This window comes from Microtus pennsylvanicus, chromosome 7, assembly GCF_037038515.1.
Source record: "Microtus pennsylvanicus isolate mMicPen1 chromosome 7, mMicPen1.hap1, whole genome shotgun sequence".
In the NCBI taxonomy this organism is placed as follows: domain Eukaryota; kingdom Metazoa; phylum Chordata; class Mammalia; order Rodentia; family Cricetidae; genus Microtus; species Microtus pennsylvanicus.
Genome location: NC_134585.1, coordinates 74358627 through 74502218, shown reverse-complemented (window position 1 = coordinate 74502218; position 143592 = coordinate 74358627). Strand labels below are relative to the sequence as shown.

At 41.6% G+C, this 143592-nt stretch overlaps 5 protein-coding genes and 1 pseudogene across 14 annotated transcripts; 3 read left to right on the top strand and 3 right to left on the bottom strand.

Moving 5' to 3' along the window:
- Window positions 1-7280: 7280 nt before the first annotated feature.
- LOC142855163 (U6 spliceosomal RNA) lies at window positions 7281-7368 on the bottom strand (annotated as a pseudogene).
- Window positions 7369-22793: 15425 nt separating this feature from the next.
- On the top strand, window positions 22794-57771 carry Ssx2ip (SSX family member 2 interacting protein). 2 transcript variants are annotated; one of them, XM_075981138.1, is made up of 14 exons: window positions 22794-22932; window positions 36712-36840; window positions 37320-37489; window positions 38189-38401; window positions 39883-39993; window positions 42079-42214; window positions 43342-43417; window positions 43494-43674; window positions 46773-46923; window positions 48611-48744; window positions 49032-49202; window positions 52241-52355; window positions 52856-53021; window positions 54003-57771. In XM_075981138.1, exons 2-14 carry the CDS (start codon window positions 36798-36800, stop codon window positions 54178-54180), a joined length of 1845 nt encoding a protein of 614 aa, XP_075837253.1. In that variant the 5' UTR covers window positions 22794-22932; window positions 36712-36797; the 3' UTR covers window positions 54181-57771. The 2 variants fall into 2 exon arrangements, with proteins under 2 accessions (XP_075837253.1, XP_075837252.1); XM_075981137.1 differs by having other exon boundaries at window positions 49029-49202.
- Window positions 57772-63801: 6030 nt separating this feature from the next.
- Ctbs (chitobiase) lies at window positions 63802-83178 on the top strand. The gene is made up of 7 exons (XM_075981134.1): window positions 63802-64016; window positions 67553-67691; window positions 68325-68533; window positions 72713-72884; window positions 74184-74281; window positions 74568-74729; window positions 77811-83178. Exons 1-7 carry the CDS (start codon window positions 63882-63884, stop codon window positions 78000-78002), a joined length of 1107 nt encoding a protein of 368 aa, XP_075837249.1. The 5' UTR covers window positions 63802-63881; the 3' UTR covers window positions 78003-83178.
- On the bottom strand, window positions 75424-110805 carry Spata1 (spermatogenesis associated 1). Of its 9 annotated transcripts, none has more exons than XM_075981128.1 (16): window positions 110663-110788; window positions 110079-110266; window positions 108397-108461; window positions 105607-105778; window positions 101611-101717; window positions 100258-100375; window positions 99171-99224; window positions 98858-99080; window positions 93210-93303; window positions 92564-92624; window positions 90311-90419; window positions 89544-89669; window positions 84359-84537; window positions 81842-81940; window positions 80121-80208; window positions 75424-77167 (listed from the first exon to the last, which is right to left on the bottom strand). In XM_075981128.1, exons 4-16 carry the CDS (start codon window positions 105640-105642, stop codon window positions 77145-77147), a joined length of 1317 nt encoding a protein of 438 aa, XP_075837243.1. In that variant the 5' UTR covers window positions 105643-105778; window positions 108397-108461; window positions 110079-110266; window positions 110663-110788; the 3' UTR covers window positions 75424-77144. The 9 variants fall into 9 exon arrangements, with proteins under 9 accessions (XP_075837243.1, XP_075837244.1, XP_075837239.1 ...); XM_075981129.1 differs by having other exon boundaries at window positions 110079-110222; XM_075981124.1 differs by having other exon boundaries at window positions 105607-105808; window positions 110079-110788.
- A 58-nt stretch (window positions 110806-110863) lies between these two features.
- On the top strand, window positions 110864-117536 carry Gng5 (G protein subunit gamma 5). Its single transcript, XM_075981136.1, has 3 exons — window positions 110864-111020; window positions 114248-114387; window positions 117339-117536. Exons 1-2 carry the CDS (start codon window positions 110940-110942, stop codon window positions 114371-114373), a joined length of 207 nt encoding a protein of 68 aa, XP_075837251.1. The 5' UTR covers window positions 110864-110939; the 3' UTR covers window positions 114374-114387; window positions 117339-117536.
- A 626-nt stretch (window positions 117537-118162) lies between these two features.
- Rpf1 (ribosome production factor 1 homolog) lies at window positions 118163-135590 on the bottom strand. The gene is made up of 9 exons (XM_075981135.1): window positions 135340-135590; window positions 134091-134147; window positions 133081-133161; window positions 128173-128268; window positions 127525-127678; window positions 120330-120412; window positions 119662-119843; window positions 119409-119535; window positions 118163-118994 (listed from the first exon to the last, which is right to left on the bottom strand). Exons 1-9 carry the CDS (start codon window positions 135565-135567, stop codon window positions 118953-118955), a joined length of 1050 nt encoding a protein of 349 aa, XP_075837250.1. The 5' UTR covers window positions 135568-135590; the 3' UTR covers window positions 118163-118952.
- Window positions 135591-143592: the final 8002 nt, after the last annotated feature.

Sequence of the window (143592 nt, the reverse complement as noted above, 5' to 3'; positions counted from 1 at the left end):
GATTAGCCCACTTTAAGATCCCTTGTGATAAGCAGAAGTATGAAAATCACAAGTGTGCATACTTTACTAGAAATATCATACTCTATCTTTAATGCCAACATGCAGTGGGCAGAAGCAGATGGATCTCTGTAGTCTGAGGACAGCCTATCTACATACTTCCAGGTCAGCCGGGGCTACATAGAAAGACCCTGTCTCAAACAAACAAATAATCTATTTAGACAAGGCATCATGAATCATGATTCTTCATGCTATTTTGTGTCCATAGGAGACTCACAGTCAAGGACAGCTATATTTCCTTTAAGCATTTTCCCTTCTGCTTGTCTACTGGAAGATGTCCAGGCCTGTGACTGGTTGGGTTTCTCACTCCTACACACCACCACAAATGCTGGGACCAAATGTATGGCATTCCACCAGCAAATACATGAAAATGCCATGCTATGTTTTATGCAATAATCTTTCCTTTTAATCTGTTACTGTTCTACCCCAGGTGGGTCCTATTTTTTTATATTATGTCTATTTGTGTAAGAGAATGAAATTAATTGACACATGATTGATTATACTCTTAGTAGAGAATCCAGACTTTGTGTTAAAGACAGCAACTCCCAGGTCACATGACAGCTCCAGGGTTGAAAGCCAGACTTTAGCTCGTAATTTTGAAGGGAGGAAAAGGATGTGTGATGTCGCATTCCCCCACTCAGAATGTGAGATGTGTGACAGAAAACCGAGCTCTGTTTTATTTCAGAGTGGGTGCCCTTGCTCTTGGTTGTCGATATTTGAAATTGCTGCCTTCAGAATCGAAGCGTTATTTGGTCGACTGTGGGAAGCAAAATTTCAACAAATATTTTGATTGTATGGATTTTAGCTAACTCTGCTAACTTTACTTATAGTTCAGAGCAATGGAATTATTAGTAAGAGGTAATTATACCTTATCTTTAATTTTTAGGCAGGGTCTCATGTGGCCTTGTATGTCTTGTTCTCTACATAGCTGAGACGTGCCTTGAACTCCTGATCTTCCTGCTTCCACCTCTCAAGTGCTGGGATCACAAGCATCTGGCATCATTTGTTTTCATTCTTTGCAGGAGATGATAAATAACTATAGGGATTTGTCAATAGTATAAAATACAAATGTATATTTATCCCTGTTGATCTGCTTTCAAAAACAAGCAAGCAGCCCCTGTGATTGCTAATTATGTGCCCACTTAGAAAGCATTTTTGGATGAGAATAATTTGAAAATCAGAGCATTCTGAGTAAGTAAAATACTCCGAAATGGGGACAAACCTCTTCTAATCTAAGTTGGGAGCCTAAATAGAACAAAAAGTCCAGCCACTCTAAGCCCCAAGAGTTCTCTAGACTACTAGTCCTGGTGTAGGAATTATGCCATCAGTTGCCCACACACCATCACCCGCTCCCTAACTTCCTTTCAGCCCTCAGTATAGATTCTGGATTCTCCAGCTGCACCTAGTCAAGAAATGAAGTCATGGTCTTGCACACAAGGAATTATCAGCCTCACAAATGTGGAGAGCTGAGGATCATGGAGTGGGGACCCAAAGAGGAAATGATCCCCAGGTCCCGATTCTCACTGCTGGAAGTCTAAAGGAAAGAACATTGTGGCTCTTGAAATGCAGAGCTGGGAGAGTGAGGTATAGAGCATTTACCTCTGCTCTCAGTACATAAGAGGCCGAGGCAGAAGGATTGCCAAGGTTAATTCTGTTAAACTTCGTAGAATCACTCAGTAATATTCTTTAGGATTCTGTGAATGCAAGTTTTTATCCTAATGTTCTAAAGGTCATAAGTAAACAAACAGAAAACTAAAATTAAGTAATTTCAGGTGGGCATCAGTGCAGTCACCAATTTCGGGTCAGGTATGTGGGTTCCACTTCCCACATCCTGGACTGAGCTTTAGAGCCGCAGTAGAGGATAGGCACCAGGTGGACACCCGAAGCAAAGATTTTTTATTGATGAAGAAATTATCAGTCATGAGCTGCACAAACTCAGCATTCTCCAGGGTCAAGGTTAAAGAGGGTCGGTCCTTATTCTCCAAAAAAGTGGGGAAGAACACACTCAACTTCCTTCTGACCCTTTCTTCCTCCTTCCCAAGGAAAAGTGGACTGCAGAGAAGGTGGACCACAGTGGCCATCAGAGTAGGGAGAACTGAGAATGCCAGCTCCCTCTTCCTTCCCGAGCAGTGTGGGTCCAGACACACTACCTGTCAGCTCCCCGTCACGGTCTCCGCTCAGTTCTGTACTTACCATGTGCTTGCGTCAGAGACTCACAGCCATCCCGTGACAGCTCGGTAGAGAGGTCTTTACAGGAGACAGAGCTGATAAAAACCCATTGGCCACAAGTTAAAAGCCATTTCATATGTTCAGTGTGTCTGTGTGTGTGTGTGTGCAGGTGAGTGTGTTTGTTTATGTGTATGTGTAGGTGTGTGTGTGTGTGTTTATGTGTGTGTGTCTATGTGTGTGCGTGCAGGTGTGTGCAGCCATAGTATGCATATGGAGATTAGAAGACAACTTTTGGGAAGTCTATTCTCTACTTCCACCATGTTTTGAGGCTCTGTCTTTGTTTCTCCTCCTTTTGTGTTTGAGACAGGGTTTCTCTATTTCACCCTGGCTTTCCTGGTACTCTGACCTGAAATTAGAAAGATTTGCCTGCATCTTCCTCCCAAATGCTGTGATTAAAGGCATGTACTGTCACTTCTTAACCATTTAAGCTTTGGCTGAACCTAATGCAATGACAGATTTGGGGAGGAGAGGGCCAGTATAACATGCTCAGCAATGGTTGCATTGGCTAACTGAACATCTCAACCCATGTTGTTCAAACTGACTAGTTAAAAAGGAGACCAGGTGGCACACTGTGGTAAACAGAGTGTGGGGAAGAGAAGGGAGCTGCTACCAGATGGATGGTGAGAGCAGAGGGCCAGAATTCCAATTTTTCAGCCAGAGAACTTGATTTTCTGTATCTCACCAAGCTCAATGCAGTGTTACTAAAGTACTGACTGACTACATAGAGACAGTCTAAGGCCTGCAGGTGTTGAAGACAAAACCATGGAAACCAGCTCCATCCCCAGGTTGGAATGAGTGCACTCTGAGTGACCCATCTGTTTACAAGGTTCTGCAAAGATGTTCAGTGCATATAACAGAAAACCAGGCTGCCAGCCCTTCCTTAGCCCACTGCCTTTCAGTAGGAAGGAAAGGACACCATCTAACCCTTCTCCAATGAAGCCTAGAAACTGTGAGAGAGGATTTCCAAATTTTAATTTAAATTCAGGAAGACAATTCATTCAACGCTCCTTTTTCTAGCCAAAAGCAAAGAAGAAAGTGGAGGAAATCATTACTCTCAGGAGAGAACAGCCAGGTGCTGAAAACGGAAGCCAGCCATGGACCAGGATGGGGTTAGCTAGAAAAATTAGAAATAAATTAATTAGCTGTATTTAACCATTGGATTGAACTCTCTCTCTCTGTTGACAGAGGTTTCTCTCCCACCCAGTTCTGTAGTCATTCAGTCCCAAAGAAACACACAGAGGTATGTTAGTTCTGACACCGAGGTGGACAAAGAGTGGCTGTTCTGGGAAGGCTAGGTCTAGCCCAAGACAAGGAAATTAGCCTCTGGATCAGCCCCATTCTGACCTCTCCACAGTACTGAACTTCTAACCAGTCCAATGGTCTCTGCAGACACGGCTTCTCTTCACTTTTCCTTCATGCTGTCTGAGGCAGCTTTGCATAGACATAGCCTTTGCCACCACAGTGTGATTTGAGTAAGAGAGATATGTGATGTGGGCATAGCCCTTGCACTGTGCCAAGGAGCCATGATGAAGAGGGATGGTTTTCTGTTTCTCTTTTATTCTCAAAGTTCTCCATCTCTAGAAAGAGCTCATTTGGATAACTCCCTTTGTTGACATTTCATTTGAAAATAGCTTTGACCCATTAGCTGGTCTGTAAATAATACAATTATGGCTGGCACTGGGGAGTAAGAAAGAATGACCCAGCACCTCCCATAAGTGGGGGTGGGGTTCTATTTAGCCACTGACCCAATTCAGCTGGTTACAAGCTCTGTAATTATCACTAGATACAAGACATTTAGCTAATATTTTCAACATCTTATATTTTGGTGGAAAGAATGCATGATGTGTAGGGGTAAGAAGGGTTAATACTTTTTCTAGCCCAAGTAATGTAGTTTGTTTGCTTTCAGTGAACTAGCACAGGTGAGCAAGGCCTTTGCTTTCCTGGCCTGTTTGACTACAGTCAGTGCTTTCTCTTCAGGCTCACAGAGATGTTTGTTTTGAGTTTTTCATGAACTCAAAATGCAAGCCAGCTTGAGTGTGTGCAGGTTAGTTAGTACAGGGGGCAGGGTGTGTGCCAGAAAATTTCTTTGTCTTTGCTGCTCACCGGATTTGCATTCAAACGATAGTTTTAAAATTCATTAGACCAGCAATAACTCTGTGGCATTTAACCTGCTGCTCAGGCAGAGTTCCAGCTCACTGCTGTGCTCTGTCCGCACAGTTACACACTGATGAAAGGCCTTTTTATTCTCTTCTCTGCCTGCTCAATCAGAAAATGCATGGACATTTCCTTTCCTCGGTCACACGTCTCCCAAGTGCACATTCTGCTCGTGTTTGCAGCCACGGTGCCTAGCGATCCTGCAGTTGTACAAATGCACACTGAAAAGGCTGTGAGTTCTCAGACCTGTGGGGCGACCCCCTACATTCTGAAGGCGTAGATGGAAAAACGCATGGAAGTTCGAGTGTAACCGCACTCTAAACATGCAACGAATGGAACAAGCTGAGCCTTAAAGCACAAATGTGTGCCAGTTTCTGTTTTGTCAGTTAAAATAATGTTCTCCTAACTTGAGCGTTCTAACTACAACTTGAGTACAGTGACTGGTGGCTCCCAACCTTGGCTCTAAGCTTGCCAGTTTCATTCGGTTGGAATAGACTGTCCATCTTTGTGGAGAACCTTTGTGTACTGTGGGAAGACTGGGCTGTGCCCTGCTCTAATTTACTCCATATTTTGGGAAACAAAGGCTTCCCGACTGTGCCTTGGCCCGGTGACCCCACTTTCTAAGTAACATGTGGCTCTTTTGCATGAACACAGAAGGAGGATGACTCCACATCGGGTTTGTGTGAACAGACACTGCCCAGGACCACCCGTGAGGCACGGAGCAGGTGGGGTGGAAAGGAGATTATGCTCAGGTGCAGAAACAACAGGCCTCTCTCTCCTGAGCACTTTGAGTTTGGACCCTAAAATCTAAACTCACACTGGCTGCGGGCAGGGCCTTGGCATCTGCAAGGCCCTAGGCTAACTACAAGTGTTGCAAACACAAATAAAATCCTCTCTGCATTGAAGAAAATAACAGCAATGGTTAGACTGAATTTGGAGGCTTTTGCTTACAGCCAAGAGCAGCTTTGGGATCTGCCTGCCTTAGCCTTCTCTGTGCTTTTTTATACAAGTTTTACAGTTAAGACATGTTTTTTTTTTTTTTAGTCTTCAGTCTATTTTCAGTTATTTCATGGATTTTTTCTCTCCCTTTTTGGTATTTTTAAAGTTTTTAAAATTTTTAATTAAAATGCAATTATATCATTTTTCCCATTCCCTTTCCTCCCTCTACCTCCTCCTAAGCCTCCCTCCCTCTCAAATTCATGGCCTCATTTTTTATTGTTGTTACATATTCATACACTTATCTATCTATAAATGTATATAGACATCTACATATATGTAATGATTTCACAGCTAACCACTTGGTATTAGATAAGTCAGGGAGTTCCTGCCTGGGACAGGCTGACGTTCCCTCTACCAGGAATCAGTTGCCTGAGGCTTTTTGTCAGGCACAGGGAAGCTATACCCATGGGTGGATTTTTTTTAAGATGCTTATTTATTTATACTAACATCCAAATAAATAAGGTGCATACATTGTATCCATTTGATACATTTGTGTCTCTTTTTATCCTGTAAGTTCCTTTTCCCTCTTTTCTCTCCTTACATTTTAGTTATTGAAAGACCCTGATCGCATGTCCCGCAGGCTTTTGCACATTCGAGTATCATTGATCTTTCTCCTATCACTGAACCGTTCCTCTGCCTGCTATCAATCTGTGCAGCTCCTGTTATATTTAGTCTCACTTTTAATCTTTCTCCACCCTTTCAACTATTCACATGTCTGTAATATTCCATGAGCTCTGTCTGAAAACAAAGGCAACACATAAGAGGTTTTTGGGGGTGGAGGGGGGGAGGAGAGCGGTCTCTTGATTTTCAATAAGTGTAATCTTTCACCTGTGGGATCGAGGTCTCACATGCCTTCCTGAATGAGCATGCTCTTTTCCTTCTCTCTGTGGTCTAACCAACCACTTATTCACAGGTGACTCACCATTTCCCCAAATCTTTCCTGGGACGCCAGCAAACCGAACACACACAAAGCTTTCATTTGTCTCTCCTTTCGCATCCTATACCCCACTACCTTACCACGATGTTTCAAATTTCCTTTTGTTTACCAGACAATGTCTAGTGCCCTGGGAGTGCTGATATGCTGGTCTGTTCCTATTCACTGCAGGGCTAGCTTTCTTCCTCAGAGAATAACTTCTGTCTGATTAGACATACTGAATGGCTGACTTACTGTCAGACAGACTAGTGGGCTATCCCCTGGGTGGAGGTGGGCCTAATCCAGGGCAGCACTGGATATACTCGCAGCTGGGAACTCATTCTGAAAGCAAAGCCTGTGGGAAAGAGGGTGTCATGTCATATTCAGAGGAGGTTGTTGTAGTTTAAAAATCAGATAAGCCATTCTGAGCTGGCCTCACTGTTCCTCTGTGTGTAAATGCTAGAAGATACGGCCATCATTTTATCTTAGCCTTTGGGTGATAGAAGAATTGGTTTATGTTCTCTTACCGGACCTCAGAACTTTGTCATTCCTAGTATTTTAATAGCTTTCTACACACTATTACATAAGGATTATATATATTATATATGTAAGGATAATATATTTGTGCAGTTGACTTTCTATACTAGGTTTATAGAAAACTATGAAAATTAATGTAAAGGTTTAAGATTGTATTTACTTGTGTGTGTGTGTGTGTATGTGTGTGTGACGTGTATGTGTGACGTGTGCATTACTCTGCACATGCAGAGGTCAGAGGACAGCTTGTGTGAGACAGTTCTCTCTTTTCACCCTGTAGGTTCCAGGATAAAAATCAGGTTGTCTGCCTTGGTATCAAGCACCTTTACCAATAATAGGACCTGAAGGGTTTTGTTGTTCATTTTTGAGGTTTTTTGTTGTTGGTGTTGTTTTTTTAGATATGGAATACTTTAAGAATTTGCATCTCATCCTTCTGCAGGGGCCATGCTAATCTTCTCATTTTCAACTTGCTGCTGAAGCAAGCACTAAAAGGTTTTTTAAAAATAAAATTGGTAATGGGAGATGTTAACCAGATTTTTCTGATCTGTATTGCTAACTTAGAACATAAAAATTAAGACTTTTTCCTTTCTCTAGGTCTCACTTCTTATGACCTTTGCTTAATTTTTTATAAAAATTTATGGATGAGTAGGTAAGACAATTTCAATGCATTGACACGTCTACTTGGTTATGGAATAATTATAATTTAAACAGAGTTCAGTCATATCTCCTTGAACTTCAGAGAACACGTATTATTTTTGTACATCCTCCATCTCCTTTTTTTGGTGACAGCATCATTGCTGTACATCCTCTCTTTTGTTACTGTGTTTCTGTTGGGAAGAACAACTGCAACAATGTTGTGTCTGGCAGAGAATTTTACCATGACCAAAGCTAGGCTAATTTGTTGCCATTTTTATTAGGACACAGTGATCTGGTTTAGAAGAGCCACGTGATCTAGAAACAGAAATGTCCACAGTGGAAACTAAATATAGTTGGTAAAGGGTGGTGCTACCTACAAAGACAAAAGTTAAAGCAAAGACTTTAGCATTTTTTCTGTAAGGAGAAGCAGGAAAATGTGGCGGTACTTGGAGAAAATAATATGAACAGGGGGAGTTTATAAAAAAGATCTTTGTTTGTTAATGGGAGCAATTCAATGGTGGGAGAAAAATTTGAACCTAAGATGAAAGAAAGCATCTTGTAGGTATTTGCAGAAGCAGCCTAGGTACACAGAAGGTGGTGTGTCAGGCAGAAAGGTGAGCAGCTTCTCTATTACCGCGAAAGGAGAAGCGGAAAATATGGGGGCAGTTGTGATGTGCGTTTGAATGTGTTGCTTGTGATTTTCTTTAAGAAATATGAGCATGACCAGTGAAGTAGGACCAGAGCAATGGGATTTTGAAAACAAGAGACTAAGCAAATCAAAGAAGACATTGACTAGGAACATGCACAAAGATTGACTGGTAGCACTGGGGGACAGTTAATATCTAGAGACAGCATAACCATAATTTGAGACATATTCAGATTCTAAACGGCAGGAGACAAGAAGATGACAAGGTGGGGCTAGTTCTAGATTTGAGGATGCATTTGAAAGGTGGTTGAGGACCGCCATAGGCTCACATATTTGAATGCTTGGTCCCCAGTTGGTGGAGCTGTTTGGGAAGAATTATGAAGTATGACCTTGTTGAAGGAGGTGTGTCCCTGGGGGCAGGCTTTGAGGTTTCAAAAGCTCATGCCATTCCCTGTTAGCGCTCTCTACCCCCTTATTGTGGGTCAGACCTAAGCTCTTAGCCCGCTGCCATGCTCCCCTCTGTGATGGCGATGGATCTGACCCTCTAGAACCCTGAGGTCCCAACTAAACACTTGCTTCTCTAAATGGCTTTGGTGTTTTGTCATGGGGGTAGAATGGTAACTAAGACAGGTGGGGATGATGCAATGGAAACATTAGAAAGTCAAGAAAAGTAAGAATGTGCTTGAAGAACGTAGTTATGATGAAGGGTAATGGAACTGGGGTGGGCAAGAGAGTAGTGAGATTCTCGGGAGAGCAACAGGGAAAAGCAGTAAGGTCAAAGGAACAAAGTGCTAGCAAAATGGAATTTTTTGATCCGGGGCATGAGGGAGCGAGAGCTGAAAATGTGGGAGTAGGAAGTGTGGAATGAAGATGATTGGCAGGTGAGGAAGAGAGGCGACTATGGAGAACAGTGGCTGAAGTGTGAGGGCAGAAGATGAGCTTACTGGGAATAAAGAGGCTGACGGATGCAGAGGCCACAGGAGGGTTGGGCCATGTATGGGGGAATGAGCTTGCAAGGAATAAAGGCAAAATAGATAAAGGAATATGCCACAAAAACTGTGCTGGTGTCTTCAAGAAGGCATGAAAATGATCGAGGCAAACAAGACCACAGGAGGAACGTCTGGAGGGAGGTCACTGTGGTTTCGGTCAGAAATGCACCCACTAAAGGACCACCTGGTGGAGGTTACATCTCAGGATGGCTCTGTTGGGAGACTGCAGAACTTTTAGAGGTGGAGCCTCGTAGACGGCCTGTAAATCCCTGGAGACATGCCCTCAAAGGGAACAGGGATGCCAGCCCTTTCTTCCTCCTCTTCTGCTTCCTGACCATGGGTGAACGGCGATCTGTCAGTTGTGAAGCTGCTTAGTCACAGACCCAAAAGGGCCAACAGGTTGTGACTAAAACTTCCAAAAGTGTGAGCTGAAACAACCCTTTTTTCCACACCAGGTTGTCTCAGGTGTTTGCTGTAGTAACGGGAAGCTGATTAAGACAGGGGTACAGTTGGTGAGCAAAGCTTTGGAGCAACTGCCGAGGAAAGGTAAGGAGGACACAGTGGTTTGAAGTGACAGCAAGGAACAAGAAAGCCATGTTCATTACCTGGAGGCCCCGTGTAACATGACCTGTGGGGGGAAACTGATCACTGCTAGAAGAACTGCAGAGAATCCTGTGGCTTTGACAAAAAGCCAGAATCACTTTCGAGTTAAAAGACGAGAAACCACCCAGAAAACTCTTGTGAAAGGAGAGTCCTTTCTGGCGTCAGGGGATGAGAGCATGGGTGAGAGATTTTCACCAGAGAAACCTGGACATTCTTTTGTCACTGAAAAAAATATTTACAGGATCATCTGGTGATTGCTCAAAGCAGAGAACATTAGTTCGGATTAGTCTTGGAATTTGAATCAAGCAACTACAAGATAAGGAAAATTCTAAATTTTTAGAAGCCGCTAAGTCAAGATTCATTTTTTCTCTCACCGACTCCAGCTGTCCTTCCCCTTTGGTCTACACTGATTCTGTCTTTCCTGGGGTCCTCCATACGTCCGGGTCTGATTCTGTCTTTCCTGGGGTCCTCCGTACGTTCTGGTCTGATTCTGTCTTTCCTGGGGTCCTCCGTACGTCCTGGTCTGATTCTGTCTTTCCTGGGGTCCTCCGTACGTCCGGGTCTGATTCTGTCTTTCCTGGGGTCCTCCGTACGTCCTGGTCTGATTCTGTCTTTCCTGGGGTCCTCCGAACGTCCTGGTCTGATTCTGTCTTTCCTGGGGTCCTCCGTACGTCCGGGTCTGATTCTGTCTTTCCTGGGGTCCTCCGTACGTCCGGGTCTGATTCTGTCTTTCCTGGGGTCCTCCGTACGTCCGGGTCTGATTCTGTCTTTCCTGGGGTCCTCCGTACGTTCTGGTCTGATTCTGTCTTTCCTGGGGTCCTCCGTACGTCCTGGTCTGATTCTGTCTTTCCTGGGGTCCTCCGTACGTCCGGGTCTGATTCTGTCTTTCCTGGGGTCCTCCGAACGTCCTGGTCTGATTCTGTCTTTCCTGGGGTCCTCCGTATGTCCTGGGTCATGACAGTTGTGTCCTGGTCTCACTCACAGCTTGTCCATCTTTGGCCAGTCCTCCCACGTCTTCAGGGTGTTCTTTACAGACTGTTAAGTTCAGTAGGTGCCGCGATTGCTCTAAACCATGGACGGCTTTCCAGGTGCTTCAGTTCACAGGACTGTAGTTAATAACATGGCTCCATGCTCAGGCTTTTGCTAAATAAGATCGTTCCTGCTCTTGCTACAAAGACAGGAAGAATGATGATTATTTTTTAAAACATCTTTTATATTAACCAAGTGAATCACCATGACAAGCTTGGAAAAAAAGGAAAAATTACAGAATTGATTAAACCACAGGAAAATGGTCAAAGCTAAGACTGAAATTAAAGAGATCTCTACTAAGGCTATTGAAGGCTAGCCTTCCTGCTCCAATTAAAATCAACCAGGAAACAGATCTTAGCTGCTTAGTGGATCTCAGTAAAAGTGCTGGGGGACTCAGCAGTTGAGAGCATTGGTTGCTCTTCCAGGGGACTTAGGAAACTGATGCCCTTTTCTGGCTTCCATGTGCATCAAACATTCATGTGATGACAGGCATACAGGCAGGCAGAACACTCGTACACATGAAAATAAGTTTTAAAATATTTTTATTTAGTTCAGTCTTTGGGTAAAGACAAGCTCAGTTCTCGGCTGTTGGATGAACGTCCCAGTCATGAAGAACAATTGATTTCATTTTAGGACCTGTGTTATTCTGTGTACAATGTTTGTGTTAACTGTGACCTCAACGGGATCCTAAGCCCCTTGGAGCAGCCTTCCCTCAGCTTCAGCTCCACCACTCTTCCTTCATCCTTGTGTCCCGCATTCTTATGCTGCCGCCTATAATTTCTCAAGTATTTGTAGAGACTACATTGGCTGGCCAATGAGCCCCAAACTTGGTACCTGTCTAAGAGACTTCACATACCCTGAGGCTGGGACAGGAGTGCTGGCAGGGTAGGGGCACTTAGTCCAGCCTGAAGATTTCTATTAATTAATCAGCAGTCATTCAGACAAAGGTGACAGAAATCAAGAGCAACGAAGAAGAAGATTGGCACGGGCAGGTGGTTAGGAGGGGAGCTGGGCCAACCCCAGCTCGGAAACGCACAAAGTAGAATTGTTAACTTCTCCTGGGTGATCCTCGCCTGGAAGTGGAGGCATTAGTGGCAGGGTTAGAAGGATTAAATGAGTGCAGAGACTGCGGGCCATGCTTCAGACGCGGCAGGGCAGCCTCTCCATGAATAAATAACACTGGGACACGATGACACTCGACGCAAAACGGGGACAATAGCTGCAGGTAAGTTAAGGTTTTGTACACATTTTACTCTTGCCTAAAGAAAATTGGCTTTATTCACAGACAAAACAAAAAGTATAATTTCCCCCCTTTTACTAGCAGTTATATGTCAGAACCACAATTCTCATCTCGAGTTTTCACTTTAAGGACTCTGTTGTGCCCCTTGAAAGACGAATGATACAGAATTATATGAACTGAAGATGAGCAAGCTTGGAGATGATGGCTTCTAGATCAAATTGTGGCGCATTAGAAGGATATGCAGTGTCACTGTCTCCACAGTGGTGGGTTTTACCCTCATCTTCTATTTTTATTATTTCCACAGAACATCCATTATTTCAATTTATGATGCTGCTTCCCCCATACACACACACACACACAGAGAGAGAGAGAGAGAGAGAGAGACAGACAGACAAACAGACAGACAGACAGACACACACACACACACACACACACACACACACGTCCAGCATTTTGCCCTTAGACACTCAGGGCTGCTGTTGCTGGGGCTTCAGGGAGATTGTGTTTAACTGTTTCGTTTTTGCTAAATGAAAGAGAAATCTTTTTCTTCTCGTATTATTTTCTTTCCCCAAAACTTCCAAGTGTATCCACCCCCACACTTGAGTCTAAATTTGGGTTTGTGTTTAATAGCATAGTCAAGTTGAACAACACAACAAAACTTGAAAATCCCCATCTGAATAATGCTGATTTCAGGAGCAGCTGTTAAGATAAAATAAAACCATGACAACCCAGCAACTAAATGCATGTGTTTCTCTTCTTAAAGGGACAGGCAGGCTTAAATGGCGTCATCTGAAGCACAATATTTTACTTGGTGCAAAAATGCTCACATCTGAAATTTTATGTGTTTGTTTTGATTTTGATTATAGAGAGGATCCTGTTCCACAATTATTCAGCTTGAGCAGTTGTTTGCCGATGAGTATGTGGGAAAAGAAACTGCAAATGCCAGGGAGATGGCCCGGTGCTACCAGAGAGTACTGCTCTTGCAGAGGACTGGTGTTCAATTCCCGGGGCCCACAGCAGGCCGCTCACAGCCACTTCTAACTCTAGTTCCCAGAGAATCCACTGCCTCTGACCTCTTCAGGTCAGAGTGCCTTCCCACCCAACCCCACATGATTAAAAAGAAAATATAATAATTTAAAAACAGAAACTAATGAAATATAAATCATAAAGCCAAATACATATTTACAAATAAAATAAGGTTGAATTGCCAATTGCAGAATTTAAAGGTTAAAATGTTTGTTAGAGTCCAACAACTTAGTCTTCTGTAGTCTGGTCCATCTTGCAAGAAACATTAAAATCATTTCAAGAAAAGGAAAAAACCAGAGTTGTGACTGATGGCAGAGAGGACTCTTTCAAAGGAACCAGAGTATGGAGAAAGGTCTCTAGCATGAATGTATGCTGGATGTGTGTTCTACCCCGACATGCTCATCACGCAAAAGGATGTATCAACTTCCCCAGTAAATATTTGGCTTTAATAGTGCATTCAAAATACAGCTAGATTTGTAAAGGTATTATTTACAGATCATTTTTCCTGGCAGGTATCTATTACATAAAGCAAGAACAAACAAGAAGACATAGTCATGTGACCTAAAAATTAAACAACAATAAATCATTTTGTAGAAGTTGCATTTTTCAAAATTCTCTAATATTCTGGACTAATTAGAATAATAAACAGGACCGGGGAGAGAAAGAAGTGGGTAGATAGCTTTACCATGCAAGGATGAAGGCCTCAGTGTCATTGCTGAAACCCATCTCAGAAAGATGGGCATGGTAATAGCAATTTGTAACCCGATGCTGGAGTGGAGAGGCAGTCAGATCCCTAGAGCTCGCTGGACAGCCAGTCTAGCCTAATCTATGGGCCCCAAGATCCCACTGAGATTGAATATGCACATGAACACACCTGTGTGCCCCTGTAACACACGTATACACACACAACCAAAACAGCTAAGAAAGTAAATGATTCTGAACCACTTTCTTACCTTCCATGTATAATTCTAAAATTCTAATTGCCCATTTATGATTTAGATCTTAAATGTCCCCCAAAGGGCCATCATATGTTGAAGGCTCACTCCCTAGCTCATGGTGCTAGTGAGAGACAGAGGCACTTTAAGAGGGGGAATAGCTGGGCATGGCAGTATGCATACCTATAACCCCAGCACTGTGTGCCTGTTGAAGGGGTGGAGACAGGAGGAACACAGTGGGACTTGCTCACTGCTACCTAGTTCCAGTTCAGGAAGAGGAATGAGGTAGAGACAGAGTAACAGAGAAGGATGTCCAACATCTTCCTCTGGTCTCTGTGCACACACGGTACATATGCCACACACACATTTTCAAAGAGATGGGACCTAGTTGGAGAAATTTAGGTCCCTGCGAAGGTGCCCTTGCAGGAGGTAATGGGACGCTATGCCTCCTTTCTCTGCTTCTGTCACCATGAGATGAGCAGATGGGTTGTGCCTTGCCACATTCCCCACATTGGAGCCAACCCCCAAGTACTGGAACCTTTTTAAAAGTTTAGTATCCCAGGTAGTTTGTCACAGCATGGAAAGCTAATACAAGCCCCACAGTTTTCCTTAATTATTTCATTCGACCATGTCTTTGTAAATAAGTCCTACATTGACTTGTTACAGCTGACCACATTGATAGCAGTAAAATGAAATGTCTCAGCCTCTGATCACCTCTTGGAGAGTCTGGCTCGCTCGTTACTATTAGGTAGCACTCTTGGTTGGAAGAACAGCAGCCTAATAGTGGCTTGGGACCTTTGTGGTTTACTAAGAAAACACACAGAGGAAAGTGATCCCAGTGAGTCTGAGCTCAGTGACATCACCATGGACCCAGGTGACCCAGTCAAACCTTTAATCCAGGTAGTGTAGCTCAGAGTTTAACACTGCCATTATTTTCCCTTCCTCGGACACTGGAGTTCCTGTTGTGGACAGAGAACTGTTCTTACATTACTTGGCACACAGTAACCATTTGTAAATATCCGCTAAGCCATGAGGTTGGCCTAGGGCATGGTGAAACTGGAGCGCTAGGCACAGAATCAAGTGTTTAAAGATGACTCAAGGTATGCTGGATTGTGGTTTGAAACAGATTTCTGTGTAGCTGGAAGACATTTGGGGATGATGTATAATCTTTTAGTTCTTTGCAAGGCTTTTGCCAGCTGAGCAAAGCTCTATATTTAAATTTTCAAGCCGAAGCCAATAGAACAAACTAAACTACTCTGTTTTTAAAAAGGCAGGGGCATCTGCTGTTTGGTAAAGTTCCTGTGCATGTGTATGTGTGCATGTGTGTGTATGTATGTGTGTATGGTGGGTGTGTGCTTGTGTGGTGTATGTGTGCATGTGCGTATGTGTGTGTAGTGTGCATGTGTATGCATGTGTGTATATGTGTGGTGTATATGAGAGCGAGAGCATGCGTAGCACAAGTACACACACCGGTATACTGGAAAGAGGGGAGACTGGAGAAGGATTAGGAGGAGGTGTGTTTTGGGGCTGGTATGAGGGCTAAAGTTAATGTTTCAAGTTTAAATTACTGTGCCTAGGAAATCTACAAAACAAAAATACCTCTAACCTGTAAGCCCCACTTGCCCAAAGCAGATACCTTCTTGGAATGCTGGAAGCTATTGTTTAAGCCACGTGTTTTCACTTTGTAATCAGTGCTGGTGCCCCACCTACACATGATGTGCGTGATCATACATAGGTGGGAAGTACATGGGCAGGAAGCATGTTAGAGTGTATTCTTGCCCCCGATTGGACCCGGTGGGATTAGCCTTTATAAAAACTATCCTCTGGTGAATTCTCGTGGTCGTTCTCTGGGTATCCCCAGTATGAGCCTGGCCAGTGTACATTGTCCTGGCCAGTATTTAATAAATACTTGCTTCAAATTTGGCTCAAAGATGGTGGTAGTTGTCTTAGTCTTGCTTAATGGGGGTTGACAATGATTTTGTAAAAGGTGGTTTTTTTTTGTTTTGTTTTTTTACTAAATTTGAGAGCTCACTACGTTTCAGTTTACACAATTCAAATTATAAGCCAGGCATGACAGTGCACATGTGTAGTGCCAGCTACTTGGGAGTCTGAGGCAGGAGGATCAGTTGAGCTCAGAAGTTCAAGATCAGGCTGGGTGACACAGACGGACTTGATCAAAAAGGAAAGTTGTGTTATTCTTCGTATGAACAAGCGCCAAAGACGAGTTTCTGTCAAGAACTTGAGATGTGTGTGAAATGGGAATTTAGATCAGTCCTCTTTAGTCATCCATGTGTGAGACGTGTGTGCACACTGTTTTCTGAAGGCAATGCACTTGTCTATTAGAGATGAACTCTTAGGGGCTGGGAAGGTGGTTCAGTCAATAAAACAAAAACCTGAATTTGATCCCTAACACCCACATAAAATCCAGGAAAGACATACTCCTGTAACTCCAGTGCTTGGGAGATGGACACAGAGGGGTTCCTGGAGTTTTCTGAGCGGTCAATCTAATGAAATAAGTGAGTTCCAGGTTACATGGGAGACACTGTCTCAAAATATTAGGTGACAGTCACCAAAGAAACACACTTGATGTCAACTTATGGCTGCTACATGCACACATGCATATACACACGTGACTGTCCACAAATAGGTGTACACCCTTGAAAACACACACACACGCACACACAGTCCAAGAACTCTCTAGTGGTACCAAACCATCTCTCTAAGATGTATTTTATCAATTGTTTGAATGATTTGTGTGTGATCGAGTTTTATATGGTCTTTTAAAGTTAACAACTCCAGCTTGAGAGCACTGGTAAGCAGGGAAGCACTGTTAGTGTCTGCTAAGACTCATCAGGGATTCTGACTCGGATTCTTTTCCTAAGTCACAGGGTAAAACACTCTCAGCAACCAGACCGAAGTCTAAAGTGCTAAGTAGAGGATGCCCAGGCATCCACCTGTGGGGCAGGGTGGAGCCTTCATGTAGGAATAGTTTGTTTTCCTGGGGCTTTTTAACTAGACCAATAGGAGTAGGCACTATCTGTTTTCTTCCAAATACAGCCCTTTTAAAGTAGTATTCACAGTCACTTCAATTAGGCCTACTGATGTCCCAATTTCTGACCAAGGGACTGGTCAGAAAGACATTTTTGTTACTACAGCATGATGTCACCAGTCCATGATGATAAGTAGGAAATCAGGTCCCTTTAAATTACAGCTGTATTTTAGACTGTTGTTTTGTGCTGGTGCTGGGGTTGAGCACCACCTTGCACATGCTAGGGCAAGGGTTTTACCTCTGAACCCAGCTCTTGGACTGGCTTTCCTTCTCCCTCCCTCCCTCCCTTCCTTCCCTCTTTCCCTTCCTTCCTTCTTTCCTTCCTTTCTTCCTTCCTTTCTTCTTTTCTTCTTCCTCTTTTGTTCTCTTTCTCTCTCACTTTTCCCTTTCTTTTTTCTTCTTTTCCTTCTTTCCTTTTTTCTTTTTCTCTTAGGATTACCCAGTTGGCAGAATTAAGATTGTCCTAATTCTACACCCATTTGTATACTCCCTTGTGAACGATTCCCTGGCAGAGAAGACTAAATTCCCTTGGCTCTTGAACTCTGACCATATTGCTTTAAACTGTTCTCACAAATAAAATGACCATAAACACAGAAGCAGTATCCAGCAAGACTTAAGTTTACCCACCCTACTGTCGTCAAAAATGTCATCTTGGCCAGAACCCAGGAGTAATGGAAACAGGACCATTAACAGAAGTGACTCAGCCCGTAGTCGTGTCTGTTCCAGCACACACGCAGGCCCTGACAAGCAATGCACTTCAGTGGATCCAGAGATCATTGCTTATTGAACAATTCAGATGGTATGCAGAGGAACAGAAAGCCTTGGGGTGTTGGCCTGTTACTACCGGCTCTGAGTCTGCAGGCCAGAAGCTGTGTGTCTGACTGCTCATTCTCTTGAGTTATTTGAAATACTTGTCTCTGCGAAAGTCAGATGAATTGAATTGTGGGTGGTTCAGAAGCTATTTCAGCAAAATTAAGATATTTTAAAAACCACAATAATACCTACCTCTAAAAATTTTTGCATAGCAGTAGTAAGATGAAATGCAAGGTGTCCCCCCCCCACCTGCCTCTTGCCTAATCACAACAGTTTGGTTAGTGGGGGCTTAGTGCAGCAATCAGAAGATGAGGCTACAGAAATAAACATGATGAACATGGCCCCTGCCCTCCTGTTATATTCTAGTGGGAGGAGACAGAGCACAAGCAAGGAAACAAACTGAGAAGACTGCTCTACATTCAGGTGGGATCTGAATGAGGGAAAAGAATCAGTGTCGAGCCTTTGAGGGAAGAAATCTCCAGAAATATTGCTACAGTTTGACTTGTCCACAGGGCAACAGCTTTGTCCCAGATATTGACAGTATAGGGCAGTAGAGGAGCTTTTGTGTGGATGACATAGTGGAAAGGTGGTTACCAGGATGTATCCTCGAAGGAGATTGAACACTGGCCCCTTCCTCCCTACCACCCCACAACTTCCCAGCCCTGCTTTGTTTTCTGGCTTATCTCAAAGTGAGCATCTTTGTTCCACAGGTGCTGCCCACCATGATGCTCAGCCTTGAGCCAGCCCCAGAGCAGCAGGCTAGCCAGCAGTGGGCTGCAACCTCTCAACTCTGAGCCATGATAACCTTCATTATTTTTAAACATATTTCTGGTATTTTGTCTCAGTGACAGAAAGCTGAGATAATGATTGAGGGCCATGGAATTTATAGGGGGCCTCTTTGCTGGCACTTTCTGTAGTTGGAATTTTCTTTGGGCCACCAAACAGCTCCCAAATAAAGACACAGAGACTTATTAATCACGAATGCTCAGCCTTACCTCAGACTGGTCCCACTAGCTCTTTTAACTCAATTTAACCCGTCTCTATTCATCTGTGTTTTGTCTTGAGACTTTTTACCTTTCTTTCATTCTGTACATCCTAATTTCCTGCTTCCTCTTAGTCTGGCTGGCCCCTGGCATCTCTTTTTCTTTCTTCATGGAGCCTAAATTCTTCCTCCCTGCCTGGAAGTTCTACCTACACCTCCCCCTTAGCTATGGACTGTTCATCTTTTTATTAGACCAATCAGGTGCCTTAGGAAGGCAAGGTAAAACAGCAACATATCTTTACATAATTAAATGCGACACATCTTTACATAGTTAAACAAATGCAATACATTATTGCATAGTTAAACAAATATTCTTTTTTTAATTAATTAATTTATTTATTAAAGATTTCTGCCTCCTCCCCTCCACTGCCTCCCATTTCCCTCCCCCTCCCCTGATCAAGTCCCCCTCCCTCATCAGCTCAAAGAGCAATCAGGGTTCCCTGATGTGTGGGAAGTCCAAGGACCACCCACCTCCATCCAGGTCTATTAAGGTGAGCATCCAAACTGCCTAGGCTCCCCCAAAGCCAGTACGTGCAGTAGGATCAAAAACCCACTGCGATTGTTCTTGAGTTCCCATTCTTCCTCATTGTCCGCTATGTTCAGCAAGTCCGGTTTTATCCCAGGCTTTTTCAGACCAAGTCCAGCTGGCTTTAGTGGGTTCCCGATAGAACATCCCCATTGTCTCAGTGTGTGGGTGCACCCCTCGCGGTCCTGAGTTCCTTGCTCGTGCTCTCTCTCCTTCTGCTCCTGATTTGGACCTTGAGATTTCAGTCCGGTGCTCCAATGTGGGTCTCTGTCTCTGTCTCCTTTCATCACCTGATGAAGGTTAATATTCAGGAGGATGCGTATATGTTTGTCTTTGGATTCACCTTCTTATTTAGCTTCTCTAGGATTGCGAATTATAGGCTCAATGCCCTTTATTTATGGCTAGAAACCAAATATGAGTGAGTACATCCCATGTTCCTCTTTTTGGGTCTGGCTTACCTCACTCAGGACAGTGTTTTCTATTTCCATCCATTTGTATGCAAAATTCAAGAAGTCCTTGTTTTTTACTGCTGAGTAGTACTCTAATATGTATATATTCCATACTTTCTTCATCCATTCTTCCATTGAAGGGCATCTAGGTTGTTTCCAGGTTCTGGCTATTACAAACAATGCTGCTATGAACATAGTAGAGCATATACTTTTGTTGTATGATAAGGCCTGTCTTGGGTATATTCCCAAGAGTGGTATTGCTGGGTCCAGGGGTAGGTTGATCCCGAATTTCCTGAGAACCCGAAACACTGCTTTCCAGAATGGGTGCACAAGTTTGCATTCCCACCATCAATGGGTGAGTGTACCCCTTTCTCCACAACCTCTCCAGCAAAGGCTATCATTGGTGTTTTTTATTTTAGCCATTCTGACAGGTGTAAGATGGTATCTTAAAGTTGTCTTGATTTGCATTTCCCTGATGGCTAAGGAAGTTGAGCATGACCTTAAGTGTCTTTTGGCCATTTGAACTTCTTCTGTTGAGAATTCTCTGTTCAGCTCAGTACCCCATTTTATAATTGGGTTGATTAGCCTTTTATGGTCTAATTTCTTGAGTTCTTTATATATTTTGGAGATCAGACCTTTGTCAGTTGCGGGGTTGGTGAAGATCTTCTCCCAGTAAGTGGGTTGCCTTTTTGTCTTAGTGACAGTATCCTTTGCTTTACAGAAGCTTCTCAGTCTCAGGAGGTCCCATTTATTCAATGAGGCCCTTAATAAACAAATATTCTGTAACAACTTTCTGTGCTGAATAAGAAGTTCCAGAAAAGTAAGTTCAGCTTAAGCCAAACGTGATAGAGTGTTCCAGATCCTACCAGAAACAGCATCACAGACAGAATGTAGAAACAACCTGAAAATCTGTATGCCTTCTATTGTCTTTGCATGTAAAGATACTTGCACGTTTTTAAATGCCAGTAATTTTTTTTTAAATTTATTATGTATACAGCGCTCTGCCTGCATGTATCCCTGCAGGCCAGAAGAGGGCATCAAATCTCATTACAGATGGTTGTGAGCCACCATGTGGTTGCTGGGAATTGAACTGGGACCTTTGGAAGAGCAGCCAGAGCTCTTAACCACTGAGCCATCTCTCCAGCCCCAATGCCAGTAAATTTTAAAGTAACAGATGTTCGTTAAAGCCTGCTATTTATGTTGACATTGCTGCTTAAGGATTTTCCATAGTACAGTATTTATCCACAGATGCAGCCTATACAAAGGGAAGTTTGGGAGACCTTGGTACTTTACTGTGTGAAGCAGGTCCCGAGACACAAAGGCTGAAAACCTCTCATTATTCAGACAGGTTGAACTGACTGACTTAGCTAACCCAGGAGTGAGTCCTCCCTGTTTCACTGCCAGAACGACATGTTAAAGATGAAGCCTTAATTGCTCTTTTAAAGAACAAATTCATATTATGATGTTTTCTTGAGACAGGAAAAAGAGTGACATTTTGGAAGAGTGGACAACAGAACTTTCGGAATGTCTCTTGGGTGCAGAGGGAGCAACCACACCCCATTAATGGTCTGGTTTAGGGGGCAAGATAATCACTGGCAGTAACTAGTTTCTCGCTAGCTTCAGCCCTGCATCCCAAAGCATCTTGCTATGTTTCCGGCTGTCATTCATGTGTATTCAACATCTAGTCCGTCCCTCTCTTCTTATATCCAGTATTTCTGCGCCTTGATCTTCCATCTAGGATTGAGGGTATGTGTAGTCCTCATTTCTCTCTCTGGTTCTTTGGTGACCGCGGCGTGCATATTTCTTGTTTTCTTTTTGTGCTGTTTTGGTCTCAAACTGCTCTCAGGACTCACTTAAAAAACCAGAACTGTTTTTCTCCTCGAGTAAACCCCTGGCCAGAACCCCACCACCTCGCCCTTTACTGGGATTTCTCCATCTAGGTTCTTCCTTTCCTCGGGGAATTTTAGGCAGACATGGTAGGGAGGGACAGGGGGATTTGGCGCTGTGCCGGTTATGTGTTTTCTCTGCACTCACCGCGTGGGTCTAGGGAGTTTTTTCCGTCAACTTACAGTTCACAGGTGCCATTTCTTAGTTTTTCCCTTGCAGCTGTCTCCTCTCTAGGCCCGATTCTTCGCCTAGTTTGATTTTTTTTTTTCTGTGTTTTACTCACATCACCCAGGCTAGCCTCGAGTTCCCACTGTACTCGAAGATGACCTTGAACTTCAGTTCTGCCGGCTCACAGACGCGCACCCTCACGTGCCTGCGCGACGTGAGCGGTCTGGGGACTGAACCCAGGGCTTCACTGACAGTATCCGGCCCCTAGTTTTACACGGATTTTGTACCATTGACACGTTCTGCACTCAAGATTCCCGAGGCCACAACCTCTCTCCTCCAGGGCCTGACCTCATTTTGGGTGCCCTTCGGTGTCTCTCCATTCTGGCGAGCGCACCCGGCTCTCCTGGGAGCCCCACTTTTGCTCCTTGAGGAGCCTTGGGGTTCGGGGGGCCTCGGAGGCCGGGCTCTAAAGAGGCTAGGACCCTCCCCTGCCCCCGCGGAGAGCTGGGGGGCGGGGAGCCGCGGCCGGGTGAACCCGGGCGTAACAGGTGCGGTGGCCGCAGCTGCGCCGGGGAGAGCCGCTCGGCGGCCTTCGCTCGGGGGTTTTCGGAGGCTTCGCCCTCTCCGAACCAATGCGGGTCGCGGTTGTTCGTCGCCTGGCAACCGGCGGAACCAATGGGCGGCGCCAGCGCGGGGCGGGGTGGGATGGGCTGCCGCCGCGGAAGGCGGCTAGAGGCCGGGCGGGCGAGAGGCTGCGCGGAGCTGCGGGCCTGGCGGGGGAGCCGCTGCGTGCCGCCGCTGGTGCGGGCGGGCGGGCCCGTGGGCTGCGGGAGGCGCGAGCCGCTCCCGGTGCGGTGACGGTGAGCGGCGGGATTGTGACGCGCAGCCGGGGAGGCCACCGGGCTGGACTTGGGCGCAGACACCGGGGCCGGCTCTTGGCGGGCTCGGCGCGGCCGTTGCGGCGGTTGGAGAGCGTTGCTGCCCGCCGCCTGCAGCGGGAGGTGCGAGGTAGGTACCGGGGGGCTCCCCGCGCCCTTGCGGGATGTGACGCGGGCGAGCACGGGCGGGGTCTGCTCGGCGCGCGGGCTCGGCGATTTCTCAGAGGCTACCACAGGACTTAGCGAGTGGTCCACGGCTGCTGCAGGGGAAGGTGCTTCGTAGTGGTCCAGCCCCACGTTTAGTGGGAGAACTTGCATCATCGCCCCGGTAGGCTTGCTTGAGAAATCATTTGGCCTCGGGTTTCCCAGGGCAGTTCAGTGAACGGCGAGCTCTGGTCAGCATGCATTTCTCCTAGTGCAGATCCCTGGGTTATGCAAGTCACCTGGGCCCAGGAAATAAAACTTGCCAAATAATTCCTCATCAGCACCAGTAGAGGAATCTTGGCCCTAACACCCTCAGTTCGGGCTCCTTAGTCCTGAGTGTCAGACTAATAAGTGGGGACTCTGATGCAGTTGTGAGAGCTGGGATTTCCTTCTAGAGTCTAGAATCTAGACAGTATGGAAGGTGGAGGGTTCCCCAGACCAAAGGTGAGAGCTTCTTGGATTTGAGGTTTGCTTCCATTCGGGTTAGAGTCCGAACTGGGAGTTACATGAGAATAGTGCGGCCGTGGAACCGTTGAGCTGGAAGAAGACCCTTCTAGCCCATGATTTAGTCTCGAGCTGGAAAGGTCTGTATATGATATGACATGTTTACAAGGCTGGATAAAGTTTGAAAAGATCTGGATTAGAAACATGCTGTCTTGAAATTTGAACAGTGGCAGATTTGTAAACTTCAATCCAGCCAAACTTAACCCGTCCAGTCTCCCTCCTCCTGGAGAGCCCGTGGGCCCAGGGAGCTGACAGCGTTCATTCAGACTAAACAAGTCTGAAAAGCTGGGACACTTTGTCCCCCGTCTGGTGTGCATGAAAGTCCCTCACACGAAAAGGTTCTCTACATGGAGGATTAGGAATGGATAGAATTCAAAGCAGGGCTTTTTTGGTGACTGGTGGGGCCCCTTCAGCTTAGTCATCTTACACCCTTCCTTCCCCCAATTCCCCATCTGTACAGTGAAGATAATAAGGGCCAGGGATTAAGTAACCGGGTGAAGAGCTTGAAGGACGCGGAGACGCGGTTATTCCAGGTGGGAGTGTGGAGCGTTCTCCATAACACATTGAGGCTTGTGACAAGGCTTGTGCCTAGCGTCTGGACCTGCTGAGGCAGTTATATACGAAACAGGAAGGTTAACTGTAGTTTTTATTTTGTTTTGTTTTAATACCAGAGGCCTCAAACCTAGCCCAATCAAATTATGTACCTGGGTTCTCTTAAAACTGGACAAACCAGCTCTTTGGGCCAAACTGCCTAGGATGCAGATTTTGTGAAAGTGTCCTCATTTAGCGTTCAGCTAGAGAGAAAGGCTTTCCACCGCGATTTGAATTCATGTTTGAATTGGAACAGTAAAGCCTAGTGTAGCCCTCATGCCTTCTATCCCGTTTACACAGGCACTGAGGCAGGAGAATAACTTGAGTTTAGGAGTGCCACCCAGCCAAAGTGGGATGATGTACTGATGCTTTTTAAAAAGAAACAACACCCCTTCATTCTAAAAGCCCTCACCCCATCCCTTGGAGTCCCAGACCCAGGACCAGGCATACTTTAGGTAAGTGTTCTATTGTTGAGCCAAATGCTCCTTTATCCTGAAGCTGGGTTGCTCTGTCACTCAGCCCCAGGTAGCTGGGGTTATTGCCTGTGACACTAGGCCCAGCTACTCTATCTTTTACAATAGCTGTGAGCACGACTTGTTGACAGCCTTTTGTTCCTAAGAAGAGGCTGTGTCTTGGGTAATTATGGCCCCCTAGTAATGAGCATACCTCTTACCTTAAAATCACGGGCTTATGGGATGAGTGGAGAAATACGGCATTCATTTCATTATTGGTAACGGAAAACCATAGACTCACCATTTGATTCAGGTCCAGGATTCTATATAGCGTAGAACAGATTTATTATGTTAATAAATATATTCTTTCAATAAACATCGGGCACTCAGTGGCTACTGCCAGGCCTAAGACTGAATACTTTGTACTTAGGGACTTTTCTGTGTGGGGAAGGGGAAAAGGCAAACATGGGAGGGCTTTAGAAAGGCGTATCAGCGGTGTCCTGCCAGGGGCTCACGAAGCATCAAATAGGCGCAGGTTACAGGTGGCTGCTGGAGCTGCGGGAGCCATCGGAGTCCAGACAGTGCTGTGAGCCTTGACCAGAAGGCAATAGGAATGTCTAAACCGTTTTACTGGGGGTTCTGTTGCTCCTGACATGGTAGAGTATGTACACCCACATCAGTAAGTGGCACCATCCGTGGGGCTGTAGACCTCGATGGGTCAGGGACTGCCAGAAAGTAGCCGCTTTCACAGGACACTTATCTGGAGCTCACAGAAACCTTAAAAAAAAATACAGCAATGGTTCCTCACAAGCAGGTCTGTATCAAGCTTTTTTCGTTGGCCTCTAGTTCACAAATAACACCACCAAATTTATTATTATGAAAGCTTGGGCGTTAGCCTAGGCTTGTGTCAACTAGCTCTTAAAACTTAAATTCATCCATAGTTTTTAAACCTATGATCTACCACGTGACTTTTACCACTCTCCCATTGTGTTCTATTCATTCTGGTCTGGCTGGCATCTCTGGCTCACCTAGATTCCTCCCTATGACTTCCTTCCTCTCTGCCTGGAAGTCCCACCTCTCCTCTCCTGCCTAGGCCAATCCAGTAGGCCATTCAGCTTTTTATTATACCAGTGACCCTAACACCTCTTCACACAATGTGCAAACAGCCCGCAACACAGGTCCTGTGGAACTGTCTTCTATTACTGGCTGGGTGGCAGAGCTCCAGAGTGGTGAAGATGCTGCCCACCAGTGGGCCACAGTCAGAATGCCGGGCAGAGCCTGAGAGATGGAGGCCCAGAAATGCCAGGGAAGCAGTGCGAGGTTCAGAGACGAGCCATGTGAATGAATAGTGAGGTCTTATGGAAAGGAAACAGAATTGTCTGGTGGCAGTCTGGAGTGCTGTGCACACCTCTCCTCCCTCCCTCGCCACGCTGCTGTTCTTATGTTTGTCTTTGGCGAGGAGGGATGGTGACAGTGACCTACTACATGAGACTGTGCTGGTTGCATAAGTGTATGTTTGGAGCATGTCCTATGTGACAGGTGCTTGTAATTAGCCAGGCCTGGTGGCACATGTAAAATCCTTGCCTCCTGGAGGCTGGGAAAGGAGGATTCCAAGTTCAAGGCCACCCTGGGCTCCTAGATAATCCCTGTCTGAAAAAAACTAAAGCAAAGACCTAAATGTGATTCAACACAAAATCCTAAGTTCACTTAAAATAAGAAATTTGGGTGAGGTTTTTTGAATTTTGTTTTGTTGTAACTGGATTTTGTAGTTCTTGTGGGTGAACTTTGTGCATGGTGTCATTTCACAATGTCAAAGGTTGGCTGTGTCTGCCCTCCACTTTAGTCCCCATTGAACACTTCTGTATCTTCTGTCCTGATCTTGTCTCTACGCATCTACCCAAACCCAGTTTCATTAACTTTATCCCTCTTCCCAGAATTCTCGTTGTCCTGCCTCTACTTCCTACCTGGTCATCCCGCCTATACTTCCTGCCTGGCTACTGGCCAAACAGCATTTATTTAAATACAAGTGGAGGGTACAGACCATTGTCCCACAGCATCTTCCATCAGAGTAGGGCTGTACCTCCCCAGTCGTCTCCTGTGGCCATCTACGGAGCGGGGGACTTAGCCAGCAAGCCACGTGTGGCCCGTGATCGATGCTGGGATTGTCATCCTCTCCATTAGCTAGCATTACATAAACAGATGGTACACGCCTTCTTTATTCTTACTCCTCGCATTATTTGACAGTCTCTGCATAGCTTCATAGATCTCTGAAACTGAAGCCAGAGTCCCTGCTCTTTACACTTTTCAGGGAAGACATAAAACAGTTGACTCCCAGAACCCTTGAATCAGTGTGCCCCATGGCCAGAAGGACTGGAAGGAATTTCAAATGATTTTCAGTGTGATGAACAGTATGCATTTTTAGAAGTCTGTAAAGGACTTCAGCTACAGAGTGAGCTAGTTTGTATTCTGTGGTTTCTGTGTGGGTCACATAGCATGGGTGAGCGCACACACAGCATGCACGTGTCTCACATGTGGGTCATTGGGTGCTTTCCCCCTTTTGTTTGAGACATGGTCTGTTACTGGTCTGGAACCTTGCACATACTGATGAAAAAACTAAAGAGAGAGATTACATACTTCATCTAGATATTGATCTACACCTGTAAACCTAGAGGAATAACATACCGCCACAGCATTCTCAAATCCTCACACATCCTGAGTGAATGATGGGCATTCTATGAGCATGTCTCAGCATTAGAAAACAACATGGCTAATGGCGGGTCCTTAAGGGACCACCCTTGGACCTGCCTGTCTTTGGCTATGTCTTCCAGCACTTGGCTTTTCCGTGGGTTCCTGGAATCCAAACTCAGGTACTCAAGGCTCCCCGAGACAAACTCTGATCACACATTCTTTTGTTAATTTGTTTTATTTTAGTAATAAAGCACCATTGAATACAAAGAGGGATGTTGACAGTACCTCTCTGTAACTGTATGTCAACCCCTCCTCCTTCTTCCATAAGGCAGTGACCACTGAATCCTGCATCATTCTTGTGTCTTGTAAAATGCAGATTTATCACATCTGATTTCCAGAGTGTATAATAAAAACCAGGTGTTCATGCCCTGTCTCTTGGAACAATCTTTTTGTGGTATATGCTTTATAATTCATGTTGTGTGTCCCTAGGTTTTCAATGGCTGCATTACTCCCATCTTGGGAGTAGGTCCCACTTTTCCCTTCTGCCATTGGAGGATGAGTGCCTGGGTTATTATAGTGGGGTCATACCCTTGGCTGCGCTTTGCTGCTCCCAGACCTGCTCCTGGTCCACGTGTGTGCTCCAGAGTCTCTCTCAGACCGCAGCAATAGTCAGGGCTGTCTGAGGATGTACCTACAGCGCGAGGGCCCTGCTGCCTGTGCTGGAAGGAAGTGACTTTCTGACAGCCACTTTTGGCGAGGAGCATCACTAAAATTGTGTCATCACATGAAATCTTTTATCATAATTTGCATCTCCACACTATTTTATTCAGCCTTTGTTCAATCGGGAGCTAGGATTAGAATCCTGTCTTTGGTGAAGTTCTTACAGAAAGAGATTGCTGTCTTGCACTGCAGGGCCAGATGGCCAAGAGAGAGGCTGTATGGACTGGGACTGGAATCCTGGCGCGGCTCTCTGCTCCTCATTAGCCTTGTGACCCTGGATGCATTACCTAACCCATCTGCCTTCATTATCCTGTGCATGGAAAGGCATTCCTGCTGCATGCAGGGATGCGGTGGGGTGGACTTGGAAGCGTGTGAAGCGTTTAGACCAGTGTCCTGTGTTCTAACTGTACTTTGCTTAGTTCTACACCTGGTGTCTAATTAAGTTCTTTTTTTTTTTTTTTTTTTTTTTTTTGGTTTTTCGAGACAGGGTTTCTCTGTAGCTTTGGAGCCTGTCCTGGAACTTCCTTTGTAGAACAGGCTGGTCTCGAACTCACAGAGATCCGCCTGCCTCTGCCTCCCGAGTGCTGGGATTACAGGCGTGCGCCACCACCGCCCGGCTCTAATTAAGTTCTTGCAGCAGACTTAAGAAATAGTGTAACTCTTACCATACAAGCGAGGAGACCAGCTTGCTGAGATGGTTTGTGGGAAGGGACTTAGAATAGGATCTCAGATGTGGGACCAGGCCTAGGATGCCATCATGCTGCATTCCCCAACTGCAAATCTTCCTGATAGCCATAAACTCAACATGAGGGCTGGTTTCTAACATAATAATAGCAGGTTTCTAGTTTTGACCCTTCTGGTATGGTAGTACTAGTTCCTTTGTCTGTGTAGGTTCTGCACGCTTACTGGTAGCATCACTGGACTCTTATGGAGTTTACGTCTGTGGAAAAAATATATATATATATATACATATATATAGTCTTAGTCCATACAGGGGAAATAATTCAGGGCTTAAATTTGTAAAACTAAGAGGTTGGATTTAGTGTGTTTCTGTACCTGCAGTTAGCAGAGGTGTTTGCAATGGAATTAAAAGCTATAGTCTCCTCTGGAATGAAATTATAATTAAAGGTGTTTCTCAGATTGTCAATAATCAATTTCATTTTTGAGATTGGTGATACAAATACGGCATGCTGATAACTGAGTCTTCAGGCTCTGTGACTGCATTTAGAAGATGACTAATGTTTAAGGATTTAGTTTTAACAATTTTATTTTCATATTCCAACAATCTGGTAACTCAATTCGGTGATATTTTAGCAGAAATGTTAGTGAGCTATCTAAAAATCGTGTGCAGTATTTAGAAGGCCAGCTGGCACCATGTTACTGTGTTCCTGGTAATGGAAAGCTGTTATTTTCTGACACTTGATGGGCGTCTATTGTAGAATCTGGATTAGGTAGGCATTGTGTCTTCTCAAGCTTGGATTGCAAGTCAGCTTGGAAAGAACACTTAGAGAATGTACGGTGTAAAGAGGCCCATGCCATGAAAGTGGGGTTTCTGCCACGTTCGTGCTCCCTTTGTAGATACAGGACAGATCTAGGGTGACCATGGCAGGAGAAAGGGCACTGGCTAGCACGTCCTCAGCCATCGGCTCTGCAGCTGCGTCTTCCCATCGCCGCTGTTTCTCACACATTTGCCAGCATGGACACACTGCCTTGTCGTGCGCTGTTCATCCATTACTGCTCGTCATTTATGGGTGTAATTGGGTAAGCGTGTAGCTGCAAAAGATGGAATGGGTAAGAATATGAGAGATCAAGCCGGGCGGTGGTGGCACACGCCTTTAATCCCAGCACTTGGGAGGCAGAGGCAGGTGGATCTCTGTGAGTTCGAGGCCAGCCTGGTCTAGTTCCAGGACAGGAACCAAAAAAGCTATGGAGAAACCCTGTCTCGAAAATCCAAAAAAAAAAAAAAAAAAAAAAAAAAAAGAATATGAGAGATCTAGGTGTTAGCCAGGGCTCAGGCAAAATCCACTTTGAACTTGCTCCTGGCTCTCAGCAAGCCCTGTGTCCTTTTGGCCTCAGATGTCAGGTCCTTGTCACGTTGGCTGTCAGGCTACTCACAGTAGGACATCTCACTTGGTCCAGAAAAGAACCTGACAGAGTGAAGAAAAAGCTGAAATGGAACCACACATTCATAGCCTGATTTTCAAAGTGAAACCGTATCATGTTGTCTATACTGTTAGAAGCTGTTCACTAGATACAGCCCTTACCTAGGAGCAGAATGACCCAAGGCTGTCCCAGCAAGAACGGGACTCTTAGAGACTGCTTGCACCAGAACGCTACAGATTGTTGATTTGTTAAGAACCCAAGTCTTTAGAGAGGATAGCAAACTTCTCTGGTGGAAAGGCTGGGTATAATTAATCAGAACTCAAAATGTTTGTGGGAAATGTCTTAGTTTTGACGTGCAGAGACATTTTACAGGCTTGCCTAGATTTGAGACCCAGTTCTGCAGAAATGGTGTTCTCCAAGTGAAGTCACTTAAAATTGATGAAAAGGACTCAATCTTTTAATGACACTAGGCACACCTCTTTCTGAATCTCGGCAGTTGTGGATGGTTCCCATGCATACTGTTTAAGGTGGTGGGAGAAAGAAAGGGGCCCAGAGTGCCAAAAACAGAACCATAGCCTTAGGCATCCTGTTGAGCGCTCTGATGCCTAGTGTACATCCCAAACAGAATGATGAATTTAGGAAATCTTTCTTTCCAAAAAAGTGTTCCTTCTGGGATGGATGAAGAAGGCACAGTAGAAACGTGGAAGCCGGTCGTGAGTCCTCAGGTCCCTATGTAAGATGTGCTGATCCCTGCGCTACCAGGACTTGGCCGCAAAGATAGAACAACATTAAGTGCAATGTCTCACTGCTTCCTGGTCTTCCTTCAGGATTCTACCCAAGAAATTGCTACTAGATCACTCTTAAGCTTAGCATAGTTACTTTTCCAGAAGGCTAGAGAGCCCATGTTATGTTTGTGTGTGAAGGGCACAACATTTTCACCCAGAACCAACTACCTCGAAAGTGGTGATGTAACCTTTTTACTGAAGTTATTGCTATTTTCTGAAAGTAATATAATTTTCTCTTATGGAGACTATTGATCGGAATCTGTGTTAATTCTCCCACAGGAGAGTTCATTAGATGTCTGTACGTGCTGCCTGCAGATAGTAAGATGATTTCTCTCTGGTGTGAAGAAGAGAAGAAATTTTATTTTGTTCTGGGGATGAAACCCAGGGCCTCCCATTCTAGGCAATGCTCTTTGATTGAACTATGCCCCAGGCTGAGAGTGCTGATGTTCTCACTGGTCAAATTGTAGGTTTTGTCCCCTCTACATTTTAGATAAATGAAATAGACTTTGGGTTCATGTAAGTTATTGATATTTCAGTCAAAGTGCGCACATGGACCTCACCTGTCTGGATGGCTCTTCCAGCTAGTTGTGCATGCACACAGTGAAAAGGATGTTAGAAAATGCCAGGATCCAGATCACGTGACCCAAATTGTTACTGCCAACTTTCCCCCTATTTTGAAATGTCAGTAATACTGTGGGCGTAGCCAAGTCTGTGATGGTGCAATTTGTCATGGGTTGTTGCAGTCTTGTACAACTGTTTGCTTGATTGTGGTCCATCTGTAGCAGGAACTTTTGCTCCAGCCCCAGCTTTGTGACAGACCTTGCTCACTTTTAATACTCCCACACTGCAGTGGGTTTGCGGTAGTGTGAGGCTGTGTAACACGGAGATGCCCTGATACTGTTTTCTTTAAAATTAGCCTTAATTTATTTTAAAATCATTAAAATAAAATCTTAAATTGAGCTACAATATAGTTTGTGTGAACTAACCTCTTGGGTTTTCCGGACAAGGTACAATTGCCCTTTCTTGAAAACAGCTGTTAGAGTAACTTCTCCCAAGTCTCATGGTGTATAATTTGGTCCATCTTTAGATTGCATGGTTTGTGTGTGTGTTCGTGTGTGTGTGTGTGTGTGTGTGTGTGTGTGAGAGAGAGAGAGAGAGAGAGAGAGAGAGAGAGAGAGAGAGAGAGAGAGAGAGAGAGAGAGAGAGAAAGAAAGAACAGGATAGGACAGGAAACAACTCACAGGCTAAACTTGTAGATGCTGAAGAACTAAGTCCAGGCACAGAGGCCTTCAGTCTTACGGAGCAGGTGAGCGCTCTCGGTCTGTGTGTCTCTGTGAGTGAGAAAAGCCATGCAGCCCTTTTCTCTCACCTGCAGATACTGTAACAAACGAGCAAGCCTTCTTGGAAAGGAGGTGGTCTGTTCTTGTGTCTCCCCAGCCCTGCGATTACAGGGGATTAGGTCACTGCTGCTTTCCATGTGGACAGCCGATTCCAGTGGATTAGATCTGCCCAGCGTCTACGTGGACATGAGTTTCCAGGGCTTCTGAATCTCTGTCCCCCTGTCCTTGAGAGCAGTGGATTAGATCTGCCCAGCGTCTACGTGGACATGAGTTTCCAGGGCTTCTGAATCTCTGTCCCCCTTTCCTTGAGAGCAGTGGATTAGATCTGCCCAGTGTCTACGTGGACATGAGTTTCCAGGGCTTCTGAATCTCTGTCCCCCTGTCCTTGAGAGCAGCGGTGCATCTCTGCCTGTCGCTCACACCAGACAGAGCTGTGTCTAGGCCGTGATTGTGAGGAACAGTTGTAGCTGTGAGTACACATCCACAAAGGACTGTCTAGTGGTGAAGACCCACTCTGAATGGACAGCCACATCCCATAGGCTGGCGTTATGCAGAGATTGAAGGAGAAGGCCTGCTCATGTGGATACTAACATTCCCACAGTACCCACCTTGTCTCTCTCTCTCTCTCTCTCTGCTCCTCCGCCACCACCAGTGATGTAGCTGCTCTACATGGCCACATCTTCCCTCCCTCTCTCTCTAGTAGGCTGAAATCTCTGAGACTGTGAGCCCAAATAGCCCTCTGTCTGTCTCCGATCGTTGGTCATGGCGATGAGGAAAAGGAACACAGCGAACTCACACTGTTCACTCCATGTACCAAGCAGTGTGGTAAATACTTCATGCATTGCCTCATTTAAGGAGTCACACTAAAGTACATGTCACCATTATGAGACATGATCAGTGAAAAACATACCCAAATGTAGTAGGAAGGCTGCTTGTTCGTTTTCTGGCTGCCCAGGCTCCTGAAATAACCACACAGAAACTGTATTAATTAAATCACTGCTTGGCCAGTTACTTAAGCATTATTGCTAGCTAGCTCTTACATCTAGAATTAGCCCATCTCAATTATTTTATATTTTACCACAAGACTCGTGGCCTACCAGCAAGGTTTCAGCATGTCTATCTCTGGTGGCAGCTCGATGGCTTCTCTCTAACGCCTCCTCCTTTCTCCCAGCATTCCGTTTAGTTTTCCTGCTTACCTCTATTCCTGCTCAGGCCCAAGACAGTTTATTAACCAATGGTATTCACAGCATACAGAAGGGAATCCCACATCACCCAAAAAAAGCTGTCACCGATACGTGGGTTTGTTTACTCTTGTGTTTTGCTTAGAGCTGTGTCCCTGAGTCCTAAAGTCAAGTTAACGTGTTTTTCTTACCTGATGCAGACTCATCCTTATTACCCTTCTCTTCATGGCACTTGAGACATCCACTGAGGGATAAAATGATCCCGGATACCTTCTTTATCATATCACACAAGTAGAGCAAGGTACCAGTGCCAGACTGCACGGCCTGCACGGCCTGCCACATGTCGTCTGCTGTAACGGAAGATGCTCTGACTTCTTTATGCACATTTCTGTTTGTCTTGAGACCTACAGGTTCTTTCTCTAGAACACATCTCTGCCGCTTCCAGGTGTTTGTTTCTGTGGCTGGACCTGTGCTGTTGCAGTAACCTTGTTACCATCCCCAGCCTTTTCTGCTGATTCCTGTAGTTTGCCCAGAGTACTAACAGTGGTGCTACTTGCAGCATAAAGGAGCCCATGTTACTTTCCTGCTTTGGGCCCCTCTGCAGCTTCTCACGCAGTCAGAAATCCAGCTTGCTGCCCTCCAGCCTTGCTCGCTGTGCACCAGGCACACCAGCCTTCTGGCTTTTTCTTGCCAAGTTCAATTTTGTTTCAGGTCTTTGTACTTTCTATTTCCCTTGTCTTGGGACTGACTCCATAGTATTTAAGTCTCTGCTCAAATGAGCTGTGACAGGTAAACAGCGTAAAGGGAGTGAAGATTTATTTGGGTTCAGAGTTTCAGAGCTTTCCATCTGTGGCTGACTGGTGCTGGCCCCACTGTGGCAGGCCTGAGGTGTGGCTGAGCATGCGTGAGAAGCACACAGTAGAAAACACGAGCTTTCCTTGTCACTGATGGAAGAGGGCAGAGCACTTCTCACCCCAGAAACCGATTCCTCTAGGTTCCACCCCTGACGTGTCCAGTACCTCCCAAATAGTGCTTCTAGCTGGGGACCTAACCTTTAGCTAAAGAGCCCCTGAGGGACATCCATTTGCAAACTGGAACTGGCCCATCACTGTGTAACTTTCCCTGACTGATCTAGATTTTCCCTACCCAACACTTTGATGTTGCCGAGCTTGTTTTCTTTGTAGCTCTAATCACTCTGAGTTCTACTTGCTTCTGTAGTGTGTCCTGCTCACCTTTCTCAGAAGGTGAACTCTAGAGAACTCAGCCTCCCTTGTGCCTAGAAATTGTGCTTGCTGTGTAGTGGGAGCTCAGGTCACTTAGGGTGAGGGGAGGCTTTGATCTAGCCCTCACTAAATCGTTAAATATTCAGAGAAGAATTAGTGGTCATGGCCCTATAGCCCATGCTATATTATGATATGCTATGATATACGTGATACACTATGATAAACTTAATTTGACTTGTTAGATGGTGAGTTATAGCAAAAAGTATAGAACTTACACATACAACTTAATGAATTACGTGTGTTCCCATGTAATTGAGCCTCAGATAAGGCTGCATTATACCCCCCTCACTCCTTCTTCCCATGGAATAAACTGCATAATGTTTTATAATTAGCCTCTAACATTTAAAAATTGGAAGATTTCCTGTAAAAGTGCAGAACATCTTTAAAAACTGAAAGAGCCTCCAGCCCAGGGGCAGCCTCTTGACTGCAGTTTGCTGTGCTGAGAAGCAGCTGCCCACAGTGTCCCACGTGTCCTCCCATTTGCCCACACCCTCACCTCCTGCCTTCGCCTGACCTGGAAGTCTGTTGCCAGTTATAATTTCATTTGAAATGCTTTTCTTGTGGTTGAAATGCGTCTCATCTGTTGAAAGGTGGAAGCAAGAATAGTAAACGAAAGTCCCATCTTAATTTAGTCCACTACTCATTGTATTTCTAGCCTGATATTCCTTAGCCATTTTTAATTCTGCAGCTTTGTTTAAATCTGTAAAATGTTCTATTGGATGACCAGTTTTCTGTGGACATGTTTTTGCTTTGATTTTCCATATTATGAACAACACCCTGTAGATAAATCTCTGTGCACATCATCTTCTGAGGATAAACTTGTGAGCAGTGTTTCCAAGTCCATGTTGCCAGCTTTGCCCCTTGAGTGTGAGATGGTGTTGCCTAAAATGCCACACATAGAATGTTTCTTCCCTACACTGTGCCAGACTGGGGCTCAGAGTATAAAAGATGTGCTGATGTAATCAGGAGAAACAAAGCAAGATTTCACCTTCTCATATATATAAACAAGAATTGTTTTTGGGGCCAGATTGTGGCACATGCCTTTAATCCCAGCACTCAGGAGGCAGAGGCCTGCAGATCTCTTGAGTTCAAGGCCAGCCTGGTCTACAAAGTGAGTTCCAGGACAGCCAAAACTACACAGAGAAGCCCTGTCTCGAAAAACTTAAAAAGAAAAAAGAGTTGTTCTTGGATATGATGCAGAAATATTTCCTATTAGAGTCCTATACCCTTAGAGTCAGATCGGGTACCACATGTCTTGGGAAATCTCTAACCTTGATACAAATACATATTATTTGTATTGCACTCATGCAGGTACACACACACACACACCCCACACACACAGCCTGTGTGTCTCTGTGTTCTAGTTTGCATTTTTGTTGATGTAATTAAACATCTTGATAAAAAATCATCTTTGGGAAAAGTGGGTCTATTTGGTTTATAATTCCAGGTTATGGTCTATCATGTGGCAGGTCAGAGGTGGGAGCCTAGACAGCTGGTCACAGAGGTGGGAGCCTAGACAGCTGGTCACAGAGGTGGGAGCCTAGACAGCTGGTCACAGAGGTGGGAGCCTAGACAGCTGGTCACAGAGGTGGGAGCCTAGACAGCTGGTCACAGAGGTGGGAGCCTAGACAGCTGGTCACAGAGGTGGGAGCCTAGACAGCTGGTCACAGAGGTGGGAGCCTAGACAGCTGGTCACAGAGGTGGGAGCCTAGACAGCTGGTCACAGAGGTGGGAGCCTAGACAGCTGGTCACAGAGGGGCACATAATGGACTACAGAGCTGGCTCCGTGGTTAAGAGCCCTTGCTGCCATTGGCAGGGGCATGGATTCAGTTCCCAGCACCCACATGGTGGCTCACAACCATTTCTAACTCCAGTTTCAGAGGACCTGATGCCCTCTTCTGACTTCTATGAACACCAGATATTCATATGGGGCACATACAAATTCAGGGAAAACATTTATCTGCATAAAAAATGAAACTCAAAGAACATACAAGCTATTTTTTGCTCTCATTGGGTCTCACCTTTTAAATTTGACGCCTCTGTCCCTTGCTTCTTAAGGAGATGCTCACGTAGAGCTCCAGAAGCCCTTGTACATGTTTCAGCACTGAACCACCTCCTCGGGTATCCTGGCTCTGGAAATTGCTATGGGAGATTGGATGACTGTTACAGATCCCAGTCTGTGTGCAGGTAAACTGAGTCAGAACAGCAGACGCCATCACAGACATGAGAAAACCACAGACATGGCAGATGTGATGTCAGCTATCAGTGGTTAGCACGCACTTGGTGTTCATTTCCAGTAAAGTTATAAAAAGCCAAGTGGGCAATAGATTATTTATTACCATTTTTGAGAGAAACTTTACACATTTGAAATACATGTTTTGGCTCCTTCAGTCTCTAACTCTTTGAGTCACTTACACTGAATGGCACGGACAAGTATGTTTTTCCTATTTTTATAAATCAATAGTGGAAGTTAAGCTGTTAATCCATTTTAACGTATCTAGCAAAAAAGAGCATTAATGTAATGTGTCATTTTCTCATCTTTGTAAAAAGTAAAAATGTATATGTCACACAAAAGTGTTTTGCTCTAATTTTATGTGTAATTCAGAATCTTTGGTAATAGAGATTATGGTAGTTTTTTAATTGCTTGAATGCTTTTTTATTTTCAGAAAGCAAAAATCTCTCTCAATATACCTCAGAAACGAAGATGTCTCCATCAAGTTTATACTCCCAGCAAGTGCTGTGCTCTTCAATACCTTTATCAAAGAATGTGCACGGTGTTGTCAGTGCCTTCTGCACAGAAGAGAACATTGAACAAAGCATTTCATATCTTGACCAGGTAATGTGGTTTTTTTTTTTTTTTGGTAAGAAGAGCATAAGTCATGTTATATACCAGAAAATATCAAAGCTACAAGAAAAGCATGTGCCAACCTGAGTGTGTCGTTATGTAGTGGCCAAGACTTAGATGTTAGGTCTGCAGAGACTGTGGGAGCGTCTGCCCTGACACAGGCTTAACTGCTGTGCTTGCCCAGCTGGATGCCTTCTGTCCCAGGATCCTGCGCGGGCTGTCCAACCCTCGTTTCATTGATAACAAAGCTGGATAACTTACGCCAGGTCTTGGGTGATTGGTCAGCAGAGAATTTAAAGTTGTTTAAGTTTTTGTTCTCTGAATATTTAATATTAATGATCTAGGAATTTTTTTTTAACTTTTTTTCTTTTCACTAAGTTATACATTAATCCACTGAAAAAAATTAATGTACATACTGAAAGATCCAGTGGACAAATTGCTAACTGTATATTATATGCTGCCTGATGTTATCAAGTCTGCGTACACTGTGGGATGGCCCCACAGTGCGCGGAGTGAGGTTGGCTTTGTGTCAGGGTGACTTCGGTCTACTCTGCAGTGTTGAGGATCAACATTGTTACTAGCTTATCACAAGGGGTACAGTAGCTCATTCCTGCCCAACTGTAACATCCTGCCTATGGCGACATTTTCCCAGAGATATCCAGCTGCTAAGAGTACATTTTCTCCTCTCAGGAACTGACTACCTTCGGTTTTCCTTCCTTATATGAAGAATCCAAAAGTAAAGAGACAAAGAGAAAGTTAAATATAGTTGCTGTTTTAAATTGTATGAATGAGTTACTTGTGCTTCAGCGGAAGAACCTTCTGGCCCAGGAGAGTGTGGAAACCCAGAACCTGAAGCTGGGCAGTGACATGGACCACCTGCAGAGCTGCTACACCAAACTTAAGGTACACCTTATTGTCCTCCTGCGGCAGTGCTCACCCCAGGCACAGTGCACGGGTGGAGCTGCATTTAAGGCCTGAAGCTCCTTTAGGAATGCTTTCAAGTAATTTGCACACGTTGATGGTTCTGCTTCTTGCTGTCTGTGCTAAAGGCCTTGGTTTTGTTGTTTAGTGACTTGATGAAGCTGTAGCAAGTTAGGAAGCTTAAGAGTTAAGTTAGGAACTTCAGAGTTCTAAGTAAAATTAGGGTACTCTCCTCTTCCAGTCTTGCTTGATAAAGTAGGTGCTTCATAACATGCTGACCCCACGGAAAACATTCCCAAGGTATGTGAACCAAAGAGCAGAGCTCAGGAGGGGAGCGAGGCAGACAGCTGCTGACAGCAAGGAGTCCCCTGCTGCAGGGGAGACTGCAGTTCCCTGGGCTCCTCCCTTGCCACCCTTCTGTGTAGAAAGGCAAAGGTACAGGCCCTTGGCCTGCCTCCTTCACATACACATGTTGTTGCCAGTTTTGGTTTGCTTTCTTTTCTTTATAAAAAGCTTTTCTATGTTTTTCTATAAGAAATACATTCTCCCCCGAGAAAAGTGAACAAGTGTTTAAATCATGGTATAGGAAAGACTTACATTAGAGTTACATTATGTTTTCCCCCAGTATTCTATATAAAGCCCTGCTTGTGAGAACAAAGCCTTTGTGTGCATGTGTATGCCCTTGACAATTGGCTTTCTTGGGGTTTTCCATCTACTGGTCCTTGGCCCTCTTCCTTCCCACCCCTTCTAAGACAGATAAGAAAGCCGGAGAACCTTGACTCTCTGGATGCTGCAGGAGAGCACAGTCTCTATAATATTTGCAGGGTAGCAGTGTGTGCTGCCCTGCTCGTGAGCACCGGACACATTTGGGTATGCTCTAACCAAGTGTCACAGATCCTCGTGCCACATGCACCTTTTAGCCCATTGCTGCCCGATGTACCTTGTCTCTCTTCAGACCTGGTGCAAACGCTGTCTCTGTAATAGTGCTTTAGCTCCTTGTACATCCTGTTTGCCTGAAGGACAGGGAGAGCACCCCACTGTGTGTCTTGGCTAGTGGGGAACCCTACAGGCTGAAGAAGGAACTTAGTGGTTTCTAGGGCTGTGAGCTGTGCATGCTCCAATGACTGAGCCCTCTTAGGGCCTGGATGCTAATCGGGCTGATCCAGATCTGTGACCCTGGAGGACAGTGCTCTTCTGTCTGTGTGCCGTTTGCCGGGTGCCATCATGCTGCACAGTGATGCACGCTAAGTTGCAGTGACTGAGGCCGTTCCTGTGAGGAATGGACTAGAGCAACTAAGGCATGTGATTTTGTACATCAGACTTGATAGAAACTGCTTGAAGTAAACATTCCGTGTGCCACTGGAGTTGGGCTCCAGCTCCAGGTTAGTATGAGTTCCGTCACTGCACTTCTGTGGACTCTGACTCCTGTCGGCTTCACTCAGATGGCTCATTTCATGTTCCAGGAACAGCTGGAAACCTCAAGGCGAGAGATGATTGGGCTTCAGGAGAGAGACAGACAGTTACAGTGCAAAAACAGGAATCTGCATCAGCTCCTGAAGAATGAGAAGGATGAGGTGAGTCTCTGTGGCCGTGCCTGAGCTGAACTGCTGATTGTGACGTAATGGCCACTCGGCTTTAAAAAAGGTCTGGTGTCACACCACCCTGGTGTGACACTCCTGTGCCTGCCTGTGTCACACCAGTGTGGTGGACACCCTGTGCCTGTCTGTGTCACACCAGTGTGGTGGACACCCTGTGCCTGTCTGTGTCACACCAGTGTGGTGTGACACCTTGTGCCTGTCTGTGTCACACCAGTGTGGTGGACACCCTGTGCCTGTCTGTGTCACACCAGTGTGGTGGACACCCTGTGCCTGTCTGTGTCACACCAGTGTGGTGGACACCCTGTGCCTGTCTGTGTCACACCAGTGTGGTGGACACCCCTGTGCCTGTCGTCTGCCCTGCTCCAAGAAGGTTTGCTTTTTTTGTTTGTTTGTTTGGTTTTTTTTTTTTTTTTTGAGACAGGGTTTCTCTGTGTGACAGTTCTAGATGTCCTGGAACTAGTTCTGTAGTTCAGCCTGGCCTTGAACTCAAAGAGATCTGCCTGTCCCTGCCCTCCTGAGTGCTGGGATTAAAGGTGTGCACCACCACTGCCCAAGAAGGTTTTCTTACTTAGTACCTCAAGCCATCGCTGGCAGCAGGCAGTCCCTTCTGTGCCCTCCTGTGCCATCCTTCCATACTCACTTGAGCGCCCACGAGAACTCAGCATGTTCGTCCTTTGTCTCCTCAGTGTTGCCACAGATGCACGGCTCACCCCTTTCCACCTGCTCCTCGCTTCAGCAATTTCTCCCTCTACAGTGAAGTCCTGTCTGGCTCTCACCTGACCAGGGCCCATGCATGCTAGGCAAGGCCTCTACCTACCACTAAACTATCTCCTTTCCCCCTCTTGCACAATCTTAAATGTTATCATTTTTCTAGCAAAGAATTAACCTTAGTAGATTACCTAGAATGCACAAAGCTATGACCGTTCATATTAAAAAATCGATTTCTAACTGTAAATACCCTAATTCTAACCTTTGCTTAGTAGGTACCTAGCCCTCTTATTTTAGCTGGTGGCAGCTGTGTGGAGGGTGGAGCTACAGCACTAGTGTCCTAGAGGTGTTATTTATGATGCATCTGAGAGCAAACCGGCAGGCTTCCTTGTTCTGTCCTGTGAGCCCTGTCAATAATAGCTATAAAATATTATTTTAATGTTTTATTCTTTAAGGGACTTAAAAGGGAGTTTATTTCTGTTTTATTTATACTTTATTTTATTTTTGTATGGGGGTTCACCTCCATGTCTGTGTACCACATTCATGGCTGGTGCCTTTGGAGGCCAAAAGATTGGATCCCCAGGAACTGGAGTTACAGGTGGTTGTGAGCCAACTTGTAGGTGCTGAGCATTGAACCCAGGTCCTCTGTAAGAGCAGCAAGTCTCTTAACTACTGAACCTTCTCTTCAGCCCCAGGAATCTATTTCTTACAAAGCCCATGAACAAATAGATTTCTTTTTATGCTGTTTAATTAGTGTTTAAAAGAAAACAGTGATTATCTAACCAAAGTTACTGCGTAGGAAATTTTGATGTAATGTGTTGATTATTGCATTTTGCTTGATGGTGGTTTATTTTTGGTATGGAGTAACCTAACACATTCTGTGGTCACGGTTGGAAAGGACTCTAAAGAACAGAGTATACCAGCTGAGCCTGGTAGCACTGGCCTGTCATCCCAGCTGCTAAGGAGGTGGGCAGGAAAACTGAGAGTGAAGCCCAGTGTGGACAGCTCTGTGAGACCCTGCCTTGAAGTGAAAGGCAGTCTGGGAGTGTGGTCAGCAGTAGGCGCTGGCCTCGCATGCACAGGATGGCAGACTCAGAAGAACATCCCTGACCTTGGCTCCCGGTGCTTGCTGCTCAGAGAGAAAGCAGCTGCTGGCAGCCCTGTACCACTGTGTGTTGTCGTTCCCCATCATGTTTTTAGGTGCTTTCCTCTGGCTATAACAAAGGAAGAATCAGGTTAGAAGTAAAAACTCATTGGTGGGAAGATGGGCATAGGACTTGCTTTGCCTTTGGAATTTATGGATTTTAGCGGGTTTATCAATACTTGTTTGATAGAAAGTATTTTTGCTTTCAGGTACAAAAATTACAAAATATCATAGCCAGTCGGGCTACTCAGTATAATCATGACATGAAGAGGAAGGAACGTGAATACAATAAGCTAAAGGAACGGCTGCATCAGCTTGTTATGAACAAGAAGGACAAGAGACTAGGTATGGCACTGGCGGATAGCGGGAGGAGCAGCTGCGGGGACGTGCCGTAAGCGTGGCGGTGGAGTGTCTTCATACGCTCTAAGTTCTAAGTGGCTCTAGAATTGAGGTATTTCCTATAAACTACAAATTGAGAGAACTGATTTGTGGAGAAAACAAAACTGGGTTTTAGTTTGCATCACTAGTTCCATGTTGTCTTAGTCACTTCTCTGTCGCTGTAAGACAGAGTAACGAAGGCAGCTTAGAGGAGAGTATATTGGGGCTTACAGTCTCAGATGGTAGTGCCCATCACGTCAGGGAGCATGGCTGCAGGCAGACAGGCATGGTGCTGGAGCATTGCTGAGAGCTTACATTCTGAGACAAACTATGAAGCAGGAAGAACCAAAGCCCACCCCTAGTGACACACCTCTTCCTACAAGGCCGCACCTCCTAACCCTTCCCAAACAGTTCCACCAACTGGGGACCAAGTATTCAAACATTTGAGACCACCACACACGTGTGTGTTTAATACGCTGGGTATGGAGAGAACAGGAGTAAGGAAGTATCTCATGGCTCCTAAATGTCAAAAGGAGGGATTTTAGAGTTAGCTTTATAAATGTCAGCAGCAGCAGTCTGGGGTGGGTTGCTGTTTCTTATCCCAAACCCAGTTAGAAATGATAGGTTTCATCTTAGTTCAAAATTAGAATAACTTTTCTTATGCCAAACAATCTGTCTGCATCTGGGGAAGATGTAACATTAGTACTGTCAAGAGCAGTGATGTGGTTAACAAGGCAGGCCAGGCCAGGCCTTCTCTGTAAGTGCCAGACAGTGAGCTTAGTGTTGCCCTCTGCCACTTCAGGGCAGGTTCCCCTAACAGTATGTAAATAGGCCGATGAGTTCTAGGAAAGCTTTGTGTCAAGAGTGGGTTTGTCACCCTGATAGTGCAGTTAATAGTGACACTGAGCTCCCGCTAGTGAGCACATGCCTCTGTCCTTAAGAGCTCGAGGGTCATTTCATTCCCCAGCCAGGGAAGAAGTGAAGGGTCCTGACTTATGTGCCAGGTCAGGGTCAGTCCCTCGTGTGTCTCAGGTGTAGTAGAGTTTTTAGCACACGGTACAGAGATTGATTGTGTTCTGTGCTTACATTTGTAGCCATGGACGTTTTAAACTATGTGGGTCGAGCTGATGGAAAACGAGGCTCGTGGAGGACCGATAAAACAGAAGCCAGGTATAGCCATGTGATGTGACAGTGGTAGCTGGGGTTGCTGTCAGTACGTGTTCTCACATCCGGGGTTTCTCCCCAGGAATGAAGATGAAATGTACAAAACCCTGCTGAATGACTATGAATACCGCCAGAAGCAGATCCTGATGGAGAACGCCGAGCTGAAGAAGGTCCTCCAACAGATGAAGAAGGAGATGATTTCCCTTCTCTCTCCCCAGAAGAAGAAACCCAGGGAAAGAGCAGAAGATGGCACAGGCCCTGTTGTAAGTGTCTCTAACACTGGCCTCGGATGCTAGCCCGCACAAGTCAGACTCTGGCTGGGTAACTCAGTGAGGGTGGTAACAGTGTTGGGGAGTACACACTGCTCTGCCCCTGTAGTCACTGTGACAACTGAAAACTGCCCTGCGTACTTTCAGACACATCCTAGAAATCACCTGGGGACCACCATCTGGTACTTAATGAGCATCACCTCCTTCATGTTTCTCCTGGAGATGATTTCCAGAATTACGATGCTTATAATGTTATAATCATTTGACTATTATTTAATTGTACCCATCTTAGATGTGAGCACACTGAGGCACAGTAGTTGGATTTGTATCTGCACTCAACCACCATACCGTGTGTGACAGTCTTCACTTCTGTGTGACCGTGTTCACACCATGTGTGACAGTCTCGTGTCGTGTGTGACAGTCTTCACTTCTGTGTGACCGTGTTCACACCATGTGTGACAGTCTCGTGCCGTGTGTGACAGCCTTCATGCCGTGTGTGACAGTCTTCACGCCGTGTGTGACTGTGTTCACGCCGTGTGTGACAGTCTTCATGCCGTGTGTGACAGTCTTCATGCCGTGTGTGACAGCCTTCATGCCGTGTGTGACAGTCTTCATGCCGTGTGTGACAGTCTTCATGCCGTGTGTGACAGTCTTCATGCCGTGTGTGACAGTCTTCATGCCGTGTGTGACAGCCTTCATGCCGTGTGTGACAGTCTTCATGCCGTGTGTGACAGTCTTCATGCCGTGTGTGACAGTCTTCATGCCGTGTGTGACAGTCTTCATGCCGTGTGTGACAGCCTTCATGCCGTGTGTGACAGCCTTCATGCCGTGTGTGACAGTCTTCATGCCGTGTGTGACTGTGTTCACACCGTGTGTGACAGTCTTCACGCCGTGTGTGACAGTCTTCATGCCGTGTGTGACAGTCTTCATGCCGTGTGTGACAGTCTTCATGCCGTGTGTGACAGTCTTCATGCCGTGTGTGACAGTCTTCATGCCGTGTGTGACAGTCTTCATGCCGTGTGTGACAGTCTTCATGCCGTGTGTGACTGTGTTCACGCCGTGTGTGACAGTCTTCACGCCGTGTGTGACTGTGTTCACGCCGTGTGTGACAGTCTTCACGCCGTGTGTGACAGCCTTCATGCCGTGTGTGACAGCCTTCATGCCGTGTGTGACTGTGTTCACACCGTGTGTGACAGTCTTCACGCCGTGTGTGACAGTCTTCATGCCGTGTGTGACAGTCTTCATGCCGTGTGTGACAGTCTTCATGCCGTGTGTGACTGTGTTCACGCCGTGTGTGACAGTCTTCACGCCGTGTGTGACAGCCTTCACGCCGTGTGTGACAGCCTTCATGCCGTGTGTGACAGCCTTCATGCCGTGTGTGACAGTCTTCATGCCGTGTGTGACAGTCTTCATGCCGTGTGTGACAGCCTTCATGCCGTGTGTGACAGTCTTCATGCCGTGTGTGACAGCCTTCATGCCGTGTGTGACAGTCTTCATGCCGTGTGTGACAGTCTTCATGCCGTGTGTGACAGCCTTCATGCCGTGTGTGACAGTCTTCATGCCGTGTGTGACAGCCTTCATGCCGTGTGTGACAGTCTTCACTTCTGTGTGACTGTGTTCACACCGTGTGTGACAGTCTTCACTTCTGTGTGACCGTGTTCACACCGTGTGTGACAGTCTCGTGCCGTGTGTGACAGTCTTCACTTCTGTGTGACTGTGTTCACACCGTGTGTGACAGTCTTCACTTCTGTGTGACCGTGTTCACACCGTGTGTGACAGTCTTCATGCTGTGTGTGACAGTCTTCACTCTATGTAGTCTCTGTGGAACTAAAGAAATATTCAGTCCATGCCTTTATTGAAGCTCATTGTGTTCTAAGTCCCAAAAAGACAGAACGAAGATGGTGACACTTCCTCAAGAAACATTTTGGGAAGGGCTATGCATGTAGAGAAACGGTGTCCACCTGTGCCAAGTGCAGTGACTCTTCTCGCTTGGTCAAAGAAGACACCACAGAGTGGCTGTGGAGGGTTCTTCCAGACTAGATGCTCTCATGGTAGCAAGCACGGAGAAAGCCTGCTTGACTCAAGCACCTGCCGTGGGAACCTAAGTTCACAGTGTTAAAATCTGAAGATGACAGTTTGAGTTGGGTCTGTCAGCTGCTTTCAGATTGTGTGTACCAGGTGCATTTGGAATAGAGTTCATGTTTAGGCTTTTGTCCCACCCCTAATAGACAGACAGACAGACACACACACACACACAGGGGTTGGGGCAGGAGAGGAGAGAGAGACTAAAATCTCAGAATGTCTTAACTCCCAAGTGCTCAGGTCCGGCACCTCTGGTGAGGGTGCTCGGCCTGTAGTCTCAGAGGCTTTGAGATGGGTTACAGGCTCATGATGGCAAGAGCTGCCTCTGGGCCTTCTGCCAGCTTTAGTCAGCTGCTCTGCTCAGGATCTCCGGTGCCCCAGTGCTGACGTCACAGCATCTAGCCCCCCTCTCTGTTCCTGCTGTGCTTGTCTGTGAGGGAGGGGCCTAATGACTCCTCTTTCTTTTACTTTTTTGCCCCCTTTCTCCTGAGGGTATTTTTCATAGTCAAAGATTTTGGCCTTCCTGGAAGTTAGTAATAAATAAAGACTATTTAGTATTATTTCTCTGTGATAATTTAATCAACATTGGCACATTTTCCTATAATTTCATGTCTTGCTACAATTAAAAGAAAAGCATGTTGAGCATAAAATGATGAGGGAATTGGGATTGCTCGTTTGACTCCGTAGATAATCTCAAAAGGTTCATTTGTTGTGACAGTCTAACAGAAACAAATTGACCCATCTCAGTCCCACCTGCCAGCCGTGTGACACTGAGCCCAGGTTTACCTCTGCAGGGTTTGTAACAGAGCATGGCACAGACAGCATCTGCTCCCTTCAGACAGCTCTGAAGAGTCAAAGTTGAAGAGATGTGAATTTGGGAGTTTCTATCTTCAATGTTAGTAGTGTGTTTATAAGGTACTAGGTAATGGGTAGAGAGACTGTCTCAGTCTGCCTGGGTGTGAAGCCATTGTAAGTCGCTGCTCTTTCCTTTTGTTCCCCCTGGGCTGTAGGTCATCTCTGATATTGAAGATGATGCTGGGGAGCCGAGCAGAGAGAGTGGATGGGGCCTTTCCTGTGATACTGTGAGAGAGCAGCTTACAAACAGCATCAGGAAGCAGTGGAGAATCCTGAAGAGTCATGTAGAGAAACTTGATAACCAAGGTGAATACTGCCCCCGTGCATGCGCAGTGGGCTGTGACATAAGCTGCCCCCGTGCATGCGTGGTGGGCTGTGACATAAGCTGCCCCCGTGCATGCGTGGTGGGCTGTGACATAAGCTGTTGCTGTCTAGTCGCACGACAGCTGGACAGCCGCACTGTGGGGCTCAGAGCTGCTGGTCACAGGCTGCCTGCTGTTCTGAGTGTCCCCTTCTGCCTGGTTTGCCCCTGGCTCCAGAGCAAGCCTTAGAGAGCAGCAAGCATCACTCCCGTCCTGATGCTGTGTCCCCAGGCAGCTCTGTAGTGAACTGACTAACTTGGAATGCAAGAACATGAAGGGGAACCATTTTATATGTACTAAAGTCTGTGTGCTTTTAAGTCAGGAAAGTTAAATTTTTATTTTTTATTTTTATCATTTTAATGTGTTTGTGTGTCTGTAAATGGGTATATCATGTGACTGTTGGTACCTGTGGGGGCCAGAGGTGTTGGCTCCCCTGGAGCTAAAGTTACGCATAGTTATAAGCCCCTAGCATGGCTTCTAGAAACGGAACATGGGACTTCTACAGGAGCAGAGTACACTTTTAACCCCCGCCATTTCTTCAACACTAAGATCTCTGTTTAGTAAATGAAGTCTACATAAAATAAATTGAGATTGTGAAAACAGTGGATTGTCACCCCAGTGCTGTGGGTGCACAGATGACATCGTTTCGTCATCACTGTTTATTAAGCAGCTGCTGGATTCTAGTTTTGTAGGAGTTAATGTGAGCACACACAGTCGTTAGTATCTTTCCATCGCCATCGAAACAGTTTATCCATCTGTGGGGTTTGTTAGCATTCTTCTGTGGTTGGGCCGGTAGCTCCTGAAGACTGGGTAGCAAGAACCAGAGGCACAGTGAGGCATACTATTAATCTTCTCATGATAGTCTTGAATAAATGTGGTTTATAAGTTAAATGTTGGCAGCAATGCTTATTTGTAAATCTATTTAGCCCTAAAATTGTATAACTGTGTAGTTGTCAGAACTTGGAGTTGTTTTGCTTTAAAACATTTCATTTTGTTACGACTGAGGAAAATGTAAAATGCTAAAGAAAATAACTTCCTTTTACAAAACCCGTGGGAAGAGCAGGAAGGGAAAATTTGGGAGACTTTTATTTTGAAATGTCTGTTCAAGACCAGTGTGTGTCCACAAAACCTGTGCTGGTTTCTGGCTGCTCTAGTCAGGGCTTCTAGTCTTGATAAACACCATGACCAGAAACAACTTGGGAGGAAAGAGGTCACCTAACCTTACAGCTCACAGGCCATCATGACGGAAACAAAGCAGAGGCCACGGAGCAGTGCTGCTCACTGGCTTGCTCCTCATGGCTTCCATAGCCTGCTTTCTTAGACAGCACAAGACCACCTTCACAGTGGTGGTCCCACCCCACTGAGCTGGGCCCTCCTACAAGGCCAGCCTGATCTACAGAGCAAGTTCCAGGGTAGCAAGAGCTATAGAGAAACCCTTTCTCCAAAAACAAACAAACAACAAAAAAAAAACAACAAAAAACAAAACAAAGCAAAATTCCTAGAGACAGTGCCTTATGGGCTTGCCCACAGAGCAGTCTGATGGAGGCTTTTCTCAGTTGAGGTGCCCTCTTCCAAGATAACCCTAGCTTGTGTCCGGTGACAACAGACTAACAGCAGATGGGATCTGTCAGTTTCAAAGGTCCACATGGAAGGCCTCGATGAGGATGTTATCTCACGGCAAGACCATGAACAAGAGACTGAGAAGCTGGAGCTGGAGATCCAGCAGTGTAAAGAAATGATCCGAGCTCAGCAGCAGCTCCTGCAGGTAAGTGGGAGTGTCCTCAGGGTGTTCCTGAACCTGCTAGATTCCTGCTCCTGTATCGCCTGCAGAGTTGAATTCTGCACAGGAGTAGTAATAAGTTGCACCCCTTCTTCACATGCTCCCTTCTTTGCCAAAGGAAGCAGCACTTGGGGAAGCAGGTTTTCAATGGCTGACTGGTTCTTCATAGTTTATGTCCGTGGCCAAGCTTTGACCTGTCTTCTTCACCCTCCCTTGAATGTGTGTGAGCTGTGTGGGCTTCCTGACTTCCTGTGTTTAACCCTGAACAGCAGCAGCTGGCCACCGCCTGTGATGACGACACCACCTCACTGTTGCGAGACTGTTACTTGCTGGAAGAAAAGGAACGCCTCAAAGAAGAGTGGTCGCTTTTTAAAGAGCAAAAAAAGAATTTTGAGAGAGAAAGACGAAGCTTTACAGAAGCTGCGATCCGCTTGGGGCTGGAGGTGAGCTCTCAGCGCCGCTGCATTGGGCATGGTGTGCAGGTGCACGCTCCTGGGTCCAACTTTGCTCTTTCGTCATTTTATCTGAGTGTCACATGGGCACCTCACTGGTGTGGAGATCTACCTGAGAAGACTTCCATGGATTTAAGCCAATAGAAAGTCTTTATTATCCAGCCAGTGACCACTGTATGTTTGGGATCCCTTCCTCAGGCTGAGCTTTTAAGCACAAAAACCAAATCTTGGGTTGACATACTTCAGTTAGCAAGAACAGTTAGCCAGAAGCAGAGCCACAGAAGTGAAAAAGCAAGGTTAATGTGTTTAGAGAGATTCCCAGACTATGGACTTTGAAGGATTAGGTCTTTGTTTCATGGCCTGAGTGGCACTTCCATCATGGAGTCAGTTGTGCTAAGGCCTGGAGGCCTGTACATTACGAGTAACTGGAAATTGAAGGGAGGCTGAGCATATGGATAATCTTTTGTTAGATTTTCAGTTTCTTTTGGGTACCTGCCTCTTATCCATTGTGCATACATGTGGTACCAGAAGATAATACCAGCAGCAACCTTGTTTCATAGTGCAGAAAGCACAGCAAAAGACAGTGTTTCTCAGACTTGGAGAGGAATGGATAGCACTTAGCGGTTTGTCCACGGGTTGCACTCTGTCAGCAATGCATTGCCTCCTTAGGGCCCTTTCAAAAATTACAGACACAGCGACCCAATATGGTTTTAAAACTCAGCTGACTATACAAAATATTATGGAGTGAGACAGTGTCCTCTTTATCTCCAAATGTATTTCTTAGATATTACCACAGATTAAAAGAAATGTCTACTGGGAGCTTGGTGTGGTAGCACAAGGTTTTAATCCCATTTCCGAGCTGGAGAGAGGGCACTTTCTGCTTTTACAGAAGACCCTGGCTGGATCCCAGCACTCACAACTGTCTGTAACTCCATTTCCAAGGGATCTAAAGCTAACTCCATTTCCAGGGAAGGAGGTCTTCTTTGGCCTCCATGGGCATAGGCACGCATGTGCTCAGATGCACGTGTAGGCATTCATACACATAAAATAAAAACTGGACTCACAGAGCTCCACCTCTTGAATGTGGGGATTAAAGGCACATGCCATCATGTCAAGCAAAAATCCTCTTCTTAGCTTTTCCCTACCTCTCTTACTCGCCCCTTCACGTTGAGATTGTTTTCATTGTCTGAGTGCTATCACATTTATACTGTGCCCTATACTATAGAATACCGATAAATAAGGTGATTTGTCTAAATTGGCACTTAAAAATTGAAAACCAGATAATAATGTTGATAATATGATTATGTGATATTATTCATCCTATAAACAAATAATACATTTGAACACATAAATGATGGGGACTGAATCCAGGGCCTCATACGTGCAAAGCGATCCTGCTACCAAGCTAGTCTGGGCCCTGAATAGTAGTAAGACTTTGCCTGCTGGGAAAGCGGTTTCCTTCCCTAGTGTTGATGTTGTAATCTGCTGAGTCAGACTGTGTTCCTGCCACTCAGGTTGGCCCCTTTCGTGCTTTCCTTGTGAAGTCTATGTCACCGTCTTACATCACCTTTTAAAATGAAACATGACATAGTGACAACCAATCTGAATACTGGAATATCTAAAACTGTATTAGATTATATCAGCTGGGTGTTTAATTTTAACTTCTAGCTTTCACCTCAAGAATTAATTGAAAGAATTATTTGTTTTAGTTTTTGTTGTTGAGGGCAGGTTAGTTGACAACATGACCTTTGTTGCTTTGTAGGTAATTTTGTGGGGCGCTAGCCCACAAGCCCTTTTGTGGAAGTTTATGGGATTTTCGTAGTTCATTTGATTTTGTCAGGATACGTCTTAGTTTTTTTTCATCCAGATGTCTTCAGTTTAGATGTTTTTCTTCTGCTTGTTTCCCCTGACATTGGTTCTAAGTTCTGGATTTTCTCTTATGTCTTCAAACTGTTTCCAGGATCAGTTTTATTGTTTACTTCAGCCGCTGAGTTGTTATTTCAGAGTTTGTAATTTTCTTTGTGCACTGTTATTGTTTTGTGTGCATTTATGAATCTCTGATGTGTGTGACAGTATTTTCAGAACTCTTGAAACATTGTTATCTGCAGTTAGTTTCCTGTCATGGCTTTTTTCCTCATCTGCCATTGGTTTTCTTTGCTGTCTGGTGACACTTGGGTCCAAACTCCTATTTATGAGTCCTGGTTACTTTAAGGCCTAACACCGATTTCCTCCACAATTGCAAAGTCTCTTCCATCAGGAGGTGTCTTCCTCAGGCCACAAAAGTGTCCTCCAGCTCTCTGAGAACATGTCCACTTGTCGACACAGGGGACACACAGGGATGTGAGTTAGGAGTCATCAGCTGACCAGAGAGGGGGCCACGTTGGTGCACCCTGTGTCTGCCCTCTTGTGGCTCAGGAGCAGTGGCCACGACAGACTGCTAGTGGAGAAAGAAATGCCCGATGTTATCAGAAGTCCCTTCCAAGTGGCTGACTTATGAAGCAGGGTATTTTCTGATACCAGTTTTATGGTCATGTGTTCTTTGTGTTCAGAAATGCGGCTAATACTCTGCTCAGGTGAAACCCAGCAGTTGTTGGTGTAGTTGGTAAAAGCTATGATTTTCTATTATTTAAATTGTTGAAAAATTATTATTTATGTATGAGGGTGTTTAACATAATGTAGGTCTCTGTTGTACGTGTCTGTGAACCCTGTGTGCCTGGTGTCCTCAGAGGCCAGAAGACCCTTTTGTCCTTACATCCCTGGAACTGATGGTACAGATGGTTGTGAGCCATCGTGTGGGTACTGGGAATTGAACCCAGGTCCTCTTAAGAGCAACAAGTGTTCTTAACCATGGCACCATCTCTCCAGCCCCAAATTTTTATTTTTTAAATATTCTTTTCTCAAGTGTCTTTTAGTTTCTAGGCAACTACTTGATACAAAAAGCATTCAGGTGGCCAGAGAGAAAACAGCTGGAGAAGTTATGGGAATGACGTGTAGTAATCGCCAACTCTGTGGTTTGTTTGTTACCCTAGAGAAAGGCGTTTGAAGAGGAAAGAGCCAGCTGGTTAAAACAGCAGTTTTTAAACATGACGACCTTTGACGCCCACAGCTCAGAAAATGTGAAGCTGCTCAGTGCCTTCTCAGGAAGTAAGTGCTCCCGAGCTGTGGACTCTGCGTGCACACGCACACAGGGCTGTCTGTCTGTCTGTCTGTGGGAAGCCTTCGTCCAAGGGAAGCCTTTTCTGTTTTTAATCTCTGCCCACCTGTGTGTTCAAGTGCTGGTGATTGAACCCTGGAGTTCAATCCATAATAGGCTACAATTCAACAAGGAATTGTACCCAGGTCCCCAAAATCAACTTCGTGTTTTATTTACTGAAGTCACAATAGAGCTCATAGGAGAACCTTGCATATAACAAGGCATTTTTGTGAGTGTATAATAATACCATATTTTTGAGATTTATGATTTTAGCTATTAACCATTTTTAAGCTAGATTCTTCTAGTTGCAGAATATGCCTCAGAGTTGGCAATTAATTTGTTCTTTCTCAAATCCCACTCCAAATTGCAATGATTAATCCTGCTTGTCTGTCTTTATTGTGTCTGATGTTTTACCATGTGCCCTGCTCTTTCCCTTACTCCAAAAAACCAGGTTCTGATCCAGACAATCTTATAGTGCACTCACGGCCACGGCAGAAGAAGCCACACGCTGTGGCTAATGGGGCGCCAGCTTGCACATCGAAACTGACTAAGTCTCTACCTGTTTCACCCTCTACTTCAGACATTTGCCAGACACGCTCCTGTGTGTCTGAACACAGGTATTTGTTTTTAAATGGCTGTGTCGCATACTTCTAAAATGGTCAGTGTTGGCTTGCTTAGGAGAGTTGTTACGTATAGTATTTGTGACAGTAGAGGCTTTGGAGAGAAATCTGCATGCACAGAGGTTCCCAGTGTGTGAGGCTTTGTGCTAGATATAGAAGTCTAATGGAGAACAATTTAAAGTATGGACTTCTGGACCAGCCATGATGGTGCACAGCTTTCATGCCAGCACTCAGGAGACAGAGGCAGGTGAATCTCTCAAAGTCTGAGGCAAGCTTGGTCTACACAGTGAATTCTAAGTTAGTCAGGGCTGCCTAGTGAGATCCTGCCTTAGAAGACAGACAGGGGTGACTTGTATCAGGAGTCACTTAAGTATTGAAAAATGCCATTTTTATCATTTTTCAGAGTACATAGTTTAAGTTTCTTTGATTGAAAGGCCAAGAGCCAAGAAAAACCACTTCCTCGGGTGATAAAGTAGATTTCTGCCTATGGAGAAAGTATTAAAGCAGTTTAAACCCAAACATATCATTTTATAGAATAATTTAGTCTGTATTTCTATGTCAGTAATCTAAGAGCTACAGGACAAATATTAAGAGTAGGGGGAAGAAGAACACAAGCGTTTTGCAAGAACAGTACTCTGGTTTTCTTCACGGGAAGCAGACTCTGGTCAGTACAATAGTCAGGAGGTGCTGTGGAAGGTGAGACAGGGGATGGTGTTCATTTGGATCGGGTCATCCTGTGAACACAGGAAAGTCTTGATCTGCCCTGGGAAGATCTTCCTGCTCAGGCCTGTACCTAGTGACTAGATGGAAGTCTCAAATAGAGCCAGCTCTAAGTGTGCCGCCTTCTCTTGTCAAGTGGCTTCCCGAAAGGTATTGTTAGCAGACAAGCAGCAGTCAGACTTGAAATGTCAGGAACATCTGTCTGCTCTAAACAAGGAGCAGATAATTAGTTATTAAGATTTATCTTATTTCTTTCAGGAGTTCAAACAATGTGCTGAATATAACTCCTGAAGAAACTAAACCAAATGAGGCTGGACGAGAATGTACGAATCAGAAGTGGAGTGTGGTGTCGAGACCCAGCTCACGGGAAGGTTGCTACAGTGGCTGCTCCTCGGCCTACACAAATTCTCACATGGAGAGAGACGACTTACCTTAGATGCACAGATGGTGGTGCTCTCGCTGAACTGTGCATCCGGATGCGTTCACTTCTGAGTCAAACAGGGTGTGTGATAAAGTCAGTCGTCTAATTGAAGATGGTCTGGGTGGTTTGTCTGGACCCCGTCCTTCCCCAAAGAGCTGCAATGCTAAGCTGTTGAAAAGGATGCAAAGGCGTTGGGTGTGTTAGTGACAGAAGCCGCCGGCTCTGTGACTAAAGGAGTGTGTGTTTGGATGGGAACAGAAGCACTAGAATGAATTTCCTCTTCCAGGTATTGAGAATAGCACTTTTAGGGGACCGATTATTGAAAACATTAAATTTTTGTCCCAAATATGGTTGGCATTGGAAGTTTAGCCTTTACTTGAATGTATACTGTAGATTTTTAACAAAGCAAGTTCTATATTTATTATGTTTAGTGTGATTTTGGGATTACCTCTTTCATGTTTTACATAAAGTGAAATTTATGTATGTTCTGTACATAGATATACATGATTATGTTAAGAGGCTTTAAGGTTTAAAATTCCACACAATGCTAGAATATAGTGTTTAATGCCAGTGTCTTCAGTGGCATTGCGTTTACAGATGTGCTAGGACAACTGCCACCTGACATTTAAGATTTTATTTTTAAGCCATCTGGGCAATAAAAATTCAAAGCAACTCCATGACAACTAGAACTACTAACATTACATTTTTGAGATTTTTAAAGCATTATATTTTATTTTATATATGTGAATGTTATTATTTCTAAGAGGAATATTGATTATGGAGTAATGGGGGAAAGATAAAAGTGTCTTTGAATTATAGTATAAGAGGGTTGGTTTAAGATATTTGGATGATAAAGGATATTTAATATAGCTGGATTGTGATATTTTCCTTACCAAATGGGTGCCAGTACAGTAATATCTGTACCAGCCAGGGCTTTATATCATTGCCAATAATTTTGTAATTAAAAAATTTTCAACTAGATACTACTACTACAGAAATAAGACAGTGTAAAACATTGGCTTTTGTAATTGAGATATGACACTCATGTCATTTCATTTTCAGAACAGTCTTAGGCTCTTTTGTCTCATGTTTCTGCTGCATGTTTCTTCCTGAGAAGTATGTTATTATTGATAGTGAGGACAGTAATAATAAATGTAGACCTAGGCCAGGCTTCTCCTGGATGGATTCATCCAAAAGCTTTTAAGTGCCTCACCCTGCTTGTCTCTGCACATAGACGCCGACATGAGTCCTTGCTCAACCATGCAGGTTAGTCCCGTCCGCCTTTCTCTTTCCTTGCCCCTGTTTGTGGCTCATGCATTAAATTCATCATGCTACCAAACGAGAACTGTGTTGTCCATTGACTGGGTGACTGTGTGGGGCTGCTCAGACAGTCGGCCCACGGGGGCACCGCTGCCCACTGAGCGCCCTCCTGCTGGTACCCATTCTCATAGGTCAGGAGCTAGCTTGTGTGTGAGGGTCGCTGCCTTCAGCCCGGTGCATGATCACTTCCTACTCTTTAAAATGTGACATTTCAGAGATACTGCTGTAGTCCAGAGGAGGAGACCCAGCTGGGATAGAATTGCCTTACTGTTGAAGAAAGGCAATCAAAGTTTTGAAGTAGTTTCTGATTATTTCTATCCCACATCTCCACAGGGGTCTGTCTCCATGGCAGCCTTGGCCAGATAGAAGCATTCCTGTTTTCCATCATAGCTGTGCTGTATTCCATGAGGAGGGTTTTCTGGAAAGGAACACCTGCTTTTTTGCTGTGTTTGCATTCCAGCACAGGCTGAGGCTCTCATACCACAAAGAAATTCCTGAGACTTTAAGGTGCGAAGGAAACTGTGGAAGAGAACCAGATCTCTCTGCTTTAGGGGTGTGCATGAATCTGCCAAAAGCCGTACATCTTCCTAGCTCTCTTGTTTTGCTGCCCACTCCTATTTTAAAATGCTCCCAGATCACCAGGCTTCCCAGAGAGTTGAGTGTGCTGTGCTGGAGAGTATGGGTTGATGGGAAAGCTCCCGGGGCTCTGCCTCTTGATTTGCAGACCTTTGCAATGTGCCAGCAACACAGCCATGCTGGTCCTCTGAGCCATTGATAGTGCCAGTGTCTCCCGGCTAGAGAGCCTCCTGGTGATTGTATGTGCTTTATCATTATTGTTATTGTTTATCAGTATAGAAATCTGAAACTTTGTACCTCAAGTTGGTTTGTACATACTTGACATACCCATTTTGAATTTTCAAAGCTTAAAAATGAAATTGAAAACTTGAGATAGTTTCCTTCTCTTAAGTAACTTTACAATGATTAGAAGCCTAATAGAAAAATCGGTGACATAGAAGACCGTGGCTAGGATTTAATAAAGGAGTATTTTCTTAGAGAAGCAAATATTAGATGACTTAGGTTTACAGGACTGTCCACAGCAGGTTGTCTGCCTCGTTGTATAATGGAATACAGTATGTTATTTGGGAGGAATTCTGAGGCTCCTCTCCTAGCTAAGTGAGGTTGTCGAAAGGCTTTTTAATAACTTGGTTTTTGTAGGAGAACGTATTCTATGGTGCATGATGAGACTGGTGCCTGGAATCCAGTTAACTTCCCCTGGGTAGATCCGTCTGAAAGGCCCTGGGACAGCAGGGGCGGCTTCTAAGTGTGGGAGCTTGGAACACTGGAACTAACGAAGCCTTCTGTGACTGCCCTGCTGTTAGCGCTCTTGGAAGTGTACACACCAGTGTGGACATGCTCTTGGAAGTGTACACACCAGTGTGGACATGCTCTTGGAAGTGTACACACCAGTGTGGACATGCTCTTGGAAGTGTACACACCAGTGTGGACATGCTCTTGGAAGTGTACACACCAGTGTGGACATGCTCTTGGAAGTGTACACACCAGTGTGGACATGCTCTTGGAAGTGTACACACCAGTGTGGACATGCTCTTGGAAGTGTACACACCAGTGTGGACATGCTCTTGGAAGTGTACACACCAGTGTGGACATGCTCTTGGGTGGAATTGTGTGACTGCAGTAAACACACCTTGCCTGTGCTCGTGTTCATTCTTCCTTCAGTAAGCATGGGCGGAGGACCTGCTGTTTGTCACGTCTGTGTTTGTCATGCTGGCCCCTGAGGATCAGAAGATGGGCCTACTCACCCCATTCCTGAGAATCCCTGAGTTGAATGCTGGCTGTAAAACCTCAGTTGTCATAAACCACTGGTGTGTTAGTCCTGCATCTGTCTGGTCTGCTCCAGGTCCCCCGCTTGCCCGTGTTGTAATGGTAGCAGTGCTTGGCTTCCGCAAGCCCTGCCACTATTTCCTGTGGGATGCACTATAGAATACATTTATTGGTTTGCAGGGTTTTTTTTCCCCCCACAAATGTCGATATACAAAGCAGATAAGACTTTATTCCCGCAGGGAAGAGATGGATTATCATCCAACAGAAACTAAGCAAAGATGTGCATGCAGATGAGATTGTGAAATAGGTGATTTCCCTCTTTTTTTCTTCTTTTTTTCTGAATTGAATGTTTGGTGATTCACCCCCCCCCTTGCCCCAGGGCTGAATGTAAACTAGAATGGAATGGACTACTGATTAAATGAATGGACTATCTATAACCACCAATTGTCTAGTTGAAGTTTTATTTTTGTGAACCCTCGTGAATAACACATTTCAAAGGGTTGAGGAAATGCTGACATCCATTGGCATGTTCAGACTCATGTCGGTGTTTGCCCGTAAAACCTTGGAATGTCTTTATCAAGTGTGTCACTTAACAGACAATATCTGTTGGGGAGGTGTAACTGTTGACAGGGTGATCAAGTGGCAGAGTTCTTTCTTGGAAGAAGGGGCAGTGACACTGGCCTTACTGAGTTCCGAAGCTCTGCTCGCTGAGACCGCAGGTCCTGTATTGTTTCTGAGGTCTGTGCTTGAGTCCTTGCAGAGTTTTAGGGTAAGCAGATCACACTACGCTCAGTAAAAGTTCACAACGTACTACAAATGGCTCACATTCCTGTGTGGCTCAGGCAGCCCCGTCTTCATCTCACTCGAGGAGAACATGTGGCTCCAGCATTGTCAGGTCCTACAGAGCCGACTAGGGGACAGTGAGCCATCTTCTAAGGTCCCGGCTCTGCTGCAGCAGCCTGGTCGCAGTAGCGGGAGGAGTGAACTGCTCTTTGTGAGCCTCGGCAGCCTGCTGTGGGGTGCCATGTAGTTGATGCTGATAGTTCATCTACTCAGTGATTACACAAGCAGAGAGCTGCAGCGAATTTCCTGGTGATTGTGGTAGCTTCAAGCATTATCTTTGGAAGAGACACTTTAATTTAAAATCTTTTTCATAATAGATTTTTAAATGTTTAAATGGAATTTTACCCATTTAGTTATTAAAATACAGTGTACAGAACACATTTTGTTTTGGCTCTTTCAGTAGGCCTCTGAAAGAATATTAACACCTTTTCAGGATTTATAACAAGCTCGTGTTGGATGGTAACCTAAGGTTGCAGAACTAGCCGGAGTGAAACCAGAGCACTGGTGAACAACACTGGTGTCTTCGGATGCCCGGGTCTCTAGCTTCCACATTGCTGCAGTTCCTGATTTTTTTTTTTAATTCTGCACTAGAGTGGACTCACATTAACTCTGCATGTCTGGTGTTCACTCGATGCAGAGAGAGGTTCGGTGAAGTGCGCTTCTTGGCCTGTGTGGAGCAGAGTGCTTTGGGGAACAGGAACGGTTTGTAACCAATTTTCTTGCTTTTTTTTTTTTAATCTTGAGAAGCCCTTTTGCTTTAAGTCTTTGAACTATTTTATTTTAGCTAATGATTTTCATTGATATGACTTACTGAACATGCTCATATTAAACACTCCATATTAAGAAAATTAAGATATCCCTTAATCTGCCCACATATTAAAGTTAGAAGTTTATGTAAAAGGAATATAATAAAAGGCTTTAAAAGCCTGTGGTTTTATAGTTTTTTAGAAACCCCCTTTTTCATGAAAGGTAAAAGGCCTACTCTTTGGTAATTTTATTCTACTTAAGCACAGGAACAATCGCTTAAAAAAATCTGTTATTTGATGTCAGTGAAATTAATCTTCCCAAACAAAATTTCACTGGTAATGCCTCAAAGATAAACAGAAATCCAGCCACACAGTGCTTTGGCATATTGTCAAAAGTAAACAGTTAAAAAGAGAAATGATTTGCTGGAATGTGAAAGCCTAGCATAGACCTTGTCCTCCTACAGCTCCGTTGCTCGTTTTTGTCCAGAGGAAATGTCTTGGCGCAGACACCATTCACATATGCTTTTAAGCTAAACTTTGCTCCTGCAAGGCCCAGGAGGACTGGTAAATCTCAGGTGAACTCTGAACTTGGTGGTAAGGGCCAGAGACAAGTGTTCCTATTCTAAACACAGTGGCTTCCATGTGACATCCTGGAGTGACATTCCTACTGACTCAAGAATCCCTCTGGAGGGTGGCTTTGCTTTGCAGACACCCGATCAGTCCATAACATTCCGTTGTTACAGCTCTGTCTTGATGGCTACCGAGAGCCACACACTTGCGGGAAAGTTCTAAGAGTGATGGGGCTGCTTGTGACTGGCCTGGGCCACAGGCCTCAGCTGTGATGAATGGTCACCCTGTGTGTGCTGTGTGCCTTCTTGAAGCAACTCCAGTTGGAGTTTCATTAGTTCTGCCCCAGCCCCCTTCCCCAGAACTGGTTCCTTTGAGTCCGGCCTCAGATACTGGCAGTTCCTCAGAGAGAAACAAGTTGTACTGTATCCCAGTAAATAGCTCTTAACATTTGCTTACATGTGTGATGAAAACCAAGGAAACCCCAGAAATTTGTACAAATTCAAATAAATATAAGGGGATAAATTTATGCATAATGTAAACCTTGCCTCTGTTTCTGTATTGTGTGATTCTAAGAAACACCAGGTGAAACGGAAAGCTACCCAGCCAAGCTAGGCTGCACAGAGCTATCTCAGACATGTGCCTATTGCTCCAGTTTATGATGCGTTATAAACCACACCCACGCCCAGCTAATAGCACCATTTCCCATCAGGTCTTATGTTGGGAGCAGTGAGACCCCAGATCCTGAATTTCTTGTAATCCCCTGATCTGAGTGCCTACAGCTGCTCTGAGCACGAGACCTTCAGGAGTTCCTCATGGCAGGAGAGTGGTTTCTGGTGGGTTTGGCTGGGGCGTGGCTATCTCTATATAATCTGCCCCTGACCACAATTAAGGGGGCATTCTTGGGGAATTCAAGGATGACCCGTGTTGCTGTCTCTCTGTCTGTGTGTGTCTGTGTATTTTAACCTCCAGCCCCTTGCCTGAAGCTCAGTAACTGGGTGCTAGTACACAGAGTGCAGACACGGGCGCGGTGCGTGGAGGAAGTCTTATGCGGCCCTCCAGCATGCCATCACTTAGAAGTTGTAACCCACCAATGCAGTGCGCAGTCTCTCAACGTGAAGTGCAAGCATTATAATGGCCTTCACCACCTGATATGCATGAAGCTACCTTTTTATCCAGATTCCTTTGCTATTTTGTTGGGGTGGGACGACTACATGTGGTGTGACAGAAGTCAAAGGGTGTTGGAATCCTTGGAGCTAGAGTTACAGGTGGTTTGTGAGCTGCCTGGTGTGTGGCTGGGAACTGAACTTGGGTCCTCTGTAAGAGCAGCAAGATCTTTTAGTCAGTGAGCTGCCTCTGCTGCCCCCTTATTAAAGAATCATGGCTAACATTTTTGTAACTGTCTGGGCTCCAGTGATGCAACACATAGCCTGCCATCCTGGCATGGAAACAATCTCAGAGTGTGCAAAAGAACACGAACAGTTGAGTTAGTGCAACACTTAGGTATGGTCACAGAAATGCAATCTCGTGCTGACCGGATGTCTCAGCTTAAGTTGAGTGAAGAATGTGCGCCTCTGGTTGACAGGCAGTAAACACACCTTTGGCTCTAAGGAGCATCTCTGTACCGACTCAAGGCTAACTGAGTGTCATAGTGCAGTCAGATACCGCACAACAGCACTGCGGTTAGAAGGTGCTGAAGATGAGCAGGTTCCATCTGCTCTTCAGTATAGAGAGTCTTGGCATGTTAACAGAGAGACCTGGCCAGCAGCGTGGCCGCCATCTCTAATCTCCATTGGTTTCCATCGTGTGGCAGGTGGAAAGATCACTTGCTCAGAGGCCAGAGCATAGGCTCTGGAGCAGCTTGAGTGCTGCCCCTCCCTGGTGGAAAATGGAGACTATTTGGCATCATTGTGAAGATCACAGACTTGCAACTACCTGGTCCAAGCTGAAATCTTAGCTCCATGTCTTACTATCATCAAGCTACAATCAACCCTCGAGGCACACATCAGGTTTAGATGGAAAAACCCTGAAAAACAAGAGTGTCTGCTGAGGCAAGCTCAGGTCAAATCCCGGCTTCACATTAGTAAGATGGGTTCCACGGACCATCCACTCTGGTTTAGCTTCATTGTCTGTCACGCCTACCTTCCGTGGCTGCTGTGCCGATGCCTGTGTAAGGAATCTATCATATCGGAGTGGCGAGAGGGGAAGTGGCGAGCAGAAGCCCACTCAACACCCTCATCACAGGAGACTGAAAAACGTGCTAGCTACTGCAGACCCCAAGAAGACATCAATGGGATGGAATCTGATAGTGTTAATTGTCAGCTTGATGGTCTAGGATGTCAGCCTCTACGCACGGGCTATCTGGGTTAGGTGCCCACTGGACAAGCCTATGATCAGTTCATTGTGGGAGGGAGACCGCCACCTCGGTTGCACCGTCCTCTGCTGATTTCCTGCACTGCAGAGGGGAAGGCCAGCTGGAGGCCTGCACGCATTTGTCCTGCTATCTGATCGTGACCAGCTGCTTCAAGATCCTGTTGCCTTGACTTGGCTGCTGTCGTAGACTGTAAGCTTGAACTGTGAGCCAGCACAACCTTTTTAATTACAGCAACAGGAAGGGCGTTTCAGATGAGAAAGCCAACCTGCAAAGATTAGAAGTAAATTAACTTATTCTGTCTCAAGTTACTTTAAACTTGATCCTCTTCTCAGAGAGCTCAGGGAGGTCTTTGTTTTGATAATACTTTTGTTCTGGGAAAATTATTCACAGCACTTAAATTTTTATTGATCTTTAGGGGGTTTACAAGAAATTTAAACTCATATGTTATAATTGGTGTTTTAATTGTTATTATGAGTTTAATGGCATTCAGTTTCCTTTAGAGCCATAAAGAGAATATTCCTGTTGATGCTTAAACAGAATTCCCCAAGGAAATGCAATAATTTCCAAAATGTGTTTGCTTTCTAGCATTTAATACACTTGCTAAGCAAAAAAACTTTGGAGCAACCCCAGGAGCTGATAGAACAGTGGTTCTCAACCTGTGGGCCACAACCTTGGTAGGGGGTAGTCAAAGGACCATTTTCACAGGGGTTCACAGGGGTCGCCTAAGACCAGCAGAAAACACAGTTACTTACAGTGCAATTCAAAACAGTAGCAAGCATTTTCATTATGAATTAACAATGAAAACAGTTTTATTGTTAGGGGAGGGGGCTCATCACACATGAGAAACTGTACTAAAGGGTCACAGCATTAGGAAGGTTGTGGTGATATTTTGTTTGTGCAATAATAGATAAAGCTTGCCTGAGGATCGGATTGTGGAGCTAAGCCACTAGTTAGTCATAGGGGCCAGGCAGTGATGGCTCACACCTTTAACCCAGTACTTGGGAGTCACAAGCCTTTAATCCTTTCCTGAGGGAGGTAGAGACAGGAAGGGAAATGGCTGGGCAGAGAGAGGAGTGTAGGGCTGGAGGAGACATTCAGTCTGAGGACTTGTAGAGACAGACACCCCATTCAGCTGGAGGATCTTGTCGAGGTAAGAACTAGTGGCTGCTCTGCTTCTGTGATCTTTCCGTTTCCACCCCCTAACAGCTGACTCTGGGTTTTTGTCATTAAGACCAATTAGAACTTGCCCTACAGAAGGCTGAGAACCATTGTGATGGAGCCTGCTGAAATTGCCCTGTCATGTTCTGATAACAAAAAGCCAAAAAAAAAAAAAAGAAAGAAAAAAGAAAAAAAAAAGCTACGGAGAAACCCTGTCTCGAAAAAATCAAAAAAAAAAAAAAAAAACGCTTCATGAAGTTGTGACTCTAATCCAAGATCACTGCACAGAATTTTTATCTTTAAATCCACTTTAGTTCATGCTGGAAAATCACAATACACAAGCAAAATCTGGTAATAAGATAATAATATCACTCCATTTATTTTACATGTTTCCTTTAACATCCTGTGTAGAGACTTGGTAAAGAATGCCTTTTTTTCCTTTTTGATCGAATTTTAGTTTTAGAAAGAAAACATGAGCTCTTGGAGTTTATTAAGTATTTATGACGGGTTTATTAAGTATTTACTACAAGCCAAGCTTGCACTGAGCTTCCGGCATGGATACGAGGGGGGAGCAATGCTAAGCAAGTGATTCTAAAACAATTGTAAGATGGATGAGCAAAAAATCCTTCAGAACATACAACCATGGCACGGTGAAAAGGGACAGAGAAGATAAAAGCAGTCCAGCTGAGATACCTGGTAGGCCCCAAGTTATCCCCACTGCAGTAGGACCCGCCCTCTAGGCCCCACCCCACGTCCCTCTAGGCTCCACCCCCACCGAACAGGCCCCGCCCTCTAGGCCACAGGCACCACGCAGCAGGCCGGCCCCGCCCCTCAGGCGGTGCCTTCCGGCCTCCCGCACGCCAGGCATGGAGTTGCCTGCTGTCCCGGGACTCCCGCTGCTGCTGCTGCTAATGCTGATGGCGCTCCAGCTCTCGGCCGGGGACTGCCCGTGCTCGGACGCCGCGCTCTGCCGACCGATCCGCCATCGCCCCGACTTCGAGGTGAGCACTCCCTCTGCCCCTCGGTCTGGCCGAAAGAGAAGTCGCGGCGCTCACAGCGGCGTTAACCACCCGAGCCTTCCTCTTTTCAGATTCCCTTCCGAGTAGACGGGAACTCTGGGTGCAGGGGTTGGGCGGTTTCCCTGGCCGCGGCCTGAGCCCGCTAGTGCTCCAGCCTCACTGTTTTCCCAAGGCTGGCTCCTGTTCCCGCCAGCTCAGCCTCCTGCGGCGAGGGTAGGCGATCCGGTTCTCCTGACCTTTACTCTTGATGCGGATTAGTTCTTTCGTTAAGGACGCTCACCCACGCAGGAGTGGGACAAAAACAAGTATTTGAGTAAACTTTCCTTTAACCCAATCTTAAGGCTCATGGAGCCACATAACAAGTTGACAGCGGTAGCTGGACCTAGAGGAAGTCAAAAGAGGTCAGAGTCTAACAAATTTGTGCAAAGAAGGAACAATTCATGTGTCTTAACCTTGTATTTGGTTTTGAGGCATAGATTATTTAAATCCCTGTGTTTGCACACATTGTTTAGAAAAAATAGTGACTGTTTTTGTAGATTCTGCCCACTGTGGAAACCTAACATCCTACAAAGGGAAAGATTTGGATCCATTAACGTTTCTTTGAGCAGTGGTCATGGGCAGCACTCATAGAAAGCTCAGAAGTTAGGATCCTTTTATTCCGGGCTGAATCTGGAAGAGAAGTAGTTGGTTGGCAAAGGATAGTTGTTTACATTTTTATGATCCGGCTGGACTTACCTACTCAGAGATTAGTCAGTTGACTGGTTTCAGCCTGAAGCTCCTCTCCCTAATTAAGTGGTTTTAACAGTCTGGTTTATTGTGGTACTCAATACTTAGTGGGTTATATAGTATTTGTGAGCTTTTTGAATTACAAAGAAACAAAATTCTGCTCATTCATATACTCGTAGTAATGAGGCCTTCACTGGCTTTTTGTTTTTTGAAATGGGAAGACTAGATGATGCTACCTCCCTCCCCCTGAATATGTATGTGTTGGGGGGGCGATACTGGGGCTGAACTGTGCTTTGAGGATGAACACCGTTTGTACTGGCTGCCTTTCCATCAACTCGACACAAACTGGAGTCTTCAGAGAGGAGGGGTCATCAGTTGAGAAACCTGCTGTAGGCAAGCCTGTAGGAATTTTCTTAATCAGTGATTGACGTGGGAGCCCATCCCTGGGCAAGTGGTCCTGGGGTTATGGAGGAGGGTCATCTGTCTATCTGTTGCTTTCATTGGTTAATTAATAAAGAAAGCTGCTTGGCCTGATAGGGCAGAATTTAGATAGGCGGAGTAGACCGAACAGAATGCTGGGAAGAAGGGAAATGAGTCAGTCGCCATAGCTCTACTCTCCAAGATGGACGCAGGTTAAGATCTTCCTGGCAAGCCACCACCTCGTAGTGCTACACAGATTATTAGAAATGGGTTAATTAGGATATGAGAATTAGCCAGTAAGAGGCTAGAGCTAATGAGCCAAGCAGTGTTTAAAAAAATACAGTTTCCATGTAATTTTTCTGGTATAAAGCTAGCCATGCGGGAGCTGGGTGGGAATGCAGCCCACCGCTCCTCACTACACTGGGGTCTCCAAGAATGCAGGCCGAGCAATCCTTCAGGTTCCTGTCCTGACTTCCTGTGAGGATGAACGGTGATGTGGGAGCATGAACTAAATAAACCCTCTCCTCCCCAAGCTGCTTTGGCCCTGGTGTTCATCACCGTAATAGTCACCTAAACACGACACCATTCTCCACCATGCCAGACCCAACACCCTCTTCCTTTGTATTTCCAAGATTGAGAGTGGTTACTGTTTTATCAAAGGCCCTAGATGGGGTTTTTGTTTTTGTTTTTAACAAATTGAATCTTAACTATGAGAATTTAAACATTGGGCCATTCAGTTTCACATTTTGTGTGTAGTTTTATTGGATAGTTGCTTGGCAAGAAAAAATTAACTATGCATAGTTAATTCTAAAGGATAAGAGGGAGGATGAGAGAATTAAATGTTGGCCTTTACGATTATGGTTAGTGCTTTACACAGCCCTTCCCCTCCATCCTCCTGTGGTCCCCAAAATGCTGCTTGAGACTGTTGCCTGATTTATTAATTTTATATGGTTCCATTCTCGATAGCATTTCTGTGTTGTAGCTGCCTTTGGTTCTAGAGTCTTAGAATACCTAGTTGTAAGGACTTTGACTTCGTTGTCTGCAAATGTTCACTTGTGTATAAGTATATCTTCCTTTTCATCATACAGGTTGTAGAAGTCCCCTAACTTGCAGACATTGTGAATTTGTCACCTGACTAGCAGATTCCCTTTATATCGTATCACAGGCTCATGCATCTCCTTGCATGCCTTAATGCTAATGTAATTAATTTCCTAGCGGACACCTTGGTCTTTCTGTGCCTCTAGTGCAGAGCAAAATGCCTCTCCTACATTTTACTGGAATTCATTCAGAATTTACAAGGTCCATAAATTAATACCTTGGGGTAAAAGGAACATGAACAGTGATGCTTTTGTGCCTCTAGAATTATCTTTGAAGGGGGAAGGATGCTGGAGGATACTTTAAAATTGGACTTGACTGCTACTCTAAGCTCCATCAAGAGCACACAGAGAAACAACCAACATCTGTGGCTCCATCTGAAACAGGAAGAAGCTGGAGCTCATCAAACTCTGATGTCAGCTGCACTGCTGCCACCTTTGCGGGGCCCCCACTTACGATCTCATCTCATCCACCCCAACACTTCCCTCCTGTGATTCCAGTTTGGGCCCCTCTCTCACTTCAGCAGCAGATTTTTTTTTTTTTTTAGATGCATTCCTTTTCCTTTAAAAAATCTTTGTGTCCTAACATTAGGTGACGAGGAACGCAGGCAAAACAACACAAAAACCATAAATGTGGAAAGTGGACGGTTTTCTCATTTCAACTCTGTCACAAGCTTTTTGTTTTGCTTTGCTTGTTTGGAAGATATATATATATATATACATATTTAATCGATAGTAAAAGTACAAAACCTTAAGTGAACCTCTGTGGCTTCAGAGTTCAGAATTGCCACTGATTCTATGTAGAAGTTCACTGAGATACGGTTTGGTGTGTCAGTGGCTACCTTGGTCTAGATGAGTGATGTTCTTAGGTGAGTTCATTATACTAAAGCGTTTCCATTAGATACAAATGCTTTTGTTCTCTCCATTTCCCTCAGGATGCTAACTTCTCAATAGGGCTGAATTACTGACACAGCCACTCACAGTTTACCCCAGATTAACCATTCTCTGCTTCTTTTCTGTACTTTCTCTAAATCCTAGGTGTCTGCCATAGTAAACATTCATAGTCACTGTGCTCTTTTTGTCTTCAGGCCTTGACAATAGCCAGTGCTTCTTCCAGGCCCATGGAGCCAGCAGTTCCGCTGGTAGCCTGATGTCTTCATCCTGCACTCTGTGCCCAGGGTCCACCACAATACCTGACAGGGAAGTGGTTCACGTATCTGGATGTCAGTATAATAATCTCGGATTCAGTGTTGGTGTCCACCCCTCTTTTCCTGGCAGGTCTTTATATTTGATGTTGGACAGAAAACTTGGAAATCTTATGACTGGTCACAGATTACAACTGTGGCAGTTTTTGGAAAATATGACCCAGAACTTATGTGTTATGCTCATTCCAAAGGAGCCAGAGTAGTGCTAAAAGGTATGTTATTAGCAGACACATGTGCCTAGCCAATGGAAAAAAAGTATGTGTTTTATTTACTATAGTCCTTTTTTATGCCTTTCTTCTTCAAGACCTAAAGTTAATTGTAGATGCTGGTAAATCTAGTCCAACAATACTGATCTTTTTATGTATGTATGTATTTCTTTATTTATTTGGTTTTTCAAGACAGTGTTTCTCTATAACTTTTTGGTGCCTGTCCTGGAACTAGCTCTTGTAGACCAGGCTGACCTCAAACTCCCAGAGATTCGCCTGCCTCTGCCTCCCGAGAGCTGGGATTAAAGGCGTGCGCCACCACCACCCGGCTTTTTTTTTTTTAAGAGTTAAATAAAACCACTTGTTCTTGAGAAAATGTGATTGCCAATTACAGCATGCTGACCTTTATTTCTGGCCTACAAGTGCTGCTTCTGAGAGTGATTTTACTCATAATGACCGTTTTGAAGATTAGTCAGCAATGGCTGCTATTTGGCATACGATTTCTCCATTTGGAAAGCACATTAGAGGCTTAACATTCCAAAGATTATGATGTGTCTCAAAGACATTTTGGGCTTTGTGAAGTAAATGGCTTTTAACTTTGAAAAAGCATCTGTATAATTATGTCTGTGTCTTCCAAAGGTGATGTCTCCCTGAAGGACATCATTGATCCTACCTTCAGAGCATCGTGGATAGCTCAAAAAGTTAATTTGGCCAAAATACAATATATGGATGGAATTAATATAGACATAGAACAAGAAGTCAATTGCTCATCACCTGAATATGAAGCATTGACAGCTTTGGTCAGAGAAACCACCGAAAGTTTCCATCGTGAGATCGTGGGATCACAGGTAAAAAATATTCATTTTTGTTATTTTTGGATTTTAATCAATATATTCATGAAAGTATGACTTGTGATATCTTAGTTTTATAGTAATGGTGAAGGAATTTCTGCATATACTTCCCAGAACACCTTTTCTGGTGTGTTAATATTAAGTTCCTAAATTTCTAGTAATAACAAAATACAACATGGGGATTGTTTTGTCTACTTAACTGCAGCACTGCAGGCTATGGGGCAGCAGGAAGTCAGAAGGGTCTAAACTGCCTTTTAATAGTACAGAGCAGAAAAAGCAGGCACTAAAATGGAAAAGTAGTGCTGGGGAGTTGCCTCATTCTCTGCAGTCTTTATTATTTGCAAAGCACTCTTGCAGGACTAATGCTGTACAGCCAGTCAGAACTCTAACATCTGAATGTCATTACAGCAGATCTCAACGCAAGGCATCTTGCCAGACAATACGTAAGTAGCAGAGGGCTGCATGCTTCCAGATCAGGGCTGTTAAACATAGCCACATAGTAAGATAACCCAGGGTCTTAAAAAAGAACGAAACCCTAAATACCTGTGTACACATACTAGAGAGTCTTTTCCAGAAATATTCATGAGGCCCTGGGTACAACCTCCAGCAGTGTAAAATAAAAAATGGTTACTGTCTTAGTTAGGGTTTCTTTTGCTTTGAAGAGACACCATGACCATGGCAACTCTTACAAGAGGAAAGCATTTAATTGGGGCTGACTTATAGTATTACAAGTTTAGTCCAGGGGCTGGAGAGATGGCTCAGAGGTTAACAGCACTAGCTGCTCTTCCAGAGGTCCTGAGTCCAATTCCCAGCAACCACATGGTGGCTCACAACCATCTGTAATGAGGTCTGGTGCCCTCTTCTGGCCTGCAGAGATACACATAGACAGAATATTGTATACATAATAAATAAATATTTAAAAAAAAAGTTTAGTCCATTATTGTCTTGGTGAGATACATGGTGGCATGCAGGCAGGTGCTGGAGAGGGAGCTGAGAGCTATACATCTTTATCCATAGGCAGCAAAAGAATACGGTGTGTACCACACTAGGTGTAGCTTGAGCATGCAGACATCAAAGCCAATCTCTACAGTGACACACTTCCTCCAACAATGACACACCCACTCCAATAAGGCCACACCTCCTAATAATGTTACTACCTATGGGCCAAGCATTGAAACACGTGAGTCTATGGGGGGCCATACCTATTCGAACTACCACACTGAGCAAATTAATGATCCCTATCTTTAAACATTTAAAGTCCTACCATATGTGATGGTACATGTTTAATCCCAGTCCTTAATTGATAGAGGCAGGAATACTGGGATTTCAAGGCTAGCCTGGGCTACACAGTGGGATGCTTTCTCAATAATGTCAAAGTATTTATTTAAGTAGGACTCATAAACATTGTCCTTGGTATCCATGAAAGTTGTTTCTGGGACTTTGGATATCAAAACCTATAGATATAAAAGTCATGTACAAAATGGCAAATATTTAATAAAACCTATGCAAAACTGCCCATATACTTTAAATCATCTTTGTATTACTTATAATACCCAATAGAATGTAATTATTACATACATAGCTATGACATTGTATTCTTGAGGATATAAGGGTAAGAAAATATTCGTGCATGTTCACTATAGACAATTAGCAAACAATTTTTATCTAGGTAGAATCAATGGATGTAGAACTCACCATTATGTAAAATATGTATATTTTGAGTATCTCTTATATATACATGTAATATTCATCCAAGGTAGAGCATCATAAGTACTATAAACCAGTGATTATGAAACTTGCTTTGGATCACATGAGGATGCTATTTAAAATTTCTTAACACTAATTCATTGAATGTGGGACAGAGCTTGGGGGACTGCATTTTTACCATTGTGCCTTTGGTGATTCCAGCAGAGCTGGTACAAGACTCATTGGTAAAACTAGAAGACACAGGATGGACATATGGAGTAGGAAGGAGATTTATGATTTAGACTGTATGATGGCATCACTCTTGCACTCAGGAAATGTTTGCTAAATGCTTGTTGAATTTTTTAAATTTACATTTATTTAATCTGTGCATGAATGTGTGTGTGTGTGTGTGTGTGAGAGAGAGAGAGAGAGAGAGAGAGAGAGAGAGAGAGAGAGAGAGAGAGAGAGAGAGAGAGAGAGAGAGAAGGTCAAAGGACAACTCTGGGGAGTCATTTCTCTCCTTCCACCAGTTCCAGGGAATGAACTGAGGTTTCCACACTTGGTGGCAAGTGCCTTTATCCCGAGCCATCTTGCCAGTTCTGAATAAATTAAAAGATTTAAAAAGGTATATATCAGGGGCTGGAGAGATGGCTCAGTGGTTAAGAGCATTGCCTGCTCTTGCAAAGGTCCTGAGTTCAATTCCCGGCAACCACATGGTGGCTCACAACCATCTGTAAAGAGGTCTGGTGCCCTCTTCTGGCCTGCAGACATGCACACAGACAGAATATTGTATACATAATAAATAAATATTTTTTAAAAAAAGGTATATATCATTTATACAGGTTAATCTTGAAATAATACTTGAGAATTCCATTATAAAAAAGAGAGAACAGAACAAAAGATAGACTACTTAAAAAGGAGTCATTCCTGTCATGGCTCAAAGGTTCTTAAGCTACAGATCAGAAAACAAAAATGCCCAAAATAGAGAGCCTTGAGTGGGAAACTGAGCTTCATAAGAATGCAGAGTTAAATAGCTGGAAATGCCTGTGAAGAGTTCTTTCTTCATCCTCGTTCTGAAAGTAGACTCAGATGCTGTGATGGTTTCATGCTTCTTCTATAGGGAGTGACACTATATTAGATGGTGTGATCTAGTGGGAGGAAGTGTGTCACTTGGGGGCAGGCTTTGAGGTCTCAATATGTCCAAGGTGGTAGACGGTTCACTTCCTATTGCCTGCACATCAAGATGTAGAACTTTCGGCTCCTTCTCTAGCACCATGTGTGCATGCGTGCCGCCATGCTTCCCGCCATGACCTGTGAAACTAAATGTTTTCCTTTGTAAAAGCTGCCATGGTCATGGTGTCTCTTCACAGCAATAGAAACCTAACTAAGACAGATGCCTCCTGTGATTTAGCAAGGGGAAGCTGTAAGAGCTAACACTACAACTCAAGGCTTTGCCTTTCCTGTCTCTAACCACTCACTCAAAAGTGTAAGATAAACCATGACAGGCAATTCAAGTGAAGACTCTTTAGTGTTCAAGACATAGAAACAGTAACAGAGTAGACTGGAATTTAACTGCTTAGAAGTATTCACTCTGTCAACTACTGCAAGACAGCTCCCATTTTGTAATAAGAGGCAGTGACAAAATGGGTCCAACAGGTAAAAATTTTACTTCATAACCATTTGTTGTAGTACTCATTGAATCACAGGGAAAACTTTGAGAAAGTCTGAAAGTTTTGCTGATATAAGTTAGACAAAATATAAAGACTTTATATAAAGACTCATTTTACTATAATTTGTGTTTACTGGGTACCTGATTAAGGGGAAACATTTGGTGAGATTTTATAAATTTTTATACAATAAAACGTATTAATATTCCATTAAGGTAAAAAGATATTTGAAGTGAGTAATCCTGGGTGATCACCATTCAAAGTAAAGGATATTTTATCACCTGTTTCATTTGGCTGTGTCCAGAAAGTAAGATCATTTAAATGATAAGCTAAGCATTTTGAGTTGGTGAATGAAGCCCAATTCTCTGGCTGTAATATTGGGTCCACGCTACCATGTCATATAATTATGATTCAGGGACTAACTCAGAATACCTCAGGTAGTACCCCGAGGTAACGTCTCTGTATTTGATTTCTTCTCATGTGGCTTCTTCTTACACTTCTCCAGGGCCTCATCATAGTGTTACTATTGAACCTGCTTCTTTCAGTCAGTGAGTTACCAGCCCAGCCTTTGAGAACATCGGAATTTGAAATTCTTTTTCTTTATAGTGCTGTGCTCCTGGTCCTTGTGTATCCAGACACATGGGCAGGCCAGTCCAGTGTAATAACAAAATATATTAGACCTCTTCTACATGCATCCAATCACATATGCATACATTGTAAGCAGTTCTTTATTCTTTAGTAGAATGAGGCAAGAGAATGATAAAAATCTGGTATAATATACTTTTCCATGTTATATAAAATAATATGCAGTTTTTTCCCACAGGTAACCTTTGATGTAGCTTGGTCACCAAAGAACATAGACAAAAGGTGCTATAATTACATGGGAATTGCGGGTGCCTGTGATTTTCTCTTCGTCATGTCTTACGATGAGCAAAGTCAGATCTGGTCAGAATGTATTGCAGCAGCCAATGCTCCCTATAATCAGACATTAGCTGGTAAGAATTCAAGAAATGATCACGGGCTGGAGAGATGGCTCAGTGGTTAAGAGCACTGACTGCTCTTCCAGAGGTCCTGAGTTCAATTCCCAGCAAACACATGGTGGCTCAAAGCCATATATAATGAGATCTGGTGCCCTCTTCTGGCATACAAGCATACATGGAAGGAATGTTGTATACATAATAAATAAATCTTAAAAAAAAAAAAGGAAATGATCACTTGGTAATATTTACTCCAAAACCTCACACACTAAAGTACCTTTTAGTTTTTCTAAATTATATACCTTTTATATAAAAGCTTGCTTTATAAATAAAATATAATAAAATTTATTATACAATAAAATAAAATAAAATTGCAATGCTTTAGTATTTACAAAAAAATTGAAAATTTCATTTATTTCTTATTACAGATCATGGGATAGCTATATTATTATTGATCTTACATTATACTTCAAGTCTAACACTCTTTTCATGTCTTGATATTTTTGTTTAATATTATGGGAATTTAAATGCAGAAATTCACAGCTGGTCAGAGTGCAGACAATAATTGTATATGGACTAAACCACAAATAGGAACTTATGGGAACTGTACTACACACACACACACACACACACACACACACACGCACGCACGCACGCACGCACGCACGCGGCTCAGGGACCACTTGAGGTAGATAGAAAGGATGTACGAGCCAGAGCTGCAGTGCCTTCCGAGGGCTGCACACTCTGAAGCTTGTAGCAGCTGTGACTACCTGCACAGGACTGGCACAAGATCCAGTCAGTCACTGTTCTCATGAGTAGATGGAGTTTGTTCATTCTTTGTGTCCTAAACTACAGGTTACTACAGAATAAGAGCAAGGACATTTCTTATGTAGCCATTAGGAAACATACAGAGTGTTTTTAAAGATGGAACACTTGAGCTTCTAAAAGAAATTTTGAGTATCACTGCCACAAAGTTTTAAGATTATAGAAGCTTTAGAATCTCAAATATCAAAAATGTTAACAGCTAACACGTTAAATTAGTATGGTTTCTTGCAATTTCCATTTCTCCAATTATATTTTGTGTATTTTGTTTTCATATCTTCATTGGATATTGTCTCTTATTAAAAATGAAAACTTAGAAAGTATGACATAGGACTTCCAGTTCTTAAGGGATGACTTTTATTATAATAGAAGATGTATCTGCACAAATGTGCCTGTTTCTACAAACTTAAGATTTTCCGTAGTTGCCTAGCTTCTATGAACATATTAACAGATATATAAACAGAATTATGTGGTTTTCTATCCCCTTGTGACTAGGATATATTGACTACATCAAGATGGGCATTAGCCCTAAGAAACTCATAATGGGTATTCCCTGGTATGGTTATGATTATATCTGCTTGAATATATCAGAGGTAAGAACAACTTATTTGTTATGTAGTATTACTCCATTATATATTTTGTTCAGCTTTGAATATGTGAAACTTTAAATAAATTTCTGAAATATATTTTGAAGCTAAACTTTGTTTTTTTAATTCTTTAATATGGAAGTTTCTGAATGCCATGCATTTTCATTTTATTATCAATTTAATGATTATTCTGTACATTCGGATAATACTGAATCTTCTATTTTTTTATTACTTGTCTCATTTGGATTTTTAAACTTTCTTAGTAATAACATGAACATTTTTGTATTTCTAGGATGACGTCTGCACCATTGCAAAGGTCCCTTTTCGAGGGGCTCCTTGCAGCGATGCTGCAGGACGTCAGGTGCCCTACAAACTGATCATGAAGCAAGTAAATAGTTCTGTTTCTGGAAGCCAGTGGGATGAGGACCAGCAAGCTCCCTATTATAACTACAAGGTAAACTGTCATAAACTATGTATGACCTTTACTAGTTTCCATAATTCTGTATTTTGTGGTTATATAGTTGATATTAGTAATTTACCAGTTTTACTGTTTATGTGCATAAACCTGTCTTTGAGTCTGTGTAATCAGGAAATTTAGTTGACTGGGGAACAACCGAAGTTACGTTACTAGTGCAATACTCTGCTTGATCTACTTTCTATTGAATGTTTATGTATATCACAAACAGGGCTACCTTAATAGCTGACAATTATGCTAAGGTAATTTGATTTTCAAAGGGCTTTGGACAAAGTAGGTTTATGTAAGTAAGTAAGTCTCCATTTATTTCAAAATAGCTTAACAATTCTAGTGAGATTCAGAGAGGTGGGAATGAAGCAGAGATTAATAGATGAGTTGTTATAGTTTTTATACTGAAAAGCAGCATTTGTCAATTTTATTTTACAAGTAAAACAAATTTAAGGAATTTTAGAACAAACAGAAAGACATTACGTAAGAAAACATACATATATCTATATGTATAGCATATACACACATACAAACGTGGACATACATATACATATGCAATATTAGAACTCTGTTCTGAGAACTGTTAGCATATGCACATATATGTGCAAATTGCATGCATATGTAATGACCAAGCATATTTAGAAAACAGTTGGCTATATCTATTGATCTGGGATTTCTTTTTAAAAAAAAAAAAAGATTTTTTATTTATTCATTTATTATGTATACAGTGTTTTGCCTGCATGTACATCTGCAGGCCAGAAGAGGGCACCAGATCTCATTACAGATGGTTGTGAGCCACCATGTGGTTGCTGGGAATTGAACTCAGGACCTCTGGAAGAACAGCTAGTGCTCTTAACCGCTGAGCCATCTCTCCAGCCTCCCTGGGATTTCTATTGTATGGAATTATATTAAAATATTTAAGAAATACTGCAATACATAAAGCTATTTATTTAACATAGAACCTGCTTCAGAACAGGGTAGGGGAACAGTATTTTATTGTTATAGTAATCAATTATATATAATTTAAATAAAAATATAAAAAATGATAGTATATACTGTCATAGATTGTTTTATAATCATTGGTGTAATTTTTTTACTAAATGAGAAGATGCAGAAACATATTTTTAAAAATAGATATAATTTCAAGAAAATATTATTTATGATATACAACCTGCTTTGATATACATATCCATTACATGTGTCTTACTTCAGACAGTTCTTTTATAGTGAGATCAGTTAAAATCAGCAATTGTAAAATATGTAATCCCTTGCTACCTTGCTATTAGTGATGGTGGTACTTCATCTCTCTGACTTATTTCCTTGTCTGACTAAGTAGTGTGTCCTTTGAATGTCTCCCATTCTCCCCAGCCACATCTTCTGATATAAACACCATTTTAGTTTCTTTGAAAGAATAGATTAGTTTTGGGGTTAAGAATGTTTATTTCCTAGACTTACTTTAAAATATTTTTATTCACATGCATTAGTTGCATATATCAATGGGATGTAGAGTGGTTTTCAATGCAATACACAGCATCCAATGATAAAATCAAGGTGGACAGCATTTTTCCTTTGATTTCTTTATGTCTAAAGCTCTTGAACTCTTACTTCTTACTCATGAGCTATTCCTTTCATCTGACTGTGTGTGTTGGTAACCACTATCCAGAACATACTAGTTGATGTCAAATAATTCATGAAACATTTTGGGGAGCCTTGGAGGCCATCTGATGGCACTTTAAGCAACAGTCTATTCTTATGACTATGTTCCTCATTTTCTGTTATATCTGAAAAGAATCATTCAGCTTTTTCATTTGGTTCAGCAATAGCAGCTTCGTCTTGGACTCAATATTCTAGAATGTATATTTAAAGCATGCTTAAACCAATCAATCCACAAAGTAAAGAATGAAGAATCAGATATGCCTTCTTGAATGAGTTCACTAAACTGTAATGTACCACAGCCTATTTGCTTATGAAATTACTATTGTTCTTCAAAGTAGACTAATCAAAAAACTAATTCCAAGAGTGCCACCACAGATAAAAACATTACAGTCATTCATTCAGAATTGCCTTTAAGTGGTTTCTTCATGCATATAAAACATATTTTTCACTATAGTTCTGTTTTTTTCTCCTAATATTTTCCTCCTTCATTTGTCCTTTTGCCTACATCTGGTCCTTTCATTTATTTTTAAATAACCCATGTGTTTCTTGAGAGACAGTGGTATAGGGTACAAGACCACAATCTAGTTCATTGTTCTTGATCAGTTCTGTGCTAAGTCATCCAGGGAGTCCCCTCCAGCAGCCTTTTAGAATCGATTCTGTAAGACCCAGGCAGATGGCACTTTCCTCCTTCACTGCTATTACCTGTTCTTCTGGCCGATTTATCACAAACAGTCTTCATCTGTAGAACTCCTAAGTTGGCACACTTCCAGAAACTGTAAAGAATACAAACAAGCAAACAAGCTGGTTTTAATGGACAGCAGCAGTTTCTCTTTTTAACTTGGCTTGCATATCAGTTACCCAGTGGAATATTAACACAGAGGACAAACAAATATGAATCCTAGCACCTGCCTTAGAAGAATTTGATTCGTTAAGTTTTATGCGGAGTGAGACATAGGGATCTGAACTGTTAGTTGTGTCTTGTATTGTTCTAGACAGGGTCTCACTGTGTAGCTTAGGCTTGCCCTGAACTCATGATCTTCTTGCCTCAGCCTTGTGAGCGCCAGGTGCTCATCACTTCTAGAGTCTATAAATGTTACAATGATTCAAGTGAGCCTCTTAGTTGACAGTCATTAGAACAGATCAAATAAAGAATCTTAAGACAGGAGGCTCTTAAATAGAAGACATTAGGAGATTACATTAGGAGGTTAAATTGTTAGATAAATTTTCTGTTGCTCAAGTACCACAAGGTAATATTTAGGAATATCATGTATATAACCACGAAATAACACAACAGGAAAGTAATGTGCTATAAAATTTTCATTATTTCTTTGCATGCATTTTGAATCCTTGAATTTAAGAACTTTTCCTCTGCTGTACTGAATTCTTTAAATTTCCAATTTACTTGTTTTTGTATAGGATCCCACTGGCCGTTTTCATCAAGTGTGGTATGATAACCCCCAGAGCATTTCACTAAAGGCAGCATATGTCAAAAACTATGGCTTGCGGGGCATTGGCATGTGGAATGCAAACTGTCTTGATTACTCAGAAGACACTCTAGCCAGAGAGCAAACAAAAGCAATGTGGGGAGCCTTAAAACCATGGTTGTGATGGAGAGAGAGGAGCATCTTTTGTCAGACTATTAGATTTTGCAAGAATGAGTTGTATAAGTGAGTCTAATTTCATGCAAAGATAAAAATGTATATTTTTTTCATGTTGTCATAACTTACCTATTGGTATACTCAAAAAACAGGTAAGAAATAAATTTTTATTTGAACATAAAAGATACTTAAATACTTCTCTATGTTTCAATATTATAATTTAGTTAGGAAAATTGCTTTCAAAATTTCATGCTGAATATACCGTTAAAAATCATTACTGATTTTAAAAATATGTGTAACTACTAGACAAAAGAGAGTAATGTGGTGGGGAATGAATATGATCAAATTAGGTTATATACATATATAAAATATCAGAATGAAGCCCATTATTTTTTATAATTATTACGTGCTAATAAAAAATTGACAAGAACTCTGTAACTTGAAATGGAAATTAAGGCCTAGTCTTTAAGAAGCAGTTTATGTTGAATTTATTTTCAACAAATTTTAAATTTAGAACCAGGAATATGGTATCTCTTCAGATTCATTAAAATGATTAGACATGATTTTTCTGCTTAACTCCTCATAGTACATATGAATGCTTCATGGCATACCCACATTAGCATCACTTAATCCATTAAGAGAGTGCATGAGATAAAAGTATGCATACATATTAAACGTGAGAAGATAATTTGGTAATATTTTAAGCAGTAAATTAGAAGTACCTGCTGTGAGATTTATGTGTAAAATTCTTGTAGTGAGAAGCAGCTGCTGTTGAACTTGATTCTATTCACTGTTTATACTTGTAGTCATTCATGGTCCTTCACTTATTAATACTCATTTCTTGCCTAGTTTTCTTGTTTTTCTTCGACATTTGCAGTTTGCTTTTAAGCTACATAAGAACATTATTCTTACTGTCTTTTTCTAAAAGATCACTTTTGTGAAAATAAATTTCTAAATGTAAAGCAGTTTTAGTTCTCTTTCTCAAAGCAACTAACAACAGTGTTACAGGTCTGGAGAGCTGGCTCAGCAGGTAAGAGTTTCAATTCCCAGCTCCTACATGGCAGCTCACAGGTCCACTTCCCCAGAGATCTTTTAACTCCAGTTCCAGGGGATCTGACACACTCATGGTACACAGACATACAAGCATCCGTGCATATAAAATTAAATAAAAATACAATAAATCATGACATTATAAACATATATTACTTCCTGAAAATACATAAATTAATAATCTTTTTGTACACTGTGAAGATGTGTTCCTGGGATTAGTTTAATAAAAAGCTGAACAGTCAATAGCTAGGCAGGATTTCTGAACAGAGAGGACACTGGGAAGAAAAAAGTGAAGCCTCCAAGGACACAGAGCAAGCAAGATTGGCACTACAGATATAAGGGATAAAATGATACGGCAGAAAGTAAATTAATAGACGTGGGTCAATTTAAGTTATAAGAGTTAGATAGAAACAAGCCTAAACTATCGGCTGAGCTTTCAAAACTAATAAGTCTCAGTGTCATTATTTAGGAGCTGGCTGGCGGAACAGAAAAAGACTCATTACAGTTTGTATCCTTTGAATTCCATGTACATAAATCCTACCTTTACATATGATCCCCTTCCAGACTGGAATAAGTGATTTATCAGGTATGTTATGTTTTTTATTTACATAGTTGTTTGACAGTAAAATTATATTTCTTTATATTTCTAAAAGCAGTACAAATTAAATTTGTGTCTAATAAGACACAAATTTGTCATACATGTATATACAATTGTTTTAAATCAAAATATCATTAATATAATAAATTCTGTTTCTAGGCAAATATACTGGTATTTACTAAAACATTACATATTTTGCTAATCATTAATTTTGCCATAATACTGGCTTTTAACTATTAAAAATGAGAAATTATAAAATGTAGGACTATAAAATAGGTAATAGTCTTCAAAATAGTCACTAGATTTATATTATAATTTGCAACACCCACACACAACGTAAAATTGAAGTCTTATTTTTAAATTTATTCTTAACTGATACATCAACCTTATGATTTACATAAAATATTGCCAAGGAACAAAATGGCTTACTTTGTTCAAATCCTTATCTAAAATTTCAAGAGAGAAGTTAAATGAACATACATATTGGTGGTCGGAAGGATGTGCCCATTTTCTTCTGTGTCAGTTCAGCTTTCAGTGTCTGTAAATCTGAAACTGCTTGTTTCCTCATCTGTAGAAAGAGGTGTCTTTTAAACATGGGTTTCATCTCAGCTTTCTAGAAGGATGTCATGGTGGGAATTGTCCTCACCCCTCATGCCTTCCCTCTTACTAGATCACTACAGTAAGCTGAAGTTACCCATCATTCTTACATCCTTTATGAGTATATAAAGGGCAGTTGAAATGTCTCAAAATATAGAATGAAAGGAACTTTATTTTTTAAGAACTTTAGCTTCAGAATCTCAGTGTGCAACAAGTAAAACAGGCAGTAACAGGATCCTGAATACAAGAGCCTTTAGGAAATGGATAGTTAAGACACATAATAGGATACACCTGTGCCCAAAATGCTTCTAAGGGTCTTAAACCTTTGATTTCCTCATTTTATAATTAAGGAAATGAGCCAACCAAAAGGCTGAGTACTTTGCTCAGAGTGCAAAACTACAAGTTTGGAACAGCCACCTGTATTCCACACTGTGTACAGACTAAAAGCATGAGCGCCACCCATGATTTGTTAGGAATAAAGAACCTCAGGCTCCCCTGGCTTTATGAAGTCAAATGCTGCATTTTAAACAAATTCTCCTGTTAAGATAAAACCATTAAACTTCAGAAGCACTACTTATGCTCCACTACCTTGAATAAATATGGTTGATTCTCTTTCTCGTATTTCTCAATGGTATTGGTGGGGATGTTTTAGGTGGTTCATTCAGAAGTCAATAAACACTATTGGTTACATGTCTTTTAGGCACTATGATTAAATACAGGATTTTTTTCCTTCCAATCTGTAAGATGAAAATTTCTTGTCTTTAAAACTGAATTACTATTTAGGGTGAAGTCATAAGTCACACGTGTAAAGTTACCATCTATACAGAAAAACTCTAATGTGCATGCTCCCTGAGGAAAGTGGAGGAAGTCATGATTGAGAGTTTAGATATCCTCCTTTCTGCACCCCACTATCCTCAGGTATACAAGTCTCAACCTTGGCTTCTTCTCCACATACTGAGCAGATATGGTTCCCTTACTGGACAAATTATTTTTTATTGCATACTACTTAATAAAGTTATCCTGTGTTCTGTCCCCCTTAAGTCCTAAGCATTCTAGTGCTGAGGCAGCCTTCAGGGAAGTGAACTGCATCTAGAACTGCTCTGTCCCATGTAGTAGATAGGAGTAAATAAAATCCAAAGTTTAGCATCTAGCAGAAGAGCCATACTTTATATTTTTGAAAATAGCAACAATAAAATGATTATACAAGAAAAGGGAACAAATTAAGTGGGAGTTTGAGGCTTACTGGGAGTTTGAGGCTTACTAGGAGTTTGAGGCTTACTAGGAGTTTGAGGCTTACTAGGAGGTATGTAGAAAACTATTTTTAAAGTGTTTTTCTGTTTATATTATACTGATTCACATGATCCTTTAACTTTTAATTACTTCTAGTAAAATTTTACTTAATTTTTCTTTGGCCTTGTAGCATGCATCTTTTTATTGTATTTAGTTTTCTTCCCACATTTTTAATCCATATTCTTTGCTGCTAAAGTGCACTAACTTAAAGAGTCAGTGTGGCTACCCTTACAATATTGATATTTAAGGATAAACTCCAAACTATTTTATTTCAAGATGAATGTTATAATCTGATTAGGAGAAATATAGATTACCTTAACTTCTAATATGAGTTTCATTTTATCAGTATCCAGTTTTCTCTTAAGTTGGTCAATTGCATGCTGTACTTCAGTGATCTGGATTATAAGATAATTCTGTGTGAGACAGAAAATCATTTATTTAGAATATTTGTGTATTTACTATAAAAGGCCTTATGAACATAAACTATGAAATAATCATCACAAAAATAATCTATTTCAGAAAATCTTATTGTTTTGAGTAGATACTCAAAATCCTTTCTGTTGAGCTCTTGTGCTTTAGGAGTGACTTTCTCTCCTGTTCTACCTCTAATCATCTATTATTTTAAAAAACTGAGCCTGGCATCATGACACATACTTCTCAGTATTCAGAGGCTGAGGCAGAAGGATCTCAAGTTTGAGGCCAAACTGGGTAAGATCCTGTCTCAGAAAACAAAATGGATATTTGTAAAACTGACCATCAATTTAATATCATTAACACTATTATCTTATGAAGATATGAGCAAACACTTTTTCTTGAAAAATGTATGCACAGTACAGTTCTCTTTACTAAGAAGTTATTTAAGAATTTTATACCTCCATGTATGACTGTGGTGGCATAAATCTTTAATCCCAGCACTTAGGAAGCAGAGGCAGGCAATCTCTGAACTCAGTGTTAGCCTGTTCAACAGAGTGAGTTCCAGGACAGCCAAGGCTACACAGAGAAACCCATTCTCAAAATACAGAAAACAAACAAAACAACAAAAAAAGAATTTTAAACTTCCTTTGTGAATCAAATTCTCATGCTGAACTGAAGCATGGTTAATAAAAACTGAGAGAGCAATTAGGGTTCAACCTGAAGGTCAGAAAAACAAAACAACCAGCCAATGGCTCTTACCTCAGTCTGAAATGGCAGTCCTACCTCCTGGAATCTCAGAATGAGACTGTGACTGAGAGCTGTCTCCTCCTGTTTTATAATCCTCTCTAGTTCTGGGATTAAAGGCGTGCAACACCTAGTTTCTATGGCAATAGTGTGGCTACTGGGATCAAAGGTGTGTGTTACTACTGCCTGCTCTGTACGGCTGACCAGTGGGGTTGTTTTACTCTCTTTAAAACAAGCTTTATTTATAAAATGCCACTACATAGAACCAATACAATTATAAGATAAAGATATTAATTAGGCTAAAATAGTATTGAATAATATGTTAAGTAATTATTTTAGCCTATTTGGATTTTATTTAAATTTACCTAAAGTAGTAAAACATTATCTATTTCACCATGTCACTATCAAAGTGAAGTCATTATCAAAATTAACATATCTTTAAATCTTTTGGACATGTAAGATAAATCTAATAAAAACAAACTTAATGAATGAATGCTGGTTTCTTTATTTTTGCCTATTTAATTATGTGGTAGAATTATACAATAAAGGATACTCTTGTCTGTGATGTAAGATTCAAGATTATCTCAAGAAAAAAAATGAGTTGGTCAAAATTCCATGATTTAGAGAATTCCATAGAATATCAGTAATTTTGAGTTTTGTTGGTGCTGTAACTCCCTCTACCCATAGGACTACAGTGAGCTAGCTCTATTAGCACCTTACTCTTGTTTATCAGTTATTGATTTCTTTGTAATGCTAATCACCCTAAGGCAACCAGAGCATTTGTTACTGAATCAGAGTTATGCCTAGTTAACCTCCACAAGGCTAAAGGAAAGATTTTTATATTTCATGACTCTGTGTTGTTGTAGGAAACCTAGTAGAATCACTGTATCAAGGTTAAACATTGGAATGAAATAGTTGCCTTTCACTGTATCTAGGGTAAATATCAGAATGAATAGTTGTTTTCTGTAAGTTCTTAGACCTTGAAGATGTCATCATGAAAAACAGTGATTGTTTTCTCTAAGCTACGGAGCTGGTTTTTGGAAGCAACTCTACAGCCTTTGCATGATTTTGGTCACAAGATGCTCCTGGCACACCAAGAGGCCTTGAGTTTCTGGGTACTGCAGACAGTGACAATAAGGACAAAAGTGGCAGGAGCATGACACTTTCCTTCTGAAAGCATACAGATTAGACCATGGCTTTGGTATGAGGAACCTGTTTACCCCCAAAACAACTTTTATGTGACAATCAGTAACTAAGCCTTTGCATGGCCGTTGGAAGTTCAGTTCATAGAAGCTGTTCCTCCTTGCTATGACAGAGAGCTGAAATTACATCTTGGAATGATCCTTTTTCAGAACACCCAAGCACTCTGGGTCAGGTTTCTCTCCTGTTTTAAAAACTTATGATCTTATTAGTCACTTTCAACTCTACTGCAGGTGCTAGAAAAAAAAGCTGTCTTAGGAAGCCAAAAATACCGACAGGGAGGAAATACCAGCATCAAGGCCCTAAGAAACATTATCTTCTGACTTGTGCCTCCTCAGCAGGCTAGGGACTTGTGTTTTACTCTCCAAGCAAGTTTTGCTCCAAGTAACCTGGAGAATCCTAAACAAAACACAAATTAAAGCATACTTCCTGCATAGGACTTTTCTAGAGGAAGGGAGAACAGTTAATAGTACCTTTGAATCTGAGATATTTGCTAGATTCCTTGGTCGCATCTTGATCTCCCTGGCTTCAAGCTGCATGAGTAGTTTTTTATAGTAAAGTTCCAAATCTTCTCGAAGTTTTGTTAAAACTTCCTCCAGTGATGCTGTGACTTTCTTGGTGTCCAAGTATTTTTTCTTCCAGCTGTCACAGACTACAAACAAAACACAAACCACAAGAGTTATAGGTGGATACTGTTAAAGCAGTGGTTCTCAACTTGTCGGCTGTGACCTCTTTGAGGATTAAATGATCCTTTCATACAGGTCACCTAAGATAATTGGAAAACGCAACTATTTACATTACAATTCATAATGGTAGCAAAATTACAGTTATGAAGTAGCATATTTTTTATAATAATTTTATGGTCAGGGAAGCCACAACATGAGGAACTATTGAAGGGTCACAACATGGGGAACTATATATTGAAGGTCACAAATGAGGAAGGTTGAGAACCATTATGTTAAAGGACTAAAATTTTAAGGTAGAAAGAATCCTAGAGTTAAAAAAATACATATATATCAATTTAAAACATTTTCCTTCTTTCCTTGTTTTCAGTTCTTACAGACCAAAAGCTGAAAAAAAGTCTGCTAGATAGTAATATCCTTAGTGTACTGGTCTGAATGAGACAGGCTCATATACTTGAAGGTTTGGTGCGAAGTTAGTAAAACTCAGAAGGATTGGGAGGTGTGGCCTTATCTGGAGATGTACCACTGGGGGTGAAGGAAGCAGACTTTAATGTTTCAAAAGTCCATGCCAGGCTCAGTGTCTCTGTCTCTCTCTCTCTCCTCCCTCCCTCCCTTATCAGCTGTTAGTTCCCAGGTACTGCACCAGTGCTGTATCTGTCTGTTTCCTGCCATGCTTTCTGTCATAAGGCTCATAGAAATCCTCTGAAACTGTTAACAAAGTCACTAACTAAATGCTTTTTGTTATGTTTCCTTGGTCTTGGTGTCTCTTCACAGCAATATAAAATAAGTAAGAGAGAAGTTGGTACTAGGGTTTAGGGTATTGCTATGGCTGGTTAGCATGTTGAATGTGGAATGTGACTTTGAAGAGCGTCTGGCTGCTGTAAACTGGGTTTAACAGGCCATCCTACGAAGAACTTGAAGGACAGTAGTGATGGGAGCGATGTGGACTATGAGGCCCAGCTCAAGAGGTTTCAGAGGCGAACACTATTAGCAACTGGGTAGAGACAACTATTGTAATATTTTGGCAAAGAAAGTGGCTGCTTTTTGTTTTTCTCCTAATAATTTCCCTGAGGTTAAATTGAAGAGTTTTGGACTAACATAATGGCAGCAGAAACTTCAAGCCAACATAGTACTGACTGTGTCACATTGTTATTAGTGACCACTCATACAGATCTAGAATGAACAAGCAAGTGGAGCAAAAATACTCCCATGTTTGAGGAGCACAGGGAATGTAATACTGGAGCCAACTCCTGAGCACAAGGAAATGAAAAGTTTATACAAAGGCCTGATGCTAAATGAAGAAAGGGAGGGAAAGCTCCAACGGGAGCAGAAGCCAGGAGCAAATCCAGTTCCAGGAACCAACACAGTCCTGGGACACTGGTGGATCAGGACTAGATCCGGAGTCAGTGATCTCCACTGGAACAGATACAGGGGAGTAACGGCTGAGTGAGTGAGCCAGAGCCAGAGCCAGCTGAGGATCCAGAAGTGAATCTGGGACCTTCAAGGGAGTAGACCTAAGCCAGGACCCCTGTGGGTCTGGGCGTGAGTCTTGGACCCACCAGGAACTAGGCCTGAGCCAGGACCTCTGCCAGTCTGGGTGTGAATGAACCTGGGAACTCCGAGGGAATAGGCAGGAACCAGAGATCTCTGTGGGGCCAGGCATGAGTCTGGAACCTCAGAGGGAATAGGCCTGAGCCAGGACCTCTGTGGGTCCAGGCATTGGTCTAGGACATCAAAGGGAATAGACAGGAACCTGGAACCTCTGTGGGTCCGAGCATGAGTCTGGGACCTCTGAGGGAGTAAGCCAGAGCCAGGTCTTCTGAGGTTCTGGGTGCACCCAAGCCTGGGAACTCCGAGGCAGCAGACTGGAGCCAGAAACCTTTCCAGGTCCAACTCCAAGCCAGGGACTTCTGCAGGAGGGGATCCAGACCAGGATTTACATAAAGAGGGCAAAGCCAGCAACCTAGGCCAAAAAGGCCTGAGATAGCAAACTCCAAGGGAGCAGAGCAAAGCCCAGGAGTGCTGACCTATCTCCAGGAACATGAAGTAACCAACAGGGTAACTAGAACTGTGACACTGACTGTACCATGAGGAACAACCATCTGAGCTTTGGACTCACTGGTACCAGAAGATTATGCAACAGAATCTCAGACAGTCCCAACCACACCTATTAGAGAAAAAGATGAGTAAAGATAAGAACACATGCAACACCACAAAGAACAACACCAGTAAAACCTAAAAACCCTACAACAGTAAGACCTGACAACCAAATATGGATGAAGCAGAAGAAAATGACCTAAAAAATAACTTCAAGAGAATGTTTGAAACTCTTAAAGAGGAAATGACAAATTCACTTAAAGAAATAGAGGAAAAGACAAACAAAAAATTGGAAGACATCAGCAAATCACTTAAAGAAAACCAAGAAAAATAAATTATATGAAACTATTCAGGTCTTGAAAACTGAAATAGAGACAATAAAGAAAACACAAGCTGAGGGAATTATAGAAACAGAAATCATGAGAAAACGATCAAGAACCACAAACACAAGCATGAACAGCAGAATACAAGACATGGAAAAGAGAATCTCAAGCACTGAAGATACAATAGAGGAAATAGACTCATCAGTAAAAGAAAACATTAAATCTAACAAAAGCTTAACCCAAAATATCCAGGAAATATGGGACACCATGAAAAGGCCAAATCTAAGAATAATAGGTAGAAGAATTTCAAAAAAAGGAGATCAAGGGGATACAAAACAGAAAAGAAGTCAAACTCTCACTGTTTGCTGATGATATGATAGTTTACATAAGTGATCCCAAAAATTCTACCAAGGAGCTTCTACAACTGTGTAAAACCTGTCTGTCCTGGAACTCACTGTATAGACCAGGCTGGGTTTGAACTTAGAGATCAGCCTGCCTCTGCTTACCAAGTGCTGGGATTAAAGGTGTGTGTCACAATACGTGGTCCCCAAATGTTTTTAAGATTGTGTAATCTAGTTTAAAATCCTCCAAGAGCTTCTAATCTTATTTAGAATAAAATACAATCTTTTGACTTGGGTTTTCTGATTTTCTCACTTTTTTGCCTACATTTCACTTTATTTAACATGCTCTATCTACTCTGGGCATTTTTCAAGCCTGACTACCACAACAAGGCCATCCTTATCTCTTCACTTGGATATTTACTATTCCTCTTATGCAGACTGATATTTCTTTACAATGCCTGCCTCATTAATCTGATTTGGGTATCTCTATTCAGAAATGCCTTCCTGGGAACCCTAGCTAAAGTACCATGCTGCATTCCTCTCAAATGTATGTGTGTGTGTTTGCTTACATGCCCATCTGGGCACCATGTGTGTGCATTGCCCATAGGGGCCAGAAGGTAGCACTGGATCCTCTGGAACTGGAATTACAGGTGATTGTAAACTATCACATGGTTTTTCAGAATTGAACCTGGATCAACCTAAAAGAGCAGCTGGTTCTCTTACTGCCAAGTCACCTCTCCAGCCAACTGCTCTTTTAAATTAGTTTTGAAATTCTCATCACTAGCTGATATTGTCTTATTGTCAGTCCCCTACTGTTTGGAAGCACATTCCTCATAGCAGGGCCAAGTCCAGGTCGATTCTGTTCATTGTTGCATCCTTAGTATTTAAATTAATACTTGGCACATAGCAGGATCACTAAATATCTGATATTTTGTGTGTGTAGGTGAGTATGTACATTTCTTCTGAAATAAAAAGTGACTCAGTTTTCATTTTAGATATGAAAAGAGTAAGATGCACAAGAAAAAGGAAACTTGCCTAAGTAAAAGACTGACTTAGTATTAGAATCTAAGCCCCATGACTTCTAGTCCAGTGTTAATTTGACTCTTTCAGTATTACTCAGGGTTAAGTCACTACTTCAAGGCAACAATTCAATATTCTTAAGCATCTTTTTCATAGCTTATGAAATGGTCCATGGCCTTCAGTCACTTTGAGGATTGAAACTTTTAGTATTTTGCTATAAATTAAGAATTCTAAAATAGATCAATTCCACATACGGCTTTTTCTTCATAATCCTCAAATGCAACCCAAAATGAAGGCTTCTCAAATCATTTACTATTTCTCAAACAACCATCTTATACTTTCCTTGCTCTGGCTCATATTTCCACTCATTCCTACTAGCTCGAATCCTATTGCTCTGGTTTTATTGTAAGAAAATGACTTTCCCCCTTAAGTTCCCTCATTCATTCATATTAGCAAAGCAGCAAGGCACATATACCCCTAAATTAAGCAGCTACGGCAATTCAAAGACCTAAAGATGGCTTCTAGAGTTAGTGATACATGACCTGGAATGACCTGGTGAAACAACCCAGTGAGCTGAGCAGAAGCAAGTGAGAGAAAGATCAGTTGATGACTAGGGAAGAACATGGTGGAATGCATGAAGCCACGGGACACACTTGGACCCTAGTGCATCCAACTCCTTCTGGAAGGCTTTCTTTGTTTCCTCCATTCAGCTTATGTGCTCCTCCTTTAAATTTCTATACATATAATTGTGAATTTCCTCTATAAAGCACTAAACATGATGTATCATTTATTCTTAACTTGGTTATCATTTTCCTGACTGTATAGCTATTGTATCTTCTCAGCCCTTATGACAGTGTCTAAATATGCTAAACACTTTATATTTACTTAATAAATGAGGGAAAGAATTAATTTGAGTTTTGATAGCAAAAATATTTGAGTTTTAATTTACAAAGCCTTATGCAAAGCATTTATTGCTTAAAATCAAATGATTATTTTCTATATTAATGTACTTCAATTACATATTATATTCTATATTAATATAATTGTATTTCTGTATTAATGTACTTCAACTATGTACTGTAACAAGTGAGACAATTATTAATTATGAATGTATTAGTTATAGTGAAACTATTAATTTTGTAGAATTTAGGGGTAGTTTTCTTTATAGTTATAAAATCTGTTTAATAAACTTACCATGATATCGTTTTGATTTATTTTGTTCAAATAGCTTTTCAACTTTTTTTAATAGTTCTTCTCTAATATTTTCCAGATATTTTCTTTCTTCCTTTACTTGTTTCATTTGTTCAATAATCTTCTCTCCTAGAGAGATTATAACCCATACTCATCAATTCTGAAAAGCTAAAAGATGGTTCATATCCCAAAAGACAGAGTTAAAAACCTGAAAGTGTATAAAAAAGAACAAAATTTATTCAGCATGTATGTTTTTCTTTCTGCTCTTACCACTATGGAGAATATGGAGGAGACATTTTGATTTGCTTGGGTTTATAAAATAGTATATTTCTTCTGCATTTACAAAGATGTGTGAAACTAGAAAGTCAGATTAAGTTATCCTTTTATTTTTTTAGTTTCCTATTTTTGGTAAATTTATTTCGGGCCCAAAGTTACTGTGCTTATTTATATCTTAAACAGAAAATGCATATTTGAGATTGAAATATTAGTGACTAAATATACAGTGTAGTCAACATAAAATTAATATGATTTATAACATATAATATATAGTACAATATTTATAACAAAATTTGCCATTTAACTATTTTCAGTGTACAGTTAAGTGGCATTACCATTCTTACAATGTTTTATAACCATTCACACCACCTATCTCCATAAGTTTAAAAGATTCATAAATGCAAACTTTTTGGCCATTAAATTATAAATCTTCATTAACACAATTAACTGTGCCTCACACAGATATTCGTACTTATGGTGTTACAAATACTTACTCTCGATTTTTAACAAAGAGGAATCTGATAATCTTGAAGAAACTCGCTGAGAAGGAAATGAAGGGAAATCAACAAGATCTGGTAGGGTGACGTGCTCCTTGTCACGCACCTGAAAGCAAGCAGGAGAGTGAGCACAACTGACAATGTGAAGCATTCTGTGGTCTGTCCACGGTGTGTGCTAAAGCACACCGACAATGTTTTATTACGTAGTGGTGAACCCCAATACTACATTTGTAGCTAGAGATTATTTCTCATCTCCCGTCTCTGCATTTCACTATGGCTTGGACATTTTATGAAGACAGTATAAGCAAAGGCTTTAAAACTTCATTATCTTTCTAAGTGTGATTTCTGTTTAAGATTTCTGATCTTAGTCACTCAATCTAATAGCTTCTTAAAGTTTTTAAGATGGTCATTGACTTTTTTCACCCTGTCAATTCTGATAATTTATACTTGCCAAAAAAATTGATGAGTCTACCACATTTTCAAAATGTTAACATATTGTTTTGTATCTATCTTATTCTTACAAGCCCTACCTTCTCTGCTTATATTTAAAGTTCCTCAACTTTTCCTCCCTCCCTCCTCCTCCTTTTGTATGTATATACTTGTTTTTGTATCTGTGTATACCTGGTGGGGGTTTAGAGGACAACTTGCAGGACTCACTTCTCTCCTTCCATCAAGTTGGTCCTGGTGTCATCAAGCTTTGTGTTAAATTCCTTAACCTGCAGAACCATCTTGCCAATTCTTGCCTTAATTTTCTTAATTTTCATATTTTTACCTGTTCTTGATAACTCAAGTCTTGCCATGCTATGATGACAGCATAAGGTCACAGAATCCTGCATTTTACATGCAAGTGTGGAAATAGGAACTCTACCCCAGAGTGTGGCCAGGAGCTCACAATTAAGCAAAGTTGGACGCACACTTTCTATAACAGAGCACATATATAGACAGCACAGAAATGTCAACTCTGCTCCATTCTAGAGCGGAAGGACTCCACCAAGAGCGATATTTGGTAGATCATAGCACTTTGAATGAGTGGGTCCAAAAGCAAGAAACTGAAAACACAAGACTGGAGATGGCTATCACGAGCAGACAGTTTCTGAAGGAGCAAGGGAAGTGCTTTGAAAGAAGAGCTGTTTCTTGGAGGCTAATGGCCAGGATGAGAGTTCCATTAAGTTAGTAGAAAACAGCTGCTCAGCTACTGAAAATGCCTGTATTTGGCAATGGCTGCAGGAAGGAAAGGTTTATCTCAGCTCTAGTTTCAGTGATCTCAGTCCACAGCTGGTTTTCTCTAGTATTGATGTGTCTGTGATGAGGCAGACACATGGCCACATGACTGTGTGATCCAGAAAACTACCTCAGAGTAGCCAGGTACCAGAACAAGAATGTCTACCAATAGACTTCTTCCTTCTTCTCCTTGTATTCTGTACAGATCCCCAGCGTGCTGGAGGGTGGTGTCTCCATTTAGGATCTTCACCACTATCTCTCTGGAAACACCATCATAGACACAGTCAGAAATGAGCCTTACTAGTTCCTAGCCATATTTCAATCCAATTAAGTCAACACTCAATATTTATAATCATATCTACCTCATAAGATTTGGTGTTGTTTGCAGTGGAAAGGGAATCAAACGAATTGATATTTGTAAAATCCTTAGAATAATCCCTGGTGATAAATCTAGTATTACTTGCATCTTAATAGCATCCTAATTCATGCTGCAGATATTTACAAAATTCTCTCCATGTTTTCACTTCTTCAGAATAAATTGGCAATATAAATATTGTCCATTAGGTCTTTTAGACTGTTCTGAGACACATGAAACAGCAGATCCAAAGCCACACTGCTAGTAACTGAGAACTGATAATAGCATCAACCACTACTATCTATTCTTTCAACACATGCAAGAAATCTGATCTAAAAGCTGCGTTAATGAAATACACCTATCAGTGTATTCAATTACAAATTATCTAATAAAATCACCAATTAAAGGTTAAAGTACCTTAAAAATAATGAAAGCATTTTTAAAAAATGATCTAAAAAGCTATTGTGGATAACATTTTCATCCCACTTACTTAGGCATATTATTTCTTCACCAAAGCAGAAATAAAAATTGAACCACTAGAGATATTACTGATATTACAACATATCTATGGAATTATAAATAAAAGTGGGTATTTAAGATATAGCTAAAATTTTAATTTCTGTATTATTAGTATATTGCAATGCTACATTTAGGTAAAAATTTTAATACCATACCGGTTTGGCCTGCCATCTATTGATAGCTGTATTATCATCATCATCTTTCCAAAGATATGGACTTAAAAGAGAATAAGATTTGAAAGTCATTAAAACTTTATTCCATGAGTATTAGAACCTATATGTTCATACATGAGTGATGCTATATAAATACAAACATAACTTTGAAAATGTTTAAAGTTAACCTCAAAGCCAGATGGGTGGCTTATATCAGTTTTCCTAACTTTTTCCATGGATAAAGCAGAAGACTGCTTGAGCCTCGGAGCTTAGGACCAGCCTGGGCATCAGAGTGCAACCCCACACCTCTTATTTAAAAAAAAAAAAGACTCATACTGATGCTGGGCTATCTATTTTATTTCAAACTCATTAATAATCAACATAAATTATATTTAAAATGAGTAGTAAAATGAGACATCTCTATGGATCCATTATGGTAGGGTTAAAAATAATTTTCTCGAAAAATAAAAAAAAATCCAAAAATAATTAAAAGTTTTAGAAACATAATTCTTTTGTAAATAAAATGATTTTGCTTATACAATTGTTGCTTTATTTGAAAAGACTGTAATCTAAATGTTGTATAAATAAATACATTCTTTTCCTTATACTCCAGATTAGGGTATGTGTAATTACCATTTATACCAATTACCTTTTTAGGTTTCCCAAACAATCATTTGACTCTTCTAATGATCCTGGCACCTCAGAACTTCCATGGTGGTTTTGTGTAATCTGGCTTTCCTCAGCTGATGTTTATGGTCATGCATGGCAAATAAAGTACAATTATTAGTAAATATAAGTATAATAAGCATTATATAGTAATAATATAGTAAAATAAGCATTGTTTTCATATGTGTATCTTATAATCTTATGTCACAAACTTTGCAAATACAAATGCATATTTTCCAGAATAAGTTTCACAAAATATTAGTTCATATGAATAAGATTCTCTAGTGAACTCAACTGATCCCCCATCCTCATCAACAAAAAACACCTACATGTGCACACTTGCTATTGCATATTTCTTTATGTGCAACATAAATCTGAAAGAGGAAATAAATTCGGCTTTATCAGACTTAAGTCTTCATAAAACCTTTTGTCTAAAGATATTTTTTTAAATAATCTGAGAAACCCACTAAAGAAAATGCTGGTATGAAAACAGAAGGAAACTTTCACATACACTTTCACTTGTAAAATCTCCCTTTTAAAAATAGAATTCTAAGGGATGGAGAGATGGTTCAGCAGCTAAAGAACATTGGCTACTCTTCCAGAACACCCAGGTTCAATTCCCAGCACCCACACAGTAGCTAACAGCCTCCAACGGATCTGATATCCTCCTCTGGCCTGCGAGGCAGTGGCATATGTATGGTGCACAGACACTGATTCAGGCAATACATCCATACACAGAAAATAATTTTTAAAAAATGAATCTTTAAAAAATTTAAAGAACAATAATTTTTCAAATATACCTTTATTAGTGAAGACTATTTATAAATCTCTATTTGTAAAGATCCACAGGCCTAACTGATAATGTAGACCGTTGCAGATTATTTCCCCCTGAAATCAATATCTAAAAATTTATTTAAAAATAGTGAGCCAAATTAACATTTTAAAAGTAACTTTACAAAGCTTGTCAAATTATTTTGTGGGGGCTGGAGAGATGGTTCATGGACTGCTCTTCCAGAGGATCAGGGTCTGACTCCCAGCATCCACATGGTGGCTGACAACTACCTGCAATTCTTATCCCAGGGGATCCAATGTCCTCTACTGTCCTCTTTGGACACTGCATGAATGTGGTGCACAGACAAAAACATGAAGGCAAAACCCAAAACACATAAAGAAAGCATTTTTTTTTTCAGCTTGAAGCTAAATCACTTTAAATTTAGCTACACATTCCCAGTTGATATTGACAAAGTCAAGCAAGTGGGAATTTTCAAAATGATCTAATTAATGTTAAATGAATAAAAACTGGATATAATAGCTGCTTAAAAGTAATAGTGAAGGGCTGGGGAGATGGCTCAGAGGTTAAGAGCACTGGCTGCTCTTCCAGAGGTCCTGAGTTCAATTCCCAGTAACCACATGGTGGCTCACAACCATCTGTAATGAGATTTGGTGCCCTCTTCCTGACTGTCGGCATCCAAGCAGACAGAATACTTTATACATAATAAATAAATAAATCTTTAAAAAAAAAAGTAATAGTGAAACACCACCCTGCTACCCCCAGAAAAGAAATGACAATGCAAAACCTAGTAGATTTGTAGGTCCATTTTGGTAGGAATATAAGACACATATTTGTCATTTCTACCATCAATAAAAAGTAGGGCAACATGTAATATCTATGCAACTGTGCTTGTTTGTGACAAAGGTAAGAGAAATTTAAGCAAAGAAAAGGCATTTGACAGTACAGAGTACTAATAATACTTAGAACATTTTAAATCAATAAAGAAAATTCAATATGCCTCTAGTCCAGTGTATAAACATGGGCTTTTAACAAAACCATGCTCAGGTCCTGGCATTAACATAGCAGGTATGACATCATTCTTTCCTCCTCTTGAAAGTGGCTTAGTGCTGAAGCACGCTGTCTAAGCCTTAGAAGTCCCTGACTTCAAGATCTTATTTCAATCCCAACTGTCATTTCCCTAGATCAGGTCTTTAGTGCCCATGTCTTTTCTTCTTGTTACTTAAACTGTGTTTCTAGAGTGGAAATGCAACCCTGTCAATACCCCAGGTGACTCCACTGCTCACTGAGTTCAATCCTTCCCTATCTCTCCAGAAAGATAAGTTCACAGTACATTTCTAACCTCTCTCCTCATACTACAATGGTATTAAATACTTCAACATATCACCATTAACTAAATCCTGAAAATTCTACCCACATCATGGTTATATGAAGGAAGCATTCTGAAGGTGTTCATGTCAGCATTTAAAAAGTTTCAGAATTTGGGGTATTTTGATTTTGGAGCACTGAATGTCAAATTTCAGATTAGGGATGCCCACATCTCTGTTTCTCCCTTTTTAATAAACCTGTCGACCATACCCTTTGCATGTTCTTCACCAGGTATTTTCCAGTGAGGATGATTCACATTTGGGAGACTGAATAGGGTGAATAATAAGGAAGGAAATGATCTTAGGTCGTCTCTTCTACACAAAATAGACTAATAGAATATTTTCAAGAAACTTTTTTCTATATTAACCTAAACATCAGTAAAAATGATAAATTATTCTTCTTGAAAATTTATTGCTACACCAATAAACAGCTATATTACAAACCAAAATAAGATGGACGAATCAAAATATACAGCTTGAAAAGTCTCAAAAATCTATCTGGCTAAGCACCAAACTGTGGATTGCTATTACTAACACCCATCTTATTGGAAAAAAATTCTAAATGAATAAACAGTAAGATACACAGTTCTTGGTTGGGAAGGCATGGTGGTGTTCAAGGTTATAAAGGAGGCTTGTGGTTCTGGTGGCAGGTGCTTGTCACATGAAAATGTCCAGGAAACCAAGAGCGTGTGGGAGCAGTGGAGGTGCCCTACAACCCTGTTGCATCAATGGTCTTATGTTTGTTCGCTAGGTCCTGTTGTGGAATAATCTTTTTTGTACACTGTGAAGATATGCTACTCTGATTGGTTCAATAAAAAGCTGAATGGATGGCAAATAGCTAGGCAGGATTTCGGGGCAGAGAGGACACTGGGAAGAAGGCGGAAGAGTCACCAACCAGAGGCAGTATACCCAGGATGGGCATAATGGAGATGAGGCAACAAGCATGTATAAGAATGTAGATTTAAAAATATGAATTAATTTAAGTTATAAGAACTAGTTAGAAACAAGTCTAAGCTAAGGCCAAGTTGTCATAATAATGCTTTGTGACAATTTTGTAAGCTGGTGGACCAAAGAGAAATCTGTTTACAAATGGTGTCCACTGTGGGGGCTTGCATATCCAAACACAGGGGCTGAGAAACCAAGAAAAGATCTACACAAGGATCCAGATGCAATTTCCTAGTCCTGAAGTACCTCAGGTAGACTGGTGCCTGAGAGCTGGAGCCAGCTGCCAGTGCAATGTGCAAAGCTGAGCTAGGCTGGAGGCTGACACAGCAGCTTAACATTTGTCTCACAATCAGAGAAGGCTGCAGATGCTCAGGAAAGACAGATCAGAAAGGAAAAAAATCTCTAAACAGGTTACAATGTGTTTAAAAACTGAGCATAGGCTTACTAGAAAAGAAAATGGGTATGGACAGATAGATATATCTATATAGACAGAAAAAAATAAATGGTTTACAAAAAGATAAAGTCTTTAAAGGGGGAGTAAAATAATATAAATAGGATAAGTCATATAAAGATGAAAAACATACGGAGATTTTATGTATGGTGTTAATTTTAAACTTTGAATCCTAATGAACAGAGAATGACAGCAGTCAGGAGACAAAGGATTGTGGAAGGGACTGCTGAATTAAACCAGCCTAGATAATTTAGGAAAGCCTTAATTTTAGATGGAAGTCAGAAAGGCTATAGACTTACTCAAGGTTGATTGAGATGAGATTTGATTAGGAGAGACTCCCTGAAAATCCTGGCTATAGCAGCATTTGGGGACAAAATCTTCAAATACATGGTCTTACAAAAACATTTTATATTCAAACTATAATATCAACAATATTTGGAACACATATATCAAAATTGTGACAAGTTACTTCTGAGTAGTAGAATCATTATTAACCTTTATTATTGATACACACTGCAGTTTATGGAACTTTTAAGAACAAGCATGCATTACAGCATCTCATCTGAATTTTAGGGGCTTTGTTTTGCTTTGCACCAAAAATTAACCCCATTTAAGAACCACATCTGTAGGCTGGAAGATGGGCTAGCTGGTAGAGGCACTCATCAAGTCTTAAGACTAAATCCTGGGACCCAGAACGGTGGAAGGAGAGATCCCATTCCCACAAGTTGTTCTTTGACCTCCACACACAGAGACACATGAATAAATGTAAAATACAAAATAACCATATTTTGATGAATTTGTGTAATTTAACGTTCCCAACAAGTTTTAAAAAGTTGTATGCAGTTATCATAATTCATGTAGTATGAAATATGACACAGTCAAAATTTGATACAGTAATCACATCTTCATTAGCCACTCTACCTTGTAAAACTCAAAAACTCTGGATTTTATTGTGAATGCTTTCAAATTTTCCCCTTAGTGCTTAGGTGATTATCATGAATGAAAAGCAGAGCTATGCCAATATAAAGATTCTCACTCAGTATCCTATTGGCATCAACTAACACTAAATATTAACACAGGAAATATTAAAGAAATTGATGTTTGGAATATCTGATGTAGAATAAACTGAGATGGCAGTATACTTAGAAAACAAAATCCTGCAGTTGCAATGGATGCTTTCATTAGTTTGGGGGAGATGTACCTCACATTTGGTACACCCATTTTTCCTTACACATCTTTTTAGCCCACGAAATACAATGAATATGATCAACTGACATTTTTCTAAACAAATTTGTTTATGTAAGCTTATCTGCCCCTTTGTATGTGTATGACTGTGTGTGTGTAGGTGTGTAATGTGTATGGGTGTGTGTAGGCATGAACACATAGAAACAAGAAGTCAATCTTAGGTGTCCTTCTTCAGGTGTCATCTACTTTTGAGTGTGAATTTAAAAATTTACTTTTTAATTTTTTAATTAGTATTTTTTTAATTATGTGTGTTTGTGAGGATATACACATGAGCCCAGGTGCCAGAAGAGGGTATCAGATCTCCTGGGATGTAGTTAAAAACATTTGTGATCAGCCTGATGTGGATGCTAGGAACCAAACTCGGGTCCTCGGCAAGACACTAAATGATTTAACCTTTGAGTCACCTCTCCAGGTTCCATCATTGTGTTTTAAATATAGGGTCTCTCCCTGACTCAGAGCTCACCAAGCAGGCCAGTCCAGGTAGGCTAATAAATCCCAAGGCTCTACCTGTCTCTGCCTTCTCAATGCTGGGGTCCAGGTGCACACTGTCATGCCCAGCTTTTGTTTGTTTTAATGAGTGCTCTGTGTGCTGAATGCCAGCCCTTATGTTTGCAAGTCTGGGCTTCCTCCCTAGCCCATATTTCATCTTTAACAGAGTATTTCAATTGTTTTCCTTTCCCACCTGTACATTTTTAAGTTCCAATTGAACTACAGCTTCCCTTGTATCTTCCTTCTATTTGTAAAATTAGATTTGCTCAAAATTTGCATATAGGCTTGACTGCTCAGTTTCTATATATAAGAAACTCTGCTTTCCCCATTTTAGTTGAAATCACCTTCTTCTTGATTTGTAAAGTCGTTCCAAATATTTTCCAACAAAGTTGGATCTCCAGGTTCATCCTTTGATAAAGTTGTACTATCTGGTCTGTGGATTATTCCATTAATCTCTGTGGTATCATTATTACTCTGACGTTCATCTAAAGTAACTGGTGAAGATGCTGAATAAACATTTCCTAAGTGGTCTATTACAGGAAGCAAATATAATTCTGGCTGAAGAGCCTAAAACACAGGAAATTTTTTAAAAAGTCAAAAACAACCAAATCCACTTTCACTTTTAAAATTAGTTAAGTTTCAGATCATAGTACATACATATGGAGGAGCAAATGCTTTGAGTTTCAGTTCTGATTCTTGCCTTTCCTTCACCTAGATTTAAATACATAAGAAAAGGTTACATCTTTGATAATAATTTTCAATTAGTTTTCTGTGCTTTTCTATGGAAGACATACAACCACATATCAATATTAAAGTAACTATGGTGAGATTATATAGAACATAGAATCCTGAACGAAACATAACCGAAATTCTATGACCTTTAATAATAAGTATGGTAATCATTTCAATGGGAGTCAGTGTGTTTGTGGCACTATTCTGTGTGGAGTACATAAATTAGCACAGTTAAGCTTTGTAATTTCATGAGACAGATATGAACAGCATCTCTAATTTACAGACAGGGATACAAAGGCATAAAGATTAAATAACTTGCTCAGATCATATAGCTGATTACAATTTGTGCCCACAATGTCTTCCTACTTCTCAATGAAGAGAAAAATAATTTTAATTAAAGTATTTAATCATGCTACTCATTTGCTCAAAAACTCCAAGGATTCAGAAAAAAATCATGAAATATTCATGTGGCATTCAAGACCTTTAGAAGTGTACTTTATAGCTGGCCCTCCGCTCTCCCAACCCCACTTTCTGACACGGTTGATACAACAGAAGACAACCATCACCTTCTCGATTGTTGATTTTCCACTCCTCTGATCATTCTCCTTTCTCTGCTCAGAAATCGTTTCTCACTCTTCATTCTTTTCAAGATCAGATATTACCTTTCAAGATCCAAGCCCGAGTATCATTTCTTCCTCCATGTCCCTTACCTACCCGCTTCTTCTGCTGGAGAATCTCTTTTTCTTCACACACAAAATACGACACTTAATTTATTCAAATTACATCATTTACTTTGACCACTACACTGAGTGCACTGTAAGGGCAGGCTCCATATTTATCTTATATGCAGGAAAATGTTAATAAATAACTGTTTAAAAAAATATTATAAACATTTTAGAATCTGAGCCAAATTATCTCACAGGTGAAGGAACTTACTTTATAAACATTTTTAAAAAATGTAATTTGATAATATAGACTTTACTTGGAAGGAAAAAAAAGCAAGAAAACTTACCACAGCTAAATTATTTCCAATGCATTTCAGAAATAAAAATTTTTCTGCAACAGCATCTACACCGAGAAACTCACCAAGGCGCTCCCTCAGAGCTTGTAAAGTAAGTTCAGGAGATACTCTGAAATATGACATTGTTTTAAATAGATTTTGAATGTATTAATCAATCAACAGGTTTAGTTAACTTAAATGAAAATACTAATTTAATGCATTAAACATAATTTTATGTCTTATGTTTCAACACTGCCTGGAATGTTAGGTTTCCCGTAAGTATTTTTCAAAACAAATGATTAAAAACCTGTCTTTTAAATTTGTACAAATGGACAGGCAGTGGTTGTGCACGCCTTAAATCCCAGGACTTGGGAGGCAGAGGCAGGAGGGATCTCTGTGAGTTCAAGACGAGTTTGGTCTACAGTGAGAGTTCCAGGAATGTCAGGGCTACACGGAGAAACACTGTCTCGAAAAACAAAACAAAATGGTTACAAATGAATATGGATTACAAAAACCCTTTTTGTATTGAAAGAAAATGTTTGTTTTTCTAATCTACAACCATGTTTTATGATTAAAACACAATTTTGTTATAAAATTTATATGCTTTTTTCCAAAAATATTATTATGGTGTATGGATGTACACTGTGTGTTGACATCAGAGGACAACTTTGTGGTATTGGTTTTCTCCTTTCCCCTTTATGTGAATTGAACTTAGTCATGTGTTAAGTACTTTTAGTTGTTGAGCAATCTCAGCAGCTCAGGACTGACAGTATATAATGACTATATGCAATGTGTTTTAGAAAAGAAAGGAAATCAACGTGACTGGGAAAAGTGATGGGAAATTTTAGGAGGTGAGATACCCTCAAGGGGAAAACAAAGAGCCAGATCACAGTGTCATGTCTGTCTGAATGTAAAAATGCACATATACACATACATACCTGCAGTTTTATTGCTTTAAACAATTATAAAGACCTTGTCAACACATTGCTTTAACTACTGTTCACAGTTCAACTGGTTTTGAATTTTAGATCATTTCTGTTCATTATTTTTGTGTATAATCTTAGTAATAAAGAGGTTATACATTGTTTTTTTGGGTAGTAGCAGTAATATGCCCAGGTGATGTCTGTTGCTATAGCAATGATTGATGCAAAGCTTATATATTTACTGCACTACTAGTGACTACAAAACCCGGTACCTCATTCATTACTCTACTCTACCCGATCCTATCACTAGCATTACACAGTACTATTTATTGAACTAGAGATGGATCCATTAAATCAGCAAGATATTTTTCACTTAGAAGATTTTCAATTTTCAGAAATTCTCTTTTCCAGATAATTTGTTTCATGGCCTCAAAATACTTGCCTTATAAATCCAGCAGAAATAAACTTGTTAATAACTTCTATTGAAATAGTATTTAATTTATAGTTCCACGATCCTTCAGGGACATAAAAAACATGAAGTTCCACCAGCTGAAGAAGAAAGATATCAGTTAAAAATTTTCTGAAATGGAGAAACAACCAACTTATTAACATAAATTTTTAAATTAGATAAACACAATTGAAATATAGAATGTATTTACTCATCTGAACAAGTGACAAAACAAAAATTTGCTAAGTTGACCATTTGACACTTGGTGCACATTTTCCTTTGAAATGATGATACCTGTTGGTTCACACCTTACTCAACACTTTGACAAATGACATTCTTCTTGTGGCATTCAGTAACAATATTAGATAGTATGTTTTCCTTTCTTTTGTCCTTCTTTCCTCCTTCTCTTCCTTCCTTTTCACAAGTTTATTACAATGTACAACAGGCTCCAGGGTAACACTTCATTCTTTAAGTGGCTTTAAGTGGCAAAGGATGTTATAGCAAGGAATCTAGATGTTTGGTACACAGATAGCTTACTTTTGCCAGACTTCTTAATTTCATCTCTAGTCAAGAGCCCTTCTCAGGAGCCTAGACTTTTAGCTCCTCAAGTTTCTTCCTCTTTGACTCTGCTTCAGAGCCTGGTCTTCCTCATCCATCTCTTGGCCGACATCTTCAGAGGTTTCTTTTTTCCCACTTCATGGCCTTTTCCCCAAACCCCGATCATAAGCCAGAAATGGAGATGGTGTTTTCTTATTGCAAACTTTTACCCCTCACCTCCACCCTACATTCTCAACTCCTTTAAAGTGACTTCGTGGAATCCTTATCCTTTGTATGTTGTCTGCCTTTATACAGTTTTGGGGAGTGTAGCTTCCCAGTGGCAGCCTAAAAGCGAATACTGTGGTTTGGGAAGTATGTTTGCTCCCTACAGTTCTAGGAAGAATCTATTCTTGATATGGGGCTTAACTGTTAGCTTAGCCTGTTTATACTTGTACCAAACTATTAAAGAAAGAAAAACTTAATGACATATTTTATGTCTCAAATCAGTATCCCATTTAAAATATTTAGATTACTACAACAAAAACAATAGCAGGGTCTCTTTAGGAAAAGCTGCTATTCACTGTACATTAAAATTCAAAGGACTTAACACACACACACATTTTGCTATTCCCTTAAATTCTGTACCCAGACAAGGTGCCTCATTTGCCGACTAATCTTGGGCCCATGTGATATTAGATACTCTTCGTTAAGAAGCATAAAACAGGTTGCAGACTCTCTCAGATAGGATTATTTACTAGGAAATATAATGAGATCAGATTTAGGAAAATGGGAAGATAAAGACATGGAGAAACTGAGTTTTAAATAGAACAGTTAGTGTTGCAGATGTGGAATGAAGTCTGAATAAAGACTTAAGGGAAAAACTGAAACAGTCAAGTGAACACCTAGAGACAGAGTTCTAGGAAGAGCTAAAGCAAAGACCTCAAAGTGGAAACAAACTTGAAGAGGAATAAAGCAAACAGGTGATAAAAGGGAGAGCCTTGAAGGAGGAAGGGAATGCAGTTTTAATACAAGTTGAAGACGTGACACACTTCATTATTTTTTTGTATGAAATATATATACAAAATTATGAATGTTTAAATATCTACAATTTACACAAAAGTTTTAACATTCTGCTATGTCTCTTTCCTTTTTTAAGGAAGGATCTTTTATAGGCTATGCTATCCATGAATTCTCTGTATAGGTCAAGAGAGAATTTAACTCTTGGTCCTCCTGCCTCTTGTCTCCCAAGTGCTGGGATTACCAGCACTCACCACCATGTCTGGCACTCTCTTGTCTTTATTGACAGAATAAAGTAAAATTGATACCATGATTTTATATCAAAATATCCCTAATATTTTGGGATACATAGCAGACAATGAAGAATACTGAGAACTCAAGAACAATGGCAGTGGGTTTTTGATCCTACTGCATGTACTGGCTTTGGGGGAGCCTAGGCAGTTTGGATGCTCACCTTACTAGACCTGAATAGAGGTGGGCGGTCCTTGGACTTCCCACAGGTCAGGGAACCCTGATTGCTCTTCGAGCAGATGAGGGGGACTTGATAGGGGGGAGGGGGAGGGAAATGGGAGGCGGTGGCGGGGAGGAGGCAGAAATCCTTAATTAATAAATAAATTTGAATATAAAAAAAGGCCTTCTCTAATATTTCTATTTTCACATTAAACATTTAGTCATTTATTAATATCAACTAGCATGTGATCTATATTCAGAGTATAAATTGTGAAATTTTCCTCAATGATTTTTAGTCAAGAATGCAATCAAGATTCACATATTAGAAGCTAGGTACAATAGGACACACCTACGATCCCAGCATTAGAAGTCAAGAAAAGTCAAGTGTGCAAGAATAATCAAGTATGAGCTAAAAACATTTGCATCAGTGAGAAAATAAACAGATTTGCCATCATCGGAGAAAAGGGACAGGGTTAAGAATCAGCTTCAGATATGCTGTTAGATGCTTATTGATCATCCAAACATCAATGTCAAATAGTCAGCTGAAAAGATGTATATATGATCTGGAGTTTGTACAGGAGGACAAAGATGGAGATACACATGAAACCTGTATAAAGTTGGCGTGAAGATTTATTAGGCTAGATGAGACTATCACCCATCAAGAGCAGAGAGAATAATACACTACAGAGATATTGGAAGAGGAAGATCCAACAAAGAAGATAGAATGCACAACCATGGACAGGAAAAATAAATCCAAGATAATATTTATTCAAGAAGCAATGGGAGCTGGATGGTGGTGGTGCACACCTTTAATCCCAGCACTCAGAAGGCAGAGGCAGGCAGATCTTTGTGAGTTTGAGGTCACCCTGGTCTAGTTCCATGACAACCAAGGGTACACAAAGGAACCCTGTCTCTAAAAACAAAACAAAACAAAAGAAGCAATGTGAAGGAATTCTATCAAGGAAGAGAAGCAATGGTGTCAGCTTTTGTAATCAATCAGACCAAGTATGTTTAGAAAAATTAGCTAATAAATTTCATGATGAAGAGGTGAATTTAATAAGAGCAGGTTTGTGAAAAGTGGAAATATGATTGGATTAGATCAAGAAAGAACAAGAAATTCTTAGCAGCTTAAGGAGGTAAAAAAAAAAAAAAAGAACTTGTACATTAAGTCAATGAGTGACACACAGCATGAATGCCTTCCAGTGAAAGATTCCACTTCAGACTCATGGTCAGGGATTTAAAGGGTCCTTATACTTACATAGTCTTCCTCAAGTCTTCAGGAAGAATGGGAAGGAAATGTATTCATTAGTGCTGTGGGACAATGGTCCTGTACTCTGTAAAGATTTGTCAGTTATATTGGTTTAATAAACTGTTGATTGGCCAGTAGCCAGGCAGGAAGTATAGGCAGAGTGATCAGAACAGGAGAATTCTGGGAAGAGGAAAGGTTCAGTCTGCAATAGTAACCCAGACGCAAAGGAAGCAAGATGAGAATGCCTCACTGATAAAAGGTACCAAGACATGTGGCTGACACAGACAAGAATTATGGGTTAATGAAGGAAGAAGCCTGAGCTAACAGGCTAACCAGTTTATGATTTATATAGACCTCTGTGTGTTTCTTTGGAATTGAATGGCTACGGGACTGGGAAGGACAGAAATCTCATTCAACACATTAGGGTTTTGTTTATCAAAGAAGTACAACAAAGCAAGAGATGACAAGTGGTCAGAAGCATGAGCCAGAGTGATCCTATGCCCTATAAAGTTAAGCCGAGTCTGGGCATCACCAGTTTAAAAACAGTAAAAAGGATGGTAAGATCAATTCATTGCACGTCTTAACAGAGGAGTGAGTTACAGATGTAAGTAGCATAATCATATAATCTGATAATGTTATATGGGAAGTTGGGGTCCTAGTAGAATCAGCATCTAATATTTTATGTCATTCACAGCTTTTGTTTTTTCCAAAACCAGTGATAGGTATGGTTTTCTTACCTCTGATGAAGAAGGTCGACTTGGATTGAGTGACATACTGACCAGTGTCTCAACAGGATAGTTACCAGGTGGAGTTTTGGATGTTTTATATATCTTTCTTCATTTAAGCAGCATTAAATAAGCATTTAAATAGATTTTTGGTTTAAGATAGCATTCCAGCTATTTCTGGTCTCTGATGTGTTCAAACAGTAACAAAAAAAAGCTTTAATATAAACACAAAGTATAAGCTCAGAAATGTATACAATCTTATTATCATTTAAAAAGAAAAACAAAACAAAACAAAAGACATTATACACTAAGTAGGCTAGTTATTCTAAAAAAATTTACACTCTGTACAGACAGCCTCCTCAACTTATAATGGTGTGGAAGTGATACTGTCCTTGAATGTTAGAATTGCTGTCTTTTCTTAAGCTACCAATATGTGGTTTGATATTTTCTTGGAATGCTGGGCATTAACAGTAAGCCACAGCTCTTCTGCCAGTTACAGGATCACAAAGGTAAATACTCTTGCTAAGCTACAAAATTCAGAAAATTAACTGTATTAAATGCATTTTATTTTCAAATTACAATGGAGCCTCATGCCCATCAGGATAATAAACTGGTAATTACATTAGGATGGATTTTTGACAAGAACATGTTTTACTATTTACTAAACAATTCATTTTTATGGGTCAAAATTTGGGTTAAATACATATATAATGTAGAAATATACTTTTATAAGGGGAAAGCCTGAATTTATAACAATGGTCATTGAATGATAAAAACTATTTTCTCATATGCATTTCATTCAGGGCATAGATTAAATGTAAGCAATCATTCTAGTTAAAAATACTAGTCTTTAAATATATCAAGCATTATTTTGTATTATTTCCTGTGGTTTTCCTCATAGAATTTATGGTAATTTATAACAATGCATGATAAATTAAATATATATCAAAAATATAATAAAAACTGAAAAAACAGAGGAGTTAATATTATTCTAAAAAGAAATTTCCAAGGCTGGTAAATCCTAGATGATGCACACACCAACTTAACAACCCTTAGACTAGCACAACGAAAGCATTCTTGTATCTCAAAGCATGGCTTTACATTGACCTCCAAGTGGCAATTTAAGTCATAAAGTTCAAAACTTTTCTGACCTTGTACTTATCTCAGCTCTATGAAATACCACTAATTGTTTTGACATTATCAAAATTAAAAAATATATTTTGTGGGCTATATAATCTTTGGAATCAAATTGTATATAAAGAAGCCATGAGGCAGTTATCACAGCCACAAGACAAGCTCATCCTATGAGAAAGCTGTAGTTTCCTGAGGTTTACAAACAGATGGTAAAAACAGACTAAGCAAATTGCCTGTAGCAGGCAAACAGAGGAGGAACACAGCCGAAACTACTTATCAGCAATAAAGGCCAGAAATTTTGCTGCTGAGGTCATGAGCCTTGGATTTTCTTCCAGTTTGGCCTATGTGTGGGGTAGTTCCAGTTTTGGGGTTTTCACACAGAATCAATTTCCATGACTTGTCTATGTCATCTTTCCAATAATAACTCAATGCTTGATTAACTTGAATCTGTTAATAAACCAACTAATATTAAGTTTAAATTAAACTTAGGCATGCTTAGAATTTGGAGTTGATACTAACCAATCCTAACATAATACTTGGGATTCTCAAACTATTTACTCATAATAATTAGTTAATGACAACATAATGCCAACATTTCAAGCAAAAGATGATTTGATGAGCAAAGATGACTAAAGAGTTCTAATAGCTCTCATGTACTACAAAATTTTGCTTTACAACCTTTCTTCCAAGAACGGAGAAACAACCTTATCTTGGATACTAATTCCAATAAATGGTTACCAGTTTGTCTAAAGGTGAGTTGTTTAAGCTTGGGTGCAGTGCAGTGGAGGATCACTTACATAGTATGTGTGCTGGCCCTTAGGTTTGAGTGCCCAGACCAACCTGCTAAAAATAGTTACTGAAAAGTATCCCAAGGCCACGTCTGGTCTTTGCAGAAAAAAACTACAAAGATCATTAAAAATAACTCTGAGACTCAGTTGCAGAGCTAAAATCAAATTTTAAGAATTTCTGGTAGTCTTCAGAGAAAATAAGGATTTGAGTAATTTTTAGTAAATGATCAACTTGATGCTAGCATATATGAAGAGATACTTGGTGAACTAGAAATCTTAATTAACAACTAAAATTGGGAGTTTGACACAGGCTATATTTAAACACAGCAGAACTCCACATAAAGCAATCAAATGGATTGGGCACCAGAAAAGCAGGTTTAGTCCTCTATAGTGTAAAAGGCCATTCATTGCAGTCTATATCTTAGTGCCTTAAATCTGACAAGAATGTGACTTGGGGTCTTTCAGACCCATTCCAGTTCTTAAATTCACTCAAATGTGAAAATGCTTTATCCAGGAAGTAAGTCAGAATATGGTCAACCTTATGCCACACACATGATGGGCATACTTCATGACACAGGCCTTTCTCATCAGGATAAATTCAGGTTCCATTTCTGTTCTGACAGTTTTGTTCTGCCTCATTCATGGGTAATCTAATAAAGTTCTAACCTTCCTAAAAAGATAATTTGTGTTAGCTAAATAAAGCACCCAAAGACACCCCAGAGCCTATACACCATTAGGCTGTTTAAGATTGTAATACTAATTAAAGAAGGAAACCTTGACCTGTTGACCTGGGCCTCTGGCAGTACAATACATCATGGCAGGGGCATAGACGGAGGGGCTGCTCACTTTGATATAAGATGAGGGAGGGAGGCATGCTTACCTCCCTTCCTAAGGGCCCCACTTCCAATCAATTGATTCCAGGCAATCAAGCTTTAGCACTTAGGCCTTGGAGTGTATTTAGGAGAGAACCCACAGTGCCAGGTGAACGTAACATGGTCAGAAGGAAGGTAGAGGGAAAAATGTAACATTTTAGAGCAAAAATGGGTGATAATATGCATAGACATTAATCTAAAAGCACAAGTCTTATGACCCAACTTATTACTGGCTAAAATTTTTTTAACAAGATTTCCTTATAAATTCCATATCCAATTATAAAAACTATTATATCAACATATGAGCAAAGCCATGGGAAGAAATGCATTACCTGTACATAATAGGATAAAAACTAGGAAACCTGAGCTTTAATTTTTCTAGAAGCAAATCGCTCACTTTGTCCAAACTTCAATTTCTGAAACTACTATAAAGTACAGTATGTAAACTCAAGCGTCTACAGTGCTCACCACCACATGGTGGAATCCCACAGTAATAGAAACTCATTTTGAGATCTCCTGGTTTTTGGTTAAAATACAAAGGATCGTGAATCTTGGAAGTATTTTACTTATTCAATATTGAACTCAGACCCAACGAATGAAAGTTGAGTAAGGTGTGGAAGTTAGGTAAATTTAAATTGGCAGTGTCCTGCTGACAAAACACAAGACAGCAAGGTTGTGTGGTTGTGTTTTCTTGCCATTTATTGTTAATAGGATCTCTGTGTTGTTACTTTAGACAACAAAGTCTATTTTTAATAATCTAAGATGAAGACAGATCGTAATCTTAGAACACTGTGGAAGATTAAAGAACAAGCTTTTATTAGATGCCGATAATTCATGAACTGCATCGAATGCTCACAGCTTCAGATGCAAATGAACTTGACGGGGATTCCATTTCTCCTCCCTAAGCCAATATGCAGTGCCTATTAGACAGACTGTAAAAACTAGGAGAGCATCTGGTGCTCGAGGCAGAAACACACTCTGTGGCTTCCTAACTCACTTGTTTGGAGAAAGAAGAAAAACCTTGCTGAGATCAAGACGAAATACTTTGTTTATTCCTCCACATCGACTTAATAGTGTGTACTGTGTGTGCTATGTGGGATCTTTGAAATGCCTTCCAGCACTAACATCCCTTAGTTCTTAGTTATTACTGTAACTAAAGTAGGGCATTCCTTAAGTCACACACGTTTTATCTCAGGAATCGGCCTTGAGATTTCAGCATACAATATAGGCAGCAAGGCACGAGGTAAAGTATTTGTGCTACCACCTTTCATAGTCGTTCATTCGTTTATTTCGGTGGCACGTGTCTTTAATCACAGCACTTGGAAGGCAGCTGCAGACGGATCAGTGCCTGGTCTACAAAGAGTTTAAGGCTAGCCAGAGCTAGACAAGTGTCTCAAACAACAATATCTTCTTTTTAAATTATTGGTATGAATGTGGGTCTGGGCATCTGTGAATGCAGATGTCCCCAGAATCTAGAAAGGGGGCTACAGCACCCCTGGAGTTGGGATTCTGGCTGGGGCTCGTGAGCGGTGCAGCCCGGGTGCTGGGAACTGAACTCAGGCCCTGTCCCCAACCGCTCTCTCCAGCCTCACTTTTCACATTCTTTACACATAAAATGTCATTTCGTTTCATTCTCAAACACCGCAGGAAGCTTTCTAACTTGGGCAGTTTTAAGGGCTAGCTAGGGTACCTGGGCAAGCTGTAGAACCAAACTCAAACCACAGCTCTTACACATTCACTGAGAGCTGGGTGAAAAGCCGAACTCCCTGCGGGCGTTTTAACTGGTCAGTCACGCGATTTGTCGGCCGAGACAGCAGCACTGACGACGAAACTCCTGTTAGAGACGTCAGGTCTCAGCGGGAAACACTGGAGCTTGAACTAATTAAAAAGTTAAGTGTTTTCTCCTGAAAAGCCCTCTGGGGGTTTAGTTACAAGCACGAAGTAAGCGATTGCGGCGACCTCAGTAGAGCAAACGTTCCCTAAACGCAAACGCTTTAATTTGAAAAGCACGGGGACTAATTCCTGGAAGAGCGCGGGAAGAGGAAGCGTGGCGGGCGGCCAGTCCCGCGGCCCGGGGGGCCCCGGGGTCGCCCGTTGGACGGGTCCCCCGGTGCCAGGCTGAGCCCGGGGACGCGTCGGCCTGCGTCCCGGGGCCGTGCTGGCCCTCACCCCGCCGTCGGCTCTGTGAGGGAAACCGAGGCCCGCCCCTCCGCCACCGGGCTCTCGGGACCTCCCGGGCGACTCTCCCGCCGCGGCACCCGGCGTCCTCCTCACCTCACCCGAACCAGCCCCTCCAGACGCGGACGGCGCCGGCCGGGCGTCGGGCCGCACCGCCCCCGTCGCCGCTGCGCCCACCGGCCGCTCCGCCCCTTCTCCTCGGCTCGCGCCCGCGGGGCACCCGGAGGGCGGGGCGGGGCGCGCATGCGCGGCGCGCGCAGCACCGGAAACTTAGCCGAAGTTCGGAGCCCCGCCCCCCGCCCCCCTCTCTCCCGCCCCGCGACCTGCCGCCCCTCACCCGGACCGACGAGTCGGCACGGCTGTCCCGAGCGCCATGTCGGGTTCCTCTAGCGTCGCCGCCATGAAGAAGGTGGTTCAGCAGCTCCGGCTAGAAGCCGGGCTCAACCGCGTGAAGGTGGGCGAGCGTGGGTGGATGGGCGGGCGTGGTGGGCCCCGGTGGGGAAGCGCGGGTGGACTCGGGGCGACTCGCGCTCTGTCGGCCCAGGCTGCGGCGAGGGGCTGAGCCCGCCCGCCCTTCCTTCCTCCGAGTCTGGCCTCGCACACCGAGTCTCGCCACTCACTTTCGAGTCCCACTTCTCACCCCGATCTTCACCAAACTCACGGCCCCTGCTCCGCCCTTGGACACTTCCGAGGCTGCTTGGTGGCTTCGGACTGCGGCTTAGTGAGCCAGTCTGTTTGCGGAACGTCCCGGAGCCTCAGGACACCACCCTCGCTCAGTCCAGCCTCGAACAAAGAGGTGTCCCGAGCCGGCTGGCACGGTTTGCTCGGATCTGACCTTGCTGGGCTCTGTACTGCTTCACAGGCCCGAGCAACTGATTAGCGCCGGCCTGGGCTGGTCTAACTTTGCCGTCTGTTAGGATTGCCTTGGCCTGGACTGTTGACTTTTGGGGAAAGGCCTTCTGTCCGTGTTGGTAGACAACCAGGCATTCAAACGCTGTTGTGAGGACTGTTTGCTTACTTTTAAAATCCTAAACAGATTGGCGTCTTTCTCATGAAATAGGTCGGGTTACGTGTGAAATACTTCCCATGAGTATAAAAAACGAGAATATAAACCTCCCTGCTAGAAGCTGCCAGTTCCCAAGGTGATTTGATTTTATATTCGGCAGGCTAGTCTTAATTTCCACCGTGCTTTGTGGAGAGAACTTGCACGTAGGTTCCCCAAGTAGAAATGCCAGATACTGCTTAACTTCCTTGTGGTAACCTTAGGAGGTCAGGGAGACGCCCACGTGTCTTGGTTTGGACTCCATTTCCCTAATCAAATTCACACCTCATCCAAGTGACTTACTCAGAACTATCTATTGGCCAGATAGAACTTTGAAGCAATCTATTGATTAGCATCGTGCACATATATTAACTATCCTAAAGTAGGCCCGGAAGGAGAGATAGTGGGGTGGGGGTGGGGGAGAAAGCCAGGTGAATGCAGTAATTACAGCCGTGACCCTTAGCCCTGGTGACCAAAGAAATGAGCTCACAGACTGGAGAGCTTCCTTTTCCTTGAAAAGCCTAGTTGCTCTGGGGCCACCTCCTAGCGATCTTGCCTTGTGCATCTTAATTCTCCCGAAGGCTTCTGAGTGGGATCATTTAAACTACCACAAATAGACAGTTTTGGAGTTCTCACTCAGGAATTGTAAATAATTTTTTCCTCGGTTCCTAAATTAGATTAGGTACCATTTAACACCATCCATGCCATTTTTATGCTGTGTGTGGCGTTTTAAAGCTAGCATGAACTTAATATTACTCACAGAGGTAGGACAGGGTATATGGAATCCTGACTGACAGTTTCACAGTGGCAGCCTCCTGGATGTTAGCTGTTACTCTGTCTTGGGCACTAGCGGCTTTTCCATTTGACTCTCAAGGTTCCTGTTTAGAGTGCTGTTTTTTTCATTGTCGCTACTGAGCGAGGTTTGTTGCCGTTGACGGCCCAACTAAAATGTCATTCATCTCAGCACTCTTTACTGCACTGGTAGTCTCTGCCGAGAAGTCGTTTCCACACACAATGGTACTTGAAAACATTGTGGAAAGGAATGAACAGGCAGCACTTAGGCTTTTCTGATGGATGCGAACAAAGTCAAATGGCGCAACATTGTGAACCCTGGTACTTTACCCTCCATACAGTAGCCACTTTTAAGGGCAAAGCGGGGTATTGCTGTTTGTATAAGCATTTAAAAACGGCAGGAACCTTTTGTATTCAGAGACGAACATGGGACTTACTGTCCTGAATTGCTGTATGAGCCAAACACATGTAGATTTTAAATTGAGTTTAAACTTACCCCAGGATAAGTTTACAACATAGCTGTTATCTGAGGGGCTTTTGATTGAGAGTTGTCTATTAGTTAACTCTTCCGGACACATCAGGGTAACAGACATTTGTTGTCATCACCCTAGAGATCACTAAGATTGAGGATAAGTAAGTAAGGGAATGAGATGGTTTTGTGCATTCCTGCCATGTATGGCCTGTATAGCATTGTTTGTTGTGTTGGTATCTGCCTTCAGTCAGCGAGTTGGAGATAGGGTTTCACCAAGTAGCCAGGCTGGCTTCGAACTCAACTGATATAAAACCTGACACAGGCAACCTTCTGCACTGTTTCATGTGACTTGAAAAACTAAGTGTACCTTAATTTAACAGCTCCAATTTAAAAAGGAAATTGTGTATGCATGGGTGCATTTGGGGAGATAGGTAAGAGACCAACCTTACAGAGGTTCTTCTCTCCTGCCACCTTTATGTGGGTTCTGGAAATCAAACAAACTCAGGCCCAGTTGGACAACTTGCTGAGTAGCCTGTCTTTAAGAAACACTTTTTTGCTCAAATGTGATTTGGTAGTGTTAGTTAGTACATGTGTATGTGCAATTCAAATAGGATTTCAGTGCTGTTTTTGATGCTCTCTATTTCCTAAGCAGAATATATGCATAAGGGTAAATGCTTGAATGAGTGCATGTCTTTCTTAAATGCAAGACAGTATATGGATGGCTATAAATTTGAAGAATATAATAAAGTGTTTGGTTGTCTGAGTTCTGTGTTAGTTACCTCAGGTTCATTCATGGGCATTTCTAGTTTGCTTTCAAGACAGTTTCCTTATAATGTTCAGTTTTTTGTTGAACTACTAATACTACATACTACTTTTAATAAAAAAAAAAAAACAAGCTATTGGGCAGGGGACTCAGTTGTTAGTGTTTCCCTGTGAATACAGAAAGTCCTGAGTTGGATCCCAGCATTGCATAAACCGGGCTTGATGAGGCAGGCCTTTAATTCCAGCACTCAGGTGGTATAGGCAAGAGGCTCAAACATTCAAGGCTGTTTGCTACATAAAAAGTTTGAAGCCAGCCTGGGTTACAAAAGACAAAACAAATCCTATGCTCCCCAAACCAAGGTGTTAGGGCTTGTTGAACAGCCTGTCGTAAAAACAAGACATGCTGTGCTTCACAGAGAAGTGGGATTATACTTTGTGTTGAATCATTTGATGCTTACGGTAAGTAGAAAAAATATGACAAACCAGTTTCATTTACTGTTTTAAGTATAAGCCAGTATAGAACTGTTAGCTGTCGATTTTGAAGGGCTGTTTAAGTGTTTCCATACATTAAAACCTTACCAACAGACATTTCTCCGCTCATTGTTATTTATAGGTTTCCCAGGCAGCTGCAGACTTGAAACAGTTCTGTCTGCAGAATGCTCAACATGACCCTCTGCTGACCGGAGTGTCTTCCAGTACAAATCCCTTCAGACCCCAGAAAGTCTGCTCCTTTTTGTAATCAGCTATCTTGAGGTGAGTTTTCTTCATTCGTGCCCTTTCCACATAAAGAAAGAAACATCAAGGTCTTTATCTGTAATATTGACAGCATTTTTGTTTCCCAAGTTTTGGTTTTGAAGGTCAGTGAAAACTTCTAGTAGTCAAGAAGACTAATGGTTTCTATTTTTATCATAAAGGGCTATGTAATAACTCGTAAAAAGGTATGGGAGACTCAGAAAACTCCACTGGGGTCACAGGCATGTGTTTGTATGTACTGGCCCTAAAAGCATGCATATGTGGAGCTCCTAAAATACTAGTTTGCTTATTTACCTGTCAAATTGAAGTTTTAACGAAATGTACAGTACTTAGAGCAATGACTCTGGGTGCTCTGGTGGATTTGGATCAACTGTGGAAGACAGCCAGGGTGGCTGAATAAGCAAACAGGGCAGAGGTATAGGGAATAAGGAATAGGTTTTACCTTTATTTTCATTTGTTGAGCAGATATAAAACACGAGAGAAGAGATTTGCACGTAGGTTGGCAGTGAACTGGATTTGAGGACTAAGACAATAAATCACTTGCTATTTAGTATATCTGTCAAGAGTTTATATTCCTGTCCTAGATTAAATACCACATGTGAAAAAACCTGTTGTTCCAAAGATACGGCCAAAACGGCTTTGGCTAATTTACAATTAATTAAAGAATACTTTCATTTGTAATCTTCGATACATTAGTTAGTAGTATTGAATTGGGAAGGAAACTTAGAATGTGTTTTAAAAACTACTTTGTGTGTAGTACACACCCTTACACTAACATTCTGACTCAAAAAGTCCAGGAAGCTGTTACATAGGCTTTGTAGATTTGGGGGTGTTCAGGAAGTGTAAGTACTGTTCCAGTAAATCTAGTGATAGGTTACGATGACTAAGCTTTTTGAAACACCAAGGAGAAGGGGAATAGAGCTGCTTTTGGGTAACAGGTTCTCCATGAGGGATCCTGTTGAGTCCAGCTGATGTCTTCACATTTAACAGTGTTAGCATTTTATGACTTCTGGCAATATTCAATAGGGATCTATAGGAGTTTCATATTTTTATGATTTACTAGAGATTCTTTTTTAGACTCAACTCCTGTATATTTACTAATTTACTTTCATCCAATATAAAGTGTTAAGTCTGAAGTCCTGTTCGTAGCTTTTTTGTTTATGAGTCCACACTAAAGTGTTTAAATGACTTATATTTATAGATTACTGGGATAAGAACCCAGATTTCAAAATAAAATTAAGGCTGTTAATTCAAGCAATAAAAGAAACTTTGGATATTATGATTTGAAACAGTTTAGGGTAAGGAAAGGATATTTAGATAAAAACCACTGCTTCTTAAAACCGTGAGTAAATTTACAGATTGTCTTCCTAAAGTGCATATTGTAACCCAGTGGATCTAAGGGAAGGCTCCAGAACCTGCATTTCTTTTGCAACCTTTGTTGTTGGGTCTAGAGTACATTAAAGACATAGTAAAATCATCGGAGTCTATACACAGCTTATAAAAATAAAACCAGCTTAAGTAATTTAGCAACAGAGAATGCCAAAAGGAGACAACCATTAGAAATCCTCTTAAGAGAATTTTTATCTCAGTAAATTTTCACAGGGCTTTCAGCAGCTGGGCCGTAATCCATTGTTTACTTCACTGCTGTCAGCTTCCAGGTCTGAGGCCATGGCCAAGACTGATGTTTTTGGTGGCTGTCTGTGAACTTTAGAGGTAAAACTGCCAAACAGTGACTTGGGAATTTTAATAAAATTTGATTATCACTGCCCATCTTTGGTCTTCCACTCAGTGCATGGGTGCTTTTTTTTTTTTTTTACTTTTTTTCTTTTTTGGTGTGTGCTGAATTTGCTATCAAATGAAGTTAAATGTTTTCTTCTGTTTTTCCCCCAGAGGTTTTGTGCCTCTTCAGTGTTTGTTATGAAGTACTCAAATTTTTAATTTTTTTACACCCTATTTTTAAAAACATGTTTTACTTTCTATAATAACTTACTGTGAAGTTGTTATACCTGTTTTTCTCCTCTGTGTGTGTGTGTGTATATATATATATATATAACTGTATTTTATAGTTTTAAGATAAGACTGTTTTAAAGTATATAACTGTTACTTCAATATTGAGATCTGTGTTTTATCCTGTATGAATTTTTGAGTCATTTAAGCTGCTAAGTAGTATTTTGTTACATACATAGATTGTCTATTCATCTCATGGGCTGCATTAAGGTTGTTGCTGTTGACAGTCGCATGTTCAGTGTCCTTGCATATTTTCTGTATATTGTTATGACTGCATCTTAGTAATCATTTTTTTCAAAGGATCCTAGGATTTTCCTCATTGAATGTTTTTATGTTTACCTTTTTATTATGATATTACTACATTTCAGTAGTAATCTTAGTGGTGTGATCTGTACGACGCCATAAAACAGGATGATAGATATTGTGCCAGGTCTGAGAACCAGGGAAAAGTTGGGTTTTAGCATCTTTGTAGATTGCATCTTCAAAAGTAAAAAGAAAAGCAGGCTTAGGCTCAATTTCATTAGAAAACCCTTTATAAACTCATATTCAAATGAGCCACCTAGAAACAGGGTTGACTCATGATGGGTGTGGACCAGCCAGCCACAGTAAGCTGAAAATACATCAAGGGTTGTTGATAGTTGAGAGGTCCTGGGGTGGACTAGAGATGTGGCCACAGTGCTGTTGCTGCACAGCGGCTCAGAGGAACAGTGTTACCGGATACACCCTGGTAGCCTAGGAAAAGTGCAAGACTCAAAGTATCGGCATGTGCTGCTCTTACACCATTGTGAGGTGGAAAAACATCATCTCTATGTTATTACTCAGGGAAACAGGCAGAGCATAAATAAACCATTTTCAAAAATGAAAACAACTGTTCTTGCCCAAGTATTACTGATAAAAATGTCTTTTAAAAGTTATTGACACTTTATCTTTGTTTTCTCCATCAGGTTTCTTAAACCACTTTTCATGAACCAGTGGATATTCTGAAGTCTGTACAGAAGCTTCTCTAACACGTGCCATAATACACAGTCTTTACTTGTCAATCCTTAACATCTACCTCTCTGAATCTTCATGGATTTCTGTTTCACAAGGTTTTAACTATTTTATATACACTGGCTGTAGCATACAATAAAACAGCATACAAATCTCTGGCCTTGTTATTGCTATGAAATGCAGTGTATTAAATTCAATGCTTTACATTGGCAAGGCTTCTAAGAACTTACAGGCTATAGCAAAATTTTATTCAAGTTTGGGAGACTTCCACTTTCTTTCAGCTTAGTTATGCTGGGAGCAGTGAGACCCCAAATCCTGAATTTCTTGTAATCTCCTGATCTGAGTGCCTACAGCTGCTTCAGGACCTTCAGGAGTTCCTCATGGCAGGAGAGTGGTTTCTGGCGGGTTTGGCTGGGGCGTGGCTATCTCTATATAATCTGCCCCTGAACACAATAAAGGGGGCATTCTTGGGGAATTCAAGGATGACCCATGTCGCTATCCCTCTGTCTGTGTGTCTGTGTATTTTAACCTCCAGTTCCTTGCCTGAAGCTCGGTAACTGGATGCCAGCGCACAGAGCGCAGACATGGGGGTGCGGTGTGCAGCCTGTTATAGGAATTACTTTAAATATTCCAAATACGGGTGGAAAGTGGCCCAGTGGGTAAAAGTATCTGCTGTGTGATTATGATCTGTATTCAGATCCCTGCCACCTGTACAAAGCAGAGCATGGTCGTGCATGCCCATAACACTAAAAGAGGGTTTTTTGGCCACCAGCATGGGTTAAAATGGTGAGCTCTAGGTTTAATGAGACTGTTTAATAAATAATACAGAAAGGGATTACAGGTCCTTGGCACTATCCTCTGGATTCACACAACAATAACAAAAGACTCCAAACAAAACCCTTTGTAGTACATTTAGCAGTTAAACCAGAAAGGTGGTTGCTTTAGTTTGGAAATAACAGTCCCATTAGAAAAATCAAGAACTTGAGCCAGGTAGTGGTGTAGCGTGCCTTTCATCCCAGCACTTGGGAAGTTCCAGGACAGCCACAGTTACACAACGAAACCCTGTCTCCAAAAAAACAAAACCAACAATAACAGAACTTGAGAACTGGAGACAGTATCTGAATGAAGCAGGATAGTAGACGGTGATTAGGTTAAAATGAGCAAGAAAACAGGAACTGAAAGATTAACTCCAGTGACCTGTGTCCAAGTGCCAAGTCCTGGCAAACTGGCCTCCAGGACTGGTGTATTAAATCAGGGCTACACACTGTCTACCAACAAAACTTCTAGCCTGTAAATCCTTTGGGAGTGCATATTATAAAGTTTGACTCTTCATTCCAATAGAATTATTCACAGCTAATCTGAAATGACAAGTTTTAGGACTTTTAGACCCTCACCAAAATTACATTTATTTTCCAACAGTAGAAATTCATGGCACCTGGTCATTTGTTCAAATATAAGGTTTATAAAGTCTATAAATTCCATTTTGAAAAGGGTGTTTTGTTAAATAATTTACCGAGATTTTCAAGACAGTTCTGTCCAGCAAAATCCACTACTACTCCCTTAGTACGTTATAAATGGAATTTTCTTCTACTTGTATCCATTTCCCGTGGCTGAAAATTAGAGAAGAAAGATGATGAAAAACAACTTAGATAAGCTGGCTTTCATAGATCTTTATGAGTAACACTGCTAAAAACACTATATATAGGTATATCTGTGACCCTGACAGTTGTAAGGTTGGATTTAAATGAGCTGAAAATTTCTGTTCCATGCTCACATGTAGTTTTAAAGTAAAAATGGGAAGGCTGTACTGCTGCTAACTAGGCAGGAAATGCTTTACAGACATTCCAACTCTTAAGGTGCTTTCCAGTGCTCTTGAGCCCAAATGTGGTAGTTCTCAAACAGTGAAGCAGAGCCACTGTGCCAGCCTTCAGAGCCTGCTGGGCCTGAGATTTTCCCCTTCCTAGGCTGATGTTGGTCCTGTTTAAAGACCACTGTTCTTTGGGTTGTAGAACGACACCACATACCTTATGGACCCACTCATACTCTCCGTATTTCGAATCAAAGGTTCCTTTCTGAAGAGAGCGTAATTTTAAGGTGAAACGTGGTCCAAGTTCCTGAATTCCCACTTTCTTTTCACTCTTGAATATATATCTTCAGAGACAAAAGTTGAAAAGTTGGGTTCATTCAAATTCATTTTCTATGGCAAAGCTTACAGGACTTGTTACATCAGAACAGGTTCATACAGACAAAAAGGTCTAAGTTAGTGTTTGCCCTTACCTGTGAAACCTGAAGAAGATGTAATCCCGCTGATTGTGGAAGGTGGCAACCTGCCTTCCAATAAATTGAGGATTATGAGGAAAGAGAGAAGCAAACATGCGTCCAATAGAATGGCCTAACCGTGTTGTAAAGTTATTCAGAATTATCTCGGGAGAATGTTTTGTGGGGTCTTTGCCTCGCCTCTGGAAAAAAAATACAATGTTCAGTAAAGATAATGAGAAGAATTATACGTTATAATTTTTGGGTCTAGAATTTAGACAATTATTGGTTTTGACCGAGGGTCTTGCTCCGGCTCAGACTGGTCTGGCACTGAACCTTCCCTAAAACCCTAGCCCTTCTTCCTTGGTCAGAGTAATCCCATGTCTTGGGATTACTGCAGGAGCCACCAATCCTGACTTTGAATATTCTTAAAATGACAGAAATGTAAGAGATGGCTTATCAAACCCACAAAGATATATTTAATGTACTAATATGCACTGAACACGGTCTAATGTTAACCCTTAGAAAATCAACACTCATAGTAAGAAGACACTGCTACTGTCAGAACTGTTTATGGCCTCTCAACAACCTGCTGTCATCCGAAGGTCAAACAATTAACATCAATTAAATCTTTAAGAATCTACTGATAACCTGAGACCAATATTGATCAAAGAATACATAAAACTCACCTTAATTTCTTTACGAAGACGAACACTACTCATTTTAAAATGAGCAGTTGGACCATTTGGCAAGTGACTCAAAATAAGGCCATCTGTTTATAAAGGTTAAGAAACACACCAGACTATATGAGCCCTAGATTGCATAAATAAGTTGTCTTCCGTATGTCTGAAGGTGCCTAGAAATTAGTAGATGGATGTATTTGTTCTTCTGGGTTAACTGAATTTTTCCTACCAAACCAAAGTCAAACCACATTAAATCTTATAAAAAAAAAAATACTAATCTAGAAGAGTCTTACTTTTTTATTTTTACAATTAAATACCATCATTCTCAATAGGGTACCAAGGGCTTTCAAAGTCAAAGAATACAACAACAAAAATCTCCAATGACCACTACTCAAGAAGGAAAAAGTTGGGATTCAATGCTACTGGTATGTAAGATCACCTCCACTGTATGTCCTGTTTGTAAGATGAGGACATGGTAAGAATATCATCTCAGGATTGCAAATTCAATCAAATTCAAAACTATTTCTTTTTTTTAATTTTTTTTATTTTTTTTGTTTTTTGAGACAGGGTTTCTCTGTAGCTGTGGAGCCTGTCCTGAAACTCACTCTGTAGACCACGCAGGCCTCGAACTCACAGAGCGCTGCCTATCTCTGCCTCCCAAGTGCTTGGGATTAAAGGCATGCATCACCACCGCCTGGCAAAACTGATGTTGTTTTTTTTTTAAACTTTTTGGGTTAATGAGAAATTAAAATCAACCTTTATAATCCAGTTATAGTCTAGCATGAACAGAGTGTTAGATACTATAAACTACAGATTAAATATGAGACCTACCTATCAGCAAGTACAGCAGCCAAAAGCACCAGAGTCCCAGCTGCAGTAAGGGACTAGCATTCAAGGTTTTGCAGCACAAAGGTACTCTAACAATGAATAAGTTAGGAACAAGCAGACAAAACCAAAAGCAGTGGTTGATAAGAGTGTTCAGTTAATAACAGCTTTTAGTTTAAGGGTGACGGGGGCATCAAAGAGTGAAAAACTAGGATTGATGGCCAGGCCAGCAGGCCAGCTGCCTAGAGACTTAAGCAAGAGGGATAAAGTTTCAAGGCCTGTGCCTGGACAACTTTAACCCAATTTCAAAATTAAAAAGTACTTATAGGGATGGAGAAGTTTACTGCAGCCTGGAATTTGAACCCTTCGGCTGCTGTCTTTACTGAGTCCTCAGCTTTCCTAATGATGCGACCCTTTGTGTTGTGGTGACCCCAACCAGAAAATTATTTCATTGTTACCTCATAATTGTAATTTTGCTATTTTTATGAATCATAATGTAAATATCTGAGTTTTCTGATGGTCTTAGGCGAACCCTGTGAAAGGTTCATTCACTCCCTACCAAAGGGGTCATGAAACACAGGTTGAGAATGGCTGTACTAAAGGCAGCCAGGAGAAGCTATATTACACCCAATTTTTTTTTAAAGCATTAACCAGGCTGGAGAGATGGCTAAGCAGTTAAAGCACTGACTATTCTTCCAGAGGACCTGAGTTCAGTTCCCAGCACACACAGGGTACCACCATCTGTAATGAGATCTGGTGCCTTCTTCTGGCCTGCAGGTATACATGCATACATAATAAATAAATCTTGGGGAAAAAAAGCTTCATCCTTAGATATGTCATCTTACTTTTCTATTGCCTTCAAGCAACCTTAGAATGTGGGGTCTGAATGAGAACAGTCCCCACTGGCTCATACATGTGAATTGTTCGAGGACTTTAGCAAGGGGTTAGAGGTGTGGCCTTGGAGGTTTGTCATTGGGGTGAGCTTTGAGACTTCAAAAACCCTCTCCAGGCTCTGTCTGCTCTGTCTCTGTCTTCTTTCTCCCCCTCCAACTTGTAGACAGGATGTAAGTTCTCAGCTCCTTCTCCAGCACCATGCCTACCTGCCTGCTGCCATGCTCCCTGCCACGATGGGCGTGGACCCACTCTTGGAAGCCGTGAGCTGTCCCCTAATTAAATGCTTTCGTTTAGAAATTGCTTTGGTCATGGTGGTTTGTCACAGCAGTAGAAAACTAAGACTATGCCCTAACCAAAACCACTGCACATCTATGTGCACACAATATGAGATTTACAGAACAATTCTGTCCCCACTGCCACCATTAGTTCTCCTCAGCCTCCGCACAGCCGCCCCGCTGCTCACGTAACGTTTCCCCCTCTACCTTCACTTCCTCCTGACTTGATATTTACACCCAGGTCATTAAAGTAAGTAACAGTTGGTGCTCTCTACTTCGACTACATTTTCTGACATCGCTGATAATCACGTTTGGATTTGGCCCTAGGTTCTCTTAAGTAATAAGCCACCTGGGATTTAGCTGGGTCATTTCACCTCCCCAGACTCTCTAGTGACAACTGGAAGCTGTCATCACAGTCAACAGTAGTACGAGCTTCCTGCCATCTGTCATCACTGACTCAGGTTCAGAACGAAGGCATTGGCCTGACAGAAATGCAGGTACAAACCTCATCTCTTGTATCCAGTTTTCCCAAGTGGTTCCTCATACAATCTTATCTACGACATGTAAAGAAGCCATTTTTGCCCCAGTTATTTCAAACACACGCAGTATTTCGCTTCTCCATTAAGGACTGCTGCAAATCCTTACAGTTCTAATTAACTTACCATAGTGCTCCTCACTTAAAATGGCAGTTAGGAGTCAGGAAATGCCTTTCCCCCAACTTCTGTTAACCCCAGTGTATTAGAACTGGTTTCTGTTTACTTTTAAACAGGCTAATGGCAAATATTGAGTTCTTCTATTTAAAGATTCACTCCAGGTTCAACTTCATCAAGTATAGCCAAGCACTTTCTTGCTGCCTGGACATTCACGAAACCATGAAAATTAAGGAGACCAGTAGATATAAAACAATTTTCTTCAACCTTTGTAAAGTTTTATCTAGAACAATCCTATCTAGAACAATCCTATTAAATTGTGGCTTGTGTCAAAAGCAAAGATTCCTGTTTCATAGGTTCCCAAATAAAGTGGTTTTGTTTGCTGGGTACACACGTAAGTTGTATTGTTAAACTAACATAAATAATGGAAAACAGTCACTGTGGCCTGTTTCATTAATAAAGAAAAGGGGCTGAAATCACGTCCCATAAGGTGGTTAAATGGCAAAAAAAAAAAGGATGTTTCAGATAAAAAGACTTATTTTGTCAAAACAATGCAGGCTTTCCAAAAGCTAGAAATACTGTCATTTGTGTACCTATATGAAATATTAAAGCAAAGAGAAAACATTAAATTGGTGAATGCTTGTTTTAGCAGCTTTAAATGATTACAACTTAACTGCTACAACCAAAACAGACCTTGCCATTTTATTTAAAGGCAGCAATCACTTTAAAAATTGTTCTTTTCTCTAATAACTAGGCATAAAAATTACAATTATCTAGTCAAACCAAACAATAATCTAGTCAACAAATGCCACGTTAAAGAACTAGTTTTTTGTCTATTTTGGTTTCTGGAAAACTAATACAGGCGAACAAAATAATACACTGAAGTTATATAAAAACAATGAAAGCTGTGAAAAATGAATTTAAAAAATACATTGTATTGGAACAGCGAGTGTTCACTGGTATAAAAAAAGAATGTGCTGTTTTGTGGCAGAACGGAAAGTCCTATTGCTATTTTTATAAATTCTTTACTAATCTGACTCACCCAATTGGTCATCTAAATACTGAAATTATAGGTACTATTCAAGAAATAATAGCAAGTACAAAAAGAAATCTAAATATATTTTACATCCTTTCGTCAACAGAAACACCTTGGGGTCAGAAGACAGTACTACGGATGTGAGACACAGGGAACTCTTCACTGTTGCTGACACCCACACCACCACCAAGCACATGGCATGCTCCACCCTACCTCACAACAACACGCTTCCTACAACCTAGGACGCTCTCATGCCGCCTCCTTTCCCACTGTCTGCTCCACCGCATTCATCAGACCTGGCTCAAGTGTCCCCCATTAAGTCCCCCTCCCCTCACGTTGCTGGAACAGTGCTGTTAGTTAACAGGACTTTTTGCTGGAATTCACTATGGCAGGCTGACTGCTGTTTATATCATGTGTGTGGGATTCCTCTCTGTATGCTGTGAGTTTTATTACCAATGGTTAATAAATGCCTTAGGAGAGTAAAGCCAGGCAGGAAATCTGAACAAGGATCTATAGAGAGTAGATGGAGTCAAAGAGACGACGTGTAGCTACTGACGGAGACAGAAGCAGCTGAAACCTTTCTGGTAGGCCACCGCCTCATGGCGATACACAGGTTAATCAAAATGGGTTAATTTAAGATATAAGAGCCACGTAAAAATACACCTATACCGTTGGCCAAACAGTGCTATAATTAATATAGTTTCTGTTTGATTATTTGGACCTGGGCAGACAGAAAACCAACAAGCAATCTCCTTTTACAAAATGGTGAACAATGTGGGGCATGGATCCACATAAAAGACTAAAAAAGCTTAAAAAAAAAAAAAAAGAGGGCTTCTAGACTCACAAAAATGGGAGGAAGCATAGCTTCTTGGTAGTTGCATTTTTTTTTCCCAAGCAGAGGTGCGGGCCCTTTAAAGAGTGGCTTCCTGGTTGGCACTGGCAGAGTGAGTGGCTCTGGATCTTTCAGGAGGTCGGGCTAAGAGCACTTAGCTTCCCTGGAGCTGAGGTGGTGAGCAAGGTCGCAGTCGCGGAGGGGGTGAACAAACCTCCACCATGCTTTACAGAGCAGAGTCAGCAAGCAGCAGGTGGAGCTGATCCTAGCCATGCACACTTAACATTAAAAAAAAAAAAAACAAAGTCTTTAAAGAGACAGTAAAAGTAATATAAAAGAGTACAGTCACAGATTAGAGGAATAAAATAAATAAGGCACATAAAGATAAAATATACATAGAGAGTTTGAATTATGTATATCATTGTGTTTTCTTTAAATTTTCTGACTGCAGCCGGGCGGTGGTGGCGCAGGCCTTTAATCCCAGCACTTGGGAGGCAGAGGCAGGAGGATCTCTGTGAGTTCGAGACCAGCCTGGTCTACAAGAGCTAGTTCCAGGACAGGCTCCAAAACCACAGAGAAACCCTGTCTCGAAAAACCAGAAAAAATAAATAAATAAATATAAAATTTTCTGACTGCAGAGAAACATTTAGTTCTGGGGACTGCTAAGTTAAACCAACAAAAAGATATCTTAACTTCAAAATCGGAGTTTAAGGATATGTTACTTTGGAAAAGAGGTTCTGTTTTTATTTCCACATAAGATGAGAACCTGTGGATTCCTTCCAAACTAATGTGGTTTAATGAAACTTCCTCCCTACCCCCACCGAAAGGTCTCCATGATCCCTAAGAATACTTCACCCAACAAACAGCAGGAAGCAGTTAAAAACTACTCTCAAATTCCCAAAATGATTATTTATAAATGTTTGTTTTCATTTAAAGGGAGATATGATATAAACACTTTGCATTGGTATAGATCTTGGTCTATTGACACAAATTTAAGGCTGATTTGTTATACTCTGTATATGTATTTCTGCTCTTTGTTCTCATTTAGAAATGCAATGCATAATTAAAAATACAAATTAATAGTCAAACTTGTCATGTTAGTTAAGTTTTTTAGATATACAGAGATATATTTCAGTTAAATAGATAATCCGAAACTTCAACGACCTACAAAATACAGCATTTAAAATGTTTTAAAAACTTAGACTTTTCTTGACAGTGAGACATGTCTACTTTTTGGCAGCACCAATACTTCAAAAAGGTTGATGAACATTAAAAGAACTTGTTATCAAATTTGCCTTCAATGGCATTTGTGCAAGAAACTGCTCTTGCCTGGACTGTTTGATGGCGTGCTGTATAAACAGGACATGCAGGACCCACAGAAAAGTGACTGCTAAACTTCCCAAAGGACAGGATGGTCCTTCAGGTTCCTGCTTTATAGAAAAAACTGCTAGAAATTCTACAGAGCATACACACACACACACACACACACACAACAACTGACAAACTTTGCCAGTATAAGGCAAAGCAGATTTTAAAATTTCCTGTTTCACTAAAGAGTCTGTTAGTTATTACGGGCCTATAGGCTGAAGATGGATGCCCCAGTGTTACAGAAGAACTTTGGGTTCTTTGGGTGACTGACAGCAAGGTGTCTCTGTCAAATCTAGAGTTTTAAAAGTTTCTTATAATGTATTTCTTGTTTACTTAAATAATATTATATCCTTCTGGGGTCTTTAAGAGTCAAAGACAAATAGTTATATATAAATTAGATATAAAACTTTAGATTCAAAAAAATATTGTAACTGTAATTCTTGCTTAATACCTATTTTGTTAAAACCTCCCTTTTTATTTAGACAGAAAAAGGGTGGATGATGTGGAATATTCCACATCCCTTCTGTATGTGTGAATATGTTTTACTACCATTGGTTAATAAAGAAGTTATTTTGGCCTATGGCTTAGCAGAGTAAAACCAGGTGGGAAATCTGAACAGAGATATAGAGAGAGAGTAAGCAGAGTCATAGGGATGCCATGTAGCTGCCGAAACCTTTCTGGTATGCAACAGCCTTGTGGCGATACATAGATTGATAAAAAATAGGTTAACTTAAGATACAAGAGCTAGGCAAAAGTATACCTAAGCCATTGGCCAAGCAGTGTTATAATTAATATAGATTCTTTGTGATTATTAGGGTCTGGGCAGCTGGAAAACCAATGTGCAGTCTCCTTTTACACTATAACGGTGTTTTAACTGTGACACTTGCCTGATAAATGTTTTCATGAATTAAAAACCATCTTACAAGCCTGGTGGTGGTGGCGCACGCCTTTAATCCCAGCACTCGGGAGGCAGAGGCAGGCGGATCTCTGGGAGTTCGAGGCCAGCATGGTCTACAAGAGCTAGTTCCGCCTTTAATCCCAGCACTCGGGAGGCAGAGGCAGGCGGATCTCTGGGAGTTCGAGGCCAGCATGGTCTACAAGAGCTAGTTCCGGGATGGGCACCAAAGCTACAGAGAAACCTTGTCTCGAAAAACAAAAACCAAAACAAACCATCTTACAGCACCTTGGATAGATGCAATGCTATGGAAAAAATGTCCATCCTAAAAGTGATAGGAATCCTTTCCCTAGTCCTTCAAATATGTTTAAAAATAGGCGAGAAAAGGGTCAGACAAATTACCTTACAAACAAACCCAAAGGATACTCGGTGTTTTACGATCTTCATTAATAACGATCAGGTCTGTGAAATCTCTTGCAATGCACTGTGGAATAATTTTTTTCAGAGCCAGTCCTCTTCTGTAATACACGTGTGAATCTGGTATTACTGTCGAGAGCTGCTCACAGAGCCGTACCGTTCTCTGTGAGACAGAGACATTATTCAGAGTAAGAAGGAAAAAGGACAGGACTGATGATGATTCAAAGATAGCATTACCAGAAGTGAACAGACAGAGGAAGGATGAAGGCGGAGCAATGTCTCCTGTGTCAAAGGCCATTTACCCCAAAGCCAGATTTCCAACAACATGGAGACAGAGACATGGCAATGTCTGCAGACATTTTGTGGCTAGGACTGGCGCAGGGGGTAGAGATACTGCTGGCTTGTAATGGACAGAGGCTGGGGATGTTGCTAAACATCCCATAATGATAGCACTTCATAACAAGGAGTTATTCAGCCACGCATAAGAATAAGAGTTGTCAAGGTTATAAAACTACCCTGAAGAATATCATATCATCAGCTGTCTCCCTTTACTTATTCACTGTCATTATCAAAGGCAATTAACCACTTCACTTTTCTGAATAGAGCATTTTACATACAACATAAGAACTCATGGACTACACTAATCAATGTGTTTACCCCATGAGGTCTATCCGATGTCGTGATGAGAATCTTAGGAGATGTCTGCCTGTTGAAGTAGGAAGCAAATTCATCTGTAGCTTCATCATAAGCTACCTGAAAACAGAGGACAGATTATTTTGTATCAGACAGTTCACTGAGCCTGGATTTTAAAATGTTGTTCCACCGACTGTTAGCTGACAGGTGCAGGAGGAGGTGACATCAATAGTGACATGAAGTGGCTGACTCACATCCGCACAATTCGAGTATCAACTGGGTAGCTATCAAAATGCTTTCAGGGCACAAGCTAAGATGTGTGTATTGCACAGTGGCTACAGACATGGGCAAGAATACCAGGCCTGACTAATGCTAGTCCTGTTCATGCTGGTGGATGAAAATAGCAATACCAGCTTCCAGGACGGGAGTAGCAGATGGAGCAGAAGACAAGAATCATGGGGGAAATGTGAAAACAAGAAGCTTTGACAAAGCAGGGTTGCAGACCTAACTGAAGGTAAGTACGGAGAGCTAGAAACTTAAAGGTGATGCTCTGAAGTAGGAGTTGTAGGTGTAGATGCTGTCACCACAAACCCAAGGTGGGTCTGATCTCACACACACTGAGGGAGCCCTGAGAAGCACTGAATGCGGAAGGCAGGGAGATGAGGACGGGTGGAGCGCGGAAGGCATTCCTCCACACGTGCACAGCCCAGACAGAAAGAGGTGCAGGTCTGAGGGGCTCCAGGGGTTCAACTGGAACTGCTTAGTCTACAGGGCCAGTCAGTAGCAAGGCAGGTTACAGACAAAACAACAAGAATTGAGCAGACATCATGCCATTGTCGAGAAGAGAATGATTTCACACTTTAAAGTCCAGGCAAGTTACAGAAACAACAAAACAGTCCTTAAAGGATAAACCAGAGCTGAACACAGTAGCTCATTCCTGTAATCCCAGGATAAACCAGAGCTGAACACAGTAGCTCATTCCTGTAATCCTAGGATAAACCAGAGCTGAACACAGTAGCTCATTCCTGTAATCCCAAGATAAACCAGAGCTGAACACAGTAGCTCATTCCTGTAATCCCAGGATAAACCAGAGCTGAACACAGTAGCTCATTCCTGTAATCCCAGGCAGGCTGAGCAGGACTGCCTCGAGCCTGAGTCAGGCTAGGCTACACAGGGAGGTCCAGGGTAGCCTGGACTACATAGGAAGAGCTTGTCAACTAACTAATTAATTAACTAAAAGCCAAAATAAACTAATTAAGTAACATTCAGTCAAAACTACAATACTATGTTATGTAAAAATAACTTTCAGCCAAAACTCAGTAAAAAAAGGAAGTGTGATAAATTAGGGGAGATGATTAGCAGATAACTGAGTGGGCTGACATGTGAAATTTGCCAAATGGCAAAGCAGGTCTGAGTAATGTGTTCTACGATTTAAAGAAAACACGGACACAGAAGAATCAGTGGACTGAAAAGCCACAAACAGATACCGACTTGGCCCAGTATGGAGAACGGAGAAAACAGTCCTGGAAATGTAAAACTGGGGATATTACAGCACATGTCCAAACACTTCAACAGTCTGAGAACGGTAGAAAAAGTATTTAAAGAAATCATGGCTAAAAAGACAAACTTGATGAAAATACTAACACTTATTCAAGAAGCTCAGCAAATCCTGAGCGGGCTATAAACAGCAACAATAATGAGCATTTAGAGCCAAGCTGTTAAAATCACAGGACACTTGGAGCGATGAGACATGATGATCAGCACGGTGCTGCAGAGAATGTTCAAAGTGCAAAATGTCTCTTCAGTAAACAACGGGGGTAATCAGCAGCTAGTAAATCTGCCATGAGGACAAAGGGGAAACCCTTCAACTAAAAGGAGCTATACTAGATGGGAAGGCAGACCTAGAGGACCTAGGAAAAAGGTGCTAACATGGTAAGGCTGTGTGTGCATAGAAGGCTGAACTACATGAAGATACTCTCATTCCTTTGAAAAGCTCCGGATGAATTCACGTAGTAACTCTGACTCTAGCTGGTACACAGACAACAGGATGTACATGGCCAACAGCACCTCTCCATGGCTTAGCTGAATTATGCAGCTTCACACCAGACCTGTATGATTAAAGATGCATGGTGCCTTTTGTTTGTTTCCCTCCAGTACCAAGAATTAAGCTCTTAGAGCTCATGTATGTTTCAAGTCTAAGGGCAACTACCAAAACAACTAAAACAGCACACTCAAAAATCAACATCAAAAAAAAATAACCAAGGAAGAACTGAGACAATACAGGTGGGGGCGGGGGGGGAGGGCAGATGATGTAGAAGTCTAGCTATGTTTATAACTGACATTAAGTACTAATTTCAGGCTGACCAAAGAAGCAATATCCAACCATATGCTCTTGAAAAGTGATACATATTAAATTCAAGTCCATGAATAACTTCAAAGCAAAACATGGAAAAGCATACTGTGGAGAGTGTCCCCAGGAGTTTACAGGGCTCCACAGCACAAAACAGACACTAAGAAGCACTGCCCCATAAGAACGTAATTACAATGCACACAAGTAATTACACAGAGCAACATAACTGTAAACACATGTCCCTAACAGAAGAACTGAAACTGGAAGTAAAACTCGTCATGGAGAAGCAGCTGAGAGGGAGAGTATCCATATTCTTCCCCAGGGACAAGTAAATTCACACACAGAGTGTAAGATAGGAGCAGCCTATCAACCAACACAATAATCCCTCCTAAAACAATAGGAAACCCATGTTTTCCAAGGGCAACACAACAATCCTTAGAACAGACCACAGGCTAGGGCGTAAAGCCTCTAACTGAAAGGAAGTCTGTTAAGCAAGCAAGATAGAATTAACAGAAATCACCCACGAGAAGGAAAACTAGAAGATTTCAAATTCCTATAAATTAACATACACAATAATCAATGAGCTGAAGTCAATTAAAAGGGAAATCAGAAAATCTCTTGGGCTGGAGAGTGTGGCTGCCTAGCACGCACAAGGGCCTGGGTTCCATCCCCAGCGCCACACAAAAGAAAACAAACCTCTTAAATAAAGAACAAAAGCAACAAGCTGTCAAAATGTATGGACCATGTTATAGCAACCAGGGAAACCAGAGCTTCAAACACTGTATTAGAAGTCATCCTCCTTAGGAAGCTCAAGGGTGGCAGAGGCACCAGATACAGCCTGAGACAACACATGAACTGAAGACTGGGGAAACTGACGAAAGAAGAGCTGGTGGCAAATGATACCTGTCAGACACAGAGAGGATGAATCCTAACGAAAGGAGAAATTAATTCTGTAAAATATAAATAGAGCAGAGTAAGATCATTAGAGTCTAAGGCCATTTATCATATATTCCCAGCACTCAGGAGAGGCAGGCAGCTGTCTGTGAGTTCAAGGCCAACCAGGTCTACAGAGTGAGTTTCTGGACAGCCAGGGCTACCCAGAGAAGCCCTGTCTTAAAAACAAAACAAAAACTGGAGACGTTTGAAAGTTCTCACAACACAGAAATGATAATGAGACATAAATGTATTATAATTTAATCATCAGGAATGGTATATATGCACTAAATTATAAACTCATAAATAAACATGCCAATTAAATTTAACCAAAAAAAACCCCCTAACAAATTGTGAGCAATCAACAATTATTCCACTAAAAGAGAAACTCTGATGTAAGTAATAGTTAAAGTAGCACATTTTAAAACTTGTAGGATTTACACAAATGATACTCAAAGGGAGTTCTGTTGTTCATAGTAAACAAAGAGCAAACTGATAAAATAAAAATAGATGAGGCTCAGTGAAAGGAGGAGGAAACAGGGAGACAGAAATGAAACACAAAATCCAGTAGAGAAGATTAAAGAAATTCAACTACTTTACTGAAAAGAACACAAAGAAGCTGTCTGACAAAACCTAATGAAAAGAGAATGTTACACTAAACTATGGGTTTTCTTAGAATATAGACTATGGGTCTGGCTCTTCTCGCTGGGTGATGATTTTTAATCTACACAATATTTACAGTGAAGTTTTAATTTTTAAAAAAGTGAGTACTAGGAGAGTTAATGAGACATTACCATAGTTTAATGCATGAGCTCAAATAAAGATATCAATTCTAAGCAAGTAACAACAACCCAAAACTGTAAAATAAAAAGACAGCATGATACCAGGATGGGCTATCCCAAGAATGCAAGATACTAATTTTTAACATCAGAAAACCCATGGATGCATAAAGGTAACATGGGGAAGAAATACAGAGTATCTCAATATTTTCAGAGGAAGAACTCTATACTCATTCATGACAAAACAAAGCACAAATGGGATTTCTTTAAAGCATACGAAAAACCTACACCGATGACGTAAACACCGAGGAAGCTGAATGGCAGTATTCTTTCAAATCAGGAGCAAGACAAGGATACCATCACTGCCTTCTGTTTACTCAACAATGTATCAGAAGTTCCAGTCAGCACAAAGGTAGGATAAATAAAGAGATAAATCTATCATTGGAGAAATAACTATCAAAAATGTACAATGAATAATTGTAATAATTATTAGATAAATTATTAGTAGCCAGTTTAGGTATGCTATGGTGAGAGGAACTGGCTTTTCACAAACCAGCAAACAGCAAGAGTTAGAGATGCATGTGTCCTAAGAAAACACAAGACAGGAGCAGCTCTAACAAGTCTTACAAGCAAAACCAGTACGGAAAAGATCACAAAACTTACTAAAATCTATTTTCAGTATTTAAGAAAGATTTCAGTGAAGTGATGAACGAGGGCCCCGTGCTGGCATGATGTGCTGCCATCCCAAATGTTCTGGGAGAGCCAAATTTCAAAGAGAGGGGTAAGGGACAAGGAGGCAGGGAAGAAGGGGGTAGCCTGCTCTTACAGCCACCACACACCAAGGGTAAGCATTCAGATGTCTGACATTACCTCTTCATCATTGGGGTCTACTGTGGTTTCATCGTAGACTCGTTGATTGTCAATGGTCTTGGGAATAGCCTTCGGTGGAGCCTAAGGAAGATGGGAAGTGCCAAGGTTTAGAAGCATTTTATGAACTACTTCACATTACCGTTGGGAAACAAAGTCTTCAAGTAACCTCCAAACAATCTGTTCCTCATTTCAAACCACAACTACAGTTCCATAAATCCTTGAAAGAAAATGGAGCGATAATGCTACCTTTTTACAATCCGAAGAGACATAGGCATGGTAGATACAGAATCGAGCAACTCAAAATAGGCAGAAGTAGCAGAAATCACAATCCCTCTCTAAGAAAAATATCTAACAGTAAATAGGAAATTAACAGAATGGGAAAAAAAAATCACAAAGGCACAAATCCAGGGGCTGTTTCTATTTTCCTGAGATCTACTGGGAAATGTGACTGGGGGATTTATGACAAGAATAAAAGGTCTGTAGGGTTTGCCGTTCGTAATGGAAATAGACAGGCTCCAAAGTTACAGAGAAACCCTGTCTCGAAAAACAAAAAAAAACTTTGTAAGTATAAATTAATAAACTAAGCATATGTGTAAAAGTTTTAAAAATGAAAAATTTAGTTGTGCAACCATGCAGGAGTATTGAGCAGTTCTTTCAGCTTCAAGTCACAAGAGCTAAACGCTCACACCTGAAGTGGGGAGTCCCCGGGTCCCAAAGCCAGGGAGAGCTTTCTCTGCCTCCTGACCAACAACAGATCACCATGTCTACTGTCTGTGCACAACACACTAAGTAAGGTAAAGTTCAGGGGGAATTTAAACAGTTTCATGAGCGGATGACTTTGAGGACAGGCCATGGGCTATCACCAGTTTGCTAAGGTGGGTAAAGAGCAGAAAGGGATTTGCTATGTTAATTTTCAACTCGGAAATGTTCTAAGAGAAGGAAAGCAACGTAGCATTAGGAAATACTACTTCATATATAAGACAAATTACATGGCTAAGAACCTTACTTACCTTATCACCAAGAGCCTCTCTCTCTTTTTTAAGTTTCTTCTTAGCTGCCAACTTTTCCTAATGGAATAAAAACAAACAATATTGAGAAACCAGCAGTTAACTCGCAAACTCATACTGAAACCACAAATTAGTTCTAGGAACAGTCTGAGAATTACTGTGATCTTTTAAAGTAAGCACACAAAACATTTAAAAAGTCTGCTTGGGTAGTCCAGGCTTGCTTCCAACGACAGCCCCCTTGCCTCCACTTCCTTAGTGTTTGATCACAGGTATACACTACCATCCCCCACCAGACAGATCGTCCTTTAATAGCTAAATCACCGAACCACAAGCAGGCAGTCTAATCAATAGGACTTAACAGAGAGCTTGCTTTGTCAAATCGATATTAAGTCTGAACATTTAAACTTTCAGTAGCTTAAATTTTCCTATAAAGCTTCCAATTAAATTAAACATATAACAAGTATTTCCCCCCTAGTGCTTACATTCTTAAAGATCATGGTTATAACGATTACTTCTGGAAAGCAAAAATAAGGAGATGAGTTTTCAGGGTGTTTCCAATAAAATCACCACTAACTATTCTTCTATTTTATAACCAATACAAGCGTTTAAGATCAATAGGAACTTATTTGTTACACACCAATGTCTCTTGACTTCTAGAGAAAATGCTTGACACACTACAGACAAGCATACATATAATTTTGTAGTGCCTACGCAACCGCACAGCTCAAAGACGTCTTCTAGGACAGTCCTCCCTCATACTTGAAAACCAAACTAGGAGACAAGTCCACTGTATTAACTCCAGCCTAACACTTACAAAAGGATTCAGTAAGGAAATGGGGCAAGACAAACAAGTACAAATTAAAACATCATGTTTTTATATATGCAGCAGTCAGGAATTTTGTTTTTTCAAACTGCAATTTAGACACAAATAAGCCTTATGATCTTGGGCAAGCCTCACAAGTCTATGTTTTAGCTTATGTTTCCTCCCAGCACAGAGCGAGCACAAGGCGCTAGACAGCAAATGCAGACACTTCACAGACAATCACTTCCGTGAGAGTTCCTGAAAGCAGCCGAGTTTGGGATCTGGAGTTTAGACGGAGAAATTAACCAACGCTGTGGATGGCCGGGCAAAGGCGGGGTGCGGAGCCCGTGCGATCTCCCCCAACTCCGTGCGAGCGCGTGCCCGTGTGAGCCCCCCCCCCCCACGTACGAGCGCGCGCCCATGTGACCCGCGCCTCCGCCACACGCGTACCTTGCGCTGCTGCTGTTTCCACCGCGTGAACATCAAGTGTCGCCGCTGTTTGTTCTTAATCTCCGAGATACTGAAGCCCGGGGGAAAGGCGGCCGCTTTCCGGGGCTGCGCCCCGCTCTCCGCCGCCCCATCGTCCGCCACCGCAGCCTCCTGAGGCTCTTCGGCGGCGGCTTTCCTCTTCAAGCCTCGCTTTCCGCCAGCCACACTCTTTCCGCCGGCTTTCGCCATGTTGTTAGCCTCTGTACGGAAACGGAAGTGCTCCTATCCGTGATCCTGGTCAAACGGGTTTACTTCCGGGGGAAGGAAGTTCTTGATCAAATCTGGTGCTTTAAAATTAGGTTTTGTTCCCAACTGTACGAACACACAGAGGAGTGCCTAGATTCCTTCACTGAGCCTCGGCTGAGTGACACTCCTTGCAATATTTAGTTACACTTTGGTACAAAAAGACAAAATGGCTCACAAATAATAGTGTGATGGGCTCTAAGTAGTATGTGACATTAAAAAAAAACAGCAAGATAAAAGAAGATGAAAAGAGAGGAAAGGAGCATTGCAACTTTAAATGGTTCTCAAATTGTTCTTCTGCCGTCGATCTGAGATTTTAGGAAGTCAAGACGCTTATGTAATAATCCGTCAGCAGAGCCTTTAATCTGCGACAAACTGATAATACAGAAGAGTCACCCAGGGGACGGAAACGGCCACCTCCGGGCACTGCATAGCAGCAGCCGTGGCCGCGATTCAAACGCCACAGACCATGGAAGTCGGACTAAGGATTAGGAGAGAGAGCAGAGGAGGCTTGAAGTTGACCAGATCCTGTCGGGGCTTTGTAAAGATTCTGGGTTTTATGTAAAATGCAGACCTCTTGGTGTATTTTGAGGGGAATAAAAGAATATGATCTGACATTGTGTTTGATTTTTGAGGTGCTGTGGCCCAAACGTGGGGCTTTGTTGATGTTAAGTGAGTGACCACTCTTCACCAAGCTGGGTTTACAGCCTCCTTGATTTACATATAAAAACAGCACTCAGTAATTATTTAAGAAGAAACTGAGGGAAGAAGGATGGGGTACTAAGCGATAGTACTCACCTAAAAACAGCTCTCACCTCAAAGCGAAAAAGAGGTAGTTTATTCTGGAGTCAAATATGAGGGACCATGCCCTGGAAACATAGGGTTAGGCCTCTCAAATAGCATTTTCCCGTGTGGAAGCATGTCTGTGAAGCTTTTTTATACTAACAACAAAAGGTCACAAGTCCAGACGCTTTCCACATACATTGATGGAGACCAAGAAGATAGATAACGAACAGTGAGAGGTCTCAATCAACCACAGGTCTCCAGTTACGGAGTTGAACCCAATCCTATTGGCTAGTGATGGAGCTATTGTAAAGCCGAGGCAAAACACATTTATGTTTGACGTAATGCTGGTGTAAACTCCAAATGATGACAGTCATATAAAATTACATTTTAATTATGAAAAACTACTACTTTACTGGCAGATGTCATGCTGCTGGTTTGTATATTTTCTGTCCTACACTGCTAATCTTTATATACTCCTATTTGCAATATTTTTCCTGTAAAACCGTGTGCCATGTTACAGCTGTAGCATTTTTTTTATATATTTTATGTTTTATCATATTTCTTGATTAAATCAAAGGGCAATGCGAAGTGATAGCCATATGCTGCTGTTTGTATGAGTACACACTATGTTGTTTGCACAATGATAAAACTGTCTAGAAAAATATTTCTCAGAATATATCACCATGATACTTGGAAATCCACTGTTAAGGTATAATCAATCATCAAATCCAAACCGTCTATGCAAATCACCGTACTGACTTCCACTGAGAAGCCAGCCTTTGGAAATATCAATACTTTTAGCACTATTTCATTGCTCTATGACTTAGCTTCCTCTTTTCACCATGTTTTCTCTTGTAACTGAAGACCAGCTTTCAATATTTCTGTAGCTAAATCTTTTCAATCTTGGGGGATAATTCTGTTCCAAGTTGTTCATAAATTTAACATCTTCACAAAGGATCAGTGAATACTATTTGAAATGACTGCTTCCTTAAATCTCCTTAAATATAATGTTTTATAGGATTCCAGAGACCATCAATATAGCTTGTGGGTGCCTGTCATCTGGTGGCCATTCTTGTATGGTAACTGGATAAACTAAGGTTTATTTTCTAATAGCCTTGGGCTGCTCCTCTTCAGTTTCATTTTGCCATGGTGTTGTAGGTTCTGCTCTAAATTCCTCTTGTCTACATGAGAATACTTTCCTTAGCTTCACTGGTAGATGTTCCTAAGGCTTGTATCTTATTATGCAATTTTTCACATTTGGCACAGATATCAAACCACTTTTTAAAGATAAAAATGAATTACCAAACTGATAATAAGTATAATCAACATTATGTCAATCGCAGCTGTGTCTTTTATTCCTTCATTTATTTTTTCAGATTTCAAACTATCCGTCGTGGCATCCTACCTCTGTGGCATCACAGTATTACCCGTGTTTAATGTGGGAAAGAGTGTTTAAATTAAACTTAATTCCTTTTGTAAGCATCCCCAGGCATCTCACCAAATCTGATGCCTTTTCATTCTGTCCACCGCAGTGCCTGCCTATGGTGACAGCAAAGCTGTGTGTGGCACACTTGACTGTGCCATGGGTGGCGGGTTGCCAGGCAACCAAACTAGTGCAAAGGATGCTGGGGTCACAGCCTCTGCCGTGCACAGACCAGGCGGAGGACACAAGCAATTGCTCCTGTGTAGCCAGGGACTGAGGGTGTGAGTGGGTGTCAAGGTGGTCAAGCAGTCACAGCAGTGGCTGGGGAGGGAGGGGTCCAGAAAAACCTCCACAACCCATGGCGAGAGGAATGAGCTGCCTGAAAAGCAGACACGTGGGGATGTCCTGGAGAAGCACACATGGCAGGAAGTGAGGGCACTGGGGGGGGGGGGGAGCACCTGAATGACACAGCTGACCAGGGGTGGTGAGGCAGCAGCAGAGCCAGTGGCAAGCAGCTTGTGTTCCACATCGGGTGCCAGATGAAGTGTTTATCTTGTTCTATTATTAAATATCAGTGGCCTTCTCCCCCCCCCCCCTTTACTGATCCAAAAGGCCCGTGAATCTTTGTAAGCCCCTTTCTACTACTTCCTGTGTCTCTCTGTCTCCTGGATCCTCCAAAACTTCTATGGCCAATTCTGGTTAGCTAGCTGCTAACTCCATCCTCTGACTCAAAGCATATTTACCAAACACACAGAGATCCTTAAAACGGGGATGAAGTCCTCCTTGCTCTCCATTTCTCTAACTTTTGTATATAGTTTCTACCTGAGTACTCTTCTCTTAATGATATATTGTTTTAATAATAATCCTTAAACCACTTCGTGGGTAACTGCTCCCACCCACTCCTGCCCTCCTTCAGAACACTTAGTGCAATCTGCTTCAGGCAGTAGGCATGCACCAAGCTCAGATCTCTGACTAACTGGCTGACTCAATGTGCTACCTGTAATTACATTTTAAATTTTAATCAGGACAGTTCTAGGAACTCCAGGGGATAAACTCAAAATCAGCTACTCAGTTTGGGTTTACAGAAATTGTCCAGAGTGAAGAGACTTCATCAAAACTTGTCAAAATGGAGAATTTTTCAGGAGAAACCAGAATATAAAAAAATCACTGGAGATGAACAGTTTGCAGTGAAGAAAACATTTCTAGAACAGAACTCAGTAAAATGCAATTACTCATCTTATTTTTTTTAAGATAATCTGCTGTAGCTGTTGCTATAGCTGGACAAATTCTAAATAAAGGCTATATTTGGAAGAACCATTTATCTTTTTTATCATCTTCAGCATTATCTATGCAAATGACAGCCAAAGCTATTTAAAGAAAACAAAGAGCTAACTAACACCTAACACTAGAGATTGTCTAAGTGCTTCCACTGTCTCATCTGAACCCTAATAAAATTCCCCCAAGGTGGATTTAAGGTAGAAAGAACCTTCATTTATCCAGTGGGAAGATGGAAATTCAAATATATGAAACACCCAGATTAAAGTATAAATTATAACCGTATGCTGTAAATTATCCTTTTGACTTACCATTAGCATAGCCTGAGGTCCATTTTGCTTACGGGAAATGATTGGATGGAAACAGTTCCATACATTTGCACGGAGCTCATTCTCTTGGCTCTCAAATCCATTTTCCTAAACAAACACTTGAGGTGCCATTTGGAACATTCAAGAGAAGCAGGTGTGTGAGCACACCTTGCAGCAGTGAATGGAAGGGCCATATCTGCTATGGTCAAACTACTAAAACCCTTGTGTCTATTGAGTAGATAGTGTAGTTTGATATAGTTTTGATAGAATTAAGAAGATATGTATTTTGTGTAATTTCTCATCTCTATAATTAAACCTTGGGGACTTATTTTAGGTATTCTCAATTTCAGAAAAGTAGAAAGTAGTTCCCTTTGTGATCTCATGGAGATAAGGTAATATATTAAAATTTCTTTAACTGGTATAATTACAGAATTATTGGTTAAGAGCCAGGAGAATTACATATTTCCTCCTAGATTCAGTTTCTTATTAGGAAATCAAACAACTTTCAAATACCTGAATATGATTATACAAGCAAATCATTCAGAGAGGTGTAAAACACAGGCTAATAAGCCTAGGTTTACCATTTGATTGTATGAAAGCTACCTTCTGGCCTTCTCTAAAATAATGTATCTAAGCATTTTACATATTGATAAAGGACATGAAATAGATATTTCATGTGTTCACTCAAATCTTTATCAGAGAGAGAGAGAGCTGTATGTCACATTATGAGTGTGGAGGTCAGAGGACAACTTGGTAGTTAGTTCTCTCCTTCTGCCTTGCTGAGGCAGCTCTCTCTTGTTGTTTCTGCCATGCAGCTACCTCAGGTTAGCTGGTCTGTGCTTCTGGACCATTTCCCTGTGCTGGGATAATCAGAATTGTAAAGTCCATTTTAGCTTAGGTTGTATGAGGTCCAATAAAAATAAGCTTTAAAATGTGTAGATTTTAAAAGTGACAGTGTATAGATCAAACTTACAGTAAATCCCATTATATGAACTTTAGTGAGAGGCTAGTACATTCCAACAAATGAAAAACAAAAAACTAAAACTACCAGTTCTGTATGCTACCAACTTTAACTAAACTAAATACTTACAGGAGAAGAGACAAATTATTCATATTTCCCTTGATAAAATCAGTTTCTGTTAACATTGCTACTCTAATGCCAGGAAGGAAGAATATGGACTACTGCCTTGTGAATTAAATGGAACTGTTGATCAGTTTCAATTCTTCAGGCTGAGGCTGGGGAAGCAGAGGTCACAGCTCCTTTTTCCACTTAAAGGAATAGTTTCTTGTTGTTTCTCTCACAACTGCCTTCTTCTCAACTCCTTCTCCCGTCCTGGTCACTTCAGATTAGGTGACTTTCCCCCCTTATAGATCATTACTTGTTACAGCAGTTTGAATCAATTTTTTTGTGTCCAGAAAGTGCTATTACCAAAGACCTTGGGTCCTACTATGAGGGAAACAAATGGTCTCCTGGATTCCTCTTCCTCTTGTCACTGTGCCTCTCGTTCACTCTAATATTATAAATTAGTTAGCTGTGAATAACGATCAAGCATCATGGTCATGAAGATTGCATTTTATTGTAATATTCAAGCCAACTAACACGCAGTTCATTTCGACACCCCAACATTCTCGGCATTTTCCGTCTGTAATTCATTTAACCCTCTTGACAATCCAAAAGCATTGGGTGGAGATTTTAATAAAAAAAAAAAACTTATTTTGTATCCCTATTAACTGTCCTTCCCCATGAATGGTCTGCGCACCCCAGTCAGGGAGAAACTGCTTTGGTGAACATTCTGTACCCCCACTGTCTGTGAGCCTAGGCAGTGTGGTCCATTGTGGGATGCTGGTTTCTGATGGGAAAGTTCATTGACTTATTCAACAACCAGCATTCAAAATCTCCCCCACAAAGCTCAGACATCCATAAGGAAATGAACACTGGTAGAAATAATTACAACAAAGCCAAATAAAATTGCAAACCAGGGATGATTTGCTAGGTGTGACGGGAAAAGGATATGAAGGCCATGAAGTCACCTCGGGGATATCTTTAAAGGGGAAGTGTTTGAACTGGCCAAGTTTGATCTCCAGGTAGACCAGGAATAGGGAAAGGCTTTTCAGGTAGAGGAAATGGTATGAGGAAAGACGTGATTGTGAAATAGGATACCAGGGAAATAGAAGTCCCTTGATATTATGGATGCAGGGAAGGAAGAGAATTGGGGATGAGCTGGAAGAGTAGGCAGGGACAGACAGATATGAGACAATAGGGACTTAGAGCCTATGAGCAACAGCCGTCGGCAGGGAGGACAAAGAATTTTAATAAATCAAGCTCTCAAATTGCTCCAGCTGATTGTCAGATGCATGTCCTGTAACCAGGTTCCCAGAGTTACCTTGTCTTCCCCTTCCTGAAGGTGTTCACAGACTGCCTCTGACCTGAACTTCCCTACACACTCGCAATACATTCCATTTTTGTTTGACATAAGAGTCTGCTCAAATTACATTCTCTTTGTTTCTAAGCTAAAACCCCATGTAAAGAACTGATTTTCTTACTTTTTCCTGCTGAAGTTAGTTGGAAATTTTGCATGAAGTTTGCTCTGTTCCCTAGACCTCAGTGGGCAGCCCTTTTCTCTCTGGTTCTTGAAGCTATACCAGTGTGCACAGAACCCTGGCTTGCTTTGCTCTCAGAACTGGCAGACCTCAGCCCCTTGTTGGAGCAGATGGGATCTTTACTTGGGAAAGTCTTTTTTACTTTATAGTTGACCAACATACAATTTCTGATTGGCACCAGAACATATCCTTTCTACTAAATACCCAGGCATTTTTATGACCTTGGAAAGCTAAGGATTTCAAACCTCATAGGCCTCTGCTGCTTTCTGTCTTGCTCCTGCTCCAAGGCTACTTACAGGCTGTAAATATATAATTATGCGCTTGAATTGGGAGTCAGGATGCGAACAGAAGAAAAATGAAAGGGCATGAATAAGGGGAAGGATCAAATGAACACTTCAAAATGTCCTGCCATTTAATAACCGAACAATAGTCATCTATTGCTTTTACAATTGTTTTGTGTGTTTTCATTTTATCCTTTATTAGCAGGTAGTATTGTTAGATGTTTTTCTTGGTACACAGTGGGTTTTGTTGCGGTAGTGGCAGGACCTCATGCAGTCCATTCTGGTCTCATACCTGCTAGGTAGGTGGAGGATGTCTTGCATTTGTCTTCCTTCTCTTTCCACAGTCTAAGTGCCGGAGTTACAAACATACACCACTTACGTGATGCTAAAGACTGAATGCAGGGCTTCAGGTATTTTAGGAGTCCCCTCTACCAATGGAGTGACGTCTCAGGCTCCAAGTGGTTCCTTTTAGTCTCAGAAATCCCAGCAGTAATTGCATTGTGTCTGAACATGAGTAATTAAAGTCAGAGTATTTAGGGTGTAGACTGTCAGTATTCAACTGTGACTGTTGGTTTTTGGACCTCTGACAAGGGATTGGCATTAGCAATCTTTCCTCCCTCCCTCCCTTCCTTCCGCCTTTCCTTCTTTGCCTCCTTCCTCCCCCGCCCCACTTTCTGAGAAAAGAATCCAGGCTGGCCTCTGACTAGTAGTGATCCTCTTGCTCAACCCTGAGTGACAGAAATCCAGATGTGAGTGCCACTGTGCCTGGCTCATGTACCCATCTTTGCTATGCATGCCTGTACTTCTGGAATGCGAAGTTCTTTGTCTGCTTTTGTAGACTCTCACCAACCCAGAAGGTGGGAGGTACGCGGTGCAGTAGAAGAATGTGAGTTTTAGTATACTCCTTAGTTGACTTTAGGCTGACATTTCTTTCCTGAGTATCCCAGACACTTGCTACAGTAATCATCACCAAACTAAATAGAAGTGTGGTATGCTGACTAATTTCTTCTTTGTCAACATGACACAGACTAGAGTTGGCTGGGATAAGGGAACCTCAACTGAGCATAACCTACATAAAATTAACCTGTGTGCATATTCATGGGGCCGTTTCTGAGTGATGATTGACTGCGAGGTGGGGGCTCAGACCACTGTGGATGTTACCACCCTGAACAGATGGTCTTTGGCTGTATAAGAAGGTAAGCTGAGTAAGCCATGGAAAGTAAGCCAGTAGGCAGCATTCCTCTGTGGTTCTGCTTCAGTTCCTGCCTGCAGGTTACTGCTTGAGTGTCTGCCTTGA

Excerpts from the sequence above, each read along its gene's own strand:
- Ssx2ip (XM_075981137.1), top strand. The coding sequence starts at position 36,798 with ATGGGAGATTGGATGACTGTTACAGATCCCAGTCTGTGTGCAG. Across the intron at positions 37,490-38,188 it reads GCATTTCATATCTTGACCAG|GAACTGACTACCTTCGGTTT; the intron begins GTAATGTGGTTT and ends TTCTCCTCTCAG. Across the intron at positions 49,203-52,240 it reads CGATCCGCTTGGGGCTGGAG|AGAAAGGCGTTTGAAGAGGA; the intron begins GTGAGCTCTCAG and ends TTGTTACCCTAG.
- Spata1 (XM_075981132.1), bottom strand. The coding sequence starts at position 105,642 with ATGTCACTCAATCCAAGTCGACCTTCTTCATCAGAG. Across the intron at positions 99,225-100,257 it reads TTGGAAATAATTTAGCTGTG|GTGAAGGAAAGGCAAGAATC; the intron begins GTAAGTTTTCTT and ends ATTTAAATCTAG. Across the intron at positions 77,168-80,120 it reads ATCCTTCCGACCACCAATAT|TTTCTGGAAGTGTGCCAACT; the intron begins GTATGTTCATTT and ends TATTCTTTACAG.
- Gng5 (XM_075981136.1), top strand. The coding sequence starts at position 110,940 with ATGTCGGGTTCCTCTAGCGTCGCCGCCATGAAGAAGGTGGTTCAGCAG. Across the intron at positions 111,021-114,247 it reads CCGGGCTCAACCGCGTGAAG|GTTTCCCAGGCAGCTGCAGA; the intron begins GTGGGCGAGCGT and ends TGTTATTTATAG.
- Ctbs (XM_075981134.1), top strand. The coding sequence starts at position 63,882 with ATGGAGTTGCCTGCTGTCCCGGGACTCCCGCTGCTGCTGCTGCTAATG. Across the intron at positions 68,534-72,712 it reads GTGAGATCGTGGGATCACAG|GTAACCTTTGATGTAGCTTG; the intron begins GTAAAAAATATT and ends TTTTTCCCACAG. Across the intron at positions 74,730-77,810 it reads CTCCCTATTATAACTACAAG|GATCCCACTGGCCGTTTTCA; the intron begins GTAAACTGTCAT and ends GTTTTTGTATAG.
- Rpf1 (XM_075981135.1), bottom strand. The coding sequence starts at position 135,567 with ATGGCGAAAGCCGGCGGAAAGAGTGTGGCTGGCGGAAAGCGAGGCTTG. Across the intron at positions 128,269-133,080 it reads TAGACCCCAATGATGAAGAG|GTAGCTTATGATGAAGCTAC; the intron begins GTAATGTCAGAC and ends CTCTGTTTTCAG. Across the intron at positions 119,844-120,329 it reads GTCTTCGTAAAGAAATTAAG|AGGCGAGGCAAAGACCCCAC; the intron begins GTGAGTTTTATG and ends TTTTTTTTCCAG.